This window comes from Lissotriton helveticus, chromosome 2_1 (assembly GCF_964261635.1).
Source record: "Lissotriton helveticus chromosome 2_1, aLisHel1.1, whole genome shotgun sequence".
Taxonomy (NCBI): Eukaryota; Metazoa; Chordata; class Amphibia; order Caudata; family Salamandridae; genus Lissotriton; species Lissotriton helveticus.
Genome location: NC_136059.1, coordinates 1543618474 through 1543762652, shown reverse-complemented (window position 1 = coordinate 1543762652; position 144179 = coordinate 1543618474). Strand labels below are relative to the sequence as shown.

General features: G+C 46.5%; 1 protein-coding gene and 1 long non-coding RNA gene across 4 annotated transcripts; one reads left to right on the top strand and one right to left on the bottom strand.

Moving 5' to 3' along the window:
* The first annotated feature begins 30144 nt into the window (after window positions 1-30144).
* On the top strand, window positions 30145-85741 carry SARAF (store-operated calcium entry associated regulatory factor). 3 transcript variants are annotated; one of them, XM_078676506.1, is made up of 6 exons: window positions 30146-30450; window positions 49687-49865; window positions 67768-68311; window positions 71695-71842; window positions 81766-81893; window positions 83394-85741. In XM_078676506.1, the coding sequence occupies exons 1-6, from the start codon at window positions 30363-30365 to the stop codon at window positions 83417-83419; spliced, it is 1113 nt and encodes a 370-aa protein (XP_078532632.1). In that variant the 5' UTR covers window positions 30146-30362; the 3' UTR covers window positions 83420-85741. The 3 variants fall into 3 exon arrangements, with proteins under 3 accessions (XP_078532635.1, XP_078532632.1, XP_078532634.1); XM_078676508.1 differs by having other exon boundaries at window positions 30152-30450; window positions 67768-68239; XM_078676509.1 differs by lacking the exons at window positions 81766-81893; window positions 83394-85741 and having other exon boundaries at window positions 30145-30450; window positions 67768-68239; window positions 71695-71846.
* Window positions 55816-115393, bottom strand: LOC144818771 (uncharacterized). The gene is made up of 3 exons (XR_013607161.1): window positions 115267-115393; window positions 114747-114882; window positions 55816-55923 (listed from the first exon to the last, which is right to left on the bottom strand). It is a non-coding gene; the product is annotated as an uncharacterized LOC144818771 (long non-coding RNA).
* Window positions 115394-144179: the final 28786 nt, after the last annotated feature.

Here is a 144179-nt window from a genome sequence, read left to right as displayed (position 1 = left end):
GTTGTACATCAAGATCAGAAAAAGACTACTCTCTGCACCCTCAGGTACCATGCCCGAATCCCGTCCACCCGCAGCCCCCTGTGCAAAAGTTACAATGACAGTCTCTTTCAATTGAGCATCCAATAAATTGTGCAATAGCAATGTCTTTGGTCTTAGCAAACAGTCAAATATCCCCCCTACCCAGTTCCCACCCACTCCAGCAACCCCAACCTGCCGAAGCCATACCCCTTCAGAGCACAACTCCCCCAAACATACAACTAACAACTCAGTGCTCATTTTAAGAACTTGTATTGGGTTTTACCCTCATGGAGGACCGCCAGGAGCACAACCCTCACCCGGTGAATGGGTGCGGGCGATTCTAGAAAACATGTACATATTCGCAAGATATGTGTCCACTGATCCGCAATCCCCACCCTCCCATTGCCACTCCTAATATGGGGGAAAGCAGCGGCGCCATCAGAAATGAAATGTATCTCCGCCCCATACCGATCAAATGTACATGGCAGTGAATAGACCCAGGTCATCCAGTTGTCAGTCTGTCTTGCATATAGCCACCACCCGGCCCCAAGTAGTTAGGTAATCAGAGGCAGGCAGTGCCGATCACAACTCGGTTAGTCTATACCTTACAGCATGAAATGCATCGCAGTGGTCAGCAGCTTATTGTCTCCATACCTACTGCACTGCACATCGTAGGGCCTGCGAGGGTATGTAATTGAAATGGGTCTGACCCAACGCTCGCTGCATCAATAACAGTCACAGTTTAGCGCAGCTGCGGGACTAGTCATCCAGTGGGGAGATTGCCGCAGCAAGCGCTTGCCACGGGTAGCAGCTGTGCTCCAGGACATGTTTGTGAAGTAGCCCTTGCTACAGCCCCTGTCATCTCCACGTGTCCCCACCTTCACAATACCCAGTTTCGCAGTAGTGCGCGTTTACCTCACCTCTATGTGTCTTGTATCGATCAGTCCTGCTCAGTGCTGCTGTGGACGGTCAAGTAGCAGCTCGTCGTAGCCATCCGCTCAATAGTACTCCTCGCTGTCCAGCGATGAAGATCACCAGCGTCATCAATCCGAGTCTCTGCCCTGATTGTTCTGGGACTCCGACCTCGCTTCCCGCTGTATTTTCTTGACTAGTTCAAGTGCCGCTTTAGGCGTCGCCAACACTGTCGTCTGTTCCTTCCACACCACTCGAAGTCGGGCGGGATACAACATAGAATATGCTATGTTCAATTCTCGCAGCTTAGCCTTCACCGTGGCGTATTCTTTCCGTGCCTGCTGCACAGCTACCGTGTGGTCAGGATAAAACTCCAGATTGTTACCTTGGTGAGTGATTTTCCCCTTCTCTCTTGCGAGCCTGAGGATCGCGTCCCTGTCACGGTAGTTGAGAATTCGCGCCACAATCGGCCTGGGTGTAGCGCCTGGTGGCGGCTTGGGGCCTAACGATCTGTGGGCCCTTTCCACAATGAAGATCTGCGACAAGGCCTCCACACCAAATATATCCTTGCATAGACCCTCGATGTAATGCTCCATTCGCCCTGTGTTGGTCGATTCTGGCAGGCCCGCGATTCGCACGTTATTGCGCCTCGAACGCGCTTCCAAATCCTCCTCCTTCGCTTTTATTACCTCCAGAATCCGTTCCATTCCGGTGCATTTAGAGGTGGACGCACGCGCTTCGTCTTCAACGGCTGAGATTCTTGTTTCCGCTTCGTCCAAGCGCTCGCCATGCTTTTCTTGCCGAGCAGCCATGCCATCCATCCTGCACGTCAGATTGTCCAGCTTTCCGTTAATATCTTGCAGATTTGACTGGATCGCCATCAGAATCTTCTCTATGTTACCAGTTTGCGGTGATTCTGAAGACCCGCCGGCCTCCGCCATCTCCTCCGCAGGCTTCGTCGCTTTCCTGTTGTCAAAGGAGAGTTTCGGTTGCTGCTTATCTGGCTTCCCCATCGTGGCGGGCGGTGTATGCACTTTCCGCAATGTGGGTCCGGTCGCCCTCGTTATTCTGTGCGTCGTCGCCGTGTTTCCTCGGCAGTGGTAGCCAGCCGCTTCCTGCGTCGAATCTCCGATTTAGATATGGCCAACGTCTGTGGGTTCCCTCCAGAGTGTTTGCGTTATGGGCAGGATGGTGACCATGTACGCCAACAGTGGCCAGCGGCAATACGGAGATATAGGATCGTTCCCACAGGGGGGTCCCCTCGTAACCAGCCGGTGTAATGAAGCGCTACTTCTCCGTGGGGTTTCCCGCTTCTGTGTTACAGCCCATGAGGACACTCCTCAGTTCGCTTGTTTGTTCGGCGCTACTACGTCAGTAACCGGCCATCTCCAGTCACATATGCCCCACAGTGGTGTTTACAACGCCTATCTTCGCCGATCCGGCGGTCAGCCAGCCCCAGCAGCCGAGCACCAGTCACTGGCAGGATGCTTCTTGATATGGGTGGAGTTCATTCCTAGATGGAGCTGGAGAGGATTCAATAGGCCAGCAGCATTTGACAGGGCTTGCAGGAAAGTTAACAGGAATATAAAAGTTTTTTACAGAGATGAGGGCTTTGGGTGAATTGGGCATGTGGACATCAAATATGACAATTTAGATTTCTTTTCAGGGAGATAGGGTGCATCTCTCCAAGTTTTGTATGAATTTATAGTTGTTGGAATTGAGAGAGGTGCTCACGAGGACGTTTGAATATTAGGGGGTGATGCGGGTCACGAAAGACAGTGGGGTGCTGGAGGGGAGCATAAAAAGCCAGCACGCAGGCCTTTTTCTTGGTGATTTTGACCTTGAAGGTTTTGCATACATTTACTTAAGTTTTATTGCTTTTGATTTTTCCTTGCCAACTTATCTGACTGTTAATTAATACTGTCTGCGTGGAGCCCCTGACTCACGTTTTGGAGCACTGTCCCCAGGAACTACCCAGCTAATCACTGTAATATCGGAAGACGTGCTGGGCATTAGGACCAGCACGGAAGATACAAGTGGGAGGAGAACGGGGAGGCGGAAAAGGAGGAGCTCGGGGAACAGGAGTTGGTTAGAATTAGAGAAGGAAGGCGACAAGTAGGGGATAATAAAGATTCCTTACCACATGCACTTGTCGGTGTCGTCTGTATGTCAACGGCGACGCTACATCTGGCGACGAGGTGGTCGTGCCTCCTTCCTGCGGTCTGCTGAGCGCTACGCTGCCTCGGAGCTGCTGTGCCGGGTTGAGTACCAGGAGCTTACCCCGGTTGCGTGGTGCCCCTCCTGCCTGTGTTGTCTGGTCCGCTGCCCTGGAGCTGTGGGCTGGGCCGCGACGTGGGAGGCAACCCCAGTCGCGTGTGCCCCTGCTGTGCTGCCATCGTCTTTGGCGCGATCCGGGAGCCTACCCCGGTTGCGTGCCTGTGCCCGACTTTCTGGCGCGATCCGGGAGCCTACCCCGGTCATGTGATTGTGCCTGCCGCGAGCTGCCCCGTCTGCCTGCAGGACTCGTGGCGTGTGGAGAGCCTGTTCTAGACCCGGAGTCTGCACTTGCATGCGTGGAGGTACCAATGCTTTGCTGTGGAGTTTGTGATTGGGAGCTGTAATCTTGCGAGGTGCGAGATTTCCCGGCAGCCATCTTAAAGTCAGGCATTTTCAACCAATCACTGCGAGGACTGCCCGGCGGCCATTTTAGGGTCAGGCGAAGTGCTGAATCTTAATGCAAAATCCTGCAGAGTGCGGTTTTCTCAGTGTTTTCTTCAATATCCGACTGATTTAAGTGCAAGGAGGGGTCATAAGCTGTTTCTATGGCTGCACGCTGAGTGATTTCAGCGTTGAATCGTAGGAGCAACTTCTCAACTGTGGCAGCGTTGGACTTCCTGCTGCTGAGTCTTCACCATATCTTGCCTGCTGTGATTACTGGTATTATTGCGTCTGCGCCAAGTGGTAGGCACTGCAAGACTCCCTGTGCGCAAATTCTGTGCTTTCAATTGGTCCGTTACTATCAAGCACCTCAGTTCGTCATATCTGGGTCCCCAGCATCAAGACAGCCTCAGACATCTGCCGGGGCGGCGTCTCTTGCGTCCACGTCGCAACTTGGAGGTCACAGATTTGGTAAGTTAGGAGTCCCTTTTCTACGCCCGCCAGAACCCCTAGCTCTTATCTCGGGGGGAGGCATGGGCCTTCGTTGGCAGGAATGGCTGGAAGACTTTGAGGACTTCATGAAAGGATTCCATGTGAATGGGGAAGAACAGCAACTGATTGCATTGCGCAATCTCATCGGGAAAGATGTTGGCCAGATTATAAAGGAACTTCCGGCTGATGCAACTTCGTCATATGCAAACGTGCGTGACGCACTTAACAGGAAATTTCTTCACAAATGGAATATAGATTACGAAAGATACACGTTCAACTTAGCATCTCAAGAAAAGGATGAGTCTATTAGTACATTCATCACGAGAATTAGACGCTTGGCTCGCTTCTGAGACTTCGACTCGTTTACAACAGAAGATGCCCTTCGACTGCGAATTATAGAAGGATGCCAGTCTGAGTCCCTACGCAGAGGTCTATTAAAGAAAAATTACTCTCTGGATGAAATTGAAGAAATGACGCGAGTGCATGATCAGGCAGAAGAGCTCGCCAAACGAATGGAAGCTGGAAGAAGCGAAAAACGCGAGCAGGCATTCCGGCTTCAATCTCGCAACACCAACAGGTCTTCTGCAAAGCAACGATCGTCCAGATCTAAAGTCCAGTCTAATTACACAGGCCGTCGTCGTCGCAGTACCAGTAGGACTGACAAGCGACAGGAACGCCAACCTAAATGCGATTGCTGTGGTTATGATTTTCCTCATACAGAGACTTTCCCTGCATTAAGCCAAAAATGCAGGAAGTGCGGAATGGACAAGCACTTTGAAAGCGGCTGTGGAACACCTCGCAAAGACACCCAGAGAGACAAGTACCAATCAAGTCGCTCCCAGTCTCGTGAGTCAAGATCGCTGTCACCAAAATCGCAAGACAGCGATGAATATGTCTGCATGGTCGCCGATCCTGACAGGCTGAAGAAATATCCACGCCTACCTATTCAAATGGACACACACTGGGCCAAGTTTGTGCTGGACAGTGGAGCATCTCTCAACTACATTTCCGTTGCAGAATACAACAAAATGAACCCGCAATCAGTCTTGCTCAAAGCTAATGTACGGGTCTACACTTGGATGTCAAAAGAACCCCTTCCTTGTCTAGGGCAATTCCCGACCAATCTCACCTACAAGGACAGGACTATTCCGGCGCGTATCCACATCATTGATGGTCCTGAGGCAGACTGTCTTCTCAGTTTACCCACGGCCGAACGACTTCGACTAGTGGAAATATTATAAAAAGTTGATGATGAACCTGACATAGTTCACAAGTTTCCAAAATTATTCACAGGATTTGGAAAAATGGCTCACTGTCAAGTTCGATTGCATATAAATGAACGAGTAAACCCCAGAGCACAACATCATTGGAAAATCCCATTTCATCTTCAACAGTCTGTAGAGGAGGAACTGCAGGATCTTCTCATGGCTGACATCATCGAGAGAACATCAGGACCCACTCCTTGGGTCTCTCCAGTAGTTATAGTACCAAAAAAGGCTCGCCTGACAAAGTGCGTCTGTGTGGACATGAGAGCACCCAACACAGCCATTCAAAGGGAGAGACACCCAGGACCACACATCAGTGATATGATTGCATCACTGAATGGTGCACAAATATTCTCCAAATTAGATCTTAACAAAGGCTATCACCAGCTGGAACATGAGAAGTCGAGATATATTACCACCTTCTCAACCCATCAAGGCTTATTTAGATACAAAAGACTCAGTTTTGGGGTTTCATCTGCAGCCGCGATGTTTCAAGAGGCCATCAGGAAGGTGATTCATCACATTCCCAACACCTTGAACTACAGTGATGACATTCTCGTCTATGGAGCAACAGTATAAGAACACGACACAGCGCTGGACCGAATGTGTCATGCTCTACTGGATACCAACCTCACACTAAACAAGGACAAATGTGAATTTCACAAATCCACTCTAAAATTCTTCGGACACATCTTCTCAGGCACTGGCATCTTTTCAGGATCGCAGCATTGAATGACACTCCCAGACCACGAGATGCTGGAGATGTACGGTCGTTTTTAGGTATTGCCAGCTACTGTGCACGATACATTAAAGATTACGCCACAATCAGTTATCCCTTAAGAAAATTGACCAAACAGGGTCATCCATTTCACTGGACCACAAGATGTGATCAAGCATTCCAGGAGATTAAAGCGTCTGTTGACTCTGCCAACAACCTGGCATACTTCAATCCTCGACGGAAAACCGAAATTACTGTGGTTGCGAGTCCTGTGGGCCTGGGAGCTACATTAGCTCAATATGACAAGGACAATAATCAACTTTACATTATAGGGTATACCAGTCGGAGTCTCACGGATAACGAGACAGCCTATTCGCAGCCTGAAAAGGAAAGTTTAGCAGTAGTTTGGGCCTGCGAACATTTTCACATTTTCATCTATGGAAAACACTTCACGCTGATTACAGGTCATCAAGCCTTAACAACCATTTTTGGAAATCCCAGAGCCAAGATGCCACCCCGTATAGAGCGCTGGGGCATTTGACTTCAAGAGTACACCTACACCATCATCCACAAGCCTGGAAAGGCTGCAAATCCAGCTGACTACATGTCCAGACATCAGAAGACGACGTCCAAGTCTCATCCTTCGGTGGCGGAGGAATACATTCACTTTGTAGTGGCCCAAGCCAAACCACCAGCAGTCCCGTTGGAGGCTATACTTGAAGCTATACTGGAAGCCACCAAGGAAGATGCCACTCTACAAAATGTAAAACATTGCGTCCTGACAAACAGTTGGAGGCATCTGGAGGAATTCGGCCAGAATGAACAAATTGACAGTCATGAATTGTCCTCATTTAGACATGTCAAGGATGAACTGTCCATCACGTCGGATGGTCTGTTACTAAGAGACAAACAAATCATCATTCCGAAACTGCTGCGGCAAGGAGTCATTAACTTAGCACATGAAGGGCACAGAGGCATTGTAGCCACGAAGAGAGCGCTGCGGGAGCGAGTCTGGTTCCCTACTCTGGATCAGATGGTTGAACTTACTCTAAAAGACTGCCCACAATGTCAGTTAGTGAGTCGAGATGATCCCCCCGCACCTCTCCAAATGTCGGAATTGCCGGATGGCGTCTGGCAACATGTGGCAGTAGACTTCTTTGGCCCTTTGCAATCTGGCAAATACATTATAGTCATCATGGACGAATATTCACGGTTCCCAATTGCGCATCTCATTGCGTCAACCAAGGCTGAACATCCAACAAGCAGAACTGTCAAAATGTGATGTGCAAGTGGCTCTAAATGAGGTGTTACGAGCTTACCGCACCACACCACACTCCACCACAGACAGATGCCCTGCAACTCTAATGCTGGGTCGCACAGTGCGCATCCGAATACCGGCTTGGGAAGACGGAGCTGGTAGAGTTCATCAGGCCTCGCATCATGAGAACCTAGCAACAAGAGACAGAATAAAGAAGGAGAAGATGAAGGAATATGCCGACAAACAGAGAAGAGCCACACAGCCATCTATCCAGGAGGGAGACTGGGTACTAGTGCAACAAGATCAACAGAGAAAAGCAAACTGTTGATATCATGCATGCCCCCTGCTGGTGACAAAACAAAAGGGAACCATGATCACAGCCACGTCAGATGACAAGGGAATCACAAGGAATGTAACACACTTTCAGAAATGCACACCCAATCTCAGGGAAGCGTTAACTGCACCCAGCAGTGCATCTAAAGGAGCACCACCAGATCTGGCAAGTGATCCGCGACCGGCATTGTCTCCTGAGGAAGAGGAGCAGCCGACTCCAGAAGCAGCTCTCCGGTTGCAGCGAACTCACAGAAGACCGGCTCGCTTGATTGAAGAACTGTAACTATGACATTTTATACTGATGTATCAAACAACAAAAGAGTAATCAAAGATTCAAAAAAATATATTACAACTAGCCAAATAAACGAACGTATGTGAGGTTAGTCGGAGTCACTGTGAAAGAAGAACCCTCAGGCACCAACGAAGTCAGTGACCAGTTTTCATCATTGGGTTCTAGTTAAAGGCAAGTGTATTAGTGCCCTGAGTATATGTGAGTGAATTAAAACTGGGTAATTCTGATCCCCAACCAGACTCTAATAAGGGGTCAGAGTTACCTACATATAAAAACAAAGTGAAAGTGGACACGGAACGATTGAGTGAATTTGAACCACTGTATACTTAACAAATGTATATAGTCAAAAGGTCAACATGTTTCTGCGTTCATGAGCTAATTACGCTCAGCATTCATCAGGACCGTATATCTGCCAGCTCTTGGTCCGCGCACCCTAAAGCGCAAACCCCGAGGTAGGAGAGAAAAACGTAGTGTACTACAACAACTCACGGAACTGCCGTGGTACCGAACTTTTTTCAATTATAAAGTCTCCAATCTGCAATCAAAGAAGAAATTAATACAGCATAGCCAGAATCGTATCACGCAGTATTGCCATTATGGCCATCCTAAATTAAAATAATTGTCTCAACTTCTCAGAAGAAAATTGAAAACAAAGAAAAATTAGGATGGTAAGAAGTTACACAACTGACTCCGCCCGGGGAACCATAATCACCTCTTGTGGAAAGAGATGCCTTTCCGCCGAGCCAAAACATTTCTTTCTATTTCTTTCAGTTACAGGGGAATTTCCCCAATTTAAATGCACGTGTTCAGTATTCAAAACTACAGCGTTTAGAGTTATAATGTTTGAAAAGAGTTCACCAAACATGCCCTTAACTGTCTGTTTGAATTAAACAAACATGCCATTAGTCTCCTCTTAGAAAACCATGCGGTAAGGTTCAAAATAAATTGACAAGCGCCCGTAAAATACTAAGTAAATACACACAACAGAACAATGGAAGATTTATAAAAACTAAAGGGAAAATAAAAGGGAAACTCACTAGGAGAATCAGGTGAGATTTCCTCGTAGGCTCGTGGCAGGGGATAATCTTTACGTCAAGAAATTCTGCAATAATTGGAGGAGCTCGTTGTTAGAGCCATTAGGTTGGAAATGCTTACTGCTAGAGTCCAAGAAAGGGAGGCGCGTAACATTAACTTAAACAAGAATTTGCAATGCAATAGGTCTCGCATTTGCGAGAGTTTGAGCTATTGGCATTGTAAATGACAATGCCTTTTATTTATGTGTTGGTTTTCAAAACAGATAAATAAAAGGCATTGTAATTTACAATGCCAATAACTTAAACTGTAACAAATGCGAGACCTATTGCATTGCAAATACTTTTTCTCTTTGTGGCAGTGGTAATTGTTTTGCGCGTTGTGATAATGGGATATGCTGCTTTGGATGAGAAGGTAGTATGTTTCCTGAAGTTTGTAAAGGGAGCTGCATAACAGGATAATAGCAGGACTCAGTAAGACAATTTGACAGTCCCATTTCTCATACAAGAACACACTAGCCAGCAAAATAACAACATAGACACAACAATGCAAAGCATCAATACCAGTATAACAAATAAGAACACAAACTAATAGCACACTGCTACTGAAAACTGTTTGTTGTTGTGTTGTGCTGGTGTATTATTGTGTTCTGCTGCTGATTTGTGTTTTTGTGTTGTATTTTGTTGTTTTGCTAATTTGTTATAGTAGTGTTTTGTTGTGTTAGTGTGATGTGGTGATCTGTTGTTTTGTTGTTGCTGTAATTCAACTGAGGCCAGTCTGCTTAGACACCCTTGTCACACTATTCCACTGCCACAAACCTACTCTCATGATAAAGTGGTAAAATATCTGCATACCAAAAGCTCCTCTATGTAAAAGCTCTGATGCAAAAGTGTTCCTTGAACCCACAAGTTATCATTAAAAGAAGCTTAAAAACTCACTGTAAAACCTTGGGTTTTAGACTGTTGCTTTAAAAATCAGCATATACAGCCAGATCTTAAAAGCGTTCGCGGTGTCTGCCTATGGTATAAGCCAAAGTGCGATGTATATGTTGTCGTCATAGTGGATGCTTCTTGTCCATCCTTGGTTTACAGGCACAGAGATAATTTACCCGTAATTCTCTCTGCGCCAATGCCCGCACGGCGCTGGTGTTGTGATTTCAGTAATTAACAACACACTCTTGTGCACTGTATCGGGCAGTTCTGTTTCTATAGCACCAGATAACCTGCACGGGGCTCCGTAGCACTATTCTTTGGATGGCTAGCACGCATGTCGATTCACAGAAATAATCTCAGCCCACACCTAATGTTAGACACCGTCACTTGGTTCTGTGAGGGCCAGAAAAGGGTTCTATTCCAAACTGAAGCACTGCAGGTGCTCAGCACCTAATACAACATTTAAGCATCGTATTCTGGAGGGAGAGCTCTCATGAGGAAGCAAACAGCGCCCTGAAAGTATCACAGCAGCAGAACCTTTGAATACAGAATCGGAAACCGAAACCAGAAAGGCAGATGCTCTATTGAACCAGAGGATGTTTTCCCTCATGTGCAGTTACTGGAAGATTAGCCATTATATTGTATGGTATTCAAATGAATCTGTGTATATCGAGTTGTGCGGTTACAGAAAGCCACACATTGTTAATAGCATCCAGAACAAGCACATGAAAACCAATATCCCGTTCTCACGCGAGCTTTCAAGATTTTGCACCTTTCCAGTCACAAAAAAAAGCAGACACGGGATTTTACAATACGTTTCATTTTGACAGCATGCAATGTGCAGGCACGGTCCATGGGTGCAAATGGCAGATCGTCTGCCAGACGAGGCTCATTGTGAAAAGGAGGACCTCTTGCTCTTTACTGGAAACACAGGGAAACACGAGATGCACCAAAGCAGATAGCATTTTATCAATAGCTCATTGGCGCGATGCTTATCTATCAAGGCAATTAATCTGTGGGGGGCGTTCGCCTCCCTGACCTTACCTCCTGTCTCCCAGCAGAAAAGCTCAAACATCCGATTGCTCCTACGTGGCTGCCAACTCAAGCCAAGTGCAATATGCGAAACAAGACCTGCGCGCGCACTGACAAAACCGAAACCTATCGTGGGGCGGGACTTCCGTTTTGTGAAGCCCGCGTCCACGGAGTGCCTGGCCAGAGGAAGAGCGCACGGAGTCTGCAGATGTACGGAGTGCCGGTAAGTGGGCCTTAGTTGTAGGGGGGGGTCTTGGTGCGCTTGTGTGTGTGTGCGCGCGTGGGTGTATGTGTGCGAAGGCGGGGGCGGGGTGGGGGCGACGGCGGTATGTGTGTATTCGCGTGTGTGGGTGTAACTGTGTGTGTGTGCGCGTGTGTAGCTGTGCGTGTGTATGTATATGTGTGGCTGTGTGTCTGTTAGCTGCGCGTGTGTATATGTGTGTTTCGATGCATTGTGCCTGCGTGGGTGTATGTGTGTGTGCGCGCATGCGTAAGAGTGGCTGTGTTTGATTGTGAGAGGCTGGGAGGCAGGGGATGTCCACGGCGCCGTGCGCGCCCTCGAGGACAAATCTGAAACAGCAGAGGCTCGTGCCTGAACGCTGTCTCAGATTCCCCCGAAAGTGAACACTTCTTTCGCTGACGCTCGACCTAAAAAGCGCCATGACTCGGATTTAGGCAAAGGACAATACTCACTTGCGTCCCAGCGACCGCCTGCAGGGTAACCTACAGCTTGCACATCCACGGCCTGAATGTTACTGCAATTCAGAACCGGAAGTGATTACTAAGGCTGCCCGGGCTTGGCACGTGATCGCAACAGGACTCGTAATTATTTACAGGGAAACACACCCTTAGCAAGTAAACAGTGCGCTACTCCGTATCTCATCTTAGATGATAATACATTTTTAGACGTGACCAAAAAGTGTGTCACTGTTCTTAAGTCAGTTTATAAAGCATAGTCAGCTGTGCCTATGTATGCTTATTGACGAGGTAAAGCGAAATTACAAGGCATACACGAGAGAGTGAAATCTCTCTTTTTTTATGCAAAAAAAAATTCTTGAAAAAGTTCTGGTAGCTGTTGTGAGAAGTTGACCTGGTATATGATGCTCACTAGTTCTAGTGATCACCTTGTACCATGCCAAGCAACCCTTATGATGATTGGTTGTAAGTCAACCTTATAGACCAGCTATCCTAGTAGCGTGGACAAAGCAGTCTTAGGCTAAACTCTGTAAAGGCATGTGAAGCAAGCTGTTTTACCATACACAATCCCCTTGAATACCAAATGAAAGGACACCACACAGATATATATTGAATATATATATATATTTATTTACTACAAATATCCCCTATACTCTTTATGAGCACAGAAGCAAATGCGTTATAACAAAACACAGTTTAAATACACAAAAGTTGCACTATATGGATGATCCCTATGGGCCACTTAAACCATATACTAAGATACTGGTATAAGAACCACCAATGGGAAAGGAAGGAGGCCTAGGGCCTGGGGAATCGCTGGAGCTGTTCAGGACTAACAGTGATGACGTCGGGAAAGGCCCGTGGGACTCGGGTGCAGCGCTTAAAGCGCACGCATGCTCCAATGTTAAGTCAATGGTGTGTAAAAGTTACAAAGTTAGTGTTTAAGGAACCTTCCGATGGACCTAGAAGGACAAAACTTTAGACCTAGGCACTAGAGGTGTATACCAGTGTGGGAACACCGGCGTTGCTGAGTTACCTCACCCACAGGAAGCGGGTGCACAGGTGCGAAGTAGTGTCGGGTTTCGTCACGCAGGTCGATGGTGCCTGGAGATGAAGATGCTGCAGGCGGGTCGTCGAGGAGAGTTCCGGTGGATCCAAGGGTGGATCTGAAGAGGTGAAGACCTGAAAGCAGAGGGGACAATGTTCAAAGTCACTAGCCAGTGACTACCGTGGAACCAGGATGGAACCAGGCGATGTTGGGTGCAGACAGGTGAAAAGGTGAAGATTGTCTCTGCAGCCACGTGGACACGAAGAGGTCAAGGACGTCCAGGCGTTGGTCACGAGCTGTCCCACGAAGGCTCTAGATGATGGCGGTGTCGGCTTTTCACTCGGACCAGCAAGGTCAGAGCGGGTGCTCCTTTTCAGGGGAGTAAGGGCCAGTCTGGAGCAACCAGACCAGTGGTGTTGTTTGTAGTTTTCGTCGCCAAGATGGCCGCTAGCCACGTGGTAAGTGGCCGGGATGGCGCGTCGAGTGGCAAAGTGCAAAAGGGCCCCACGCAGATCGTGGAGATGCTGAGGGGCTGATCTTCGGTGCAAATGCTGCTCGGTGGTGGGGCTTCTCAAATCCCAAAGCACAGCATCGAGGGTGCCTCGGGTGCTGCGCAGTCAGCTTCTCGGGGGTATTTCAAGATGGCTGGTCCCACGTCTCTCGGTGCCTCCACAGGTCTCTTCTTTTCAGGGACTGTGGATCGGGCTCTGAGATGTCTGGGAGTCTGGGTCTTGTCAGGCTCTGGGCTCGGGCTCCGGCGGGAGGCGGCGGCAAAGCAGACGTCGAGTTGCTGGTTGGTGCCTGTATTCACAGGGCGGTCACTCCTTGGCCACAAGGGAGATTCTCTTCAGTCTTCTGTGCAGCAGAATGTCGAAGTCCAGTTTTCTTCTTAGTTTCAAGTCGAGTTCAGGATGATCTGAAGTCTTGGGACACAGCTCCTACTCTTATTCCAAATCTAGGGGCCGGATTTCTTGCTAGGTCCCTCCTCTGGGTGGGACCCGGAAGGGGGGTGGTTACACCCCCTTACCTTTGTCCAGTTTCGCGCCAGGACTGGGGCTGGAGAGCCCCAGGACCGGTTTGAACTGGCCTATGCACAGGGACACCTTGTGTGCCCCAGGCATTTCTCATTCTATTCAGCCCTGGCCTACCCAATTCACAAAATCCTGTCTGGTGTGGTGCTAGCACCTCCCAAGGCAGGAAACCCTTTGTCCAAGCCTCCCTGGCTGGAAGGACTCCCAGAAGCAGGAGGTCAGACTTGTGTCTGTGGTGGCAGCATCCATTTTGTGATGCTAAGGCTCACGTTTAACTTTAACCGGGGTTCAGGTTAGGTACATGTTGTGTCCCTCTAAAAGGGTGGAATGCTACCCCCGTCGCCAGAACTGGCGAGGGGGTAGTATTCCAATTCGTATGACACCTTACTCGACATGTTTTGATAAAGCCAAACCAAAGATAGCATTTAACCGCGAGGTTCATAATGCACTTAAGAGTATATGGTATGGCAGTATCATGGAACAGCTAAAGGACTTGGTTCCGAAAGCTGCAGACAGGCTCAGCTCATGCCAGAGCACCATCTCACATATTTCCAAGCACTCTGCCTCCAGGATTGATGAGGCCTTCCATAGAAGTGGCTGATAGGAACATATGTGTCCATTTTAGGTTAGATATAGGCATACTATACCTAAGTAAGGGGTGATTACACCGACTTACCCCAGCTGAGTGATCAGCCACTTGTGTCAAATATGGAGGCCAGGCCAGGGGTGGCACAATACGTGCTGCAGCCCCTGGTAGGCCTTGGAAGCACCTATGCCCTGGGTACCTGGGGTACACTGTTACAGGGGCCAATAAGGTGAACCAGTTCCAATTTCGTAATGCACCTAATGTGCATTGGCATTAATTTAGAGAGAGAACAGCAGGCTGTGGGTCTGATTAGCAGGCCCACAGCCACATTAAGTCATAAACCAGTGAAGCAAAAAGCAAAACTTTGGGGTGACCATAGGATAGCAGACCCTACTCTCCAACACAACCCCCCCCCAAACGCAGGGACATTAGACTAACCTTGACCAGTTGTGTCTTCATGTTCTAAGTGGAAGTACCTGGAGAGACCATCTGCATTACCATGGTCAGTCCCTGGGCGGTGCACCACTGTAAAGTCCATCCCCTGTAGGGAAATGGACCACCTGAGCAGTTTGGGGTTTTCACCCTTCATCTGATTAAGCCATAAGAGGGGCTTATGGTCGGTCTGAATCTTGAAGTGAGTGCCAAACAAGTATGGTCTCAACTTCTTCAGGGCCCACACCACAGCAAAGGCCTCCCTCTCAATGGCTGACCAACGTTTCTCTCTGGGGGTCAGCCTTCTGCTAATAAAAGCAATGGGCTGGTCTTGACCATCTACATTAAGTTGTGAAAGCACAGCTCCCACTCCCAACTCAGAAGCATCTGTTTGGACAATGAACTCTCTTGAGTAGTCAGGACTCTTCAGGATAGGTGCAGAGCACATGGCCTTCTTCAGGTCATCAAATGCCTTTTGACAGTTTACTGTCCACTGAACCTTTTTGGGCATCTTCTTGGATGTCAGATCATTAAGAGGAGTCACAATGGACCCATAGTTCTTAACAAACTTCCTGTAGTACCCAGTCAGGCCCAAGAAAGCTCTGACCTGAGTCTGGGTAGTTGGAGGGGACCAGTCCTTTATGGTCTGGATCTTACTCTCCAGGGGTTGAACATGGCCTCCACCTACAAGGTGGCCCAAGTATACAACTTTACTCTGCCCTATCTGGCACTTGGTGGCCTTGATAGTGAGGCCTGCCTTTTGCAGAGCCTCTAGCACTTCCTTCAGGTGGACCAGGTGATCCTCCCAAGTGGAGCTGAAGACAGCAATATCATCCAGATATGCTGCGCAAAAGTCATCCAACCCAGTAAGGACTTGATTCACCAACCTTTGGAAGGTGGCAGGTGCATTTTTCAAACCAAAGGGCATCACCACAAATTGGTAATGCCCACCTGGGGTAGAAAATGTTGTCTTGGCTTTAGACTCCTCAGCTAACCTGATTTGCCAGTAGCCAGCTGTCAAGTCAAATGTGCTCAAATACTTGGCAGAAGCCAATTTGTCTATGAGCTCATCTGCCCTTGGAATAGGGTGTGCATCTGTCCTGGTGACAGCATTGAGTCCTCTGTAATCCACACAGAACCTCATCTCTCTCTTTCCATCTTTGGTGTGAGGTTTGGGGACCAGAACCACTGGGCTAGCCCAGGGGCTCTCTGAAGGCTCAATAACACCTAATTCCAGCATCTTTTGCACCTCAGTCTTGATACAATCCCTGACATGGTCAGGTTGCCTGTAAATCTTGGTTTTCACAGGAAGACTGTCACCAGTGTCCACCACATGGGTACACCAGTTAGTCTGACTGGGTGTCAGGGAGAACATATGTCTATATGACTGCAAAACTTGTCTACAGTCATTTTGCTGATGTTCAGTGAGGCTGCCATCTAAGGCCACACCATCAACTGAGCCATCCTCAGGGTTCTGAGTCAGCAGGTCTGGGAGAGGGTCACTCTCTTCCTCCTGCCCCTCATCTGTAGCCATGAGCAAGCCCATGTCTGCCCTGTCAACATATGCTTTCAGCCTGTTAGCATGGAGCCCCCGGTGGGGGCTCCTGGGAGTTCCTAGGTCCACCAAGTAGGTAACCTCTCCCTTCTTTTCAATGATAGTATGGGGTCCAGACCATTTGTCTTGGAGTGCTGCTGGGGCCACTGGCTCCAACACCCATACTTTCTGTCCAGGCTGGTACTCAGTCAAGACAGCCTTTTGGTCATGCCAAGCTTTCTGTAATTCTTGGCTAGCCTCAAGGTTTTTTTATGCCTTCTCCATGTACTCAGCCATCCTGGAGCGGAGACCAAGTACATAGTCCACTATGTCTTGCTTGGGCTTTTTGAGAGGTAACTCCCATCCTTCCCTCACCAAACACAGGGGTCCTCTTACAGGGTGCCCAAACAACAATTCAAAGGGGCTGAAGCCAACCCCCTTTTGTGGGACCTCTCTGTAAGCAAACAGAAGGCAGGGTAGAAGGATGTCCCATCTTCGCCTGAGCTTTTCTGGTAATCCTTTGATCATACCCTTTAGGGCTTGTTAAATCTTTCAACAAGCCCATTGTATTGTGGATGATAGGGAGTGGTGAACTTGTAGTTGACACCACATTCCTTCCACATAGCTGTTAAGTATCCTGACATGAAGTTGGCATCTCTATCAGATACTACCTCCTTAGGAAACCCCACTCTGGAGAAAACTCCAAGTAAGGCCCTGGCCACAACAGGAGCTGTTGTGGTCCTAAGTGGAATTGCCTCTGGGTACCTGGTGGCATGGTCCACCACCACCAGTATGAATCTGTGCCCAGATTCTGTCGGGGGATCCATTGGACCTACAATATCAATCCCCACTCTTTCAAAGGGCACCCCCACCACAGGTAGTGGTATCAGGGGGGCCTTTGTGGTACCACCTGCTTTGCCACTGGCTTGGCAGGTTACACAGGAGCGACAAAACTCCTTGGTATCTTCAGACATGTGAGGCCAGTGAAAGTGAGAGACAAGCCTGTCCCAAGTCTTATTCTGGCCTAGGTGTCCTGCTAAGGGAATATCATGGGCCAAGGTAAGAAGGAAGGCCCTAAATTGCAGAGGTATGACCAACCTCCTGGTTGTACCAGGCTTGGGGTCTCTACCCTCTGAATAAAGGAGCCCATCATCCCAATATACTTTATGGGTACCTTGAGCATTCCCAGCAGCCTCAGCAGCAGCCTGCTGTCTGAGGGGTTCAAGAGAAGGACAGGTTAACTGAGCCTGCCCCAAGTCTGCCCTAGAAGGTCCCCCTGTCCCCAGAAACTCAACCTGATCAGGTTCAAGCTCTTCAGGGACAGTTCCTTCAGGGGTCTCAAGATCATCTTCCTGTGAAGGCTGATCCTCACTTGTAGGCAGTTGGGAAGGCACAGCCTTTACCCTCCTGTTCTTCTTCTTGGAAGGTACTTGGTCCATTGTTCCAGGATCCAAGACCTGAGGTTCAGAGAGGCACTTTTTGGCCTGTGACCTGGTCACAGCAAGGACATGTGATGATATCCCTAACATCTCTGCATGGGTCCTGTACTCAACTTCTGACCATGGAGAGCTCTCCAGGTCATTGCCCAACAAACATTCAACTGGGAGATCTGCACTAACCACAACTCTTTTTAGGCCAGTTACCCCTCCCCAGGAAAAGTTAACAATTGCCACACTATGTGTAGTAGTGACATTGCTGGCATTGGTCACCAGGTAATTATTAACCCTGGGCGAAGCACTACGCTCCGCTCGCGGAGTTTGCGAAGTTTTTGCAACTTCGCACTACGCGAGCGGCACGTAGCACAGTGCGAACATGCGTAGTGCAGCGTAGCGTAGTGCAGCGCTCATTTTTTGCTTGTTCGCGGTCCTGAACATCATGTTCGCGACCGCGAGCAAGCAAAATGACATCCCGGCGAGATTCTCAACGCGAGGAGGTCAGGTTTCTCATTGTGAGTGGTTGCGCATGCTCGCGACCGCTCTCAATGAGAAACTACCTGTTCGCGTTGAGAAAGCTGCCGCTCGAGTAATAATCTCCTCGAGCAGCAGAAAACTACAGCTCGCACTGTGCAAGATGCCGTTTTCAATGCTTGCACAGTGCCGGATGCTTGTCCGCACTGTGCAATCATTGAAAACGCATCTTGCACAGTGCGAACATGCTACTACGCAGCTCGCGTAGTGCTACGTGAAGTTCGCGTAGTGCGAAGTGCACTTCGCGTAGCTTCGCGTAGCGCTACTTCGCGAACTACGCCCACCCTTAGTAATTATCACCTGGGATGTATTGTCCAGGGTCCACAAAGCTGGGTGTCACCATGGTGACACTGGCACATGTGTCCCTGTATGCTTGAGCCACTTTTTCATTAATCAAAGGCGTCTGCCTGTACTTGCCCAGATTACTGGGACTGACAGTAGTGGACAAATCAATTACCACATCACAAATCAGAACTGCCTGTGTAGGGGTTCTGACTAGGCCAGAATCTCCCTCAGTTCCCAAGGTGATACCTACTACCCCCTTAGTTTGTGGACCAACACTGCTAACTGTACTAGTGGGTGCAGGTGCCTTAGGGGCTGCAGTGTTGGGGGCTCCACCCTTTTTACACTCACTGGTCCGGTGAGAGGTGTTTTTACAAGTACTACACCAGGGTTTTCTTTGACCTTCTTTCTTCTTCTTCTTGGAAGTTTGGGACCCACCCTCAGTATTAGTTTGGGGCCCTGTTGAAGACTTCTGGTCTTTAGCTTTCTGCTCCCCACCCTTCTGGTCTGTTTTCTTTTGGTCACCACCCTGGTTCTGGTTCTTTTGCTTAACTCTAGTTCTAACCCATTTGTCTGCCCTCTTTCCCAATTCTTGGGGAGAGATCAGATCTGAGTCAACCAAATGTTGATGCAACTGCTGGTTCTGACAATTATTTAAAATGTGTTCTCTCATAAGCAAATTGTACAATCCTTCATAGTCTGTAACCTTACTTCCCAGCAACCAGCCCTCCAGAGCCTTAGTGGCACATTCAACAAATTCAGACCAGTCCTGAGTCTGTGTCTTCTGGGTGTCTCTGAACATTAACCTGTACTGTTCAGTGGTTAAGCCTAACCCATCAATCAGAGCACTCTTCAGGACCAGGTAGTTTCTAGAATCCCCATCACTAACTGTGAGGAGTCTGTCTCGTCTTCTACCTTCAAAGGAGAGCCACAAGATTGCTGCCCACTGCTCCTGAGGGATCTGCTGTACTCTGCAGGCTCTCTCAAGTGCAGTCGTCCATTTGTGGATATCATCCCCAGCTTTGTAGGGGGGCACAATCTTACTCAGGTTTCTATTGTCATAGGACCTGTCTTTATCCTTAGGGATAGTGCTGCCACCAGTGGATCCTAATCCACTCTCTCTAGGCTGTCTTGCTCTAGCAAGTTTCTCTTTGGCCAGGGCAACTTCTAATTCTTGCTTCTGGATCCTAAGCTCTCTCATTTTGGCCTCATGCTCCCTTCTCTGAGGGCTAGTCAACCCCCTTCTGGAGTGACCATGAGAACCTCTAGAAGCTTGGGAGGTATTGGACTCACCTGAGTGATTCCTCCTTCTCCTTTGCTCCTGGTTAAGTCCACTTGGGGGTCTGAATGGTTTGGACCCACTTTCAGTCCCAAATAGGCTTAAGTTAGCCTGGTTAAGCCTGCTGACTAACACCTGGCTATTTCTACCATCATCAGAATCACTTCCTTCCCCCTCCTCTTCTTCTTCTTCTTCTTCTTCTTCCTCATCCTCAGGCTGAGTATCTCCAGTGTCCTGGTTTTCCTCATCTATCTGGATGATAGGGACAGGGGTGTCAGTATTATCATCTTCAGTGGGAGAGCCTCCATATCCATTCCCTGAGGGGCCTGGTTTGGAGGTCTTTAGAGCTTCCGACTTTTCTAACAGCTCTCTGAGGTGACCTGCTGTAGGGGTAGGACCCATCTTGATTCCTCTTAAGGAACACAGCTGCCTCAGTTCTTTAAAGTTGAATATAGCAAATTTGGATGGTGCCTTTGGAGGGTCACTCTCAACAGGGATAGGTCCAGTGGACCCCTCTGCTCCAGACATTGCTCTAGTGTGGGTGGATGTGTTGCAATCTACCTACACTGGTGTTTACCTACTAAACCTATCTAGTAGTTGTAGTCAGGGTGTGCTACTCCCTATCCTCTACAACAACTAAGTTCAGTAGAACTTAAGTATACTAGTCTTGTTTTTAATGTACCTATCAGGTACCTGTATGATCTTTCAAATGATACTCTCAAAGATTGTAATGGTAAAACAACAGCAAGCTCAAATCCCAATCCGCTGCTCACCAATGTGAGAATTTGACCTGGTATATGATGCTCACTAGTTCTAGTGATCACCTTGTACCATGCCAAGCAACCCTTATGATGATTGGTTGTAAGTCTTTCGGGATGGAGGTAGTTTCCTATGCTGACGACACCCAAATCCTCGTCTCTCTCTCCCATTCAGACGTGCAGACCGCCTCCAAGTTTAGATCTTGTATGGAGGCGGTTGGTCACTGGATGATTCAGAACTCTCTTAAACTGAATGGGGAGAAGACTGAGGTGATGGTGTTTGGAGGGAACAACAACATCTGGTCAGATAGTTGGTGGCCCAATTCGCTTGGAGCCTGCCCCTCCCCCACAACATCTGCCAAGAATCTGGGGGTGATGATAGACCCAGTTCTGGATATGAATGGACAGGTGAGTAGAACCATCTCCACCTGCTGGGGCCTAATCCACACCCTTCGAAGGATTAGGAAATATCTATCGTTAAACTCCAGAAAACAGGTAGCTGTGGCATTAATAGGCTCGCGGCTGGACTACTGTAATGCGCTGTATGCGGGGCTGAAAAAGAGCCTCCTGCAGCGCTTACAGGTGGTCCAAAATGCCACAGCAAGATTTGTCTTGGACGCTCCCAGACGTTCTTCGGCTACGTTAGCCAGGAAAACACTGCACTGGCTTCCGGTAGAATACCGAGTATGGTTCAAGGTCCTGTGCATGACATATAGAGTCATCACAAAAAACAGTGACTCTGGAGTAAGCTCCATCATTTCCAATTACATCCCTGGAAGGAACTTGCGTTCCTCCGGGAAATTGCTTCTGTCAGCCCCTCGTATAAGAAGAGCTAAATGGGGTGGCAGGGCCTTCTCCACCCTTGCCCCTAAATGGTGGAACAAACTCCCTTTGGATCTCAGGTCCCTACCCACACTACAGGCATTTCGTGGTGCACTTAAAACTCGTCTCTTCCTGCAAGCCTATGTGTAATGGATGAATGGTTCTATTTTCTGATTTTATTGTTAGGCGCCTTGATACCTCCGGGTTATTGTTTTTTGCGCGGTATAAATTATTTTCAATCAATCAATCAATCAAGTCAACCTTATAGACCAGCTATCCTAGTAGCGTGGACAAAGCAGTCTTAGGCTAAACTCTGGAAAGGCATGTGAAGCAAGCTGTTTTACCATACACAATCTCCTTGAATACCAAATGAAAGGACACCACACAGATATATATTGAAAATATATATATATGTATTTACTACAAATATCCCCTATACTCTTTATGAGCACAGAAGCAAATGCGTTAAAACAAAACACAGTTTAAATACACAAAAGTTGCACAATATGGATGAGCCCTAGGGGCCACTTAAACCATATACTAAAATAGTGGTATAAGAACCACCAATGGGAAAGGAAGGAGGCCTATTATTTATTATTTGTGTATTTTATAGAGCACGCAGCTGCCCCGACGGGGCGTCCCGGCGCTGAGAACTTTGAAGGTGGAGGGCACAGGAGAATGTTAGAGGGAAAACAGGTGGGTCTTCAGGGACTTGCGGAATGACATTTCTGATTGGGAAGAGCGTAGGGCCAACGGGAGCTTGTTCCAGTGCTGGGTGGCACATACCTCAAAGGCCTAGGGCCTGGGGAATCGCTGGAGCTGTTCAGGACTAACAGTGATGAAGTCGGGAAAGGCCCGCGGGACTCTGGTGCAGCGCTTAAAGCGCACGCATGCTCAAATGTTAAGTCAATGGTGTGTAAAAGTTACAAAGTTAGTGTTTAAGGAACCTTCCGATGGACCTAGAAGGACAAAACTTTAGACCTAGGCACTAGAGGTGTATACCTGTGTGGGAACACCGGCGTTGCTGAGTTACCTCACCCACAGGAAACGGGTGCACAGGTGCGAAGTAGTGTCGGGTTTCGTCACGCAGGTCGATGGTGCCTGGAGATGAAGATGCTGCAGGTGGGTTGTCGAGGAGAGTTCCGGTGGATGCAAGGGTGGATCTGAAGAGGTGAAGACCTGAAAGCAGAGGGGACAATGTTCAAAGTCACTAGCCAGTGACTACCGTGGAACCAGGATGGAACCAGGCGATGTCGGGTGCAGACAGGTGAAAAGGTGAAGATTGTCTCTACAGCCACGTGGACACGAAGAGGTCAAGGACGTCCAGGCGTTAGTCACAAGCTGTCCTACAAAGGCTCTAGCTGTTGGCGGTGTCGGCTTCTTGATCAGAGCAAACAGGCCTTGGCTAATGCAAGCCACGCAGGAATCGATGCAAGCTTCTCACTCGGACCAGCAAGGTCAGAGCGGGTGCTCCTTTTCAGGGGAGTAAGTGCCAGTCTGGAGCAACCAGACCAGCGGTGTTGTTTGTAGTTTTTGTCGCCAAGATGGCCGCTAGCCATGTGGCAAGTGGCCGGGATGGCGCGTCGAGTGGCAAAGTGCAAAAGGGCCCCACGCAGATCGTGGAGATGCTGGGGGCTGATCTTCGGTGCAAATGCTGCTCGGTGGTGGGGCTTCTCAAACCCCAAAGCACAGCATCGAGGGTGCCTCGGGTGCTGCGCAGTCAGCTTCTCGGGGGTCTTTCAAGATGGCCGGTCCCACGTCTCTCGGTGCCTCCACGGGTCTCTTCTTTTCAGGGACTGTGGATCGGGCTCTGAGATGTCTGGGAGTCTGGGTCTTGTCAGGCTCTGGGCTCGGGCTCCGGCGGGAGGCGGCGGCAAAGCAGACGTCAAGTTGCTGGTTAGGTGCCTGTAGTCACAGGGTGGCAGTGGCGGTTCTTCCATGGAGGCGTTTGGGCGGCGCCCCCCTTCTTTCTCGCCGTGCGAGAAGGCAGAACAATGGTAGTTATCATATTATATAACTACCATTGTTTCTGCCTTCTTGCACATCGAGAAAGCAGAACTTCCTGATTTAGAGTTACTCGAGGGCAGGAGGGAGTGGCTTGGGGGAGTGGCTTGCCCATTGTTGCTAATACTGACTGTTTGGGCAGCCTGAGGCCGCCCAAACAGACAGTATTACCAACAGTGGGAAAGCCACTCCCCCAAGCCACTCCCCCTGCCCTCGAGTAACTCTCCCTGTTCTCTCTGTATGCTGCAGCAGCAGCATACAGAGAGAAAATTACGTAGCCTGGGGCAGCCGGCCGCACCAATGAAAAACGCGGCAGTGGAGAGGGAGGCAGCCTGCTGCGCCGCCTTCCTGATGACGTGCTGGTGCTGCCTGCAGGACTTGAAAGCGAGGCCGGCGGGAATCGGGACGAAGTCTCTGGAGTCTGCTGGGCGGTAAGTTAAGTTTACTTAACTTATTTACATCACACTGTGTTTTTGTGTTGCTAACACCTTTTGTACTGGCAAACGGGCATTTATTTTCCTTCTGTAGACGTCTGTGGGTCGACCCTCTCCGTGAACATGTGTGTGGTGGTGGTATTTAAACGTGTAAGTGGGAGACACGGTCCTCGGTATTGCAATGTGTCAGCACTGGATTGGATAGTGCTTGATTTTACAACCATATTGCGCATTCTAATGTATTTTCGTTTGCTCCAGTGGTGGTTCAATTTTATACAATACTTTAAACTGTCACCAGAGTTTTTACTGCTGGTAAAATGCAAACCTCCTCGCCACTGATCTCTTTACTCTTGATATATCATATCTGGGGGTGTTTGTAAAGCAGTCATGCACATAAGCTTCTAGGCGCTGTAGGACTAACACAGCCCAGTAACAGCAGCTGGGGTTAGTAAAGTCTCTTGAAGAGACATCCAGGTTTTCAAGTGTTTTCTGAAACATGGAAGACGGACTTCAGATCCAAGGGACACAGATAGTGTGTCCCGGATGTTTGCAGTAGCTGTCGCGAGCCGTTGTTACCACAGGATGGGCTTTCAGATCTGGGGGCAGTGAGAAGGAATGTTTCTGCAATGCAACTTTCTAGTCGGATCGTTCCAGGGAATTGTGGGGTTGTGCCATGACACAGTCAATGCGGGTAGCACAGAACTGCTCACGTGAGAGGGCCACAGTAGTTTAATGGTACACACATACTCGCTTGTGAATCTGGACTGCCTCGGCATGCTTCAGGGGCTATTTGATGAATATATAATAAACAAAGGGGGGAGGGAGAGGGGAAGTGGATTCTGTCTCCCCTAGAGGTATGTATAAACAAAAAGGAATCCACAAGGTTGGGTTTGGTGATCCCTACAATTGTGGGGAGCAACCAGTGTTGTTTAAATACCCCTCACACACCAAAAGGCCCCTTGGTGTCATGCTTCATCATCGGGGTCTTCGCAAACCTCTACGGAATGCGGCGTGCTACGACTCACGACTACGCAGGAGCACTTAAAGGTGAACTATGTGTTGGTGTGTGTGAGGGTGAATTACTGTGAGTGGTGAGGTGAAAGAAAAATTTAAAAATACCTGGCTCGTGGGTTTCCAAAAACTCTTAATTCAGTCCCCGGCTGGTATCATTAAAAAGTGCTAAGGAGGTAGCCTTTTCTATTAAGGGTAAGGCAACCTCACAAGTGCGTCGTCGACATGTTTCGGAGTGAAGAACTCCTTCTTCAGGACACGGATATGCACTATGTATCCTCACCTTACTCACATGGGTGTGAATGTAAAAGTGTGCTCTACAAAAATAAATCTAGGTGAGATGTACCTATCTGATTAATTCAAGTTTGTTGCGCCCAATTGGCGAAATTACTGAACTTAAGATCATATGTCTAATAACCTCCTGAGCCAGATGCGTAGTATTGGGGGTCTCCTGTCCTGCCCACTGTGGCAACGGTTACAGCAGTGCCTGCTTGGCTTCCTCCCCTCAACGCGGCTCCGACGAAGATGAATACCAGTAGATCATACTTCTGCAATTTCTTGCACCTTTGCTTGCACAAGATGGGACGACGGCACACGAGGTGTCATTTTTATTGGTAAAACACAGGTGTATGTTTTTTGAATGTCGCGTCCTGACTGTCTGGTTGCTAATTTTGCATACTGAGTAATTTTAACTGGAGGCTTCTTACTGATTCATAGCAGCCCTGACAGAAAGCACTGATAAAGCAACATAACGCTGCGCTGGGCAACGCTACTGAAAGGCGATAGCTGTGCTCTGCCAATGCTTGTTTAACAATGCCTGGTTTCTAAAGGGACAATATTTCGCAGCTAAAAGTAATCAAAAGTGCGAGCTGCTGGAGGGTTCATGGTCTGAACATGGTCATTTAGATTGAAAATAGTGACTGTTAGTCAGAACATTACAGTGTTTTGTTATGTCAGCATGTTATGTCAGCATCATGTCTAGGTACAAACAAAGCATACAAAATATGATTGGTAGTAGTGTGGCTAGGTTTAGGTGAGTGGGTGACTCTATAAAAGTGATAACTTGGGAGGCTTTGGAGAAGTAGTGGTCTGAGTGGCAATATATAAGTTGAGTGAAAGTGGCAGTGGGGAGGTCTTGGTGTCAGGAGAAAGCATAGCGATGGCGTGGCGTGGGTAATAGTGAAAGTGGCCCTCGGTAAGAGGCGGTGTTAGTGGTTTAGTGCCAATGAGTCTCTAAGTGTGTCAATTATAATTGGCAGTAGATGACTATTGTAGAGGGTGATTGTTTGCTAATGATGATGCAGGCCATCAGGGAAATTGTTGTAAACATGTTTATGATGTCTGAAGGTGTTTACTTTGAACCTGTTGATGGGGTTGGGCAGAGTTGAGATTCTGGGTAGGTGCATACCATTTCAAGACTATAGGTTCCCCCTGCTTTATAAGCCTAAAGCCTGGCTTTATCATGAAAAGCATTTGCTTTAAAATCTACCATTTGCCAATCTTTTTCCAATTTTCTCTTGGGAGGAAGGCCCAACCTGTACCCCTCTTTTGCTCGCTTCGCTTGCGGCTTAAAAGTCATGCCCAACTTTTACGCCCCACTGCTTTCAAATGTCACCAGCCGCCACTGAAGGGTGGTCACTCCTTGGGCACGAGGGAGATTCTCTTCAGTCGTCTGTGCAGCAGAATGTTGAAGTCCAGTTTTCTTCTTAGTTTCAAGTCGAGTTCAGGATGATCTGAAGTCTTGGGACACAGCTCCTACTCTTATTCCAAATCTAGGGGCCGGATTACCTGCTAGGTCCCTCCTCTGGGTGGGACCAGGAAGGGGGGTGGTTACACCCCCTTTCCTTTGTCCAGTTTCGCGCCAGGACTGGGGCTGGAGAGACCCAGGACCGGTTTGAACTGGCCTATGCACAGGGACACCTTGTGTGCCCCAGGCATGTCTCATTCTATTCAGCCCTGGCCTACCCAATACACAAAATCCTATCTGGGGTGGTGCTAGCACCTCCCAAGGCAGGAAACCCTTTGTCCAAGCCTCCCTCACTGGAAGGACTCCCAGCAGCAGGAGGTCAGACTTGTGTCTTTGGTGGCGGCATCCATTTTGTGATGCTAAGGCTCACGTTTAACTTTAACCGGGGTTCAGGTTAGGTACATGTCGTGTCCCTCTAAAAGGGTGGAATGCTACCCCCGTCACCAGAACTGGCGAGGGGGTAGTATTCCAATTCGTATGACACCTTACTCGACATGTTTTGATAAAGCCAAACCAAAGATAGCATTTAACCGCGAGGTTCATAATGCACTTAAGAGTATATGGTATGGCAGTATCATGGAACAGGTAAAGGACTTGGTTCCGAAAGCTGCAGACAGGCTCAGCTCATGCCAGAGCACCATCTCACATATTTCCAAGCACTCTGCCTCCAGGATTGATGAGGCCTTCCATAGGAGTGGCTGATAGGAACATATGTGTCCATTTTAGGTTAGATATAGGCATACTATACCTAAGTAAGGGGTGATTACACCGACTTACCCCAGCTGAGTGATCAGCCAGTTGTGTCAAATATGGAGGCCAGGCCAGGGGTGGCACAATACGTGCTGCAGCCCCTGGTAGGCCTTGGAAGCACCTATGCCCTGGGTACCTGGGGTACACTGTTACAGGGGCCAATAAGGTGAACCAGTTCCAATTTCGTAATGCACCTAATGTGCATTGGCATTAATTTAGAGAGAGAACAGCAGGCTGTGGGTCTGATTAGCAGGCCCACAGCCACATTAAGTCATAAACCAGTGAAGCAAAAAGCAAAAATTTGGGGTGACCATAGGATAGCAGACCCTACTCTCCTACAGCTGTCAACTACAAGTCGGTAACAGCGCTCCCGATCCTCTAGAAAATACCCGGGGATAGTACTGAGTGAAAAGATGCAAGACAGCCTATAAACTGAGGGATAATTCATAATTATGTACCAAAGCCACAGTTAATGTTACGCGCCTTCCTTTCTTGGACTCTAGCAGTAAGCATTTCCAACCTAATGGCTCTAACAACGAGCTCCTCCAATTATTGCAGAATTTCTTGGCGTGAAGATTATCCCCTGCCACAAGCCTACGAGGAAATCTCACCTGATTCTCCTAGTGAGTTTCCCTTTTATTTTCCCTTTAGTTTTTATAAATCTTCCATTTTTCTGTTGTGTGTATTTACTTAGTATTTTACGGGCACTTGTCAATTTATTTTGAACCTTACCGCATGGTTTTCTAAGAGGAGACTAATGGCATGTTTGTTTAATTCAAACAGACAGTTAAGGGCATGTTTGGTGAACACTTTTCAAACATTATAACTCTAAACGCTGTAGTTTTGAATACTGAACACGTGCCTTTAAATTGGGGAAATTCCCCTGTAACTGAAAGAAATAGAAAGAAATGTTTTGGCTCGGCGGAAAGGCATCTCTTTCCACAAGAGGTGATTATGGTTTCCTGGGCGGAGTCAGTTGTGTAACATCTTACCATCCTAATTTTTCTTTGCTTTCAATTTTCTTCTGAGAAGTTGAGACAATTATTTTAATTTAGGATGGCCATAATGGCAATACTGCATGATATGATTCTGGCTATGCTGCATTAATTTCTTCTTTCATTACAGATTGGAGACGTTATAATTGAAAGAAGTTTGGTACCACGGCAGTTCCGTGAGTTGTTGTAGTACACTAAGTTTTTCTCTCCTACCTCGGGGTTTGCACTTTAGGGTGCGCGGACCAGGAGCTGGGAGATGTACGGTCCTGATGAATACTGAGCGTAATTAGCTCATGAAAGCAGAACATGTTGACCTTTTGACTATATACATTTGTTAAGGATACGGTGGTTCAAATTCACTTAACCGTTCCGTATCCACTTTCACTTTGTTTTTATATGTAGGTAACTCTGACCCCTTATTAAAGTCTGGTTGGGGATCAGAATTACCCAGTTTTAATTCACTCACATATACTCAGGGCACTAATACACTTGCCTTTAACTAGAACCCAATGATGAAAACTTTGTTGGTGCCTGAGGGTTCTTCTTTCACAGCGACTCCGACTAACCTCACATAAGTTCGTTTATTTGGCTAGTTGTAATATATTTTTTTGAATCTTTGATTACTCTTTTGTTGTTTGATATATCTACTATAGGGGTATAAGAGTAATATTTTGACCCTGTTTTCTCTGGTTGTTTAATTTATTTTATACTGATGGTCAATGTATGTGCACAAACTTCTCTGAGGTGTTTTGTCAAGTTGTTAAGAAAGGGGGAGATGTAATATCGGGAGACGTGCTGGGCATTTGGACCAGCACGGAAGATACAAGTGGGAGTAGAACGGGGAGGCGGAAAAGGAGAAGCTCGGGGGAACAGGAGTTGGTTAGAGTTAGAGAAGGAAGGCGACAAGTAGGGGATAATAAAGATTCCTTACCACATGCACTTGTCGATATCGTCTGTATGTCAACGGCGACGCTACAATCACGGGTTGGTTTTCCTCAAATACAAATTGCTTCGGACCCTTAGTCCCTTCTTCACTTGCTTCTGACTTACCGCCAGCGCCCACGCTATCCAATTAGCTCACAACTGTCCTGAAAATGAACCTCAATAATTGGGTTTGAAACGCCGTCGACCACCCCACAACATGAACTCCTTTTAACTTGTGTAAATCATTCATGGAGTTCAACTATATTGTTGTCAATGCGATGCCTTTTTAAAATTTACTATCACTATTTCACAACCACGCTTTCTTTTACTTATTATGTGAGCACCTTAACAAAAAATATTCTGTGGAAATAAATATGTCATCTTTTGACCTACATGATTCTTTACAGACTCTGTTTCTTGCTCCCTACTGAATTAATTTCATTTGTAAAAAAAAAACAGTGCCCCCCCCTCTGGGTCACCCCTGGACCATTGTTCTTAAAATATCCCTTATCACCCCAGGTTCACATATCGGGGTACCCTAATGTCATCCAAAACCTCCTCTACAATGTTGGCATGTGTGGAGAGGGTAGGAAAATAGTTCATGTTTTGTATAATAGGTTTCAGTGTTGTAAGGCAGAATGCCCAGGAAAACCATTTGTGAAGCACACTTGTTTCAATAAAGCGGACTTTTTTTTTACACAAAATCAAGTGGTCAGTGGTCTGTGCTGCGCCCCTCTCTCCCAAGTATTGAGGTATCCACTTTGTATGACCATTCCAAGATGGCCTCCTCGTTTACAGGACCGGAAGGGAGCTTTATTGCTGTTGCAACAGATTTCGTAGGAAGCATCGGCGGTAAACACGCCCATTTTCTGTGTCCCTTGGGGATCGTGGCCACTGGGAAAGCAGCACGTCAGCTGCATGATGACACACAGGTGAAACATAAAAATAACTGCAGCGTGGTGACTAGGCCGAACTCCGCCCCCTTATACCAAAACAAGGAAATGCCCTGACAGTGCCAGCTCAGTCTTCCTAGTAACCTGCTTTGACAGAAGGCGAGGGCAGCTGTTAGAGCTGGTGTGCGGCTGACGGTTTAACGACCCCCGCGAGTGTCTTCCCGAGGATGGCGTCTCCGGCCGCCCTTGTGCTCTTCTGTGTGTCCGCGCTGCTGCTGCTGCCACCGCCCCCAGTGCTGGCGTGGTCTGACCATGGTAAGAGCAGCGTCCTGTCTCCGCAATTAAGGACTGTTTGTTTATTCAAATGCCAACCCCATATGGACCAAAACCTTTGATTTAGAAATAACTGTTCCTTTCGCTATATCTTTGAGAGCAAGTGGCTAATTCACGTACGAAATGCTGTTATATTAGAATATTGGACAAGGTGCTTTGACTATGTTTACAATGTAAAGCAAATCTGTAACATCCTGCGAAGAAAGCGTGACAGAGTGAATGAGCCCAATGTAAGAGGTTACCCCTTTAAGCTGTGATTGATGTAACGAGTCAGTTAAGCATTTGAAACACATTTTACAGATATTTTTTAGACTAAACAGATCGTTTTATAGGACTAGAGAAAGACACGTCTTATACCTATTTTAAGTCTCTTCTACAGTAGCCTAACTTTTTTTATTGTTAAGTGAGATGGAACGAATAAAGATAAAGTTGTAAAATAAAATAAGATTCTTATTAAAAGTAAAAACCACATAGAAAGTGTCACTGTTCTCCACCCAAGTAACGTGTGATTGGAAGACTAATTCCATTGTTTTCTTGAGTTCCATTCAGCATTCTAGTGAAAGTTGGGCATGGGACTGGTGCTGTGTCAGAAGCTGCATAGATATCCAAAATTAAATTGATGGACATGCTTGAATTGGTATGACCTGTTGGTTATCAATACTAGCACATTTCACGCCCTTACTTTTAGCTCCCCTGGACTGTTAGCGAAATGGACCAACCACATGCAAATCAGCCGTGACCCTGCTATATTAGGGACACTATCTTCTGCTGGTCCACCTTCCCTTGGGAATGTAAGCAAAGCAACACTGGTTTCAGCTTGCTTGTCTATTCAAGCAAAGATCCTACTTCTCGGCATATCCACACGATTTAAGGCACCTCAGGAAAAAGTTGTATTCTGCATGTAGTATTTTTAAAATAATATATAATCAGTGTGACGGTTGACCCAGAAGCTAATTTTGCTTGTTAAAATCAGGAGAATGGTCATTCAGATTTTGTTTCTTCTTTAAAGTCACATCATTGTGTTTGCCCTCTCTATACGTATACTACCATGTCACAACAGTCTATTTACTTAACAAATGCAGAAAGTTGGCACTTAATCAAAATTCGTTTTTGCCTTACGTAACAATAACTGTGCTTTTGTAGTTCAACGGATTTACACCATAATCTGTAGCTCGTTTGGGGTGTGTTTCTACTTACAGTGCCTTGGAGCAGTTTGCGTGCTGATTACCTTATCATTATGTAGAACTGTAAATGTTTCGACTTTGTCACCTGAGGGATTGTTTTTTGTAAGCAGGAAAAGTATTGGGAATTTTTTTTAAAATACGTTATTAAAACCTAAGTCACTACCAAGAGGAATATCCTAGGAAATTGCTAGAGGTCTGATTTAATATTGGTTGGTAACAGGACATTCTTTAGTGCAAGTACTTTATCGCTTGGAGATTCTACTCCTTTCTTCCACTAAGGCAATTGGATGGTGGAGTAAATTCTACTGGTCGTTTTTCTTCTGGGATTAGGAAATCATCTACAGAAAAGAGGTCTGGGTGCTACCTTTCAATTTGACCTGCCCGCTGGCCTCCTCCCCAATCAGATATTGTCATATGCATTTTTATTTCTGGAAAACATTTTATTTTTTTCTGTTATACATTAGAGTCCTCAGTACAACAATAGAACTGCAAGACTTAAACAATTTGAATAAACGTCCATGGTTATGGATAGACTGGTGTGAATAAGAGGCACACACATAATTCCATCCCTCTGCATTTCACCTCCTCTTTTGTTTGGCGATAGAGAGCTAAGGGCCTCCGCAGCCATATACCAGTCCGAACTGCATGTCTATTCAGAGGTTATTGGTAATTCCAGGCATCCCCATTTTTTGGGGAGAGCCCCTCTTAGCCACAACGAAGTCTGTTGCCACACTAATCGCCAGTAGTGCGATTGATGCCTTGGTAGATATTGTAGATCCATGTTTTCTTCCAGAACCCTGCATCTCTTCTACCAATAGTGTGTTGTCATCGGGCAATTCTTCAGGGTATCCAGAAATGTACTTCTTTTAACTGCATAAAAAGGTGTGTCATCCCAAATATACGAAATGCTACCTTCGTACACATCCTATTTGGCGGATCTTTAGCTGTTTTTTGGTATTAAGTTATGCACGTTCCCCCTGTATATTGTCCAAAAATGTGGTGTACTTTAGGAATATTGCGTTTTCCTATAAAAGCTCTTGCTAGCCTTCGGCCTAGAGGTTGGCCTCCTATGATATCTCATTCCTCCCTATGCTTAGAGATAATGCTGTTTAAGTTAGAGGTGCCTCTGATTTGTTAATTTCATATTTGGCCTGTAGGGGGAGTGTTCGTATGCACTAATTGGCATCTCATACATCTCCCTATGTGGATATTCCAGTACTAGCCCAGTGTCTAACACTTGAGGGCTACTACAGCCTTCATTTTGGTTCCCACACCTAAAGGTATCTCGGGGTTAACCTGCAGTTCCTCATGGAGTCTGTTCCAGGTTTTTACCACCATGGCAGATTCGGGTGGAGCAGTGCACATTACAGGCCCCTGTATAGTATGTGTACATTGTCCCTTCAACCCACTGCATGCTTATCCATTCTTAATGAGTTATTGCAATGGGGCATAGACCATCACACTTTAGAATTACAAAAACGTGCTTCATTTTTGCATTCGTAACTGCTGAATTTGTACTGTAAATTTATAGGTATTTACGTTATGTTGTGTGTTACAAATAAATTACATCCTGTAGCTTTTCCTTTCACACTACCTGTCTCCCAGCAACATTTTCACACCATTCACTTTACTTTTCTTTCTCTGACTGCAAAGTAAGAAGACTTTGTAAACACCATTCCCTATGTTTAAAAATATAAGTAGTAATTTATCAGAAGACATAGCCTGGCGTTTGACCTCAGTATGTGAAGTGTGACAAGACAAATGCAGAATTTAAAGTCCTCTTTATTTATTGCTTGGACTTTAGCGATCCACCAAAAATCTTCTCGAGACCCACCAGTGGATCACAACCCATAGTTTGGGAAACGCTGCTTTAGGTGGTTCAAGGTTATCTATATAGAACAAGTGATAGATGCCCTTGCAACCAGGTATTTAAAATGTTTGTATTCCATCCTTGTGCACTGCTGTCTTTTTCTCCTAGAGGAACAGTAGGGAGTTCTTCCAGTTTATGCCTCACCCGAGTATTTTTAAAATGTACCAAATTAATGATTAATCCTAGCAAAGGAGTTCTCTGTCCGTTGTGTGTAATAGGATGTTGTTCGCATAGAGCGAGATTCTGTAATCCCAGTCTGTGTTCTACGTCCACCCTCTAATTTGACCATCCCTCTTTATCCCTTCCATCAGTGACTCAATTGCCAGGGCCAACAGCATCTGCACAGAGGGCGTCTATGCCTTTTCCCTCTTCCATCATTCTTAGGAGCTGTGTTTAGGGTATTCTCTGATGCCAGAGTTTTTCTGTTGTTCAATATCCGTTACAATGCAACAGTTGTCCCGTACGACTCGTTTATCACAATACCTCTTATACGATTAGGAGGTATTATCCAAACTTGGTTCATTCGTGTCTCATTAGAGAAATCTAATAACAAATGATTGAACCAAGTATGGATAATACCTCGTAGTCATGTTAGATATATTTTGATGAATGAGTCCCATGGGACAACTGTTGCATTTTAGTAAATATACAATTATCCTTGTCGACATATTGGGTTGCCCTTGTATCGTTCACACCATGGTGCACTATCCCTGCAGGGGGACTACAAACCCCATACACCCAATCCAGCAACCATAGGAATGATTACAGCCTGTTACCAAAATGCTTAATATCATCCAGTTGGTTTATCTTCATGAAATTATTGGCCAAGTGCAAGGCTTCCTTTCAGGAATAGTGTTGAATTAATAATATATGACCTGACTACCTAACGCAGTGACCTGAAAGTCAGAAATCTAGGCACATAGGCATATGCCAATGTATCGAATATATGCCCAGCTTTTATGGAATTGAAAAATAATTCCAAGAGTACTCTTGAAAATATGTGACTATTGTAGATTATCAAGGAGCCTCACATGTTTAACCATTTCCACACACAGAAATGTACAGGTGTATATTTCAGTATACAAAAATAAAACCCTACCTGGAAATGCTGATTGTTGGATAGGTGTGGCGCAGCACCCAGAGTGGCTGACTCCAGAACTCGGGATTCACAGTTTGATCCCCTGCACCGGTGGCAGCTCAGCACCATGTGACTCCGGGCAATAGCTCACTTAATCTCCCTGGCGGCCCCCAGCGTCTTGAAACCTATAAAGGGGTGATATGTTTGCGCTTTACAAATAGGTATTATACTGTATTGTTGTGGAGTTCTTTTTTTGGTGTTTTTTTTTTTGTTCTACAAATCCATTTACTGCCTCCCTCCTCTGTCCTCTGCGTGGCATTCTGGATTGGTGTAATCTCCTGACTGAGGTATGGGGTGTGACTTTGTGACAGCATATTTCTTTAATTAGAACATGTTTTTATTATATTTAATTGTTGTTTGCATTCACCTTGGGTTGTTATCAGATTGTTGTTGTATTTAGTGTGAAAAACACTAAGAAATGCATTGGTTGAAGTAACTTAAACCTCAAAGAGCATCTGCTCTATGCAACCTTTTTAGGTCTCGCCTAGGTAGGACTTGCGCTGTTCCTTTGAGACATGTATTTAGGATATGGGCATGAAGCTCCGCCCACTTTCCACCCTTCTTTTTAATTGGCTCATGTCATTGTCCTTTGTTAATGGTGGCTTTTCATTGGTCAATAGGTTTAGTAATCTCTTCTTAGTACCGCCTTTTCTTTTAACCTCCAATGAGGACACCCCCTGTTACATGTGTTGTTACTCGGTACGTTTTAATTGCAACCTCTGAGCACTATTTTTCTTACGTGGCTTTCTCCTGCCTGCTGTTGGACACACTCGCCCGCAAAGCTTTTTTTATATACCTTGCGCGGCACACCTTGGCTGGCATAAAGGCGGCTACGCCTTCCTGTTGTTATTTGCAGTGCCGAATTTAGCCGCATGCCTTTTTATTGCTGTTTATTTACTTTTGTTAAAATGCCAGCAACCGCGCTTTACCTTTATACATCTCCTGCTGAAGCGTGGGTGCTGTAACTGCTTAAAAAGTAAAGAAATAGAAAAAAAAAGTTTTTTACAATTTCATTACTTTTGAAGCAATCGCGGCACTCGCGCTTTAGCTTAATATGTTTAAAGGTAAAGCACGGGTGCTGTCATTATAACAAAAGTAAATAAATAGAATATAAGGCATGCAGCTGCCATTTGTTTACTTTTGTTACAATCACAGCACCTTCGCTTTACCTTTGAACAACTTAAGCTACAGCGCGGGTGCAGCGATTGCTTTAAAAGTAAATAAATGTTGTTGTCTATCTCTTTACTTTTGAAGCAATCGTTGCACCCACGCTTTAGCGTAAGATGTTTAAAGCTAAAGGCGCGGGTGCTGCAATTCATTTTTTTTTTTGTCTCGCTTGTTGTACGAGGTTGCACCAGCCTAGTGCCTAATTTTGCAGAGGAGTATCTTTATACAGCTTTGATTGCTGAATTATCTTAATTCCTAGTCCAAAGGTTTTTAAAGCTACCCACTGGAACTCCCAATGTACTCCATCAAATGCTTTAAAAATATCTAAAGTATATACTGCTGATGGCACTGAGGTTGCAGTGTCTGTCATCATGATTAGGGGGTAAGTAACGTCTCCTAGTTGTTTAGCTGGTAAAAATCCTTTTTAATATTCATTAAACAAAAAGTGTACTACCTTTTTTTGATTCTTTTTGCTAACATGCCTCCATAGACCTTATAATCACAGTTTAAAAGTGAAGTGGTCTACACCCATCACATTTGGCTGGGCCCTGGAACCTTTCCTGGTTTTGGTATGAGTGTTGATATGGCATGTGACCATGTCCCTAGCACTCGTCTTGTAAAAATATGCTTAAATAGTTTTGCCAGTATTGGGAATACCAGACACAAGAGAACTGTTATACCTCTCCAAGGATGTGCCTTCTGTGCCTACAACCTTACTAATTTTTAGTTTTCCAATAGCCAGCAATGCCACTTCGAAATCCACACAAAATTCAAATGTATCCTTTTGCTGTATGCCAGCCAAGGGAGATTGGGTGTATTATGCCATTTGATAACCTGGGGCCTGTCTCCTAATACATGTTCTGCATACATCTCTTTAAAGTAATTTAAAAAAAACTTTCTGTATCCTCTAACTTTTCTCCACTGTCTTATTTATGGTTGGGTCGTATACATTTTTAATAAAATTACTTTTTGCATCAATTTTTAACTTTCCATGCTATCAACCAAAAGCTTTTTTTCCAAATTAGAACTGTTGTGCCTTAATTGTCTTCCACTTCTTTTTGTTTATTTCTTGTAATTTGCATTTTATTGTTATTCTGTACGCTCTCGAGTTATTTTAAGTTCTTGACCATAATGGTCAGATCTTAGCTGACAAGTTACCAACTTGGTTTGTGACTCCAAAAGTGGATTCCCTCTAATTCATCTCACTCTGTTTTTAGGTTTCGCCCTGCGAATCGATCGCGAAGCGATCGTTGCAGCAAAACCTATTGTGATCGTTTCTGCTTTCAAGGAGTCAAGGGAGACAGGAGACAAGTGATGTGCACACGCGCAACCTTCCGAACTGGGATCAGGTCGCGCGCGCTTCCTGTCTCCCATGGCTCCTTGGAAGCAGGCACAGACACGCACTCACACACACACATAGAGACCCGCCGCCGCGCATACACGCACGCACACACACATAGAGAAACCCCCCCCCGCCGCGCATACACACACACACACACACACACACAGAGAACCCCCTCGACCCCCCCCCCCCCCAGCAGCCCGCATGCACACACACATACATACAGAACACCCCGGCCGTCCGGCGCTCACACACACACACATCCCCTACCTCAGCTCGGCGTGTCTTCCGGCGTGTCTTCTCATCATGCGCAGGGACAGCCAACGTGCACGAGCACGGCGACGGCGTCTCCTGCGCTACACCCGTGGTTTCGGTTAAAAAATGCCTACATAACGGTAAGGGTGCGAGCAAGTATGATTTTTTCTGTATTTGTTTTTATTGCTTTAATCGTGGAAATATTGCGAGCGTTCAGCAGGTAGCTGCACGCATCTCCCGCTAGGGGCACCATTGCGAGGAAAGTGAGCCTGTCTGGCGGTGTGACGTCATACATCCAGGCTGGACACAAACTACGCCTCTCGCGGATGAACGTAGAGGGCTCTCCGAAAGCTTTGCCGTTGCAGGGTTGTTTGCCAGCCACGCAAGGCCACCATGTCCAGCACCGGGCTGGGAGCGGAGCTGGAGGAATACCTAAAGGAGCTCAACATCGAGACCGTCTGCCTGGAACACCCCGAGGTATGTGCTCTGACCCAGGCGCTGTTGACGTGTCGGGAATCTGTCACAGGTTCCGCGAAACGTATGCACAGACGTTCGTATTAAACACGTGTCCCCGAGTAATGTGCCTGGGTCTTCACGGCACTTAGAGCCTGTCGCCTTCCTCGGAGTAAGGAGCACTGCCTGGCACGCGTCTCCGTCTATGTTTGCTTTCTCTTTTGGAAGGCGCTGAATGGTTTGCTTCCTATGCTATTGTGCACGTGCTGTCCTGCAGGTTTGGATTCTGGTTGAGTTGCTGTTGTGCTGCATTCGTGTCATGCTTCCAGTGCTATCGGCTAGGTCTGCTAAGGATAGCCCCCTGTTTCCACTAATGGAATCCCTTCTGTTTTTGTATCCGCTGACAAACAAACCACTCATGCTCTAATGGTGCCACTGCCATCTGGGAAAGTAAAGATTACTTCGGCTGGGAACAGGCCTGGTTGATTGAGTGACAGAAAGAGCTCTAGAAAAGAGGAATGATGAGCTTATGATAATTGTACGTGTTTTATAACTTCCCTTTTTATGGAGCTTCGTATTTATTTTATTTTATCTGCACGCTTTTATGTCAACCCTTTCTTAAAACGACTAAATATATTATACAGCTTTCAGTTTCTGTTTAAATATGCCATTCTACTGGTTTGTGAAACAAGCAAACTTTCAAATGAAAAACCAATTATTTAACAACTACTTAAACATCTTTACACTCTGAATAACCTCTAAAAAATCTATTCGAAACGTTTCATTTTTGTTTCCCTGTATTAATATAACTGTCCTTCAGCATGCTACAATATCCTACTATATCCTACTTCCAAATTAATTACCCTAGTGCAGTCAGTTTCCTCGTCATCAAGCCAACACATTCTTTCTCTCAGACTCCCAACATGTCAAAACTTGTCTCCCTAATTCTCCCAAGCACATCTCCAACATAAAGTGTTTGTTGTTCGCCCATATGTGTTTTTGAAGCTAGACTACCCGAGGATGTATTTCGTTGCCACATCTGAGGTGCTCTTCAGACCTGTAATATAAATGGCGTCATAAATATCTGTCCCTTTATTGTATTTACCAAACCTAACGCTGAGCCACCTCTGACAAGGAGATCCGTACATATATTAATTCCTATCATATTTATCATGCCCCACACATTTGTATGCAGGCTGCCACAACAAGTGTAGCAGATACCAATGTACCTTTCTACAAAACGTTAGATTGCCTTCACCTAGTCTGTGTTGTATTGCTCTAGTTGGGACCGTTGCACGTGTTTTTATGTCGATTTCCAGAGTTTTACACCACATTATCCATCTAACTGTCTGATAATCCTGGAAAGGACAACCGGGACCCTCAATAGGCTGCCACATTTTATTACATTCCTGAATCCATTCATTGATATCATAATTCGATGTTTATCCTTCCAGAAAGGGGCTCCTCGTCAAACCCACATATTCAATATAACACCGTGTTATTCGCAAAAACGTAATGTCCGAAATATATATAAAAAAAAAAAATCCAGTTGATCTTTTGAACTGTAAATAAGACAGTCTTTGTTCTTCCAAGTTTACTTCTCTTTTTGCTCGTCAGTAGTATCATGTCTTTAGTACTGTGGGTCTTCTACCGCCTCTCCAAATCACTTAAGTGCTTCAGTCGGTATCAGTGGAAGGTTTATGGTGACTAGAAACAATCTTTTGACTTGCACCTCTGTCTGACCTTTTCTCCATTTCATAAGTGTCTACCGGACAATACTCGAGGCATTTAATTATCACTGGTATCTCAAAGCCTTTACTACTTTGCACTGCTCAAAATTCCTGAAGGTTCATCGACTCTCTTCGGGTAGGGACGTCAAACCAAAAAGGCTTAAGGAGTTAAGAACTGTCGAATGACAGTCAAAAAAGGCAAATGTCCTTCCAGGGCTATAGTATGGATGCACTATAGTTTGATAAAGCATTAACATGAGGACAGAAAAGTAAACCAGATGGCTTCTGTGCCTTCTGGCACTGAAGTACAACACCAAATGTTCTCATAGTGTTACTGTCTGCGGTGGTGCAAAGTACATCTAATTTGTCCACAATAGGCTATGGGTCTGATTTATGAGTAGCTTGTTCATATATCAAACTCTTTTTTTCGGTAAAATACCATAAAAGAGCCAAACATTCAGGGTAAACATCTTAAATTCCATTTTTAGACTGAACAAGTCATAATTGTTTAAAAGAGTTCCAATTAAAAGGTAACGCTGGGTGTCGGGCTGTGACAGCGGGCAGTAGGATGCCTAAGAACAACAATTATCATAGAATTCATAGCTTTCAGGCCGTCAACAAATCGAAAATAACTGGGAAAAATGGCTATGTCCCTTGTCTAAAGTGCAAATGCATTCATTCAAATGTGTGTGGTCGTCAGACTATAAAATTACATTCATGGACATTACACAGCAAGATTAAAATAGTTATTTAAAAACGTTAGTGTTCATAATAAAAACGGATAAAAAAATGGGTTTGTTATTGTTCAAAGATATAAAAAGACTATTTACATTTTGGAATTAGTGACCATTTATGACAGTTATTCTTGGTCGGGTGGGTCGTCACGTCGATAACTCTCAGGAGCGGGTCGAGAGGGTTGCAAGTGCCCTCCTTCTAATCGCCCAGGAGTGGCCCAAACATTTTGCAGTTGCGCACACGAATAAGGGTCTTCCCTCTGATTTCAGTATGTGCAGGGCCACCATAGAGTCTCGGGTTCCAAGTTGTCTGCAAACTGGGGTTAGCCATTTGCCCCTAGGCTTTGTGTATGCTGTGCAAGCAAAGAGAACTTCACCTATTGATTCGTGCAGGCAGGGGCAGCAGGGGCAACCCTTTGGTTGGGCTTTATTGGTCGACCAAGAGATTGTAAATGCATTAATTGCCAGAATACCATGCCTTAATTGAATGTAGAGTTTCCTGTCAGCCGGCACCTCAATTATATATACACGTAGCTTTCTAAGGAGTGGCTGACTTTGAAGTCTCTAAATTCTTTAGATAGTCTGTCCTGATTGCTAATCGAGTATGTATTTTGTTCAACCCATTTCCAGTATAGTAGTTTGAGCTGTCTTCCGTTATGGGTTGGTGGACAAACAATATTATGTCCTGGTAGGCCAATGCTGGACATAAGGCTTTTAACATATTTAATCCAGCCTATTTTGTTCGTGGTGTCCAAGACACAGACCTCATTGGAAGCTGCAGCATAGGGTGTCAATTCGGGGGTTGTGACCATCCACTGCCGAAATAGCAGGAGGCGAAGCTTCGCTAGGTCACTAATAGGCTTAATATCCATATCAAGCTTTAATGGGCAGAGAGGAGTGCTTTGCAGGAGGGAGACGAGATTTTTGAGGAACTTGTTCTCCGAGACTATGAGGTCCCTTACTCTTGCCATACCCTACAACTCAGCCCCATAAAGGGCACTTCTTACAGCCTTGTAGTTATAGTGTCATCGCTGGTGCTATTGGCTTAGTGTGAGAGAGACGATGTTCCTTCCTCAGAGCCTCGGTTACCTGGGAAAATTTGAGGTAGGCCTTATTGAGATGGTGTTTCCAGTAGCTTGTTATATTCAAACGTGCCTGAACCTCAGTTTATGCACGGGCCGAAATTAAGAGTTACAGGGTATTTAGCACATCTGATAATTATTGGATGTGGTAAATACCTCAAGCTTAGTTCAATTTCGGCAAGACAACCTGCTGGAATTTAATAGGGAAAATTTGGTAATTGTGTAAGGTATTTACCGTACCATGCAGATTTTGGTGCGCTAAAACACCAAAATCTGCATGTTATTCCCCCAATAACTCTTATAGGTGCTATTTAGTGCACCTGATAAATAACGTACACCATGGTATTATTTATCAGGGGCATTAAATAGCACCTGTACTTGAAGGCCGGTTCTTAGTAGGCAGCTAGCTGTCTAAAAAGCAGTAGCATACTACCTAAAGTAGTAGCATACTCGCTTAAACAGTAGCATACAGTCTGAAGCAGTAGAAAAGGATTGCTCACAGAAACATAACATTTATTTAATTATGCAGCACAATATCCTTGGTGCAACATCAACTGTTGCATGCCTAAACACTTATAATGTGCCAAAGGCGAGACCTATTGGCTATGCCAATGCTTGTTTACTTTGTAGATGCTCGTATTGACTGTTTTTTTTTTTTTTTTAAATAATTTTTATTGTAGACATACCTGTACAGGCCAATAAACGAATAGCAGTAGCAACTTAAATGTCAGCAGATATACAGTACATTTCGTCAATCATTACACAGCCTTCCGGCCCACAACCCGGGGGCTGGGCGGCGGTAAAGTATCTGCACTTCCATGCCTGACGTTCCGTAGAGAGGAGTGGTTAGTGTCCGGATTAAGTGTATGCCTACTTTTATTATCCTACCAAACTACACGCTGAACCCCAACTCCCCCCCTAAACACCCCCCCCCCTCTCACCCCGACCCGCACACCATCCCCCGCCTAAGGCTTCGTTAATACTAACCCTGGGATGCTAGCCTCATGTTCCCCGTATCCCTGCCGTTCCTGGGGCCTCAACTCTCTCCCTCCGTGCCCTCTCCTCTGGGAGGTTCCTCCTGTGCGTCAGCCTCGCTGTCCCTGAGCGCCTGCACCATTACTTCCCATGCTGTCGCGGTGTCAGCTGCTGTCTGGCTAGGGGTCCTGCGCGCTACCTGGTATCTATGCGTGCTGTCCGCCGAGGCCCATTTCAGAAACTCCTGCCGCCACCTCCGTGGAGTAGGCCCCAGCCGCGCCTTCCAATTCCTGGTAATCTCTCTCTTCGCTATCATCAGCCCCATGTCGATGAACCTACTCGTGAGCTTATTTTTGGGAGTGTGGGGGAACCAGTGCAACAGGCATTCGGCCGGACCATACTCTAGCGATCGTTCCGTCACCTCATTCAGTACTTCCCCCACTTCTTGCCAAAAGTCCTGCAGGAGCGGGCACGCCCATAGCATGTGTACTAACTCAGCTCCCTCTTCCGGGCACCGGGGGCAGGCTGCTGTGTCGTCTCCAAAATACCGCCTTATTCTACCTGGCGTCATATACGCCCTGTGCAACACATAGTAGTGTATCAGCTGGAACCTGGCGTTCCTTGTGCTGTTTCGAGCCCTGCGGACAAGTTGTGCCCAGGTCGTGTCCGGAATGTCCTTGTGCAGATCCGCCTCCCATTTAGCTTTCAGGGACGCGAGAGAAGGGATATTCTCCCTAACCATTCGGTTATACAGGCATGTAACTGCCTTCACCGTGCCCGCCGCCATCATGGCGTATTGGCAAGCCGCTGCCGTCTCGGGCTCCCCAAGGCCCGTGCCCCAGTGGGCATGCATCGCCCGGGTTACCGCTGCGTGCAGCAGGAATCCCCCTCTCGAAATATCGAAGCGGTCTGATAGCTCCCGGAACGGGAGCAGTGTTCCACTCTCAAAGAGGTCCCCAACCACCTGAATTCCCGCCTCTTCCCACTCCTGCAGACTCGACCAATCGCCGCCATGTGGCAGTGCCGTCAGCATGGCCAGTGGAATCTCAGGCGCGTAGGGATGTCTGGAGCCCGCCCTCTTCTGGGTCCGATTCCAGCATTGCCGGTATGTGCGCTGTTCCAGCGATAGGTCCCGACTGTCCAACCGCTGCTGGAGGGTTATGAACGCCAGGACGTGCCTGGGCGTTCCCCGCAAGTTTGCATCCTCTGGGCCTCGGAATACCCTCGCAACCTCCTGCGTGAATATCTGCAATTGGGCCGCTAGGTAATAGAGCTCGAAGTCCGGCACCGCCAGCCCCCCCTCATCCTTCGGGCGAGAGAGCGTGGCCAGCGCTACTCTGCATCGTCCCGCTCCCCAGATGAACGATGTGATCTGAGATTTGAGGAGCTTGAAAAAGGAACCAGGTATCCAAATTGGGAGCGTCCGGAAATAGTACAGTAATCTCGGCAGGGCCACCATCTTTAACAGGGAAATCCGGCCCGCTACTGATAGCGGCAATGTGGACCAGAAGGACATACAGCCCTTCAGTCCGCGCACGCACCGCCCCAGGTTGCCCTCGAGTAAGTCTTCCGGCTTGTGGTAGATATGGACCCCCAGGTATTTCATGCAGGTAGGGTTCCAGGTCGCCTCCGACTGGTGCTGCGGCTGGGCAGTGCCCTCCAGCAGCGGGAACAAGCTTGTCTTGGGCCAATTGACCCGCAAGCCCGACATCTCCCCGAATCTCTCAAGTAGAGCTTCCGCCTTCCTCAGGTCCTCACCTCCGTCGCGGAGGAATAGCAATAAGTCGTCAGCATACAGCGAAATGAAATGATGTCCGTCACGGGTCTGCACTCCGTGGATGTGCCGCCCCGTTCTGGCCGCGGCCGCCAGCGGTTCAATGGCCAGTGCAAAAAGGAGCGGTGACAGGGAGCAGCCCTGTCGAGTGCCCCGCTCCACCGGGTATCGTAGGGATACCGCCGGGCCTACTCTCACTCTCGCAATCGCTTCCGCGTAAAGGACCTTAGTCCAGTGGATATAGCCAGCCCCCAGGCCGAAGCGCTCCATGACAGCGTAGAGGTAGTCCCACTCGAGGCTGTCAAAGGCCTTTTCAATATCAACTGACAGGACCAACTCCGTCCCTGTCCTCTCGGTGAGCCCGTCCATGATGCGGATGAGCCGTCTGATATTAGCCGTGGTGTTGCGGGTCGGTATAAAACCGTTTTGGTCATCATGCACCAGCCCCGTCATGTGCGGTAGGAGTCTCGCCGCCAAAATGGAGCTCAGGATTTTATAATCTGCGGTTAGCATAGATAGGGGCCTATATGACGTGGGGTCAGTGCTCTCCCTGCCGGGTTTCAGCAGTGGGACCACCAGCGCCTCCCTCATCGATTGCGGTAGTCGACCCGTTGCCTTTGCCTCCCTGTAAATAGTCTGGAGACGGGGGGCCAATACGTCTAGGTTTTTGGCGTAAAACTCGATGGGGAGTCCGTCTATCCCCGGCGATTTGTTCCTCGCCATCCGCCTCACCGCCAGTCGTATCTCACCCGCGGCAATGTCCGTCCCCAAGTCCTTAGCCTGCTCCGCCTCTAACTGACCTAGGGGCAAGTCAGCCAGGAAGGGACCCACCAGTTCCGCCCTGCCTCCCGGGTCACTCTTGTACAGGCCCTCATAGTATTGCTGGAACACGTTGACTATGCCCAGTTGCGTCTGTTGTACCACTCCCGACGCATCCCGCAGCTGGAGTATGGGAGCGCATCTTCTGGTGGGGTTCGACAGCCACGCCAGGAGGGTGCCCACCTTATCGCCTTCTACATGGGAGCGTAGCACGTACCGCTTGTGATCAAAAGCTCGAAGCCTTTCCACCTCAACGGCTACCGCCTCCTTGGCCGAGCATAGGGAGTCCTGGAGTTCCGGCCTCCCAGGCCTCTTCCGCTCCGTCTCCCTCAGGTCCTCGTCTGCCTTCGCCAGATCCCCCAGCAGTACCTTCCGTACGCCCACATAGTCTCGGATGCAGATGCCCCTTACCACTACCTTAAAGGCATCCCACTCCATCGCCCTTGAGGTGGCCGTCCCTGCGTTCTCCGCAAAATACGAGGTCACGCCCCCCGCAAGGGCCTCCCCGAAGAGGGGGTCCTCCAGTGTCTCAGGCCTCAGTTTCCAGAGCGGAACCCTGGGCTTCCCCATAACCCACGCCAGCCGGACCAAGAGCGGGTTATGGTCTGAGATTGTCCTCGATAAGTATTCCGAGCTGGTGACGCACGGCTGCACCTCCCGGGAGCAAAGTATGGCGTCTAGTCGGACGTGCAGGTCATGGAGCCCAGAGAAAAACGAGTAATCCCGATCAGTCGGGTGTTGCCTTCTCCAGACGTCTACGAGTCCCCAGTTCTCCTGCCAGTCCCTCCTTCCCTTAGAGAGTCTGTGTACCGGGGAGTCACGAAGGGGGGGGTGAGACCTGTCCAGCAGGGGGTCGGCAATGGAGTTAAAGTCCCCCCCCAGCAGGACCGGGCCCGCAAGGGGGTGGGCCAGCGTCCCCGACAGTGCAGCTAGGAAAGCCAATTGGTCTGTGTTCGGGGCATAGATGCTAGCTAACACTATATCTCTACCTTCTAGTTTCCCCTCCACTACCACATATCTCCCTTCCTGGTCAATCCAATGCCGTGAAAGTTGGAAAGGCGTGCCCGCCCTAATCCATATGAGCACCCCTCTCGCATAAGCTGAATAGTTGGTGTGGTAGACCTGGCCCCGCCATCTCCTTTGTAAGGCCTCCCCCTCCCGTTGTGTGAGGTGCGTCTCCTGCAGCAGCGCAATGTGTACCCCCCTCCGTACCAAGAAGGCATGCACTTTGTGCCTGCGTTGCATAGTGTGAAGGCCCCGGACATTCCAGGTCATACAAGTCAAAACATTTGCATTAGCCATTATCCCAGTGATCCGGCCGAAACCCTCCACCCAGGTCCAGCCCTTTGGCGGTGATGGTGCCCCCTGTGTGAAAAACAAACCTCCCCAACAGCCCTGTCAATGGCGTACCCAGGGTCAACAGTGTCAAAAATACAAACCAACAATCCCCAACTGTGGAGCCCCCCCCCTCCCCCAGAACAGGCCCCAATAGCGAAATACCAGTCCCCATCCAAACTCCCGTACCTGATGACCCAGGTCTCAACTACACAGCCGCAGCTGTGGGTGCCTTAAGGGCCTACGGAGTGTGGCCTTGTCCAAAGGGAGGCCGCGCCGCCCAACCCCGTCCCTCCCCCCAGTTCCTCATGGATCAACTGCCCCGTGTCCCGCCGTGCACCCCGGCCCCCACTGTGTGCGAGGGCAGCTACCCCTTCTCCCGTACATCCCCAACATTACCCGATCAGCATCGACAGTAGTTCATATATTGTGGACCTCATCAGCCGTTTGCGGTGTCACCAGCGGTCCCTCTATGCGATGTAGTCCCGACGAGTCCGATTCCGAACCAGAGGCCGAAACATGAGTGTCCGAGTCTGGGGCCCCTCTGGACTCGGAGCCTTCTGCTCGGCCGAGCTTCCCCACCTCCAACAGCGCCGCCTTCCTCTCCGCCTCCGTTTGTGAGGCCGTCGGGCCCTGCTGCCCCTGGCCCCTTTTCCAGAGTCTTCTCGATTTTCGCTGCCGCTTGGGCGAGCGCTCCCGCTCTTTCTCCCGCTCCTCTCTCACTCTGGCTCCATCAGTCCCAGCCTTGTACGTCTCCCACCAGTCCCAAGCGTCCGCCGATGTCGTGAAGAAAATCGCCCTGTCGTCCACTACCACCCGTAGTCTGGTTGGGAAGAGCAAGGAGTAGGGGATGCCTTCGGTCCGCAATTCCCTCTTGATCGCGAGGAAGGAGGCACGCTGTTTCTGCGTTCCAAAGGTGAAATCCGGAAAGAGCGTGACTCTACTGTTTGCAATCTGGAAGGGGCCATCCTCCCGGGCCCCACGCAGGAGCAGATCTCTGTCCTTGTGGTGTAGCAGCTTGGCTATGATCGGTCTGGGTGGGAGTCCAGGTTTGGGTGGTCCTGAGGGGACTCTATGGGCCCGCTCCAGAGTGAAGAATGGCGATAGTCCTTCTGGCGCCACCACCGTCTTCAGCCATTCCTCCATGTAGGCAATCATGTCTCCTGCCCCCTCCGTCTCCGGCACACCTACGACCCGAATGTTGCTGCGTCGGTTTCTATTTTCGGCATCCTCCGCCCGTCTCTCTAGGGTGCTTATGCGGTCCAGGGCCTCCGTCAGCTTACTCTCCATCGCCTTGTGAGCTGGCGCCATGTCCGCGATCGCCACCTCAGCCTCCTTAACTCTGTCTTTCAGTTTATCATGGTCAGCCCGGAGTAGGCCCAGCCCCGACGCCACCTGCGCTATGTCGTTATGGAGTGCATCCCTGGTGGCCGTTATGGCGTCCAGTATTCGGTCCTGCAGCCGCTGCAGGTCCGTCTGTTCCGCAGGGCCCCCTTCCCCTGCCTTTGACGCTGCCGCCTCCTCCGCCTTTGCCCTCGGCTTTCCCATCGTGGCCGGCCCGCTGCTCCCGTTCACCCCGACTGCCCACTGGCTCCGGCGTCGTGTATCGCCCCTGTGCTCCTCGGGGCTACGTTGGGCGGCCACTGCGCCCCGGGAAGGGCGACTCAGTCCGTACGTTTGTCGCTGCGTCCAGCCCCCAGGTGCTGTGGGGTAGCGTGCACTTCGTCACCGAGGCGGCGTGACAGGCCGTAGGTCAGGGGCCCTTATACCGCCCGTTGCAGCCTCCGTGGGATCTCCCAGCGCCTCCACAAGACGCGTGTGTTACTGCCGTGGGGGAGGGGGGGGGCCCAGAATGCGCTGCAGCGCTCGCCGTCTCCCCCAGTTCCCCTGCTCCCCAGGAGGTCCTCACTTGCTTACCGGGCCGGCCGATGCCTAAATCTGGGTCGGTCCGCCGGACCTCTGCAGTACGGGGCCACCAGGAGGCCACGCCCACTTCGCTCTCCACCGGTGGCGCCGCCCGCCGTGGCCGGTCGCCGAGGAACAATCCTTTCCGTGCGGGGCACGGCACCTCCAGCTATCGCGCCCTCACCCTGCACGCCGGCAGTGCGAAGCTCAGCGACCCTCCGCTCTCCAGGGTTTCGCTGCGGCCGCCATCTTGCTCGGCGCCAGTCCCTCAGCCGCTCTAGAGGCCGCCGCGATCGGCGGTCGTTCCCAGGTCCGCGGAGTCGCCGGCTGCCCAAATCACGCCCAGGCGGTCACCGCCGGGCCACCATCCGGCACCGGGGCACACGTGGGCTCTACGGGCTCTGTATCAGGATGCTTGCGGGGGAAGAGGCGCGGAGCTCCGGGCTCACGCCGCCATTCCCTTCGGCGCTCAAGCCACGCCCCCTCATGCTCGTATTGACTGTTGCATCAAGATTCTCTTATAAATGCTCTAAATGAATTCCACATCACATGTTATTAATAAAATACTCAACGGCTTGGTTTAACACATACTTTGTTAATGTATTGTCCAATAAGAATTTTCTGTCTAAAGTTCAGCTTCTTTTCGGTCCGGTCAAGTCACTGTGTAATGTCAGTAAAATTTCTGGATTGTCGGGAAGACGAATTGGTAGATGCATTATATCTTTGACTAAATTCTGCAGTCCACCGTGAATTTAAAAGTAATCTAATCATGAGATATGCCTGTTTGTTGTGTAAAAAAAATGAAATGCATAAACTTTTATTTCATTGTTTCTTTTTCTCAAAATATCTATAAAATGTAGCTCCGTTATTATATTCCGAAGAAGGATTTTAGATTGGTTGATGTTTCTTTAGGGTGCTGTTGAAGAACGGTCTAACTTTTCATGTACTATGTTAAAATAGCCAGCAATAATATAGGGACCCGGCTAGTCCAACAGAGACATCTGAAGCACCTGAAACACCCCAGGCACCTCCACACTTGGGCCATAAAAGCTTTTAATAATATTTAATTTAAATGCTATTCATTATTGTGTACTTTTGGATTTTAAGTTCTATTTTAATTAGATTATTTAGTCTTTGTTAACTTTGTTTTTTATGTTTGCATCATGGAATCTTGTTTTAACAATTAACAATCCTACCACCCAAGTTTGATCACTGGATGCCGATTTAATGTGTATATACCAGAAGTGACTGATCAGAATAGGAGGGAAAGACTAGTAACTCTGATGTGTTTTATGGCACGCAATGCACTTTACTTTTGGTAGATTTTCAGCCAATAATTAAAAACTTATTTTACTGCTGAAAGTCTTTTTTTATTTTACCTCCATCTCTAGGTAATTGTTACCTAATGTATGTGTTCTGGATTTCCATCTATCTGATCTTCTCCTTTGTTTCCAGATAAAGTTTTGCTGAGAGAGATTCAGTCGATAACTCTCTACGGAGACCGCTATACAAATTCCCGACGTTCTTCTCCCATTCCTCAACTGGCATGCACTGGTGGCACAGCAGGCTGCTCTTCGTACATTCCACAGGTTGTGCAGTGCCAGAACAAGGGCTGGGATGGCATTGATGTGCAGGTAAGGGCATTTTAGTCACAACAGGTGAAATATGTTTTTTCATGCAGGCGTTTGTCCTGAATTTAACTCGGTTCTGCAGACATGCTAAGGAAGACATTTTAGTGGGGGAGTAACCTCTTAGCTTGCAGCTCACTATTCTGCTGCAGTTTTCTTTCTATCATTAGGGAGGGTATGTGATTTCTGTGGAATAAGCGGACCTGACTTTTAATCCGAGGTTACCCACTCCAGTAAATGGTCATACTAGGTAAATCGATATCCTCATTTTCCTCTATTTTCTTTATTTTTAAAATTAGATTCGCTCAGAAACGGGCTTAAACATGCATCTGTTTTCCATTACCTCCCTCGTCGCTTTACCTGTCACTATGCTTGTCTTTTGTTTCCAATGCAATAGCTATTCTCAAAGACCTGGCCTCAGCCAGCATTTCTATTACTGAATTGTCCCTCGTATTGAGCCTAGCCCAACTTTGACGCTTCTTCATGATTTAATTATCCTCCTTCTGCCCAAAGACCTTTGTAATATTACCCAAAGAGATCCTCGCCTGCCAGTCTGTTTAAATAATCGGCACCCACTCTTGCAACCTCTTATTCTTCTCCGTTACCACTCAACTCTCTAAAATAAAAAATAATTTTTTTAAAAAACTTCTTGATCTAGCCAGCGCAGGGCCATTGTTCTTCCTCACCCTTTTGGCTAACCTAATTTATCACACTATCCTTGAGAAAAGTAGGGAGTACCGTCAGTTCCATTGCTGTAACTTTTTTGTTTGGATTTTTAAAGCACTCCTATTACAATATGGTTTGTAGTAGTGCTATGTACACACCTTTAAAATTTTGATTTTGTAGATCTTCCTTTCTCCTGATAAAATGTGACATACTATTCACATTCATGGAGAGTATACTCGTGCATCTTTTAGGGAGGGAGAATGTGGACATGTCAAGGCTGGGATTAGGTCAAATGGAAAGTTTGAGTTTGTATGGCTCGGCGTGATCTCGCAGCTGTCGAGGACCAGTGTGGCTTAAATGTTAAATACAACAAAGGGGGTCAGGAATGGTCTCTAGGGCCAAAAAAGTTTCTAAAATCAGCAGGTCTATTTATAAGTGATGTCAAGGTGAACAAAATAATTTGTAAGTTGTTGGTGGGTGCAAAGAAAACAAGTGCAATGAGGTATGCTAGAGTGGAGCTCTCCAGTTGGGGTAAGAGAGAGGGAAGAGGAAAAGGAAGCTTCAGAAGGCTGCAAAGCAAGAAACTTGACTGGCACAGGTGTTCTAAGCAGACTGGGAGCTTTGGACTGCAGACCTGCCTCCCACTACATCAGCCGAATGATCTTGGAGCAGTTAATAGTAAGACTTGCACAGACAGCGGTCAGTCAGACTCGGGTAAAAATTTGCGAGCATTGATGAATGGCCAAGGTGTGTAATGATATTTCCAATCACATTGAATATAGCAAAAACAAGCAGTGACTACGTACCCCACTCGTTGTACCCTGGCCATATGTACACAGTGTTTCCTGTTATGTATTATGCATTGAAGATGTACATTAACATGCAATTATGGGACACATGCTTGCACTGAACTGCAACATCAATTTGTTACAGTGCCTGGTAAATCAATAAAAAGCCTACTCTAAGAAAAAGCCCAAGCATTTCATAAAGTGGTAGATATAAGAATGGGAGCTTTTGGCTACAGACAATACTGTTAGAATATGAGGCCTTTTCTTGGGTGTTTTGAGGGAGTGTATGTTACTGGGCAGTACTTGTGTGGGTACTGTCATTTGAGATAGACGTATCCGACCTCAATATTACTGCACTTCAAATGGTTCACCAAATTATGCCTTTTGACGATGGGCTCTCTAGGAAGCTAAGGTGAATAGTCCAGGATTCTTTTTTTGAAGGTGGTGGGGTTTAGAAACTTGATTTCCGTGTGACACAGTAAATAGCATATATGTGTAAACTATTTTAAGTGCTTTAACTTTGAAAAACAAAAGTACTTATTTGCAGATAGCCAAATAGAATATTTAAGACTAGGATTACAAAAAACAAAAGGTTTAATCACCTTCTAGTGTAGAGGTTAAAACTCCAAACGTCTTTATAGCTACTGCACTATAAGCGCTGAATTTTGTACAACACTGACCTGCGTATCCCTTGAGGTTGCACTTGGGTTGACTGTGTACACTTCAGAACATCTTGGATCTTTTTTATCTTGCAATAACTTTTTGCATAAGGTATGAAAATTTGTACAAGAAGACAGACGCACAGATTAAAGTGCTGGTGTGACCCTGGGTAACAGGCTCAACAACTGAGTGAGCTAAAGCCTCAGCTCCTTAAGTAAATTCCTAAGCCCAAAATCACACCAACCAAACTTCAAGGACTATACTAAACTGTAGTCACTTGGGCAGTTCAGAGATAGCAGTTGGTGGTGATAGGAGATGTGATAACTTGTGTCTGGATAGGACACAGTCCAAGCCACTTAAGTACAGGTACCAGGTCAGAACCCAACTATCTCCTATCGTTTCAGTGAGGCAGGTGTAGTAGAGGGTTAGCACCCAAAATGGGATCCCTGGGGCACCTAAAATCTTGGGAACTATAACTTAGAATCTACTTTTTGCGGTCAAACGTTTGTAGTGGTGGGTCACCCACTGATCTACGGAAACCCACTAAGGTTACTGGCTTTCCTAGGTTACTCTGGGACCTGGACTCGGGATCTCACCTTAACACCCAAAAAACAACATCTCTGGAACAGTATGAGCTTTTAGGATTGTGGAACCTGTTCCTGCACCAGGACAACCTCCTTCAGACCTGAGAACCAAAGCTCTTACAAGTGGTGTGAAGGCAGTCTACCTGCTGATCCTTTTAGGGGAGATAAGCCGGAATTACAGGCTCTCTAGAAGTATTGGATGAGTTTAGATGTTACAGACTCACCAGCTCTTTGAAGACCATCAACGTTTCAGGTGCATTACCCAAGTTCAGAAGTTTTTACTCTACCTTCTTCTAGCTAGCTGGACTTTGGGAATCTTGGGACTCTTGAGTGCCCGTGGTCTGTTGAGACAGCCTCTGTGCAGATTCTCCAATCAGCTAGGATGATTACAGGACTTCCAGTGACTGGGAGCTACACTTCAGCTCCACGTGTAGAAAAATGAGTTTTCTATTTCTCCTCAAGTCACAGCAGCAAAGTTTCATGTGAGATTATGAAACTTTGACCCAGTTTAGAGGCACAATTGTGTAGACCTCATCTGACAATCTACCATATGCTCGCTCCATGTGAGAGGGGCTAGAAAGGTACTGAGGGTCTTTTTTGCAGCAAATGTGGGAAGCCAGGGACAACATAAAGGGCTACATTATTAAAGTGCAGGAACACGGTCCAAACCTGGAGAGGTACTTGTCTCTGTGCCCCGTAGTCACCGGTTCTAACCAGTTCCTAGTGGTCAAGATGGTTTGTGATTTGCTGGTCAAATAGAGCTCCATACCAGGGAACAGGAAGAAAAGGAATGGTGGGTTTTACTTAAGTATGGTGAAACCCATCTTAACTACATGAATTGGTTTGTATCTTCCCCTCCCCAACAGATGCAACAGATTTTCAGGCGAGAAGGGCCCGAGTATGTGCAGGCGGCAATTACCAACATGGAGAAAACAAGCTTTCCAAAGAAAAATTTAATTTGGTGCACGATGCATGGTCCATCAAGAAACTACTATTCATCTAGTATCTGTAAACCACACAAACACCACGCTGCCTCATTACATGTTGCATATGAGATGAACTCGAGCAACCTCAGTTTCAGACATTGAATAGATCTTTAATTAGGTAGGGCCTGCTGGGTTACAAATAAAAGGCCTATGGCACTAGAGTAGAAATGTGACTCTACCTCTACGGGTTGAATACACAGGCAGTCACTCAGAATAGGGCCACATTTATTACAGCACTTGATACTCTGGGTAAGACTTTCGGTTAATTGTACTGCATTTCAGCGCAAAGCCTTGCATCCTCCATTTCTTCACCAAAACCATCAAAGCAATTACTGTTCTCAAAAGAGCTATTCCAGAATAAACAAACTATGTGATCAATAGGGTCAAAGATGCCGGAACTAACAATTGACATGATCTTTAAATCTCAGAAACAGATCCCAGAAGATACACAATAGATTTTAGAATGTCAGAAACATAACCTAGAGCTAAATCTATGCATGTGGAACTGGCTTCCTGTTATAAATCTCTAAACAATTTGGATTAGAAGATCAATGATGTTGAAACTAGTTAAGTTTGGGGTATCCAGATCTAGCATCTAAGGTGCAAAGTCTCTCACTTAGATTACTGTTCTCAGCAAGAATATTTGCCTTTAAGGAATACCCTACAAATCTGAAAAGGACAATATGATTGCCTTTCTCCAGGAATTGATTTCTGGACTGCTGGTCATGCATTCACAGAACTAGTGGAATATCTAAGAGCACACTGTTCAACTTATTCTGGTGAGCTTCAACCCATAATTGTCTACTTACTGAGGCACAAGGATACCTGTCAGATTTGTAGTGCATTCTTCTTCTTTCAACCTGTTTATATCTCCGCCGAATATTCTCCTATGACGTAGTTATCTAGAGGATTACATTCTTGGCTTTGTGTCTCTAATAGAAGCAATGGAAGATTAGGTATGGTCTTGCTGGACCCAGCTGTTTTTTCATTACAAATAAGGAAACTGCAGAATGTATTGAACCTGATGTATTGGAGGACATTCTAGATTCCTTTTGGATGGAGGTAGCAATAAGTGGACTAAGACAAACATGAAAGGTTAGCCCCTGCAACACTCCAAGCCCTAGTTTCCCATTATTGGCCTCTACACTTAGGATGATTCATCAGCACTCAGACAAAAATGTCTGCACCAGATTGTTGAAACCTACGAGAGAAATGCTGCTAACCTATGAAGAATCATTCCCCTGAAGATCTCCCACCTTTCCCAGCTACCACACTTGTATCATCAAATCCGTTCAGCGGTAATCTTTCACCACCTCTTCATTTCCTGTCTGTTTATGATATCTATGTAGCTAACTTTCATTATGAGGACTATCTGTATCTATGCAATGATGCTGGGATTTTCTCCCCCGATGAGTGGTGGTGAGGCCTTATGGGTTATATGCAATCAACTATTATTTCTGGGCGAAATGTCCAACCCCTCCCCCGAGATAAAGTCACTTGTTTTTTTCTACTGTGCCATCTGACCTCGTTTGTTGTTACATTAATTTACTATGGACAAGGAAGCATTCTTTCTGTCATTTAAGAGTTGCTGAGTTTGCATCATCCTGACCCTTCTGGTACTAGTTGGGTCCCTGTGTTGCCTGCTCTCCAGTCCTAAAAGGAGCATGAGGCAGTCTGTCTTCAACTCTCCGCATGAACCTTGATTCTGCTGGCTGGCGGAGTTTGCCTTGATTCTGGAATTGTTTCATTCAACATTGTAGTCCATACAGTCCCAGAAATAGTGACTTCGGAAGGCACAGTTATAGACCATGAGGCCTGTTCCCAGAGAACTGGTGAAACCAGCAACCTCCGTAGATGCCTCCAGTTTTGTGGGTGTGCTACCATTGGAACATTTTATGTGTCACAGGCAGATTGTTATTTATAAGCAGATTAACCTCCAGTTTGGAGCATCTCACTGTCCGGATTATCCAAAATCAACATTTGCTAGACAGTTCTTTAATGACACTGTATTCTGTCCTGAACTTTTCACCAATTAATCATTCGTTTCAGATGTGTTAGTCTAATTAGTTAAATGGAAGCAAAACAATACAGTGACACCTGGAATATAAAACTTCCTAGCTTTCCTAATGGAAATTTTCAATTCTGTTAAGGGCAAGGAGGCGAAGACTATGCTTAACTTTCTTCACTTTATTAGCAGACATATTGAACTCATGAAAAACTTCAAATCCCATAAACCATAGGCAAAAAACAGGACGCAAAGTTCATCCAATCAGCACCCGAGAGTCCTTCATAATCCCTTGTTGACTCTCTTTTTTCCTCTTTCTTCATGACACAGCAGCCGAAGTCCATTTAGGTTAATCTTGTTTTGTTCACTTAGTTCCTGTGGGGTAAAGGAAATCAATGAGACAAGCTCTCTTACAATGAAGCTCACGTACCAGTGGAACATCAGCAACCAGTGGTTATAGCATTCAAAGCGTTAAACTTAATGTCTAAATCTAATAGGAGTTGTCAGCATGGCTACTTACTCCTAACTCTGAGATTGTCCTCTCTCCTTAAATCAATATCTTTGTACAGGGTGGGAATTTGCTAGTCATTGACCTGTGGGTGGGACAATCCTTGCCTCTGTGTCCTTAATAGAATTGAAACTTTCAGTTACGAAAGCTAGGAAATGTTATATTCTATGTAAGGACTGAAGGCGAGGTCAAAGCTTGTCGACCACTAGGGCTGCAACACTGGGAAGTGGCTTAAAATAGAATTGTTTAAACATTGAGTCTGATGACCAGTTAACTGCATTGAGGATGTACGCTAAGCATGCTCCTAAGGTAAACACTTTAGATGCCATAGCTCCTTGGTGGAGTGTGCTCCAAACATTTTTGTGTCAATTCCGTCTTCTTGAAAAGTCCAATGGAGTCATCTCGCAATCACAGGAGACGAAACACCATTGTGGGGTTTTTCGGACAGCAATGGGGAGTTAACATCTCCAGAAGGTCGATGTTCCTCCGTCCTCGCTTGTGTAAGCCTATATACATCAAAAGCACATAATTTGGGGGTGTCTGCAAAGGCTGAGTACGAAACCACCCTTGAGTTAATTTTCCTACATCTAGAAATCTGGAAGGTAACCCCATCCGAGGTCAAGATTCTACCCGTGATGTCCAGAGCCCTGTCATCTCACACACGTTTGAAGAGACAAAGCAGAGCAGGGTTACCCATTTGGCTGGGAGTTCCTTGTGGGAAAATACTTGTGTGGCCAAGAAAGAAAGGGGTTTAATACTGTGTTGACGTCCCAAAGTACATAGTAGCGCGGTTCAAATGGAAGTGATAACCTGATGCCTCTTAGTAATTTCCGGACCAGAGGGTGTTCACCTATTGAATGTGCATCAATCGGGGCATTCCCTGCAGAGAGAGCTGAGCTAAAGCTGTGGACCGACCTATACGCCTGTCCTTCTGAGGTTAGGGAGGCCAAAAAGTTCAGGCTATGGACAATTTCTGTCCCATGGGATCCAGGTGTTTCTGACTTCAAGCCATCCATTCGGACCAGGCCGACCAATAGCGTTTGATGGTACTGTTCACCCATGCTTTTGAGAGGTCAGCAGCTTGGTTCGAAAGTCCTGGGACCTTCCATTGACCCCCCCCCCCCCACACACCCTGTCCAGTAATCTTCCATGCCATACGTCACAGAGAACCTTCCAGAACCAGATGGTGAGGATTACCCAAAGGATCCCTCATGAGATTCAGGTACAGGGGGAGATGTATTGGAAAATCCCAAGAAAGTTCCATCAGAACTGGATACCAAACTTGAGATCGCCAAGATGAGGTCACAACCACCATGATCGCTTGCTGGCTCCGTTCTGCGCTGCTAGTCTCATAATCATGGAGAATGGGGGAAATGCATATCCCACCTCTGTTGTCCTATCCTGCAAAAAGGCGTCTGTTGCCACAGCCTTGGGATCTGGCTGCCAGCTGAAGAACCTGTCTAACTGGAAATCCAGCCTGGATGCAAACAGATCTGTTGTGAACCGGCCCAATTTGAGTTGGAGGGCTTGGAACACTGAGGGATTGATCTTCCACAGGCTGAGGTCCTAGAGATGGCAAGACTGCCAGCTGGCCATCAAGTTTGCAGACCGAGGGAGGTGTTCTGCCATGACCATGATACGTTATTTGAGACAATATTCCTAGAAACTCTGGGCTAAGACCAAAAGGGGCTTGGATGTGTGAAAAGAGAGTAACAGTAGATACAGTTCATGGGAGTAAGTTTCAATATCTTTGATTTAGAAGCTTAGTGATTTAACAATAACACAAGATTACTGCTTTTTGTTTTCTCCTTTTAGTTCTATTATTCCCCCATCTATCCTAGGGTTCCGAAGTCTTCTGGACGTGTTAATAATGCGTAGGCACAGGACGTGGAAGTTAGTGGCTCGGTGACGGAGTCGTGGCATCCTGGAGTATCTCGCCTCCTAGCCCCGTGTCTGTAGGGCGGTCTCCAGCGTGTTTCCTTAGCGCTGCGGCCTTACTGCAGGATGCTCGCTCCAGGTTCTCCTCTGTCTTGTGTCCTGGTTTCCAGCTCTCAATGCTCCTCTGGTGGTGTCCCGGTCTCCCGCTCCTGGTGCTCCTCTGGTGGTGTCCCAGTCTCCTGCTCCCGGTGCTCCTCTGGTAGTGTCCTGGTCTCCCGCTCCCAGTGCTCCTCGGGTGCGTCCCGGTCTCCCACTCCTCCTTTCACTCTGGGTAACGCATTGTCCTCCCTTCTGCTGAGATTCTTTTCTTCAAGCTTGGCGCTCCAACACTCTTCTCGTCGCCCCTGTTTGTACCTCCTGGCTCTGACGTCAGGGTCCCATGAAACCCAGTATTTGGAATGCTTTGTATAGCTTTCCCTGGGTCCACTTTGTTAGCCATACTTGGGAGGAAATTGTCAACTGTATTACAATTTGCTACTTCTGAGGTGGTTGATGTAGCGGTCTGTGGCTACATTGTTCATCTTGAGGCGAATGCAGCACTGAACCTTCTCCTTGGTCCAGCATTTCACTGTGAAGGAGCCCTCCAAATGCTCCAGGCAGTTGATAAAACAATCTTGTTCTTGATGGGACCATTTTCCGCCTGTGGAGAAATCCCCACACCTTGCTTTCCAGCCTGTGCTGCTGGCATCTGACTCGATGACCAAATTTGGTTGGGCTCTGAAAAAGGCACTGCCATTCCAGGCCTCTTTATGAGCCAACCACCATTGAATCTATGCACTCACCGGAAAGGGGAGCTTTCTGACAGTGCAGGATGCCTTTCCTGAGATGGGAGGTTTTGAGGCACTGGTGGACCTGATAATGTATGGTCCCCGAAACATGGCCGGAATGGACGAAAAGAGTAGATTCACACATTTTATTTTGTAAAACAGTTTTTATTGCAGAGGAGAATGTGAATTATACAACATATACGCAGGAGTGTCATCGGGATCGCAAGCAATTTCTCTGTCTAGACATTATGTACACAGCCATTATTATAACCCACATCCCGGAGGCTGGGTGGCGTACTATCATGCAGTCGGTTGTCTCAGTTCTTCATGTACTGATGCTCCCAACAATCCACCGCCCTCCGCTTTTCACTTTTCTATACCTTCTGTTCCCCATCATCCCGTAGGGGTGTATGAACCCTTCTCAATATCTGAATTAGTTTATTTATTTATTTTAATATTTTTTTTTCCCCCCTCTCCCCGTCCCCTTGGTGTCTGTGCCTATATGCAAGGTCGTTAACTTAGTTGAGTTGGTAGTACTAGGATTGTGAGGTCGATTATTAGGTGTGTGTGTCTGGTGTTAGTGGTGGGTCTAAAACCGCCTCTCCCGGGGTCCCCGTGTTTACTATGTCCTCCTCTTCGCCACTCTCCCCTGTACTGTCCCTAAGCGCCTGGACTAGGATCTCCCATGCTAGCGCCGCGTCCCGAGCTTTCTCATCTGCTTTACGCCTGGCCTGCTGGTACCTAAGTGTGCTCTCCGCCGCAGCCCATTTCAGAAATTCGTTCAACCATTTTTGATGTGTCGGTGCTGTCTTAGCCTTCCAACCCTTGGTGAGCTCCCTCTTTGCAATAAGTAGACCCAAGTCTATAAATTTACTCGACAGTTTGGTTTTGCGTGTGTGTGGAAACCAGTGTAGAAGGACGACCGCGCTGTCATAGTGCAGGACTCTATCTGTAACCTCATTCAGGGTGTCCCCCACCCCTGTCCAGTATTCTTGTAAATGTGGACAGTCCCTGAGCATGTGTAGTAAGTCAGCACCTGCCAGTGCACATCTGGGGCATGCTGCATCCTCTGTGCCAAAGTATTGTGTTATTTTATTCGGAGTGAGGTAGGCCCTATGAAGAATGTAAAGATGTATTAATTGGAAGCGGGCGTTCCTGGTGCTTTTCCTAGCTCTCTGGACCAAGTGGGACCATGTTGTGTCAGGGATTTCTTTTTGCAGATCAGTCTCCCATTGCGTTTTGAGGCGTGTTAGAGGTGGCATGTTTTCCGTGCTCATTCTGGAGTAGAGACACGTAACCGCTTTGAATGTTCCTGCTGTCATCATCGTATATTGGCACGCCGGTGATGTTTTAGGTTCAAGCAGTCCCTCCCCCCAATGTGCCTGAATAGTCCTTACCACTGCTGCGTGCAGTAAATAGTCTCCTCGCGGGAGATCGTAGTGCTCCTGTAGAGTCTGGTATGGCGTCAGCACCCCGTCGGTATATAGGTCTCCCACCATCTGTAGTCCCGCCTCCTCCCACAATTGGAGGTTCGACCAGTCCCCTCCATGCGGAAGCGCCGTTATCATTCCTAATGGGATCTCTGGCGCATATGGGTGACCAGGACCTGCACGCTTTTGCATGCGGTTCCAGCACGACCGCAGCGTCCTTTCTTCTTGGGTCAACCCTCTGAGTATTAATTTCTGCTGTAGGGCTATATACGCCAACACATGGCGGGGGGTACCCACGTCTCTCTCTTGGTCAGGCCCCCGGTATACTCTTGCTACTTCCTGCATGAAGAATTGCAGTTGTGCAGCCAGGTAATAGAGCTCGAAGTCTGGGACCGCTAGTCCGCCCTGATCCTTCGGGCGCATTAGAGTCGCCAATGCTATTCGCCGCCTGCCTGCTCCCCATAGGAAGGACTCTAAGCTAGACTTCAGGCGTTTGAACATTTCTCCCGGTATCCAGACAGGGAGGGTCCTAAAGAAGTACAATAATCGTGGCAGGGCAATAATTTTAAGGAGGGACACTCGTCCCGTTAGGGATAGGGGGAGGGTAGCCCAGAAGGACATGTTGCCCTTCAACGCCCGAATACATCGACCGATATTCCCGCCCAAAAGGTTGGCGGGTTCGTGGTAGATGTAAACCCCAAGATAGTGCAGACAATCTGGTTCCCATCGCATGTTGATGTTGGCCGTTGGACACATCTCCGCCTTCCGGAGCGGAAACAGGCAAGTTTTCACCCAGTTCACCTTTAAGCCTGAGATTTCCCCGAATCTCATTAGTAGATCCTCCGCACCCTTAACCGCCTCTCCGGCATTATCTAAGAATAACAGAAGATCGTCTGCGTACAGTGATATGTGGTGGTGGGTCCCTCTAGCCTCAAGTCCGTGGTAAGCATCACCCCTTCTAGCCAGCGTCGCAAGTGGCTCCATCGCCAGAGCAAATAATAGAGGAGAAAGCGCACACCCCTGTCTTGTTCCCCCTGTTCACCTCGTAGCGATCTGATATTAAAGCTCCCACTCTCACCCTAGCGCCTGCCGAGGCATAAAGCACTTTGGTCCATTGAAAGAGTAGATTCACACATGTGTGATTGCTGTAGTGATGTGGACGGGGAGGCCAGCATGTGCCATAGTTCTTGGCTTACCTTCTGCAAGGGGAGACAGAGAGTGGCGCGGACCTAGTCCACTACGGAACCCAGGAAGGTTAAGGATGGGTTGGGGATAGCACCGACTTCTTATCGTTGTTCATGAACCCAAGGAATTGGAACAGGCTGATTGTGAATTAGAGATGGTCTGTCAGGCTCCGAGAGTATGATTCATGAGGAGAAGATCGGTTGAGGTACATTATCAGGCATATGCCCTTGGATTGGACAAGTTTCACAACGGGCTTGAGTATCTTGGTGAAGCACCAGGTACCCAAGGAGAGCCCAAAAGGAAGCGTTGTGAACTCGAACGTCTGTGAGCCGTATAAAGTGCCTGTGAGGTGGGAAGATCGTAATCGTAAAGTAAGCATCTTTGAAGTCTAGAATCACTGGCCAGTTGTTGGGGCAAAGAAGATCCCGCAAAAGATGAATTCCTTTCATCTTGAAGTGATGGAAAACCAGCCACTCATTGAACTCTGAGGTTTATAACAGGACCTTGACCCCCGTCTTGTTTCTCCACAAAGAAGAAGTTGCTGATGAAGCTCGGAGGGTGCCGGGTTGCAGAAATTATAGCTCCCTTTCAAAGGAGTTCAGACACTTCTTTGTATACCACAATGGCCTCTACATAGGAGAACCGCATGGGTTGAGGGGGTGAGAGGTTGGACCGGAGAGGCGTAAAACTCTATGTGGAAACCCTGTAGGTCAGAAAAACCCACGTGTTGGATATCACTGTCCTCCAGATGTGGGCAAAACCTGTAACCTGTCCCCTAGTCTTGCATGGGAGGTAAAGAGAACACTCACCCTGTGAGGAGACTTGGGATTGATTACCTCAGTATCCACCTCTGGGATCTCAGTGGCAGGGATATGCTTGAGTAGTTTAGAAGCCCCCAAACCGGGTCTGGTCCTACCACTGTCCTTGTTGTGAGGTTTCACCTCTGGAAGGAGGAAGGAGCTTGGTGATGAAAGCGGCAAGTCGAGCGCCCCTCTGCCATTGTCCCCAAAGAGAACCCCTTACGCCATCTGCCCGGCCTCTGAGGTGGGCCGATCCCTAGCTTGGAATCAATCTTGATCAGAGGGGACCAACGCCTCTCTGTAGAGCGGGCACAATTAGCGTTGCCTGGAAAGATGATGACCCTTTGGGCACAGCAAAAAGGGTGTCCGGGGAGATGAAGGACCGCAAGGCTTTGATGTCCTTGGCCATGTCTAGTAATTTCGCCAAGGGGTCAGCTAAGTTAAGCAATTTATTTTGGCACGGCTGCCATGAGCGGCTGATCCCCTTTTTGTGGTCCTGGATATATTTGGCTAGGAAGGTAGCCATCCGGGGGTCAATTTCAGATGTGAAGGCCAGCATTCCCTCCAAGGATGGGCAGGGGCACTCCGCCTTAAGGCGTTTGCATACCTCTTTTTCTCAGGGCTTGTGTAGCCTCTCAGCCACATATGTGACCACCTTCTCTGCCTGCGCTGAGTCTGATGATCTCGGGTACAGTAGATCTGGGTTCAGCATTTCTGACACTTGGGCCTGGGTGTCTTTGTAGTCAGTGGAAGACTTGAGGTCTGAGTATGAGTGCCAAGGTCTGTTTGGCTCTATATCCCCCATCGGAACCCGTGGAGGAGTCATTGCCATCTAGGGGGACCAAGAAGATGCGGGAATTAGCTGTGTTGAAGGCGATTTTGGCAAGGGCTCCAGCCAGTGGCAAAGTCCAATCCTGAAGGAGTGGTATTGTCAAGACATGCACGTTTCAGTCTATCAAAAATGTGTGTGTGTGTATATATATATGTATATGTATATGTATATGTATATGTATGTGTATATATATATATATATATATATATATATATATATATATATCTCTATATATATATCTCTATATCGATATCTGGATCCCTGGTGCACTTCCCCTTGGACTTGAGAGTGACTACCTGCCCTGGAGGTAAAGGGGCTGAAGGCTCTTGTAAATCATCCCTCTGGTTGAGGGTTTAAAGCATCTCTCTGCCGTTGCTTAGAGCTTTTGCTCTAAGGGCGCCACCACTTCGGAGACTGCGTTACAAATAGAGGCATCAATAACATCACACAGATTGTCATCAATAGGTAGGTAGGAGAAGCTATGCTCTTCCATAGTAGGGTAATTATAGTATGGGGTGGGTTCCAGGTAGGCAGTGCCTAAAGGCTAATAAGGGTTAAAGCCCGGGGACCCATGATGCCCTGTTTAGGTCGAGCCTGGACAGCGCATGTGCTGCTCTGCGAGGCATGCTGTATTTGAGTATGGACTTACAGCTCCGCCCACTCTCCACCCATATGTTTCATTGGCGTGTGTCATTGTCCTTTGTAAATGCTGGCTTCTGATTCGTTGATATGCTGGTTAGTCCCTCCTTAGTATTGCCATATCTTCATTTGTAACCTCCCATGAGGACTGGCCCTTTTACTTCTGTTACACGGTATGTCTTATTTTGTCTGTAAGCACTATTTTCTTTAATGAGTTTCTGCTAGTGCAGGCACGACATGCTTTTCTGCAACATTCAGCGCACCATGCGCACTGTCACTTTCCAAGCAGCCTGGGACAATGGCAGTAGCTTCTTCGAAATAAAATAGGTCTCGCATTTACAAGAGTTTGAGCTATTGGCATTGTAAATGACAATGCCTTTTATTTATGTGTGAATTATCTAAACAGATAAATAAAAGGTATTGTCATTTACAATGCCCATAGTTTTAACTCTCGCAGATGCGAGACCTATTGCGCTGAAAATGTTTGTTTATATTTGCTAGGGGCAATTTCCACCTCTGTGGAAGCAAAATGCCTGGTTTTGTGTCCACCCGGGCTATGATCGTGCTGTGCTCAAGGAAGGTCTCTAAATCTAATAAGGAGGATAGGGCCTCCAACAAAGACCCCTCGTTGAGGTGTCCTTGCCCATTTAGGCATATCAGGAGGAGGCGAAAGCCTCATTACAGACCCCTTCACTGGAGCATTTTGGTGCCCTTCTGGCACTTATGTAATACTGACCCCTTAGAAGGCGCGTGATATTCCAAGCAGTGGGGCCAAACACTCGCACGGCCTGTCAATTTGCTCCGATGTAGTTTTGAAATACGATCAGAGCTTGCGTACCGGCCATGTCAAGACGGGCAGGTGCCCTCTAGCAGTCGGAAGACCTCACAGCCCGACCACTCTCAACGGAAACTACTTCAGAATGCTTGGGCGGCCGCGTCAGCAGCGCAAAAGCATTCTCGCGGTCGCTCAGTACCTGCAATTAGGAGGCATTGAAACACCTGAAAATATGAGCAGTATAGCCACAGTATGTCAAATACGTCCATAAATACTGCAGTATGACACAAAGGCCGAAATACTTAACTAAAGACTGCTGGAGCAGTGTAGAAAGAGAAAGAAATAAAGAGTCAACGAGGGACTATGGTGGGACTCTTGTGTGCTGATTGGATGGACTTTAGTTCCTGTTTTTTCCCTCCGGTTCATGGGATTTAAAGTTTTTCATGAGTTGAATATGGCTGCTGTTAAAATAAAGTGAAGAAAGTTGAGCATAATCCTCGCCTCTGGTCCTGATATAGAATCAATTCAGCTATCACACAAAAGTCCAGGACTGGAAACCGTATCAATAATGCCTTAAGGTAGGGTGACCAGAATTTTAAAGCCAAAAACTGGGACATTTCAGGAAAATAGAAGGACTACAATTTTACTTCAAGCTATGAGAGCACTCCTCAGTAGAGAATTACAGAACAGGCAGTAAGAACATACATAAAATGCAATTTTTAAGCCCAGTAGCTTGCCTGTTAATTAAATTGCTTTCTTGAAACAACTGCTCAGTTTCCCTGCTTTGTAAAACATAAAAAACACCTCCCACCATTTTCAGTCAACCCTCTCCAAAAACGGGGACATGAGCTAAATTTCTTGAAATTTGCTGGGACCGCTGGTTAAAAACAGGGACCGTCCTGGCAAAACGGGGACGCCTGGTCACCCTACCTTGAGGGAGATGATCATCTTAGGTAGACCATTTCTGCCTGCTGCTGCAGAAAAGCAGACCAAATAGCTCAGCATGTTTTGTTGCTGCAACAGACGTTTGATCAGAATCTAAACATGGGACCGGACCTGTAAACCAGAGGACATTGCTTGCTTCTTTTACATTGTTCTTAAAAATGTGAGTACACAATGACTACAGCACCGCACAGAGCGCATGGGCGACCCTTGGAAATATGGTCGCAAAAAGAGACATTGCTCAGCTTTGGGGATCTCATAGACCACCCACCATTTCCAAGTGGAAGGAGAACATGGACTGGTGCATGCTCCGGGAGAAGACTGTGTACCTTTCCCGGGGCCGGCCCAGGAAATGGGGTTGGATCTGGTCCCAATGGAACGCTTATCGTGGTAATATATGTACTCCGCCACAGGATGTAAACCCTGATGTTTCTACGTCCCCCTAATTGGCATCCAGCTTTCCTTTATCGTCAATATTTTTGCTTGTTTCCTTGTCCGCCCCTTTTACCCCCCGTTAATTGATTGCAATACATGTATCTAACTCTGGAGCTCTGCCCACATGGACTCATGATCATTTAACACTGTACTTTTGCCTTGTGAATTTTGTTTTTTTCTTTTGTATGTTTGTTTGATTTAATAAAAAATAAATAAAAAAATGTGAGTACACAGGAAGCTATTGAACCTATTCGTGGGGACAAAGGACTAGCCTTTTCAAATGTCTGTTTTTTTGTTCATGCTCATTCATTATAACTAAACTATATATTGAGAATAAAATGTAAGAATGTAAAAAACGTGAGAGAGGAACACAGTTCCAGCAAAAACTTACAGTAGATAATACATTCAGTGTGACAGCAATTATAAAGTTCCTTGAGTACCTAAGATACCTAAAAACCTATTCTACAAAAGCAGAAGTTACAACAGATGTTCAGTTCATAATTCCAACCATAAAGTGCCTCAGATATGTAAGACACGTTAAAAGGCTAATTCTACAGATGTATCTTACTTGCTAAGTGGATGACCTTAGGTATGCGTAAGTGAATGTGTCCACCTGATGCATTGTATAATTTGTGAAATTTTCAACACGTGGACCTAACCTGTGGGTGCAGTAAAGTGCTGTGCATACCAGGTGAAGAACATGTAAATAACCAGCACGAGACAAAAGGAGATGATGATGCTTCTTGATACCTAACTCAAAAATCTTATAGAAAATGGCCCATATACTACGTAGTAGCTCAAGAATTATATACTCTGGTATAGCACAATGTAGAGGGGCTACAGGGGCGAGGTTGTGACATGTAATCAATGGAGTGACAAAACAAGCGTGCGGTGTGGGATACTGTCAGTTCTTTTGAAATTAAAATGGCCTTCAAAAGCAGATGATTTTAGCTCCTTCATTGAGCCCAGAATGGAGGGAGAATTTTCCGTCAGGAGGACACCATTGATGCCTCAAAAGACCACGGCGTTGAATGTGGCCCAGAACTCAAGTCAGCATATACATCTTATCCTCCCATAGATTTACAGCCAATGCCAGGCAACTTAGAACTTCACACTCACATGATCTTTGAAGCAAACGTTGTGTGAGGAATGTTGAAAAAGCTGGTGTGCAAAGCCCCTTTCTAAATAGTTAATTGTATTATTAGTAAAGCAGATGCAGTAGTAACAGGGTCTAGAGATTTGCGGGGTTCCTGCACCTCATTTTGTCACTGAACGGGGTGGCCTACGGACTATTGTTCTTGCTTGCATTAGGGCCCATTTATTAGTATTTATTTATTTGCCAGTGCAAACGAGACCAGAACCATGACTGAGCACTTTATATAAGAATCGTTACCATACATAATCACTAAAGATGTTACAGTGTACTAAGGTTACAACTCAGGTTACAGGATACTAAATATTTTCTGGTGAGAAAGACCGTTCTTGTAGGGGTTCCTCAGACATCAAACAGACCAAAAAAGGTAGCGGGAGGGTATCCAGGTATATAGTCAGCCCTTTTGCTAGGTGGAAACTACCCATCGGCTTAGAGCCACCATCTCTCCTGTCCATGCTCACAGCCAAGTTGTCAGAAACCAAGTAATCCCACTGGAGGTCGAATGGCACTGTTTCTGTTGATTCTATAGTTCTAGGCTGACTGTGTGACATCAATAATGTCGTTGCTTTCAAATATGTGCCTTCCTTACTGATCGTAAGACGTCTATATAGTGCTTTTAATGGTACCTTGCGCTTCCTTTCTATTGGACATCACACTTTTGATGTCGCTTGGGCTCTCAACGTGGGCTTTAAATACTCCTATGAATGAGATTATGTCAAATGTATTTCCAGTTAGTGAAAAGTATTGCATTTGTTAAAGTATTATTTGTTTAAAATAGTGACTTTTAATATACATTTCTATTTCTGTATTTTTAGTGGGAATGTAAAGCAGACATGGACAATTCATATCGCTTTGGAAAGCTTGAAGTGAGCTGTGAAGGCTTTGACTATCCAAATGACCCGTATGTGTTACGTGGCTCTTGTGGTCTGGAGTATAGATTGGACCTGACTGAAGAAGGCCAGAGGAAAAGCAAGAGCAGCTATGGTGGTGGCAGCAGCTTTGGATCTGGTTTCTCCAGTTATAAGAATTCCCCAGTTTCTTCAGAGGGAGGCGGAGCTATTGTCATATTAGTATTTCTTGCCATAGCCTTTGGTATCTATAAGCTGTTTCTGAGTGGCGGGCAGCAGCCACAACAGCCATTCGCTGATGGCACTGGGCATCAGAACGCGTATGGTCCGAGTTATCAGGGCCCACCACCACCAGGATTTTCACCTGATTACACTGGTGCACCTCCAACTGGATTTGCAACTGGTTCACCACCACCGGGATTCAAATCCGATTTCACAGGTACTTCCCCACCAGAAAACACATCTGATTTCACAGGTATACCATCGCCAGGATCCACGTCTGATTTCAAAGGTACAGTCCTACCAATACTGCTAGGACTCTTGCACTCAGGAAACAACTGGAGGCTTTGTTGCCTGCAGAACATCTTGCTTCAGCAAGATGGCATTCCAAAATAGAGTATGACTGCTGAGGATGTGATAAAGGTATTATTGGTGCTTCTAGGGGTTGCCAGGAACCAATTAAAATCACAACCCCACAAATGGAAATAGAATTACACTCACCACCACTCTTGTACTTGTTACCCAAGCAGCGTGTACCATCAACCACTAGACACTCTGTGAAATATAAATGGCAGAGCTTTGCAGCTCGCCTGTTTAAAATAAAACACGTATAGCTTTATAAACACTGTAGAGATGGTCAATGACCTTCTGTTATTATTCATTAAAAAAGCCCTTAAGATTCGGTGGAACTTAAAAATGTAAGCATTCTTCTTCCCTTTCTGGAGAGACCACAATTTTAAGTAGAAATAATGAGCCTTGTTTCATCTTCACCTTGGGTCCAGAGGCTACTGCTGCGTACCTGTGGAATTAAAGCGAAATACAGGAATACTCAATAACTATATTCACCAAAAAGAAGGCCCCCCCTTTAATTGCATATCCTTATTAACATTGCTTTGTGGTGGCTCCCATTTAGTGATAGCCATTTTGTATACACTGTGACGTTTAATTAAAAACTTTTGCACCCATTTAATATTTGAGATGGCCTTTGGGACTGCCGTCTGTTTTTAGGTGTAGCCTGGGCAGCGCATGAGCTGCTTTCAATCAATCAATCAATCACGGCATTTGTAGAGCGCGCTACTCACCCGGGAGGGTCTCAAGGAGCTGGGGGAGAGGGGGATGTTACTGCTCGAACAGCCAGGTCTTGAGCAGCTTCCTGAAGGAGAGATGGTCTTGGGTTCGCCGGAGGTGGGTGGGGAGGGTGTTCCAAGTCTTGACTGCCAGGTAGGAAAAGGATCTTCCTCCGGCGGTGGCTCTGCGGATGCGTGGTACGGTGGCGAGGGCGTGGCTGGTCGATCGTAGCTGCCGGGTGGGCGTGTAGAAGGTCATGCGGTCGTTGAGGTATTTGGGGCCCAGGTCGTGGAGAGCCTTGTGTGCGTGGGTGAGGAGTCTGCGAGTCATGCTAAATTCAGGTAGGGACTTGAAGCTCTGCCCACTCTAAGCCTATATTTTTCATTGGCTTACGTCACTGTCCACTGCAAACTGTGGCTGTTCATTGGTCAATAAGATTAGTAGTCCCTCTTTAGTACCGCCTTGTCTCATTTTGTAACCTCCCATGGCGACACCCCCTGTTACATGTTGGTACTCGCCAGCTTTAATTATAGCCTCCAAGCACTATTTTCTCAAATAGCTTTGTCCTACCTGCTGTTGCAAGCAGGACACGCTCTCTCCATAACGCTTTATCAAAAAAAATTATTAGTACAGGCATCGAGCATTTTGCAATACAATAGGTCACGCATTTGCGAGAGTTTAAGATATTGTCATTGTAAATGACAATGCCTTTTATTTATCAATTTTAAAAACAACACATAAATAAAAGGCATTGTCATTTACAATGCCAATAGCTCAAACTCTCCTAAATGCGAGACCTATTGCATTGCAAATGCTTGTTTCTCTTACCGGAAGTGTAGACCCCAGAAGATTGCTATGAAGTCCGTGGTTCAGAGTGCCAGTAATTGTTGAAATACCAAACTCTGCTTACGTTTTCTTCTAGGGGATATAGTTTAACATCTCAGATCGTAGTGCACAGTCTCCACCTTCATTTTTTCACCAAGCAGTGACTCCGCAAATGAAACTTGTGTTTAGCTTTCTTAATTGAAAATATGTATTTCCAGCACTACCTTAAGATTAGGTGATAAGTCATTTGAAACGCTCAAATGGAAGCACTGACCAATTGGGAAACTTCTTTACAAATGTGGAATACTTATTTTCGTACTTGTTTTCCTAGTCGAGGTGCTATTAGGACCAGATTTAAAGAAGCACTCTGACAAAATACCACAAGCAGTTGTGCTTTATATACACTTTTTTTTTTTTTAGCAAAGCATCAGTTTACATGATTATATTCATAAAGTTACTCCTTAGTACAACAGGAAGCTTCACACCTAGTGATGAGAGTCCCTAGTTATTTGGCCACCCGATGCAATGACTCAAGTAGGGAGCTGAGCAGATGGATAAGCCTGGATTGCCGTAGTGCATGCTGTAACGTAGAACTATGTCACTCCCATCATGTGAAGGATGCCTTTAGTTGTGAACCTGGACATGTGTGTTGCCCATTTTTGCAGCCAATCACAAATATTAACCCTACACTTCTCCATCATCTCATCTCTTTAAACCCATACATGTTGACTTAACTTTCTGACTTAACTTTCTGGCCTCTCTCATAAATAAAATATGTGCATCCACAATAATCGTGAAGACAAAGGTCAGATAACTGCATTGCAGTGTATTTATGCTTTTAGGCTAAGGGAGACATTCGGTTTCACATACAGGTTTCACTGTTTATTGCACGATCACATGCAGTGTGATTGATTGTACCACATAAAAATACGTTTATTTGATTTTCGTTCGTTAGTTTTCATTATGTGACACAAGGGCAGTGTGCATTCCTGTGACTCCACATAAAAAAATCGAACCATTTAAATATGAATTAGGCAAAAAACTTGTCACCGTTTTGTGCGGTTATTGTGTTGATTATTACCCACATAATCTTGTGGTTATCTTGTGGTTATTTGTGACCTGTAAGTGTATCACATAATTTCCTGTAAAAAATCTCTTACTAATTTGGCTGACCGCAGCATAATATTCACAGCAAATTTTGCAATTATTTTGAGGCACATTGACTATTTGCCTTTCTGCACTACATTATATAAAAGTGGGCCTCTGTTAGAAGAACACAGTTGTAGCCTATGCCGGGTCAGATTCAAGGAACGATAGATTTCTTACGGTATATGATTTGGAAAATATGGTTAAATCCGCTGTTTTTACTCCAAAACAAAGTGAAGGTTAGTATATAGGAAGTGTACAAATAGTTTTCTGATTTGGAACTTTAGTTCTTGCCAATGAAATGCCATAAATGTCGATTCTCCTTCCCTCATATGCAATCGCCATTTTTGGAAAACTATTATGATTGTGTTCAGGACATGACCATAATTATTTAATAACTGATTGCAGCTATTGTTTGCATTTATTTTTGCTGTTCATTTTCACATATATCTATCAGGATACATTTTCCCCCAGTAGTCGGCTTCCTGGCTAATAAATTCAGTCATATGAGTGGTAAAATTCGTAGTTTGCTCCAATTGAATCAAAACAATGCTATAAATGCGTCCAACCCAGGACGAATAGAGGGAAATCAGGTGCTTTCATTTAATTGTCTTCTAATTTTGTTTTTCACTCTAGGGGCATCAGCCGGCTTCGGAGGTTTGGGTAGTGGTGCTGGATTTGGAAATGCTTTCGGGAACCGTCCACATAATGCTAACTCTGGCCCTGGGTTTTGGAGTGGACTTGGAACTGGAGGCGTGCTAGGATACTTGTTTGGAAATCGACGGTAAGAAGCATCCGTGATCAGTTTTACTTTTTAAAACATTCTACAGAAACACTGAATTAATGATCTCCCCTACTTTCTCTTGACAATTTCCCCCGTACCATTTCCCAATCCCACCATATTTAGAACCTTTTTCACAGATCCATATTTGATATGATCAAAAGATAGCTACATCTCCAAATTTGAAGCAGTGTGCACACATCAAAAACTTGACACTAAAGGAAACATTAAAAGATTGCTCACTGAGTTAAATGCTCACCGCTGACATCTCCTGCGATCCTCAGGTCACAAGATAGGTCCCTACAAAGCAAATTGGCCTCCACAATGTCAGCAAATTGAGCACAAATAATTTAGGTATTAGTAACACCGGGTATTTACAGTTGTGGGCTGTGAAGTTCAATATATTATTAGATAGGTGGGATTTAATGGGATATCTAAATGTAAAATGACAAGAGATGCGTTTGATTAGTAAAACCAAAATACAATGATTGATCTAGGCTACATCAGCTCTTAAATTCCCACACAGGGAAATTGAAAAACAACGCATGCATCAAGCGTTTTGTCCCATTGCATGTAATTCGACCTGGAGAGGAAAGTCCGTAGCATTCAACAACTATTATCAATCACTCACCTGCTTTTGGGGACAATTAATTTGCACCCACAAATCTTGATGTTTACCTGCATACAAACACCTGGAGGTTTGGAGACCCCAGAATTCGCACTAAGACCTCTTGAGGCATGGAAAATGTACACCTATGAACAAGGCTTCTTTTTTTGGATCCACATGTATGCATCTATGGAGCCAGCAAAAACAGAATTCTGCTTAAATTTGTTTAGCCGTTTATTTTTGATTTCTTGCAAAAAACTATCATTTGTCCCTTACACAGCTTATCACAGATGACTTTACGGTGGACGTCCTTAATTTATTTAATGTGGTACATTGAATATTGTGTACCCCGCACACATGTCCCTGAGCACTTTACAAAAATCTATAGGAAAGCATACAGATGTGTTCATACAAAGCTTTTCAGTAGAAAAGTACTCTTAAATACAGAAAGAAACTGTTTGCAGCCTATTAGCTAGGAAAAAATGGTCAAATTCTGTTTCTTTTTCATTAAAAAAAAAAGACCCAGTTAAACCGATAATTCAGTCCATTAGCAAAAAGTGACTACACATATTTATCATAAACCCTTTTTAAAACATCAAAAGATAGGCAATGTTAGCAGATAGGCTGCCATAGACCTTACAGTAAAAACTGTAATTGTACCTTAAATGACTTCACCTTTCCTCCTTTGTCTCATCAAACGCCACAGGTGATGGTTAGACCCATGCTTATTTCTAGCTCCTGGTAACAGGATCCTGAAGCAGCGAGCTTGGCTTTTTCGCCTTTTTCCTATTGGAAATCTTTACAAACCTTATCGAAGTAACTTCACTTGATTTTCCTGAGTACTAGCAGTCCAAGTCAGCTTTTTTCCTGTTGTAATGCCTTCACTTTTTGTGAAGTCTCCTGTCTGTGGCGAAAATAAGCCCCAGCCAGACCCCTATGACTTGTGCATAGGGTGCCTCTTGTTATATCATTGTCCTTGAAGACCGCAGACACTACCAAAATACGTCCAAGAGAACTCAAAAGGACAGCCAGAAAATCGGACTGCAAGGACTGCAGGAGAGGCTCCAGGAGACTGCTTTAGGAAGATTCCAAAAGATGAGGAGACTCTGCTCCTTTTATCGTAGCCTACTCTTCACTCTCCAATGACACCATGGGAGGTAGATATGAAATTAAATTGAGTTTTAGAGCACTAAACCCAAAGGTATCAAAAGCTCCAAGCCATGTACTGAGACAAAGACCCACTGCTGGGGACATGCACAAAAAGAAGAGCTATGCATAAACTGGGCTAGAGAAAGATAAGAAAACAGGTAAATACTGCTGAAAAGCTATACTATAAGAACTAGGAAGAAAAGAGAAAGTTTTAGGATGTTTTCTTAAATAAGAAAAAGACTCAATTTGTGCAATGCAAGTAGAAAGAGTATTCCGTAGTCTTGCAGCAGCGAGGGAAAAAGAGTGACCACCCCATCTGGCCTTTCAAAACCCAGGGACAATTACCTTTGTACTAGATGCTCATCTCAAAGCCCTGCTTGTGGTGTACCATTGAAAAGACGATTTGATAAACAAAGATCCCTTTTGGTGTAAGGCCAGAAATACTGAACTGATCGCTTTGGAAATCAATTGTTACCTGACTGGCAGCCAGTGAAGGTTTCGAAGGCCATACCTGACTGAGAGCTATTTCTGGGGTATCCAAAATAAGACATACTATCGTGTTTTGCAGAAGCTGGAGTATCTTTGGAGAAGAGTTGTTGATATTTAAGTGCAATGCATTGCAGTAATCAAATTGCAAAGTAATCAGTACAATAGCCACTGATTTACACAGTTCTTCAGTAATAAAGGAATTTTTTTCCTTAAGGTTCTGATGATATAGAAACGGGTACTTGACAGGGTTGGATTGGGATTAAAAATATAGGCTCGGGCGTGTTACTGGCTTTCCGTAAAACACTGCTTCGATGAAGTTCTGTAAAAAGAAGGCGGGGGGGATCTCTGACAGAAGCATGTTTTCTTAGATAAACAAAACACAACTGATAACAAGTGAGGCCACTTCTGCTCAGGCCCCTTGCCACCTCCGACCCCCACCCCTCCATGCCTCGGTCTTAGCCGCATTTAATTTAACAAAGTTGTCTCTCATCCAGCTGCTAGCACCTGCCATGCCTTGTTTAAATTCATCGGCAATATGTGGCAAACTCTTAATAACTGACACAATAATTTGTGTGTCATCCGCATAGGATGATACCTGGAAGCCAAAGGACCTCACCAAGGCTGCAAGGGGGGGAACATAAAGATTAAAAAGAGTAGGGCTGAGCAGTGAGCCTGCCCCACACGGTGAACTAAATGCCTTGGCCCAGAACTCACCACAGCTAACAATTTGAAGCCTATCTGTAAGGAAGGAATGAAGAAGATAAAGCGCTGTGAAGTCCACACCTAGATGTTGTAGCCATGGAACTATGCGCGTGGGCATGACTGTATCGAAGGTCGCTGCTAAATCCAGCATGACCAAGGTGGCAACCCCGCTGTGGTCCACCTGGCTTCTACAATAGGCGTATACTCAGTGCTATGCTCACTCCTAAATCTGTTCTGATAGGAGTCCATCAGGTCAGGGTCTGTGATGAATTTAAGTAACTCCTGATTAATGTACTTCTCTAAAATTTTCTCTGGGGTAGGTAACCAAGAGATAGTGTGAGACTCTTTCAAATCATCAAGTTCTGCATTCGGTTTCTTTGGCAAAGGGATAACAATGTCTTCTTGCCCGGAACTAGGAAATTTTTCAGTTTCCAGAATGTGCTTAAAAATCTTCATCAGCTATTATGTCACTAAGTACGGAGCCAGCTGCAAGATTTTGGGAGGACATGGGCCTCACCGAGAACCTGATTTAATGCTCATCAAGAGTTATTTACCTTGAGGGACTGAGATGGGTATAAAAGCAGGCAGCTAAGGGGCTGTAGGAGTCAAGTGCTGGGCCCTATCCGGATCCTCATTAACCTAAGGAGCATTGAATTCAGACTATATATTTAAATTGTGTCCCTAAAAAAATTAGCAAATTCAACACAGAAGGTTTGTGAGGCATTTGCCTGTTGCTTACATGGAGGATTCGAAAGACTCTTGACCTGTTTAAATAATGAATCTGTAGAGTTTTTAGCTGACTTTATTTTCGTAGTATAAACAATGGATTTGGCTTTCAAAATAGAGCACTTGTATATTGCTAATAAAGCTTTCTGCTTGTTTTTCTGTGCATGGTTAGATTAGTGTGCCACCTGTGCTCCTGTCTGTGACATTGCCACCTGAGATCTTTGAGTTTTTTGGAGAACCAAAAGTTGTAACTTTCATGGAGGCTACAATGTCCAAAGCTGCCTCCAATCATATCGCTCTGTCTCTCTGGTCCCTCTGGTCCCTCTGGTCCCTCTGGTCCCTCTGGTCCCTCTGGTCCCTCTGGTCCCTCTGGTCCCTCTCGTCCCTCTCGTGCCCAGATGTTATGGAATGATATAAATGCGAAGTAGGGCATCTTTGGAAATTGGGAGGTTGGTGTGCTGGCAAGGGGAGTGGATAATATATATATTTTCCTATGTCTTTAATGGGCTTTGCTTATTAATGTGAGTTATTTGTTACTGCTAGTTGACAGGTTCATTAGGGAGTTTGTTGCTTTTATCTTGTGTGTAAATCTTTGGTTGCACTCTTGTGGCAATGCATTTTTATCTCCTTATATGCTTTTCTGCTTTATAGGCTTCGTCTGAACTTGATCCTCCAAGGGAATTCAACAGTATTTCTGTGATATATCTATCATTGGGGTAATAAAGCCAGCAAAACACTTATCGGGTTCTGCAGTAACATTATTCCGCAAGACCGCATAGCATTTCTGGTGAATGACAGTGGTGCAAAGCAAAAGGGTGATGTGAAGTTGGCCGGGGAGTTTGGAAGATATTTCGGATTCTTATATTCTGGCTTCTCGGGGGTTCTTCCTTTCTGGGGGAATGACTCCTGTGGAGAGGAAGAACTTAGAGGGGTAAATTATGGAGGGGTAATTGTCGGAGTCCCCACACAAATTCAGTCCCGCAAGATTCCTTGTCCATATGGATTCCCTACAGAATTAGTTAAGTTATGCTTTTCAAAACTTGCGGGTCCAATATTGGAAGTGATTTTGGAGGCATTGGAGGTAGAGAGACTACTAGCAGGCTAATGTATAGCTGAGATCAGTGAGCTTCTGAAGCCTGGCCAACCTCCTGAACAGTGCTCCTTTTATCACGCTAGTTTGGTTTTAAACATTGAGATAAAAATCATTGTAAAGGCCCCACCAAACTGAGTTCTTAAGAGTCATTAATTCATTATAATGAAATAAGTCACTTGTTGCACATTAGGAGAGTCCAAAATGCGCTAACCCTGGTAGATCTGCTGTGGGGCCAAGGGGTTATCTTATTTGCAGATTTTAAAAAAGTTTTTGATTCTGTGGGACGGGATTAGCAGCATAGTGGTGTATTGCCAAATCAGTAGATCGGTAAGATACGATCACACCTAGAGGGATGAAATGCGGGAGCTTATACATCACCTACCAGAGCAGTACAGACAAAGGGCACAAGAAACTGTATTAAAGGGGCTGACTGTCTCCAAAACCTCTATTAGATGTGCCCTTGGTGCCAAGGGCACTGCCTCCGCACCTGATCAACATGCCATTCGATGGAATGCATCTATACGGTCCTCGGGTTGAGCAGATACCAATACAGCAAAAGCCATCGGAGCTTTACAATCTCCATGCACTAGGGAGAATTTTCGTTGCACACAGTTTAGTGGAAATTCCGAAAACACCTCCCAGAAGTTCACACCTCTTATCAGAGGCAGAACAGCACACATAGCCTACCAGGGTATACTATAGGGGTTGAAACCGAGGAAACAACACTAGAGGAAGAGGTAGAGGTGGAGCGGCTAAATCGGCTACCCCAACCCAGCACTGGCTCCCTTATCCTCCCCCATCTCTGACCACACATCACCTGTCGGGGAAGACTATAAGAGTTCCTGCCACAGTGTAGCAACATCACTTCAGACTAGGCATTGTAGAAAACTGGTACTGCTTGGAGCTCACTACTACACCACCAAATATCCCACCACAACCACACTCCCTTTGACCTCAACATCAGCAGCAAGGGTGTCTACTCACTATATTTTCTAATTCCCAAAAAGAATGGCCACTCAGGCCCATCCTAGACCCTCCCACTCCTAAACAAGTATATCAAATTATAACATTTCCATATGGTTACACTACAAGATATAATACCACTTCTAAAGCAAGGCGACTTCATGATTGCCCTCAGTAAATATCACTATCTTGCTCACACACAGTTCACTTTGGAGCTACTTTCACAATCTGGGCTTTACCATATATTTAGCAAAATTCCATCTGCAGCCTCTGCAGATTCAATCCCTTCTAGGGGCTGTAATAAACTCCATTACTGGGAAAGTCCCACTCAAGACCCTGTGGCCTCTTTTTCAGCAAGCTTGTCAGATATGGTTTGCACCGTCATGCATTTGTTAGTTAGGATGGCCTCCTGTGTTGCCATAGTACAACACACCTAACTACACATGCGTCCCCTACCAAAGTACTTAGCAGAGTAGTGGTCGCAAGCTGAGGGTCAATGGGAAGATCTAGGTTTGGTAAAGGCCAGCACATATCGCTCTGCAGTGGTGGAGCAGCAAAAATTGGCAACACAGCACTTTTCTGGACCCTGTTCTGCAAGTGACCATTATCACGGATGGATCCCTCACAGATTGGGGAGCACATCTGCAGAATGTCAGTGTTCAAGGTCTGTGGACTTCCCTACAACAAACCTATTATATAAACTACCTAGAGTTGTTAGTGATTCAGTTGGCACTCCAGACGTTCTTCTGCCACATTAACAAGGCAGCCTTCCTGATCAAAACAGGCAACATGACTGCCATTTATGCCCTTCAGAAACGGGGGCACACACTTGCCTCCAACTGACCACATTACCACAAAGCATTTGGCAGTGGGCGATACACCACAAGGTTTGCATTCTAGCAGAGTATCTATCGGGACTTTTTCCGTAGGATACAGCGACAAGTCCACGAGTGGGACCTCCGTGACCCCCAAATACTACTCTTGGACTTCCCAACATTGGGGGTTTCCCAACATAGACCCGATCTCAACTATAGAAAACGCAAAATGCCCAAGCTTCGCCTCCAGGTTCCCAAACCCACAGTCCAGGGAAAATGCACTATGGATGAGCTGGCCAGAGATATTTGACTGTGCTTTTTCACCTCTCCCACTACTTGCATACGTGGTGAGGAAACTATGGTAGACCTCCCTCACATTAATTAACATGGCTCCCACGTGTTCCTGGCAACCTTTATTCACTACCCTCCTTGAGCTCTCAGTAGTTTCCCACAAGAAGCTCCCCAACTGGCCGGACCTTCGGACACAGCACCAGGGAACCTTAAGACAGCCCAAACCCAAATAACTCAATCAAATTTGGCTCTTGATATTTTAGCGTTTGGTACCTAAATTTACCCTCTGAGTGCATGGACTTTCTCAGGAAACTTTTTTTGAGTAGTCTTTAGCTGGTAAGATAGGAGTTTAGTGAGGACTTTTATATATCAATAGCGAAATAAAACAAGGTATTAACCTTTGGTTACGTTACTTTATCTTTCTCTTTACTTCACCCCCCTAAAGTTTTTCTTTTGCTGTCCCAAACCATTCGTTTTGGGAGTGGAAACCTGGATAATACTGATCTTCTTCTATAGGAGATTATACAAATTAGCTGTGAGGGGGCATACTTTAAGATTTGACTTTCAAAAGGCCATTGTATGTGTCTAGCTGCTGAACCTATGCAAAGATTAAAGCAGAACAAAACAGCGGATACTAGCAGTGCACGTATATTTCATGCAAACGTTTCTGTTTCTATATGTTGGTATTTTCCGGTTTACGCCACCTGGCCCCCGGGCTGTAAGCTACACGGCTCTGTCTTACCCTGTATGATCAGTTTGCTCATTTCTCAATTATTAGTGCCTTGAAGTAGACTTACCTGATTGTACTTCCGATCTGCTTTCCGCAATAAAAACATTTTTCAAAAAAAAAAAAGATTAAAGCAGAAGAAGCACAACACTCCCCACACCTCACCGATTTATTCAGTTTATGGGGCCAGCAGTATGATATATGAGCCAAGATTTGTGTTTACTGTGTACTCTGATCACAAAGGATTCATTGTGTAAATGACAATAGGATCTTGGTGATCAGTAACTTAGAAATCTTCCAGACGCTATGGCCGTTATCTAAATGTCCACTCGGCTAGAGTAGTGGGCTCAACTTGTTAGAAAATGCCACTCTGCTGTGCTTGCAGGGGATCTGAGAAATGCAAATAAAGCATTTTGATGCCGGGATGAAATCTGTATTGGATAAGGCCATGCTTCCACTGATCCTCTCCTGGGTAATGTTTATGACAGCCCGTGCAGGAGAGGGACCTCAGAGTCTTGAGGAATCCAAAGCAGACTGTTTATACATAATGCGGCCCTAGAACCCTACAAGAATGGACACCATTTATGCATGGTTTATGTAGTTGTGAGCGATTGCCTATATGTCAGGTGTTGGATGTGTTTGGTCATGTTTTGGGGATTTCCAAGTTATATTTTCACTTTCGCCTTAGTACCGCAGCTACAAACATCTAAGTCTCCCTCTGACCGTCTGAATAATCTTGAGGACATGCAAGTAGTTAGAGTGAATCACTGACCTTCTTAAAGTTGTGTACTATGGAGTGCCATACTCCTATTCTGTTAAGTGGACATTGTCACATGATGCCAGTGGCGTGACAAAATGATGCCCCCACCCTGAGTCTCTCACATCTTATAGATATTCATTGACTCTGGGCTGAATGATGCCCCCCCCCCCCCCCACAGGAGCCTTTGTGAAGCCCCTGCATGATGCATTAGCTTATGTAGGAATAATTCTGAACTATTTTGGAATAGTTTATTTGCAGTGTTTCAAAGAATTGTGCACACAATTGTGAACGAAAATCTTCACAGTTCTGCACACGTTTCTTTAAAATTCCACAAACTGCACACTTTCCCCATCTTCATCTTGCTATTCAATGTATTCTTTTAATGATTTGGGAAATCACTGAGATCAGAATGTTTCTGCGTTGTAAATATTTTACCCTATCTCACTTCATTGTAGATTCAGCATTTCTAGGTATGGCAGAATTACAGCGGTACTGCTGCATTAATATACAACTTGGAGGGGAAAAGAGTGGTGTGTGGAATGCTTAAATACATCGCAGCCCTCTGGTAAATACTCTTGGCTGCATTCAAGTCCATGGTTTATTGGCTAATTGTGCCACTCAGACACGGAGCAAACATGCAAATCGGCCTCAGTCCTGCCTGGTCTGTTTAGTTGAGCCTCCCCATGTACGAGGATTATACCTGCATGTGGAACCCTAGTTTGCTGGACCATTGGACTCCAGCTGCAACTCACTGATGTGGCCCAACGAGGCCTACATCGGCCTTGGTACTACACGTGTTCCCATCTAGAGGAAACCTGTCCGATTAACCTGAAATGACAATTACTAGGTGAGGAAAACAATGATTTACCTATGCTTGTCCCGTTCCCTGTCTGTTATGCGACAAAGAATCTAAAATTAACGCTGGGCTGGATTGTGGTGCAAAGTAATTATTCGTAACTGTAATGAATGCAAGCATTTCAACCATAACCTTTTTGTTTTAAATGAGTTCATTTTAGTAAAATAGGTATGCCCAGGTATGGGAACTGACCTCACTGTGCAGTAAGACTAAAGCTGCACTTCAGTATTGAGGTCAAACCAGGCCAAAACAATCCTGTGGTTGATGGTTTTCCCTTTCATGGAGACTTGCCCTGGCAGTCCAGGCTGTACCACCCCTTTTGGTTTTCATATGATTTACAAATGTGCAGGTTAAACGACGGGTATGCTGCCAAAAGCAGTTACTAGTGGCTCAGGTGAATTCAGTCATTCTTCCCATCAGTCTTTGTGCTACATAAATATGCAAGCTGATTTGCCTTTGGGATATTACAGTCTTGACTTGTATTTTTCATTCAAATACTTAATCTTTTCCCACTTTTTATGTCTAGTACAGAAAGGACCCTTGCTTAATGATATGTGGTTTAACTCAATGTAACATTCAGTTTACCACAAATCTTTATTAATCTGGAGTCTCAACGGCCACAGAATTGATGTTCCTTCTTTTGTGAAAAAATTCAATTTTGCCTGGGGAGCAAAGTGTTACCAAAAATGGGCAACTTTTTTCACAATTAAAATGACTCCTTTCAATGTTTTTGTCATATTTTACTTAGATCCCAGCCCCACCAGTCATCCTTTTTCAACACAGGAACTGGCGGGTATTCCTCCTTCCCGTCCTTTGGAAGTTCAAGTAGTCACAGCCCTTCGCCACCAGCAAGTTCTGGGACAAGAACAGCTTCAGGTAATCCACAGTGTTTTTAGTCTCATTCATTTTTGCCAGTTAAACCAGAAGCATAGAGTCTTTGTGTGGTTCAACCATAGGATGTAAATGAAATGTTATCTGAAATGATATGTCTAGTTGAATATATATTTCAGTTGGCTCTCTTCTTAGCACTCTAATTGTCCAGACCTCCCTTCAAATAGTTTATTAAAAACTGGTCTCAATGTTTTCAGTGCGACCCCATTACAGTTGTCCCTTGGGGACCAATAAGATTTTCCCTGGGAGTATCCAATGTTAGGGGCTCATAACCCAAAAGTAAATGCTTGTGTTAAAGTTTTTCTTATTTGTTTTTTAGGCCAAGGTACCCGCCGACCCTGGGGCCCCTCAAGATCTAGGGTGTCGTAATTTCAATTTGCATCTCGACATAAGGGGATAGAGGCCAAATGTCACTTTAAACCGTGATCTCTCTATAACAATAATGCCTAAATAGTATGTTAAAAAGGTTCTAAAATCAGTACGACTGGCTTCTTTTAAGTCAAGATCCCTCACCAGGTATAAGAAGGTTCTAAATCTCAGGGACTGGTAAAGGAAGATATAAGGCAGATTGAGGACTGTGTGGGCTAGTCAGTGATGCATTAAAACATTTACAGCACAACTACTCAGGCAATTGCTGTTTGAGTTCCACTGATCTTAAAAGACCCACTGGGTGCAAAGATCTCGCTCATATTTGTGATATTAGCTTCCATGTATATCTTCTGTCGTCAGGGCAGCTTGGGGAATAGCAAGTACATATCACAATGCATCTTTCAGTTATTAAGGAATGCAGTGAGGTGGGGACCTGATGCATCATTGGCATTGCCCCCGAGTGCTCAGTTTTTGTCGCAGGAACTTGTAAATTGAAAAACCAAATTGTGCCCCCGAAGCGCAGTTTGTTTGCCTGCAGGCTGGATTTGTGAATTGCGCAATTCCAAATTACTTTGATGAATATACCCCTTAGTATTCTCTTCTTTGAGCTTCTATCCTGACAAGTGAAACTTGTATTATGGACACTTCAGCAAGAGGCTGTGGTGACATTTGCTTTCTCCATTGAGAAGAAAAAGCGTTATTCCCCTTTTGCTTTCTGTATCCATAAATACTAAAGATTGCAATCCAAATCATGTTCCATTAAATACACAGAAGTGTAATGTAAAAAATGGCTTATTTTGGTACTTTTGTCATGTGGGCCCGTTTTCAATCGATCATAAGTAACATTACTCGGATTGCAATAAAACAGTACCCTTCAGCGACTGGCTTTGTTCAGCCTGAGTTAGACTGCCTTTCATATTATAGGTGGTGTGTAGCTCACAAGAACATTGTTCAAAATTTAAGGAGCTCATATAATTTCAGATTGCCTTGTTGCTTTCCTATGCAGAGGTTTCATTGTGTGTTTGGACCACAATCCCGTGCCAAAAATGGTCTTACTTGGATGTTTCCCTAATTATAATTTAAATTTACACCGCGTTCTTCTCTATTTTTCTGCAGGATTTGGTGGAACTAAACGAAGATAGAACGTTAAACCTGGAAAACCTTCAAGAAAACAGCTTTCTAAGGAATCTTACTTTGTTCTGGAAACATAATATTTGAATATCAGATTTACAGAACTGAATACTCCTTGAAATTCAGTTCAAGGTTTTAGTCCTATAATAAAAACCAGATTGGTAGCCTGAGCTCTAGTTTTAAATTATTTGCACAGAGGAATTTAAAACTATCAGAGATTCTTAAAAAAAAATGTTTACTTGATATGTTTTCTTTGTCCACAGAAAGCGTTTGCAACTTTTGGCAAAGATAAACTGCCCTGATGCCTTAAAATATTGTTAGTGTCTAGTGAAAGTGTGCACAGGAGCCAATGTAGCAGCCTTGCAGCTTTCCACCAGAGAAATGTGTTCAATAATATGAGAGCCTGCTATTTTAATAAATAAAGATGGAGTAGTAAACATTTAGGGCTATAACATAGCAAAAATAAATGTAGTGACCACTCATGTGGAGATGGCATCCTGGGAGAGCATTCCCATTGTCAGTGCCACTTAATTTATACACTTTTCAATATACACATTTATTTCGGTTGGTAATTGTTCGAGATTTTTGGAAAATGTCTGGATCTATAACCACATCTTGGGTCATCGTGCAATTAAGTCTCACACTGGCGTTCCTGAAAGAGTGGTGCATTTTATATGAAGTTTAGTTGTAGTCCCAGTCCGGTGCAGATAGTGATTACATAGACCTCTAGAATCAGGCACCGAATTGTACTCCAATGCGGTTACATAGTCTTTATTTTTGTATTTTATTTGCGGTATTTTAGGTGTTTCATTTGAACGGAGGGTTTAATATCTGAGCATTGTACTTTTTCACACACTTGTATTAAACATTTTAATTACAATGTGCGTATATCATGAGATTGATTTAACATCACATTTTTTTTTTTAACTGGACACTTTGTGCTTTGTCACTAGTACTTTATAATTAAATATATATTGTATTCAGAGATATTAATTTTGTGCAGATTTTTCCTTAAATTAATTTAGCAATTCTTAACCATTTTTAGCATTTTTGTTTTTCCAATGCAGTTTCGTGTTTGGAATTTATGCTGTATGATGTCTATTGCTGTGTGGAGTTGTCTTCTCTATTGTAGGTGTATAAGGACTATATTATTAATCTGGAAAAGAATGGGTTTTCGGGTACTTATACCTTTTATTTCGTAGTTATTTTGGAGTGCTGTAGGGGCAAACCGTGTTAGCGCAAAGGACTATTTTTTCTGGCAGATGACTAGAATTGGTAAGTTTCATGTCCATACTTGTAGATCCAATCACTAGCCCCCCTTTCGCAGGCTGCTACTGCTGCAGACATTTAGGCTGCTACTGCTCAATGGATAATGTTTAGATTAAGACATAAATAGTCTAGTCTATGCCAAGGCTAGTACTTTGTAGGAGTGAGGTTGTGTTGTACTGTGGCAAACTGGGAGGTTAATACTTGCACCTTCATCGCCACCAGATTTACTACAGAACACATCACTGTTTGAATGCAGTGATACAGCAGCACCCAAAGGGGTGAGGCTACAGCAGGAAAATGCTAAACAAATAAAAATGGTATACAGGATCCATAACAAAGGGACCAGTCACTTTTGATCCTCAGACAGTAGGGCAGATCTACTGGCTAGTATGTGAAATTCTCTTCTCTCAATGTGAGGGGTGTTTTAAAGAAATGGGCACTGCCTATGCACCGTCACCAAAAATGAGCAACTTGATTTGTAAATTGGGAAAAATTGAAGTGTGTTTGGTTGACATCAACTTTATGCAACCTCTGAATAAGTTCACAGAGGTTATTAAACTGCTAGTAAACTCAAAATGAATAGAACAATGTTATGTTGTTTGGTTTGTAAAGCATGTGATTAGCCAGAGGTGTCATGGCGCTAAAAATGTAAGAGGAGGCAGTATCAAAAACCGAGGCTATTGATGCAAATGTGTTTTTAGCATATTGCGATATTAAATGATATGTGGATCAGCATTCCTTCAGCACATACTTAGCCTTAAAACTGGGAAATGGAGCATCTACTTGGGTACACAGAAACAAAGTCAGCTTTGAAAAGAAAGCTTGTTTACATTATTTGATGCGTCTTTTAAATTGCACAGATAGGAAGCAATTGTTCTGTTTATTCTTGTGTACACTTTTGAAAACTGGCTATTATTTTATAAAACCTTTTATAGTACAGGTTTAATTAGATCTCATTCACTTCTTAATTTGCAATTTGTGCTTGGAGGGTGTAAAGGTATGTGATATTTGTGGGATAGAAACAAATACTGTATATTAAAAATAAATGTAACCATAACTTGAAAGCTGCTTACACTGGTATTGGAAATGTATTGTTAACTGCCAATGTTCAAAATACTAAGTAATGTCATAAAAATTGCTTTCTGGCGTGAATCTGTTGTAGATTCGGGGCGGAGTCCAAGATGGCGGAGTGAGGACTCTGCTTGCGGCGCGCTAGGAGCTCTCTCCCTCCTCTTGGCGATATCGGCTATGCTTGCAGATCTATCAAAAACTTCCCAACCCCGATAGCTGGTCTTAACAAACTTAAACCTAACGAAGCCGGGCGGCGAAGTGAAGTGAAGTGCAGTGCAGTGCGATTGCACGGAGCATACTGAGCACAAATATCGGATGAGACGAGGTCAGATGGAGTAAAGCGGACGCAGCGCCTTAGTCTGACTCACCAGTGTTGTGCCGGCTGTCTGCTCGAGGTGAAGGCATCGGAATACATCGGATACGGTCCAGAGCCCATGTCTGCCTCCTGACGCCCCCTGACATACTCCGTAGAGCCCGTGACGGTGCAACCGAGAGAGCTCTCTCAACGGCGCCAACGGCATCAGCTGGCAGGACAGGGCGTTGCTGACCGGCAGCCTCAGTGCTGCGTGTCGACTACCGTTGTGTGTCTGATCGATAGGGAAGAAAAAAAAAAGAGAAAAAAAACGCTGGAAGATCTGCTGCAACTGTTGGAACTTGCTTCTGTCACAGCCAAAGGCTTACGGAGGCTGACGGATGCTGTTGCACACCACGAAGATTTGGCGAGCTGTGAAGGTCTGGCTCGAGAGAAGGCTCACTCACTCTGGGCTCATTGTTTTTGGACTGGCCAAACCAAGGCTTTCAACTACATTTGCAACCATAAATACAAAAGGTATGTCACCCAAGCACCCTCCGCGAACTACTCGAAACACTAAAAACTCAACAATCGCCGCCGCGGCTGCTGCTGTAACGATCACTGTGCCTGCACCTGTACCTGTATCTTTAACCACGGCAGTAATGGTAACCTCGATCCCGGGCCCTGTCCCTGCCTCAGCCTCAGCCTCAGCCTCAGCCTCAGCCCCTGCTCTGCAACCTGCAGGGATCACTGTAACCAACACGCTGGGGGGCGCTGAGAAAATGGCAATGAGCATCAAGGTGAATGAAACGGAAGCAGAAAGGGCAATGCAAGCCTCATCAGCAGCCCAGGGAGCGAAAGACAACCTTGATAAAATCACTATTACCAAGAGGAACGATAAGAAGATGGCAGGTAAGACGGTCCTGCGTCCTCCCTTACTTAACTGTGGGACAGTTCCTAAAAAAAATAATGTAAAAAAAAAATACAGACACTAATGAAAGTGCTAAAGTCGGGACAAATATAGGGGAGGGCGGAGGCTCATCCAACAAAAATGACAATAACGATAATACCTCTATCCTGACTGAAGGTAACAAGACACAAGAGATAATAGAGCTAGAAAGCCCCGAGACAACTAGTGGGCTAGAAGTGGCAAAGGAGGTGTTAAACGAGGAAAAGTCTAACTGTCTCGTCACTGAATCTAGGAGCAATTACGGAACAGAACATTCTCCGGAACTTAATGAGGAGTATTTCTCTTCTGAGGACTGTGACTATGATACAGAGGAGGAATCAGACAAACCTGCGAATAAGACCCTGACCAAGCTGCCACCACGGAAACGCAGAGGCAAGGCTAAGACAATTCATTAAAAAAAAGGTAGAACTCTGACCAACATGGTAGCAGGAGTAATCCCCCTGAGTACAAGAAAAACTGTTACTGACAAAAGCCCTTTAAGAAAGTGGATGGAGGCTAAGGGACTAGTTAAAAACATGACTTTAAGGCTCTCAGGGGGCAGCCCTACAGACAACGATAATGGGATACAACAGCTCCAGGAAAATGGGCCTTATTCAATGACGCAAACTCCCAATCTTAACAAACAGGCTAGCGAACAGATCAAAGGGGGTAATGACCTCCCTGGAGCTACATCCCTATCGGATCCAGCAGCCTCAGCAGACCTGGGCTCGGACTATGACCTAAACCAATCTTACGTTGAAAGCAGGCAGGGGAAACTAAGGGAAGAGCCCAAGCTGGGCAAGACCGAACACCCCCAGTTAGACGCCATTCTAAATCTTCTTGTAAATCAAAGGGCAGAGTCAGAGGCACATTACCAGCAGTTAAAAAGCGATAACATAAGACTGCAAACTTCAATAACCGATATAGCCTCCATACTAAAGGGAGTCACACAGGAGATAACGGAGCTCCAACAGCGTACAGTTCTGGTCGAAGAAAGATCGCAAAGGGTCGACGCTAGTGTGGAGCGACATGACACAGTACTTACCCAGTTACAGGGGAAAGTGGACGACCTGGAAAATCGCTTAAGACGATCTAATCTCAAACTATATGGAATCCCGGAAGGGGCAGAGGGGTCTGACCCCAGGGCCTTCTTGGTGAAACTGATGCCCCGTGCATTCCCTGAACTTTCTGATTGGGACTGGGACTCCCAAATTCAAAGAGCACATCGGCTCCCACTAGGCCAAAAACATCTTAATAGTAAATTCTCACGTCCGTTATTGATTTATTTTGGCAACTTTCTGCTACGACAAGCGGTGTGGCAAAAAGCTAAACCCAACACTCCGATAATTATCGATAATCTCACTATCTTTGCACGCTCGGACTTAAGCAAAGCTACGATGGATAAGAGATGGGAAATGCGCAAATTAATTGACCCAATTAATAAACTTGGTGGCTCAGCATACCTGCAGGAACCAGCTCGACTCAAAGTGATCATGAACGGACATACAAACTTTTTTTATGAAGCGCAGGCATTCATAACCAGTGTCAATAAGAGTAATTAGACATAGAGTCGAAATGAAAGGAGGTGGTCTATACCTATCTTTGTGCTCTGGGGGAAAATAAGGGGGGGATAAGGGGGGAAAAAAAAGGAAAAAAAAGAGAAAAAAGGGTTGTGGGGACTGAACTAACACTGTTAGTAGATATAAAGTCATTAAAGGTGGAGGGGGGGGTTGTCCTAGGTTCTTAGCCGCAAGAGCTGCCTCATCAACGGCAGCAGTAGGTAAGGAGGGGGAGGGTAGGTCTTCGCAGTTCGGGGGGGTGTGTGTAGGGTGGAAGGGTGGTTGGAGGGCGGGGCGAAAAGGGGGGAAGAAAAAAATATTTTCAATCTGGTAGAAAGACTCGAGGAGAGATTTATGTTTGTAAAGCACTTTTTCTTACATGTTGAAGAACATCAAACTATGCTGTTAATAGGCACCACTGACTATATTTACTACTTTAAAGATGCAAAGGATTAGATGTATAGCATGGAACGTCTCTGGGCTAAACAATAAGCGTAAGAGACATTTAGTCACTGAAGAATTAAACTTGTATAATCCCCATCTAGTTTTTCTGTCAGAAACTCATATCATAGATAGTGATAAGAAGCTACTGAACCAACTGGGCTTTGAGATGATAACCTACTCAGCAGCTGCTTCTCATGTCAGGGGGGTGGCTATATTAAAAGACAAAAGATTCAATGTAGAAATAACTAGGACGCAATCTGACAAATGGGGGAGGTGGGCAATTACTCAACTATGTCATAACAATGTGAAGCTCGTGGCATGTGTTGTATATGGACCAAATAGAGAAGATCCAAGAATATATGAACAACTAAGTATAGCCTTATTAGGATGGGAAGGAGAAGTCATAATTATGGGTGATTTTAATTGCATTATGAATTGTCAGACAGATACAACACGCCCTGGTAATCATGTCCGAATGCCTAGAACTAGAACGTCTATTTTTAATTTATGTAAGCTGCATAATGTTAGAGATGTTTGGAGCTCATTATATCCGAATATTCCCGGTTATACATACTATTCCGCTCCTCACAAACTATGTTCACGCTTAGATATGGCTTTAATATCAGATTCGTTGATGAGCTCTATCTCAACAATGGTTATATACCCACGCATCACATCTGATCATAACCCTATTATGGTTGAACTAATTACTTCTCAAAAACGCAATCCCCCTAGAGCCTTTACGTTTCCAAGGAATTTAATGTCGAATATGATTTTCATTACACAACTGAAACAACACATTATAGAATTTTTGATCTTTAATAGAAATACTGCTTCTTGCCTAACAGTTTGGGACACATGCAAAGCTAGTATTAGAGGGTTTGTACAGACGTATATCCTAAAACAAAATCAAGAAAAACGCAAGCGCAATTTAACCCTGACTTCGGATATCGCTGCAGAAGAGGTTAAACTAGTTGAGGCGCTAAGAGGAAATCAGACAACTTTGGCTATTAATACAAACCTTAGTCGGCTAAAATGCAAGACCAAAGAAAACTTGTTAAGAAAAAGGAGTGCACAGATCCACAAATATAAATTCACACAATATGAAGGAGGTGACAAAATTGGCAAAATTTTAGCATTTAAAGTAGCAGAAGATAGAGCAGAATCTACGGTCTCACAAATCATAGGAGTTGACAATAAGAGATATAACCAGACAGACAATATAATACAACAATTTGCCAAATACTATGAAACTTTATATACGCCGGAAAACACTCCTAATGGCAATACAATTGATAACTACCTAAAAGAGAATCCTACGAACAAAATAACCATCTCTGAAGCAGAAACCTTGGCTTTAGAAATAACTAGAGAAGAATTGAACGAAGCTATAAAAACGTTACCACTAGGTAAAGCGGCTGGGGAAGACACCATCCCTTTGGAACTGTATAAATCATGTATGGAAGAATTAACACCCCTTCTTCTAGAAGTAGTAAACCATATAAGTAGAACAGGGTCCGCTCCGCACTCTTGGAATAAGGCGAAAATTGTATTCTTTCACAAAAAGGGTAAACCCAAAGAGGAGATGGGCTCATATAGACCTATCTCCTTAATCAATGCCGACGCTAAGATATTTGCAAAATGCTTAGCCAGAAGACTCGCACCGTTATTGCCTAAAATAGTAAGTACACAACAACACGGGTTTGTGGTGGGGAGGGACACATCTGCCCATGTAAACACAGCAATAACAGCTTTCGACATAGCTGAGGTAGAGCCTACTCCCTTAGCAATGATAATGCTTGATGCTGAAAAAGCATTCGATCGGGTGGGATGGGACTATCTATGGCACATAATGGGACATATGGGGTTCAGCGGAAACTTTCTAAATGGGATCCGCGCCCTTTATGACAATCCAACCGCATACATTAGTTATTGCGGTCTTATGTCAAACTATTTTGCAATCAGGAGAGGCACACGTCAAGGGTGCCCCTTATCCCCTTTATTATTCGCCTTATCATTAGAACCGTTTTTAAAGGCATTGGATAATCAACCAGAAATAACTCCCTTTAAAACCAGCGGGCAGAGCCTAAAAATAACCGCATAGGCGGATGACATTGCCATTTATGCGACTGAGGCTACCGACTCCCTGAAAGTAATTATTTTAGAGGCATCCAAATTTGGCAATGTATCTGGTTATAAATGAAACACTCACAAAACCCAAATAATAGCTAATTTTGTCCCTCTCCAACCAATGCCTGAAATTTGTAAGACTGCGATTTATTTAGGAGTACAAATCACCTCAAAAATTAAAGAGCTAAACAAGATCAACTACAATAAACTTATGAAAACCACCATTGTGAATTTAAAAAATGGCACCGACTTCCATTAAATTTAATTGGCAGAATAAATTTAATAAAAATGAAAATCATACCCAAATATTTATATTTATTCAGATCAATCCCGTTGGCACAAAATAAGCTTTTTTTCAAACAACTAGATAGCGCTTTTTGTAACTTTATTTGGGGATATAAGAAAGCCAGGAGATCACTAAAGATGTTAAAAAATCAAATCGGATCAGGCGGTCTCAATTTCCCTGATCTGAAACTTTACTTTTGGGCCTCATTTATAAGGCGTATCAGATCTGTATTAGACTCAGAGAATCTGCTTTTCTACCACCATTTACTCTTAAAAGGAGATTCCAAACAATTTTTACTTCGTATCACCGACCCCAACTTCTATAAAAGGGTTAAATTTAAGACCGCACGGGATTTAGCAAAGATCTGGAAAGAGATACTCATCTACTGTAAAAGCAACATATATCATACCCAATTAACTTTATGGGATAATCCTGGACTACCTAACCTATTTAGTGATGGGGAATCCCGAAGGTGGCAATCGAAAGGTATCAAGGTACTAGGCGACTTATATACTTCTCAAGGTATAATGGATTTCCGTACTTTAAAACAAATATATGGACTGTCCGACGTACACGAGTTTAAATATAGGCAAATATACGATTTTTTTAGTGCGGAAGAACTGCATTAAAGCCTTATCGAGCGGGGGCATCTGGGATATCTTAAATTCAAAAAAGGAGAAATCAATAATTAGTTTGACATACAAGATCTTTACAGACTTAAGAACGGACGATAATGAAATAATAGCTAATAAATGGAATGTAAAACTGGGAATCAACGTAACAGGAAAACAAATAAGCAACTCGTACACTAACATTCATTATCATGTAAGATCTTCTAGTTTACGTTTACAGCAATATAGAACCATATATATGCTATACTATACACCAGAAAGGATTTCTAAATGGGCCCCCAATAACAATTTGGGAGAGAAAACCAAGTGCCCAAAATGCGATGAGTATGCAGCAGATCTTATACATATGCTGTTCACATGCCCAAAACTTGGGAAGTTCTGGGAAGAAGTGGGGAAAATATTAGTTATAAAAAAGGTTTCCAGCACTCCAATAACAGCCCCTATGGTTATATTAGGCCTACATACTACTAACCAACCACACTCTGTATTGCTATCTATTTTACTTTCCTGTGCTAAATTGACTCTAGCTAGAGCCTGGGTCAGCCCAAACCCACCCAACGCTTTGGAATGGTGGTATCTGGTTAACGAAATCAAAACTATGGAATGTGCGTTAGCAGAACTCAGAGGGGTCAAATCATTGCAGAAATATGAGAAAATCTGGGGGAAATTAGAATTGAATTGTACTGGCATTTAGTTTCGATTTATGTTGGGTACTGTCATTTTATGAGATGAGAACAGACTATGTATGTATATTATGAATCTGCTTAATTTGAAATAATATCGAATGTTCTTGTAACTTTATACCAGGTGAAAATAAATAAAATAAAAAAAAATAAAAAAGAATCTGTTGTAGATTCATTTGCTAGTTATATTCCTTCTAGTTTTTGGCTTGAAAAGTGCCACCATTTCTCCAACCGTAAGTGTGTCCAGAGTGACTCAATGATGTCAACCGGAAACCCACAAATTTGTTTCTAAGGCCTCCTCAAGTTGAGAACCTCAACATGGATCTGAGAATGAGATACAAAGAGGAGATATTAACATATTTTTGTTGCTTTATCGTAGTTGTCGGACAAAAAAAACATTTAAGTAGGACACTCGTGTCCCAGCAGGATCTTCAATGGTAACTTTTCCTTTTAATAATAAGGGACAGGAGACGTGTCACTGTCTGTAGGAGAAGTAAGCAGTCTTTTGGTTGGCGATCTCATGCCAAGGAGATGGGACAAAGCATACTACCCATAATATGTGTGATTCGCTAATCCTTTAGTATTCCCACCCACCTGTTACCCCCATTTTCATTTGTATCCAACGCCCCCATTGCCTGAGCAGCTCATGTGTTTTGTCTATGGGCCCCAGATTTTTTCATATTTCCATGGGCACCCTCTATCTTTGTACACATATTTTTCAGCTTGTTCACACCGGTCCAAATGAAACCTTCATTTACCCAAAGTCCGGTTCTCAGAACTGCCCCTCAGTCTAGCCACATCACGGAGAGCATTCAGTAGCTCTAAATCAAACTGTGCTTTCTTATGACTTGTTGGTGGGCTTTGTTCCATGTTCCAAATGAGTTAAGCATTTGAAACCTCTGAGATCTTGAGTACATTGTTGAGACCGTTAACTAATCCTCCCCCAAACCCTTATATTTTGGGACCTGCGCCGTATGGTGTAAAAGTCACCTGCCTGTCCACAGCCCCGGACGCAGACATCCTTTTCAATTTTCCCTACCCTTTTTAGCTTTTGTCCGGGTGTAATATACTCGATGCTGCACCCTTACCTGTATGTGTCTAGAACAGACATGAATCGCTACCTCTCTAGGATTTTTCAGGACACCTTCCCATTTGAAATCTTCCAATTCCCCTAGGTCTTCCACCCAGCAGTCTGAACAGAAAGCATTCATCAATTTCTTTAAAGCCCATTCCTAATAACTTCCAATTTAAACTACACGTTATTCCTGATCCTTCTGGGTAGCAGAGCACCAACTATCAATACCCTACAATGACCCTGCTACTGAAGTTTGCAAATCCTAAAGAACTCTACTTTCTTAAGTTGTAGTGCGTCAATGTTCCATTGCCTTTACAAAGGAAACCACATAAGATGATAATTGCGCAAAAGATACATTTTTTGTAACACTGTTCCTGATTGTAGTGTGCGTACACCTTCAATTAAGTGCCTAATCAAAATATTGACAAGACAAACAATAGATACATCCAGTAATTCCCCAAATATATAAATTACACAGCACTGAAATGCTGTGCATGAGTTCCACAGGGGAAACAACCGTTTACAACGCATGCATTACAATGCATGCTTTTACCCCGCATACCATTACAATGAAAATTGCTTGCTGTAGGGGGTATAAGGTGTTGGATATAACTCCAACACCTTCCCTACTGTTGCAGACTGGAGTTGGAATAGTAAATTATACTATTCCAAACTCCAGCGAACCCCGACAGCAAGTCTGGGTAAAAAATTGTGTTGCAACAGCATGCGGGGTAAAAGCATGCATTGTAACGTCATACCACCGTTTCACAGATCAAATGTTGTTTTTCAGAAACATGGGGAGATGGACTGCAAAGCATGTCTATAAAATAAATAATTGACTTAAAATACACAGTGAGATAAATTAAATTCAGTATTGAAATAGGATTAGGAAAGAAATATCGATAAGAGAATTGAACTAGGGCCAACTGCACTTTAGCTACATGAACTGAAACAGCATGAGGAAGGAGGGGGGGGGGGGGGGTCATGACCTAGGTTTGTCTCATGGATCCAGTCCTAGCCCCCCGTACTCGCCTACCAAAGACATCTAGGTTGATACTTCTCAACTGATAATGTCTAGATTAAGATATAGTCTAGTCTATGCATATGCTAGTACTTTGTAGGCAGTATGTTTGTGTTGTACTATGGCAAACTGGTATGTTGTCTCATGGATTGCTGTCTTGTTGGACCAAGAGGTGCACCCAAAGCACTACCCTCATAATGGTGAAAGGCTACTGCCTTTTCCAGGAGCTCAGTAGCACAAGCACGGTGGTGGCAGCATACCGTATAGTGAGCAGATGAAGTGAGCAGGGCCTTTTTTACCTGTATTACCGTAGTGAGGCCTACATGCTCACTCCTTTAAAGTTCTGTTGCTGTCTGCATAGCTCATCCTTGGCCTACATCATGTTAGTATGTAGCGCTAAGCAGCGTGTATATGTTGAATGCTTGTGCTGAGTGCACATGTGCCTGAGAATCATACAATACATGGAAGATTCTGATTCAGTTTTGGGAGACCATGGGCTAACTGAAGGAGCATGAAGAGGTAGAGGAATCCTTCAGATAGACTTGTGGATTGCTGTATTCCTGTGAGCTGTGTGGGGCAGACACAGGAGGAAAGAGAGCCAGGGCCATCAGTACAATTTAAACAGTGCTTTTTAATTCAGAGAAAGGTCACTGGAAAAGGATCTAGGCACATCTCAGGAAGGAGATGGGGCTGATAAGAGAATCATAAACAGTAGGGCTGTGACACTGGGGTAACCTTTTGATGCTCATATGACTATGGCTAACATCCAGGTGTGAACCTCTAGTCGCTCCCAAGGCATGCATTGTTGGGCTATCATATTTGGAGTCGCTCCTGCTGTGACAGTCTGCTTTCTGGAGGCACCGTAGAATAGTGGGCACTTCAAAAGAAGGCTGATCCCAACACGAACTTCAAAAACCCAGACCCTAAATCACATTTGGTGTCTGTAAATGGACTATAAGCTTGAAGCTCCCAAAATTGTCAACTGCCAAGCATTCAATTGGGCTCTGCAGAAGAAGGTGTGCAAACTTCTGCCTGTGAACAGGGCTGGAGGCTAAGGCCTGTCAGTCTCCTAGATGGTTGAGGGGCATCCAAAAACACCTGCCCCGTTGCCTGCCTGCTTGTGAAGACCTGTGTGCCTTGTGAGGAGGATGAGCGCGCTGGAGGGAGCGACATCTAGTGTGGGATCCTGGCGAGTGAATCCCTTTAGTGAGGTGTGAGGAGACTGCTGCTGCACCAATCCAGTTGTCGCGCATGTGCAGGGTCAACTCTGCGACCCCCGTATGCCAGAGAGGGCCACAGCACTTGTGCGTAGTAAAGTCGCCAGCCCCGTATGCCAGGTAGGGCCGTCGTGAAGATTACTGCCGGACCAAGCGATTTGTAGACCATGTGCAGAGGAAATTTTGATGAACTCTTGTGTGAGGAGAGGCCACCTTGAAAATTACTGTCAGGCCAATTGGGCCATAGTCTATGTATGGAGAAGTGTGGCTCACTGGTTAGAGCGGCAGACCCTGATGCAGAGGTCTAGCCCGGGACTATGGTTCAATTCCCCGCCTCAACGGGTCTTGGGCTCAAAAATTCCACGGACCTGATAATTCTCGCCTCGGTGCCTATTCCAATCATGGAGTGCCACTCTGCAACTCTGGGCAATAGCTTGCTTAATCTCCACAACGGCCCCCACAACGCTAAGGATGCCTGGCCTCCACCTTGGGGGTGCCCAGGAGTGGACACCTCACAGGGAAAGCCAGGATGGGTTCCACAGCGGTATTCGTACAAGCGCCTTGAGACCCTTGCGGGTGAGTAGTGCGCTATACAAGTATCAATTTTACGGAATAAGGTTGGTGAGGCAACCAGAAAGGACTAGGACCATTGCCTGGTTCAGGCCGCTGTGGTGAAGCTCAGAACCAGAGTAACCCACCTGTGGGAAGATTCAGAGGAACTTACTATCACATCCGGAGAAAGCACCGTGGGCGCCCAGCTGCTGCCCCTGCGGAGTCGCAAGTGCTACTCACCAACCAACACCAGCCGCTCCCCGCTGAGACTCCGGTCACATCATCCTTACAAGAGCAGGTATTACTGATTGTTGTACTGGAGGGCCCTGGGGACCTTGTTCTGCTACTTAGTGCTTTGGGCCCTGGAACACTTTTATAAGTTGGAGTGGGCACCTGAGACTTGGACTTCTAGTGGGGCTTAACTGGATTGTCGCCTGTAGTGAATAGGGAATAACCACTACCACTAGTGAGAGGAAATTGTGACTCTGGGACCTACCTATTGAACACTAGAGCCCCGACCTCCAGGGGCTGTGTATTTTTTGTGTGTGCTGTATTTCACTTTATATTTGCAAAGACTGCACCAGTCCAGCACAGTCAACAGTGCCGCTAGGGTTTAAGGTCCAGGTAAAAATGGAACACCTGCGGGTCACCTACATGCCTCCCTCCCACATGCCCATGCCTTCTATGCATTACAAACATAGGAAAGGAGCATTAGGAGATGGAGTGGCACAATGCCTCCTGACGCCCGCTCTCATACCACACCCTTACTATTTGCTTGTCACTTTTAAAATGGTAGACCTGGCAATCTACAAAACAATGATACAGTGTGAGGAGGGGGCAGGGCTTTGGAGGGCAGGGCCTAGTGCCTAGATTTACCTGAGTAGCAATGGATCCTCTACAAATCCTCCCCCATGCCCTCTCCACACCCGAAGAAGGATTTGCAATTCAGTAAGTCTCACATTTGCGAGAGATTGGGCTATTGGCATTGTAAATGACAATGCATTTTATTTATGTGTTTTGAAAACCTGTAAGCAGTGCGTAAACACGCACTTTGTACTTATCGTCCTTGCTCACGAGAAGCAAGGCTGGCAGTAAAAGAGGCACAGTTACTACCAGCCTTGTTTCTCGTGAGCAACGACTAGAAGAAGAAAGTGCGTGTTTATACACCGCTTGCAAGTTTTCAAAACACATAAATAAAAGGCATTGCCATTCACAATCCTAAAATCTCAAACTCTTGAAAATGCGGGACCTATTGCATTGCAAATGCTTGTTGAGCTCTGAGACGGAGACCGCAGTAGCCATAGGAAGGCAGGGACGTGACACCAGGCAGAGCGTTTTAAAAATAGGAGGGAGGAGGAGGCAATTGCAGCCAAAAGAGACCGCGGGCTTTAAATGCAGAGCTAATGTGGCAAGATAAGAGGAGATTTACAGCCATGTTTACAATGGAGCTGTGTAAACCATGAGCACTGGTCTCCAGTTCTCCAGCTTTAAGAAAGAAATGGTGCTCACAAGCTCTGAGTAACAACACGTGTAATGGGGGCAGTCCTTGAAAATGGGCAGAGCTTTTAAAGCCCATAGCCTGATTACAGCATGTCTTGCAGAGACAGTGCAAGCCCTGCCTAGGCTAAATCTAAAAATTCAACTAGTGACTGAGAATTGGGTTTTTTTCCTATCCGAAAATATAATTGGGATTGGTTAACGGAAATAGATTTGAAAGAGTACAATAGCTACTTTTATGGGTTGAATGGTTGAACTATATCGAGTTTTTATATTGTTTTACTTTTCGGACATATTGTTCTGTATGATATATTCTTACATCAAGTTAATTCGGTTGACGACTACTTTCTGCAGGGAGGAATATGGGCTTGTTTAACTTCGAGCAATGAAGCAGTGTAGTGACTGATATGGAAGAGGAGGCGGGACCCGAGAGCGCGCTGCAGGCGCATAAAACCCACGAGCCCCACTGGCAGAGCGGGGGACTTACCAGTAGTGTAAAAGTGCTTTCCTGATTGCTGTTTGCCAAAGGTCCACGAGAGCGTCGCAGTGTTGCCGCTGGAGGCGGAGCCCCTGTGGGTGTACCGCGCCGGTCATCAAATGGACCGAGAGGGTGAGTGAACTACCCTTCCCAGCTGCCCTGTGTCCAGGAAGAGGAGGCGGGACCCGAGAGCGCGCTGCAGGCGCATAAAACCAACGAGCCTCACCCGCGCCGCGGGTGCGCCGGGCGAAGCCCGGGCAAAGGGCGGGCCGTCTGAGGCCGTCCGAGGACGACGGAGGACGGGACGGGCCACCCTATTGATTTCTACGCAATCAGATACTCTGAGAGTAAGCCCTTTATATTTTCGATCAACCCCCATTAGGCCATTAATTGTCAACATACAGTTATGTCCACAAGGGGCAGTCGCAGCAAAACTGCTGCAGGAGTAGGGAAGGTTACTGGCCCAATCGATAACTTTATCCTCAGGGCCAACGAAGCCGTCGACCATGGAATATCTTTATTGGAACGTAGAGTTTCCCTGGAACTGGCTGAAGCCAGACGTTCTTCATTGGGCCTTCTCGCCTCAGCTAACACACCGATTAGGAACAACCCTGCCGTTGGTGTCCCTGTCGTTAGTGTTAGTGCAGAGATCCACACCCTGCCCAAAACTGTGGATTTATCAGTGACACGATTACTCTCAGACTCACTACGGAGTTTGGAGAAATCCCCCAACTTAGATGTCACTGATAACTTTAACACACAATTAGATCTCGTCACAAACTCTATTCCAGCAATGAGCATCCCTGAGAGCCTGCACACAACACCTACTGTGGAGCTCCAATTACTATCCATCCCGATAACAGACACCACACATGCTCTTGCCACTGACTCGATCCTGATTATAGATCCTGATTTGATGGCTACTAATTTATCCCCTCCCCGAGAATTGGTCACTGCACATATACTTGCGGACTCAACCCCTACTTCTAAAGTATTGCGAGGTTTAAGGGAGGGAGCTATACAGAAACAGAAACAGCCCCAAGGTTTAAATACATCTACATCCAAGGAAAACCCTCTACCCCAGAGAAAGCAGGGGAAAAACCTATTTAATAACTCTAAAAAAGTTAACAAAAAATCTAATACAGGGTTGGGTCATAAAGGAGACTTGCCCATCATGGAGTCATCATGTAAAGATTGTCCCTCAACAAACCAACTTATAATGAAGGTTGGGGAAAGTATAAGCGTCCATCTTGCTACCATAGAAAAGAGACTAGGGAATATAGAAAAACAACTAAATGAACTAAGTGCCCTAGTCAAAACCCCATCCCCAAAAGGAATACCAACTTCAGTGGCGACTAAACCGCATATTCAACAACCTTTGGGACAACCCGCGAAAAAACCAATTACAGACTCTAGTAAAACACCCAAGTTAACCTCACCCTTAAAGGGAGTCACGAAAAAACCGAACCCACCCACTATAAATACAAACACGCAGGGGAAACAATCTAACCCGACACAACCAAAGGGGGGTATTATTAACAACCATAAGGACAGTAATAAAGGAAATCAAGGAAGATTTCCTGCTAATTTGCCCCCTGGATCAAGTCCATATGTAGTGGTGATGACGGGAGTTCCCGAGTTATCAGATAGTACTGAAGAACCTACCTGGTCTCTATTAAATAAAGTCAGTTACTGGCTAAACAATAATAGACCCCTACCCCCATACTGTAAGAGCAACATTCTAACAGTTAGAAGAGTACCGTGGGTGGGCCATGAGACAAAGAAAACACATGGCGACTGTGTGATTATCAACTTTGATGACCCACGCACGGTAGAACATATCTGCTCATGGAGAAGTGAGGGGTATAGTGGAGGTATAGAGACAAGGCATCTTTCATTTTTCTATCCATCTAGGAATTCTGATAGGTTCAACCAGTACGACCATGCCTCTGATGGAGACTGGTGTCAGGTGGGGCAAAAAGATGTGGGAAACAACTGGGGTGAGCGGGGGCGAGATAACCATAGATATCCCCCAAGAAACACAATAAGTAGAGATGCCTTCTGGGGAATACCAGTCTTCAATAGATTCAGCACCCTAGAGATGGTTGACTGACTTTCACCAACACCCCGGCAACTGAACATTGAACTAGAGGGAACAAAACAGGGTTGCCCAACTGAGCTTTCTAAACACATAGAGGCGCATGAAAAGGAGAGCCTAAGTATACAACTGGCCCAAAACTGTTTGGGGCTGTCAGTAACAAGTGAAGATCAAGTAGTTGGTAATATTATAAGGCCTGTAACATCTAACCCCCCAGATCTCTACCCCCATACAAATTCTAACAGCATACTAAAGATCATCAGCTGGAACGTAGCTGGACTCCAACAGCGGGTATCGGACCAGGAATGGTTAAAATTTATATCCAACAGAGACATAATAATGTTACAAGAGACATGGGCTACTTCTGAAACAGTTATAGAGGGTTTTGAATGCCACAGCATTAGTGCACAGAAGCCAGTTTTTGGACGCCCCATGGGAGGCCTGCTGATTGGATTCAGGATAACTCTAGGGGGGGCTACCAAATTAATACCAACTAAGAGCCCAAACATTCAAATAATCGAGTTTACTTGTAGGTCATCGTTATATTTTATTAACTTCTATAATAACGATTTTCACTCGACCCCTAACAGGAATTATATAGAGCTATTTGAGAATATTACAAGAATAACCGAATCAGCTAATAACTGTGCGAACAATAGGATTATCCTAGCTGGAGACTTTAATGCCAAATTGGCGAAAACCAAAGCAGGCGCAATCCAATCAGATAGGGCAATCAAACGTGGGAACGAACTACAAAATTTTATAAACACTCACACCCTACTGAATATAATGGACACCTGCAAAAATAGTGAAACTGTATATATTCCAACTTTCAGAGGCAGAGATTTCTCCAGCACGGTAGATTATATTTTTACGTCTGCAGAACTATTAGATAAAGTTACCCAGGCAGGAGTTGTAGAAACAGCTTTCGGAGACCATAACGCATTGGAAATTAGTTTAAGATTGGGCCCGACTCAAGCACCGCCTCGCACCTTGGGAGCTAGGGATATTGTGCCATCAACTGATAACCTAAGGCTAAAGTGGAAAGGGGTGGACTGCGGATGCATTATGAACACAATCACAAGTAGCCACCAATCAATAGTCGACTCATGCTCACTTACTGATGGGAACCACCAAAGGATAGTCAAAGACTTTGCAAATCTTTGTAATGTTATTAAGACTCTTTTGACAGTCCCTAACAGAAAAAACAGTGACGAGCCTAGGTGGTTCGATAGTTGCTGTTCAGCGGCAAATAAGGCTCTTCGTAGGGCTTTAAATTCCAAACCGAGGAGTCAAGTAGATGTACGGTCCGCTAGGTTGGCTTATAAAATAGCCATAGGGACAAGGAAGGCCACTATGGTAGAGGACCACTGGAATGAACTAACAGTCTCTGCTGCTGTTGGAAACAGCGCAACCTTTTGGCCTGCTGTAAGGAAGATGCGGGACATGGGGAAACAGCTGTCAGTAACTAGCTGTACTATTTCTAGCCAGCATTGGGAGCAACATTTCTCCAAAATATACGCTAATCCTACCGACCCTACAGAAGATTACAGCCACGGCAAACTGAGCCCATTAGATATAACCCTGGGGGAGGTCGTTCTAGCCATCAATCAAAGCCTTGGGAACAAAGCACCGGGGCCGGATGGCTTCCCAATTGATTTAATCAAACACAAACCAGAATTTTGGGGGCCCATTCTGGTTAATGTTTTCAATTGTTTGCCGATGGGCGCCATCCCTGACACCTGGTCCACCAGCATAATAGTGCCCATCTACAAGAAAGGTGAAAGATCTGACCCTGCAAACTATAGGCCCATCTCACTTTTGGACAACACCTTGAAAATCCTGGGCCGGGTGCTGTATAATAGAGTGAATGATTGGGCCGAAAAAACAGGGGTGCTGGACAGATGTCAAATGGGCTTCAGAAGTAAGGTTGGGACAACAGAACAATGCCTGAATCTTAATCTTATAATAGGCAAATACACCATAGCTAGGGTTTCACCTATTTACCTAGCTTTTATGGACTTGTCGTCCGCCTTCGACCTAGTGAATAGGTCAAAATTGTGGGCGACACTCCTCTCCTATGGCCTTGACGAATCTTTGGTATATTTTCTAGCCTATCTACATGCGGACACTAAAGCCCAGGTACGAATTGGCATGGAGGGTGAGATTTCAGGGGCAATCAAGGTAGAAAGAGGTGTCCGACAGGGGTGCGTTTTAGCACCCCTGTTGTTCATCATTTATATAAACGGATTGACTGATTCCCTGAAAAAGATGACAACTGATGTCCCGAAAATCCAAGGGAAATTGCTACCCGCACTTCTGTATGCCGACGATGCGGTGATCATGGGCTTAACATCAAATGCCCTATGTGCCCTGGTCAAGAACTTTGCATATTTTATGGGGAACTTGGACCTGAAAGTGAATTTAAAAAAATCGTATATTATGACCTGCGGGCCAGGTGCCAAACAACTCAACTCCATCTCGATTGGTCAAGAGAAGCTGCACTCTACCAAATCATTCCCCTACTTAGGCATGGTCTTTGCTGCGAACGGCCTGTGGAGTGGGCATCTCGCCCACGCCACAGGCAAGTTCTCAAAGGCCATAAACTCAATTCTTTCCCTGCCACGGCCAAAGAGGTCAGAAACAATCAAGGCAATTGTGAAAATATACAGACTGCAATGTGTCCCGGTAGCAACCTATGGTGCTGAGATTTGGGGGACAGTGAAACCATCCAGCCTGCAGACCGAAGAAAATCGGCTATGTAGAAAACTTCTTGGAGCCCCAATCTCTTCATCCGGGTATATTTGCCACGCTGAACTCAATTTGCCTTATATAACTGATTTTATTGCCACGCGACCTACATTATTTTGGCTGGCGATTTGGACCAATGATCGTGCTATTTTAACACAGGAAATTGTGTCTGATTGTCTAGCATGTGACAAAGGCATGAGTATCCCGTGGCTCCGGGCGATAAAGGAAAGCCTAGACAAAATTGGCAAAATCCATCTTTTTAACGACCCCTCCAAGATCAAGAGTACAGATAAAAAGGATATACAAATTGAACTTTATGCCCTTTTCAGGGAAAAGAGGTTGGAGATAGAACTGCAAAAACAAACTGTCAAATCATATGTGAATAACATAAACAACGACCTATCTCCACAACAAATTCCTTTATATCTAAGACTCCCTATGACCAACTGGGAAAGATCGTTATTATATCGCTTAAGAGCTGGAACTATAAAATACTCACTTTGCTTTCCAATGGGCCACAGCACGATGAATTCTGGAACTGAGTTATGCCCCTGCCCTTGCGATGGTCATAGCAGACAAAATGACTTACATTTCTTTTATCATTGTAAATTTTTTATAAGATACATCAAGTGGTTTTTAGTCCCATATTTCAAAAAACAAAGACCAGTTTCCCTGATTCAATCTTATTCTATGCTTTTAAAATTAGAAAATGATGAACTGATTTTTCGTGTAAGTTCTTTTTTGAAAGTCATCTTCTCTGCACGAAAATCAATGGAACCTCCATGAAATGCTTATGTGCTTTAAAGTCCCCTCTGCCTTGCACTTTAGCAAACCGAATTGCACCTTAGTAGCTGAACTATACTGATCATTTACATTAATGCTTGGAAAACATCTGTGGTTTTTAACTATTTGTGGAAATTGTTTAATTATTTTAAACATGTATTTTTATGTAAATGTGTGGCTTTTATGGATTTTTTGCAATCCGAATAAAGTATTTTTGAATTGAAATTGACTGATATGTTACTCGTAAGTGCATTGATGTGTTCAACATTTTCTTACAAGCAATTCGGTGGTGGCTTTGGTAACAGGCAAATCATTTGCATTTTGGAGAGGTGGCAGTACCAGCAAACAAGATGGTTAACCAGAGCTGGATTGTTTTAAGGGGATGCAATAAGCATACAAATTCAAGAAAAGGGGGAGGGACTCATTGATGTGGGTTCATTCACCTATTGTAAATGTAAATGTGGTACGGAGTGGAGTGCAGTGCCGCGTTTTGCGAGGAGCAGGGAGCAGAGGGGGGGGGGCGGACTGCAGAGGTGTTTTGGCCGCCGAGCACTGTGGAAACTGCCACCGGCGACGTTGCAGCTGGAGGCGCCACCGGCAGCGGAGGACCACGGCCAGGCCTGGCCCCTACTAGGTCCCCCAAACCAGGCACTGGATGGAGTCCTGAGGTTCGTGCTTCCCGCGCTCATTGGCTGCCTGCCTGTGTTGTGCTGACGCAGCTTACTGCCGCTCACCACCGTCTCCACTGCAGCCCAGCTTTTGATGGTCAGCGGGGCTGCTTGGAGGTGAACCTTGTTTTCGGGGGGCCCGCCTGCCTGCCTTGGACAGCAGAGCGCTGTAGCCACTGTGGGGGCTGCGGCTTCGGCTGCGGCTTCGGCAGTCTTGTGTGGAGTTTCCTCCCCCGGACCTAGAGGTGAGGCGCGGTGGGGCGAGGGCGACCCCCTTTCATTAATCAATCGGCCGGCCTGTCTGCAGCTTGTAACCCCCCCTTCGGTAGTGCCGGAGGTTGGGCTGAGAATACCTGAACTCATTATGGTCGGGGTAAACCAGACATCCAGCCCTCACAGACCGCCCCCCTTATTGGAACACCCGATGTTGAGACTATAGTTTGTGATTTAAGTGTGGATAACCTGGCCTCGCTGTCCTGTCAAGAAGAGATACCTAGTACAAGAGCTCAACAGACCAAGGGTAGACGAAGCACCAAGAAGTGTATAGACATGTTATTAACTCACCCTTACATACGGAAGAAGTAATACTGAATAAACTGAGTGTTAAACTGGAGGAAATGTTTAGTTCACGACTGGAGCCTGTCTTGGTAGGCATTGCAAAAGATATTGTGGACACATTAAACACCTGTGTTGCGGGACTACTTAAGAGATGTGACGCTGATGATACCTTTGTGCAAGAATATCGTGGGCTGCATGTTCCAGTAAAATGCCCTCAGAAATTACATAATACCGGTATAGGGCATAAGGAGAATGATGTGACCAAAGTGAGGTTAAGTAACATACAAACTAGGGTAAATTCATCTTTAGTCAACAAAGCCTCAAGTGTTACCCCTATGCTCCCATCCCTCATGGAATTGCTACTAGAAAAGGTTAATAGGCAAAAGCCGGTAGACAGCCACTTGACTACCAACATGATAGCCTCAGCACCATGTGAGACTAAGTTGCATCTTCCCCCTGAAGCAGCCCCTTTAGTGGCAGTTCCGCCGCTAGGGCTGAATGGTAGAGAAAGCACACAGGAGCTCCTGAGAAAATCGAGATATTGGTGCAGGCAGTACTCCAGTGGTGACACAGATATTTCCTCCAGTATTAGTATGGTAAGAAGGGTAGGGTGGGTTGGTCCACGCCAAAAGAGTTTAGAAGGGGACTGCATTGTTATACATTTTAACAAATACAATGTTGTAGTTAGTTTATTTTGGGATGGATCTGACTTGTCAAATACCAGTATTAGGCCGCTCCCCTTAGGTTTTTTCACCCCCTCAATTAAAACAGGCATGGTACCCTGCTTCTCGGATAGGTAAACCCCTTGTCATAATGATACCCACCCTTTACAGATCGCTCCAGTGGCCCGGAATACACTCCTAAGGCCTGATAGTCCGATGGACTCGGGCTTACCACTAACCAATCGTTTTTTCCCCTTATCCCAATTGGAGGAGAACGATTGACTAGGATTCACTCCAGGGCCAGTTGTAACAGCTCAGACTCTTGCTCCTATCTGTAGAATTTTAAGTTGGAATGTTGCCAGGATAAGGTCAAAACTGGAAATGAAAACTGGGTGGGATTTTTAAAATCTTTTGACATTCTAGCTCTCCAAGAGACATGGGACTCATCAGACAGTTTCTCTTTAGATGGATACATCCATTTTTGCATTCCTGCAAAGTCTGGCATGGTGGGCAGAGCTAAGGGGGGCTTAATTATTTTTTTTACACTTGAGCTGAAAGGTTCCCTCATACAACTTGACTGAGGCTGCCAAAATTGTGGAACTGTCAGCCCCTCAAACTTCTAAATTACTATTTATTAACTTTTATAATTCTTGTGAGAGTGATTATATTAATCAAAACTTAGTTTTATTAGACATTTTTTTGTCAGCATACAGTTTAAAATCAAATACTTTTGAGGTCGTACTCATGGGTGATTTTAATATTCACCCATGTGCTCAATATTGTGTCAGTGTAGAATATGAAGGACATCTATATTCGGTGCCTGCACACTTTGAACATACTAAGCAAGGGGAGGCACTGGAAAGTTTTTTGGCCACCTCAAACCTTTATGAGTCAGGTTGTGGGGAGGTTGGCCCAAGGGCTCCCACGTTCAAAGGTAAAGACTCTGGTACAGTTATAGAATATATTTTTGTGACATCTTTTGTTTTATCTAGGGTTTTAAAGTATAAGGTTGAGGTTTCTGTTTTTAGTGATCACAATCCTGTGATAATGGAGGTGTTCCCAGGGGACCTTCTGGACTTTAAGGTAGCAATGCATAGGGGTGGGACTGATGTGACCCCGAAAGATCAGGGCAGAAGACTTAAGTGGACCAAAGTGGTTCCGGAAACTTTTTTGCAGGAAGTTCTGACCAGGGTTGAACCTGAGGTGGCCACATGTTTGAATAAAAAGGCAACAGGTTTACAGATAGTCGGTGCTTTTGATACCATCTGTACACAAATAAATAATAGCCTGATGGACAGAAATAAACAGGAGAGACATAAAGGTAAAAGATGGTTCAACAGTAGCTGCTCTAAGGCACACTCTGCCCTACTTAGGGCCCTGAAAGCTAGTTCCAGAGACAGGGAACTGAGAGCAAGACTGAGGATATTATACAAACAAGCTATCCGAGCAAGAAAACAGGAAATAAAAAAGGAAGCTTGTAGTAAACTCCTGTCAGTTGAGGTCCTGAGAGACAGTGGGAAATTTTGGTCCACTATAAATCAGCCTCTGTTCCCGAATGACTAGAATTCTCCTCTTGATTGCAATATTATAGATGATCGTTGGATACCCCATTTTGCCAATATCTATGGGTCCATAAGACATGAGAATCCTACAGAGGCTACCGTGTTCCAAAATGTAACTGCCCCAGTGGTCTTCCAGGTCATAGAAGTGGAAAGGGCCATAGAAGAGATGTCAAAGAATAAGGCTCCAGGCCCTGATGGGGTCCCTGCTGATTTGTTTAAGTGCGCCCCTAAATCCTGGGCAAAAATCTTGACCAACGTGTTTAATGCCTCAGGCCCAAACAGTTTGCCTGTATCCTGGACTAAATCCATTATCATTCCGGTTTTTAAAAAGGGGGACAGGCAAGACCCCTCTTGCTATAGGCCTATCTCCCTGATAGACTCCGCAGTTAAAATCTTGGGATGTGTTATCCTGCACAAACTGACGGAGTGGCTGGAAGATAGAGGGGTCTTGTCAAATGTCCAATATGGTTTTAGAGCAAAAAGGAGTACCCTCGACCAATGTCTTAATTTACAACTTTTAATTAGTAAATACACCAAAGCCAAGGAGGGGTCGTTGTATATGGGATTTAGGACCTCTCCTCCGCATTTATCCTGGTGAACAGGTCAAAGCTGTGGCAAATTTTATTAGACATGGGTATTGACCCGTCCCTAGTTAATTTTTTAGCTGACCTTCACTGTGGTCTTTTAGCTTCTGTTAGGGCTACCTCGGAAGGGCGTTGCACAAGTCACTTTAGGTCAGAGAGGAGGGTCAGACAGGGGTGCATTATGGCCCCTCTTCTCTTCACGTTATATATTAATGCATTAGAGCCAGCTCTAAGGGAGGCATCCCGGGATGTACCGTGTATAGGATACATGGTTATTCCAGTTCTCCTCTATGCGGACGACGCCGTTCTTATCGCTCGCTCGGGGATAGGTCTACAAAGGCTGCTAAATACATTTGGCAGTTTTGTGGAGACCTTGGACCTGAAAATAAACACAAAAAAATCCCAAGTCATGACTGTAGGGGAATGTAGCAGAAGGAAAAAAGTGAAAACTTTCTTTTGTGGAGGTGAAGAAGTCAGAAGGGTCCCAATTTTTACTTACTAAGGGGTCCTCTTTGACGAAACAGGGAATTGGGGTCCCCAACAAAAAAACAGAAGTAATGTGTTTGCTAGATCCACCTCAGCACTCCTGGGATTCACAAAAAAACGGGGGGCTAGACCAGTGGAGGCAATACTGAAGGTGTATAAAGCTAAATGTCTAGCGGTTGCCACTTATGGCTCCTCGATATGGGGCTATTCCCCCCCAAGACAGAATTCAGGTGACTGAAAATACATTTCTAAGGTTGGTTTTAACAGTGCCACAGTCTATTACCACTTATACCATTCACACAGAGTTGGGGGTGGGGTAGGTTACAGATTTAATAAAAATCGCCCCCCTGTCCTGCTGGCTGAAGACCTGGCTTAACCAGGAAATTTCCCTGAATCATATGATCCTTAAAGATTGCCTCTTGTTGGATAAAGCCAGTAGGATCCCATGGTTGGTGTACATTAAATCAAGCTTCCTTAAAATAGGGCGACCTGAGCTTTTTTCCTCTCCAGAGATTATTACAAGAGAAGATGTTTTACAGACAAAAAATGCTTTGTTGAATCTGTTGTCGCTAGAGAGGGAGGAGGTGGAAATGAGGAAACCTACTGTTAGAGCGAATTATGTTTTAGCTAGCTCCTCTGGACTTGAGCCCTATCTTACTATTGTGAATCGCCCTTTTCATCGCATCTGCTAACCAGATTTCGTTTTAACTTGATTCATTTGACATTAGGCTGTTTTCCCACGGGGGGGGGGGGGCACTCCAGAAAATTCTAGCCCTTGTAAATGTGATAATTTCTCGGCACAGGACACCTTGCACTTTATTATGTTTTGCGAATACTACGCGGACATTAGGAAGAAGTTTTTGCTCCCAATTTTGAGGGAGGCAGGGTTTTTACAGGTCAGGCCTGCTCCTCCTGTATTTACAATTGCTAAATAGTCCCCGTATTATATTCCATGTTGCAAGTTTTTTAGTAACTGGTGTGCAGATTAAGAACAAGAGCATTTGTGCCCCGTCTATCTTAGGCTGACTTTGATTGGAATGAATTCATTTTAGATTTACGGCACTAATGTAATTGAGATTTTTGTATTTTACTAGTGATTAATTTTTATCAAATTTTGTCTGAATATTTAATATGTATAATTATTGTTGTATATGTTATTTGAATATAAATGTACCTCTGTCTTTTTATGGTATTAATTTATCGAATAAAAGTAATTTGACTGACTAACTGAAAGCAAGGATCAGTTTGACCCCATCGCCAAAGTCGCATCAATTTTTGTCATCTACGCCCCACACTACTGAAATAGCACTCAGACAAGAGTTGGGAAACATAAAGGAACGACGTAAGTCGGACGAAGGTGATTGGAATAATTTATTAATTAACCATACACAACAAACTCCGGTGAAACTTAGGCTGAATTCCCTAGACTCCCCTTCATCATAGAACATTTTACCAGAGAACATAGAGTTGAAAGGGACCCAGGGCAGCGAGGCCCTTTTATCAACACCCGATTTAGGAATCCCAACCAACGTTCATCAACAGCTGAACTCTGAAAACGCATGGGCCAGTTTACTCAAGACAGTGCAACTCTTAGTGGAAGCACTCCAGTATCAGTCAGATAAAATGGATGCCCAGTTAACCTTATTAAATACATTGGCAGTGTTTGTGGCGGCAATCGCCTTGAATCTGCTCTTTCAGAGCTCACTTGGGAAACAACAGGACTGGGAGATAAATTGTGGCTGAGGCCCAATAGTTGATAAACTCACCTCACTCCCCTTGATTCTGGAGGACTTCTGTGCCCAAATTAAAGAGTCAGCACGGAAAAACGTCGAGCCTAGTGAAAAGGCCACCTACTCCACTGAGATCAAGCATAGATCAATTACAAACAACATGAGAGACCCAGGTCTGACAAATCCTACCTCAAACACTATTTGCACAGGTTGGGGAAAAAAAGACGAGAGTTCTAAGAAACAGGAACCATTAACTGTACTCTCCCAGGGCTTGGATCAAGAACTGGCAGAATCAGGAGTAACTTCTAATGCCAAACAAAGGCGAGCGCAAAGGAGAAAGGGCAGAAATCAAAACAACCAACACAAATAAGGAGGATTTTGCCTGTTTCTTCAGGCAGTTACCAACTGCAAAACCTGGCCTATCTAATCAGACCAGAGGGAACGGACAAAATTCAATCAGATGTACCGTGCACCAGGCAGATGTTGGTCTCAAACTCCAAGCAAGAGTCGGCTCCCAGGGGTTCCCTGCAACAAAACCTATCAGGGGAAGAAGGAGGAACACAAAATAAAGGATTACAACCTACCCATGGAAGAAGCAGAAAATCAGTTACTGCGATGCTGAACAAAACCAGAAGGAACAATCATACAGCATTATTCCCCCAGACAAACATCTGTAGGACCCATGGTCAAAGAAATTAAATCCTCCACAATTATACCGGTTAGCCAGCCTGACCAGCAAATAGAGAGGGTTTTAAACTATCCGCCCATCCCTGTATCCAAAATTGGAGGAGTTGAACATATTGAACTTAAAAATGGAAACTTAAGACCCGCCTGCGCCGAAACTTTGGGTCAGCTTTGTTCTGGGCCAGTTACAAATTTAACTCTAGATGCCCAGAGTAGGTCAGAACCAAATATAAAGCCACCTAAAGCAAGCACAAGCACCTGTGAGTCTATTAATCAACCACATGTAGATAACCTAGGAAATGATCCATACAGGAATATGAAAACACTAGAATTTGCACCAGCCTGAGGGGCGCACGACATACTAAATCGTGGGAATATTCTCTGCTTATTCTCACATATTCCCTCAATAATGGAGGTAAACTCAACGGACCTGGTTTCAGTAGAGTTCATCAGCCATGGAGACCTTAGGGAGAGTGAGATTACCTGGACAATATGGAGGTCAGAATGTATTGCACAAAACTTTTTATTGGAAGCCTCGACATTTGAAAATTGGGGCATAAAAATAAAAATTATTACATCACCTAGTTATCCAGCACCATTATTACAGAGCCAAAGAGATAGTCGGCTGACAGAACGATATTCCCCTAAATCAATTTTGAGAGGGGCAAGGGGACCCTCGCCGGTCAGCTTGAGCCAGCCACAGGACAAAGGCAGACATCATCAGTTTCATCTTCTTCAAGGCCTCTGTCAAGAAGACTCAGGATGGCGCATGAGGATAATTTCCAATCAAGGAACATCCAGATGACAGAACGGCAGGTACAACATCTTGGAAGGTGATACAAACTTATTACGGATATGCTCCTGGAACATCAACGGGCTAAATAGCAAATCGTCGCACCATGCCTTCATGAATTATCTAATGTCATTCCACATCATCGCTTTCCAGGAGACATGGATGACGGACCCACCACATATACAAGGATATTTACGGTTTTATGCTTCGGCTCTCAAGAAAGAAACATTTGGCCATCTGCAGGGAGGCCTGGTGATCTACGCAAGTAACACCTGCGCAAATTCTGTCCATCTAGTGGCCTTAACTACACCGATATCCATTGCTATCAAAATCTTCTCTATAAAGGGGGGACCAGGGAATAGACACAACGAGATAGTAATAATAAACACATATATACATCCAAAGAGGAAAACTAAAGAAGCAAAGCAATTAGTCAACAGTCTTGTATGAGTGATGTTAATACACCAGACATGATATTGACAGGAGACTTCAATTTACATCTACTTGGACCATCTAAAGCGGAAGAAGTCTTTTTACTTAACCAGTTATGGAACATCCCGTAACAGAGAACCAACTCAACAGCAGTTCCATCAAAAGTTGGTCAACTTCTTATAGAGGATCTTGAACATCTTATGTTGCGAGCAGCAAATGGCAGAACCACAGGTGATATACCTCCTGCATTCACCCATCAATCTCAGAAAAAAAGTTCAACGCTGGACTACACTTTTGTATCCCTAACTCTCTTTAAAGAAATCTTCTCATTCAATATGGGTGACAAACTAGATAGCGATCATTGTCCCCAGGAACTTATATTGCGCACAAACATCTTAAGATCAATGAAATGGAAAGTCTTACCAGGCACTACTGCTACTATTAACTTTAGAAAAATAAAATTTACGCTAGGAACACAAGATAATTTTCAGGAAGCTGCTAAACTCTTATTTGAATCACGGGAAGGGGACAACGAAATAGAGAAATGGACAAATTATACGCATGCCTTGGTAACAGCTTTCTCTGCCCCAATTAAATCTAAACCATAGCAGGGCCCCACCAATTTCACCATGCCACAAAAGAGCAAGATTAAATCCATTAAAAAGAATATCAATTACTCTTTACGGCAGGTGCGACGGTATCCAACTGACATCATAAAACTAGCTGAACTACGACAGCAGAAACTACACCTAAAGCAAGTAATTTGGGAAACTAGGCATGACAACGAGAATATCTTATGGGCGAAATTACATGCGGATGCTAAGTTGAAAAACGGTGCAAGATTCTGGGAAACGATAAAAAGATTTACTCATCCAATGCATGAGGGTCTGTCTTCAAATATATCTGAGGATGACTGGGCCACTTTCCTTGGAAATCATTTTCATCAAGGGAACAACTTACTGCAAGCTGAAACTATCATGGACTACGCCCGGCAGTCGAGGATTCGGAGTCGTCAATCGAATGAGGGAAATGTAACTCCGGAGGAACTCACTGAAGGAGAATCACTGGGACTTACTCCTTTAATTGATTACACAAAATCATTCAATAAATACATTAAGAAGGGAAGGCAAGAAGGGGCACCGGGGCCAAATGGAATCCCACCTGTGCATTACAAACAAGATGCAGAATACTGGGCGAAGGCACTTAGTCCTCTGTTCCGGGAGATAAGAACAACAGGCCGTCTTCCTCCTTCATGGCGGACCTCGATAATTTCGCCAATCTTTAAATCAGGTGACCAGACTCAACCTAAGAACTACCGGTTAGTTGCCCTTCTGGACAACGAGGCAAAATACTTTGCCGGGACGCTGCTAGACGAACTTCAACTCTGGGCGGAAGACAATTCAATCATCCCCCTAAACCAAACCGGCTTTTCTAAATCTGTTGGGACCACAACAAACATAACAACAATGGCTCTGCTAATTGAGAAGGCCGAGAGCACAAGAAGTCCACTACATTTGTGCTTCATCGATTATCGGGCAGTTTTTGACCACGTAAACCGACATAAACTTTGGTTGAAACTGGCAGGCTGGGGCATTCATCTATTCCACACAGGAGCCTAGAGGGAAAAAGGAGACCAGGGTTGCCCTCCACTCATAAGTCATCAATATAAAAAAAAAGTCTCTTAGACACTAAATGTCGGTATTAATAGTTTAGCAGTGGAAAGAACATGTATCAAATTCCACTACTACACCCAACAAACTTACTAATTTGATCTTTGGGTGTGTTACCGCTTCTTGTCCAATTATCATGGCTTTAAAAAAAAATTGGGAGAGATTCCTTGTAAGCATCAAAATGACAGTCAGTCAGAGCCAAAAAAAATGTCTGGATCAACCATTCCCACAGTACATCAAGACACAAACAAAGAGTTTTGTGAAAAAATGTGTAACAAACAAAATGACCCCTCACGGGCGCACCACCCTCGGGGCAACTTGCAGGTACTCACCAGGTTGGCCCCTTTCTCATCACTGGCAGTCATTTCGTTCAAAAATAAATGAAACCGTGTCCAAAAACAACAAACTGAAAAGTGTATATAGTGCAGAAGAGTGAACAGCATTCACTCCTTGTGATAAAATCAGCAAACACACCTATCTCACAATTTTATTCTGGTTTACGAGGTGTGGTTTGTTGAATTAAAAAGGCTGGTAGCTAACTGCGCATACCATTACCTATAGCCAACATGTTTCTCTGCCTTTAAAATTTTCGGCAGATTCATCAGGGCTCAACACCTTGTCACCGCACCAGTGTTGGACACCTTGTTCTCTGTGACTGTCAAATTGAAAGAATACACAAATTAAAAAATTAAAGACACCAAAGGCACCCCTTCCGAATATACCTTTATCTGCCCGACTGTTTATGATCATTACCCTCTTCCAGCTCACTTCTCTCATACCAGCCGTAGAGGTAAAAATCTGAGCTCCTCATGTGAGCTTTTCTTTAGATAAAATGGCCCATGCGATTGTCTCATCAATCTAAAAAAAGGCAAAAACACATATCAAGAGTCATACTTTCGACCCCAAGGTGTATTTCCCTAACACTAACTGACAACCGCACTCTCTGCTCGTCCACAAATGAATGCACAGACTATCTACACTTCTCACAAATTACAAAATTAGTGTGACCGGCACGCAGTCATAAATTTAAACAAACTATTGTTGTTCCGATAAACACATTTCTTTGTCTATGTACAAAAGCACAGTGCTCCAACACAATTTCCAGGAAGCTGCCAAAGTGCTGGGCTCGGTTCAAGATGTGATGTAGCCCCCCACATTAAGTCTCGTGTGGCTAACATCAGTGCTGGAACAACGCGCCCGGGTGTCCTTACTAAGGTCTGGAAACCACCCCACTCTCCTCACCGTACAGAGCCTTTCGGAGCTCTCTGTCTCCGTCAAAGTCCACAAACAAACGGCCTGCCTATAAAAGTCAGGAAGCGAGCAATGCTTGTTTCTGGCGATCACGTGACCGGCGTCCTCCACGTCCGGCGCCATTACTGCTTTGGATCAAGCACTGAAACGCTTCGCTCTACCCGATCACATGGCCGGCGTCCTCAACGAAGGCGCCATAGCTGTTTGGGATCAAAACATGCAAAAAGCCCGGCTATGCAAAATGCAATAAAGTTAATGCCCAACAAAAAGAAAGACCTGCGTGTTTTTCACCCAACCTCATTATAAAAGCTTCTAATTCTAGAACATATCAATATGCGAACAAGTAGATAGTTCTTTTCTTCGCCTTACAAGAATCACATCAAGGGGTAACCTCAAAACGGTGTTCCAATCAAAGCATCCCAAGGCTGAACCATTTTATTGAAAGCATATTTGTCACTAGCTTGAATTTTTAATTGTAACAAGCACAGTAATTAACATTATATCGGCCGATATCTCACAAAATCCCAGGCCATGATACACACCAAAGAGCACTCCACGGTACAGGATTATATATGTTATTTTACCCTATTCCACTCAATTATTTCATTAAGGCCCTGTTGGTCACTTTTTTCTCTGTAAATCCAACAAGCTTCTTTTGACAGTAATACGTTCTCAATATTGTAAGGAGTACCCTTCACTTTTTCGAGTACTGTCCATGTGAAATTATGTTTTTCTTTGAAACGATGCTGGACCAGTTTGGTCGTGAGCTTACCAGCCCTTATGGTACTCGGATGTTCTTGTACTCTGACCTTTATTTTGCATGATGTTAACCCAATGTACTGCAAACCACATTCACACAGAAGGCAGTACACCACATTAGTGGTATTGCAATTGCTGAAGTGGTTAAGGAACCACTCCATTCCTGAGGCAAGATGGACGTTAGTACATTTTTTTGTAAGGGGGCACAGAGAACATGACCCACATGGGTAATGCCCATTAGGAATGGTGGTGGTATTCCTATTACCCCCAACAAGTTTGCGCGTATGGACAAGCTTGTCCTTGAGATTACTCGATCTCTTGAAAGCGAACCTCAGGGGAGGCATATTGAAATCCTTAGTAGATGGGAGAGACCAGTGTTTGCGTATCGATTGCCTGATTTTGGTGGCAACGGGATCAAATGTCATGACCACCGGAACGCAGTCTTCTTTTTCCTTTACATTCTTTTCCAACAGAACACTGCGTGGGGTACTGAGGGCTCTTTTCTTTGCATATCTCCCCCGTGCTGCAGACCACCGACCCGGGCATCAAAATGGCGGCCCGCGCAGAGGATTTGGTGCCTGACTATGACGGTGCCTACTGAGATCGGAGGTGTCCCTGGGGGTGTTTGCGCCCTTTCTGACGCTTCCGGAGGAGAGGTTGCGCCTCCACTGGAAGGTGAGGAGACAACACGCATCGGCGGGGGTGAGCGATTGTATCCCGGCTGGCTAACAGCGGATGCCTGATCCTAAAATGGCGGCACCCGGGACATAATAGGCGCCAATTGGGGCTCGGCCTGGACTCTTCAGTCGCTGTCTGTCCTAAGAGCCAGTCCCCTGGGATTGCGGGGGCCCTGAAACCGGCCCGTCGATCGAAGATAGGCTACTGATGACTGCTGGGCTGGGGTGACCTGCATCTTTGCTGCCTGTGCTGTCGTGGCTGCCCGGGCCCGCACTGTGGATTTCCCCAGAGGGGAGTGGAGGGACGTGTCCTTGGCCTTCGCCTTGCTGCGTCGCCGTTGCTTCCAGTTGGAACCCTGAGTGACTCCAGGGGTGCTGCTTCTTGCCCCTGTGTCTGCTTGCGGCGGAGGGGGATCAAAGAAGCGACCAAAAGCGGCAGCGGAGACGGCTGCAATAACAGTGGGTGAGTTCCCACGGACTGCCTGGCTTGAGCTGCGGCAGGAGAGGGCGAGGTGGGACTCCCCTGCGAACCCCCCTATGGGTGGACCGGGGCGGTGAAGGAGAGGAGGGCGCGTCAGACTGAGGGGCCCACTGGTAGATGGCCCTGGAGGACGACTTCAAGGAACGACTGCGGCCTATGAGACAGTGGGACTGTCACCATACTGGTGATGCATCTCGGTGTCGCTGTAATGGTGGCGGATTTGGGGTGAGAACGGACGGGGGCGAACTGGGCCACCCTCTAGCAGGCTGTGCGCATGAGGCACTGCTTAGAGACTTCCTGCTTGCCGCCAAGCAGCCTGACGTCGTGAACCTCCTCTAAAGGGTGCTACCGGGGTGTGGCCAAGATGGCGGCCTGAGAAGACGAAGACTCGCTCGGGTCCCCGCCCCTGGACCCCGTGTAGCACTTCTCTGTGCCCGCAAATCCCTGTGAAGGCAGGCACTTCCTCCTGCTGAGCTGCGCTGCACCGTTGGCCGAGGAACGGTTGCAGGGCCAACCCCGGGAGCCACATCTCCTCTGAGGCGCGAGACCAGACCCGAAGCCGCGGCGAAATGGCGGCTGCACATTGAGGAGGTGGGCGCTGCTATCTGGCGGCGGGAGTTCTGCCGCGGTCGGCGGCGAGACACAGAGCGGCTGGAGCGGAGGCTGCGACCGGCGCATGACGGTGGGTCCTGACCTGGACGTACAATTACCGGCGGCAGAGGCGGTGGCAGCCCAGTAGTGGGGGCCCTGTGCAGCGGGCCCAACAGTGCAGCCCCACATTGGCGCTTGGGCGCTGGCCCCCACTGCTCGCTTGCCTGCAGGGCGCCTGGGGTAGGGCGCTCGGATCGACGAGTGCAGCACGGAGAGCCCCGAAAATCGAGGCCCAGGCTTTGAGGCCTATGAGGGCCGGGACTGATGCAGATTGCCGGCACTCCTGAGGGTCTTTATCGGCCAGTGCCGGGGGCACGGATCACCTTCCTGCACGCATCGCCCGGGAGAAGAATCGGCAACCGCAAGGTGAGGAGGGGCACGGAGGGAGCGGAGGTGCCCAGCGACAGACCACAGCCCGCCCGGTGGGGGGAGCTCCAGGAGCGAATAGGGAGGCACCCCCCTGGCAGAGAGTTCCCCTCGGGGGACACAGATTTTTCGAGTGAGGCCTGAGTCCTCTGAGCTGCCTGGCTACCTTGGGGGGAGCGCTTTGGCTACAGCGACCCGGCTGCGGGGGATAGGCCCGCCTGAACACCCGGTGTTAGCAGGACCGGTGGGACATGGCCAACACGAGTCGCAGAGGAGCCCGCACCATCACAGACATGTTGGCCAAAGGTACACCGAAGGGGGAGAAGCGTCACTCACCTCCGGCGGCGCAGACCAGCACCCCGAGGCAGGAGGGGCCCCTATCACCAAGGCTTTTTTGGAGTCACTCTTTAACTCCCTGCGGGAAGACTTTCAGGCCCTGAAGCAGGACCTAGCCGGGGAACAGCGCGAACTCCGCCGGGATGTAGATAGCTTGGGTGAGAGAGTGGCAACGGTGGAGGAGTCGGACCAGACTCGGAGCGAAGAAATAGAACATCTGCAGCAGGAGGTCCTCCGGGAGCAACAAGTGGACCTCCAAGCTCATGCGGAGGATCTAGAGAACCGCTCCCGGAGGAATAACATACGGGTCTGGGGGGTGCCATCTAAAGCGGAGGGGAACAGCGTCACTTGTTACCTGCGGGAGTTGTTCAGGGAGATCCTAGGCGAACCTGCCGAACTTGAAGTCCGCATAGACAGGGCACACAGAGTCGGCCTTGCGCGCCGAGCGCCTGCCCCTCCGCCGGACATTTTGGCCTTTCTCCCTGATTTCCCCTTGAAAGAACGGATCCTGAAAGAAGCCCGCCAGAAACGGCCTCTCCAATTCTCCTGTGGCCTTATTTCAAGACCTTTCGGCCATCACTCTGCAAAAGAGAAAAGCCTTCCGGGTGGCCACGACGTTCTTACGGGACAATGGGGTTTCCTATTCCTGGGGCCACCCCTTTAGAATAATCTTCAAATGGAAGGGGTCCCTGCACCAGCTCCTCTCGCTCCGGGACACTTGCGCCCTGCTGGGCATCGACCTTGAGGAGAACGAGCACCAGGGAACCGCGTTGCCACGCAATTCACAGGAGGGATCTGCGCAGCACTCCAGAGGCGGATGGCAACGGGTAGGACGACCACGTTCTCCCAAGTTGGAGCTTAAACCAGACCCGGCGACCATGGCTCAGGCACAATCAGCGGCCATACAAGAGGTGGCCAAGGACACGACGGCCCTGCACTGACGCAGCACCGACAAGGGATTTGCTTTCTTAGCGCTGCGCCCACATGGGTGGGGGGGATGGGCGGGGGGGGGCCATCGGGGTTCCCATGGACACACACTCCTCCACACTACGTTTCTATGGGCCTGGACTGGTACTGATAGGCCTGGGACTATGGTTTTCATTTGGGGTTTTCTAGTTGGAGTTAGGGAGGGGGGAGAGGGGGAGGTGGAGTTTGGGGGGGATAGGCGGAAGGGGGGTGTTGGGGAGTTGGTTGGGGGGTGGAGGGGAGGGACGTGGGGGGGAACCAGTGTGCCACGGGGGACCAATGGGTTGCGAGGGTCGGTGCCTCTCTGGGCACAGACAAGGTTTACCATCTGCCTCACATAGCTATGCAGGCCCTCTGTATGAGAGATGACTGATGCTGTTTTGAAGATTCTGACGCTAAATGTGAAGGGCTTGAACAATCCCGTTAAGTGTAGGGCAGTGCTTTCTTCCCTATAGAACTCAGGGACTGAGATTTATCTTCTTCAGGAAACTCACCTACTCACGAAAGACTGACACAGAATGCGGTGTCGCACATTTCCGCATCAATTTTTCTCCTCCATGCCGGAGAAGAAAGCAGGGGTTGCGATTTCAGTGTCTAAACACTTTCCAGGGCAGTTTAAGGGTAAGGTGGGCGAAATTAAGGGCAGGTTGCTGGCTTATAGCATTCAGATAGGGGACCAGCAGCTGACAGTGGGGTCCTTTTATGCACCGAACACGGGACTAGAGCCATTCCTACGAAACGCTGTTTCTGAATCACTGCGCTCTTCTGATCCCCTTCTGCTCCTGGGCGGGGACCTTAATTTGGTGATGGACACTAACATACACAGATCTGGACACAGATACGGCAGCGCGGGCGCTGTCTCGGAGGCAGGCAGGGACTGGCTACAGCAAAGGGGGCTGGTGGACCTTTGGAGGGCTAAACATCCCGGGACATCACAATTCACCTTTTATTCCCACGTGCATCACACTTCAGCAGGCACACATCACACATCAGCAGGCGCCGACATTGTCCCAGCGGCTATCTCAGACCATGCGGTGGTAGAACTCACACTCACAGTTCCTAGGATTCGGAGACCCCCCGGTAGGTGGAGATTGCGGGAGCCCCTCCTGCAACACGCAGATGTGGCCCAACAGATTCACAAATGCATCACTGACTATTTAACTACTAATGACACCCCCGAGACACCAGTAGCTGCACTCTGGGGGGGCCCTGAAAGCAGTGGTGCGCGGGGAACTTATTGTGATCGCGGCGGCGGAGTCCAGGGATCGCAAAGTGACACGCGAGGCCTTGACGGCCCAGGTGGTGGAGCTGGAGAGGGTACACGGCTGCACTGGGGCACCTAGCGTCTGGAAGCAACTTAAGGCAGCAAGGGCTCAGCTGGCAGGCTTGGACACGGACAGGGCGGAATACGCCGCCCTTTGCCTCCGCCATACATATTATGTAGGCGGCAATAAGACAGGGCACTGAAGGCGAAGGTCCAGCAATCAAAAATTCAGACCCTGAGGGATGGGAGCGGCGTTGAGCTCCGGGAAGAGGCACAGATTGCGGAGGCCTTCCGCGAGTATTACGCCTCATTATACCACGCCAAACCCACCCCAGTGGCGGATGCCGAGGCCTACCTGGCAGGAGCCGCCACCACTGCGCTATCCCCCGCGAACGCGGACTCCCTCAACGCCCCCAATTCGCCTCGATGAGGTGACGGCAGCCATTTCCACACCTCTAAAGTCACCCGGCCCGGACGGCTACTCGGCTGGGTTTTACAAGACGTATTGTTCGCTGCTCGCCCCTGTTCTCACTAAACTTTTCACTTCCTTTCAAAGTCCGGGCTCCATCCCCTATGACATGCTAGAAGCGGAGATAGTGGTGTTACCGAAACCGGGCAAGAAGCCTACGCACTGTTCGGCATTTCGGCCCATCTCTCTGCTCAATGTCGACTTAAAGCTTTTCACTGGCATTCTGGCTGCGAGACTTGGGCCGTGCTTACCCGGGATCATTGAGCCAGATCAATCGGGCTTTGTCCCGGAACGGCAGTGCAGCGATAATACTAAAAGGATTCTTCATCTGATTGACAAAACCCACTTTCAGCAATCGGACTCGGCTCTCTTAGCGATCAATGCTGAAAAAGCATTTGACCGTGTCGACTGGCATTTCTTGCAGAAGGTCTTGGCGCATTTTGGGGTGGGCGAGCGCTTCCAGGCCTGGATCGCGAGCTGCTATCACCACCCCCTGGCGCGGGTTCGCCTGGGTGGCTTGCGCTCTGGACACTTTGAGATCCAACGTGGCACCCGGCAGGGGTGCCCCCTTTCGCCGCTCCTGTTCGCACTGTATGTTGAACCATTGGCGCAAAGGGTGCGTGACAATCCGAACATACAGGGCGTTACATTCGGTGGGGAACCTCACACTATTGGATTGTACGCCGACGATATCCTAGCTGCTCTCGACCGCCCGGAGAGCTCTGTGCCTGCGTTTCTTGCTGAAGTAGAAGCATTCGGAGAAGTGTCCGGCTTTCGAATGAATAGGGAAAAGTCACTGTCCTCCCCTTCGGCAGGAAAGCTCACTCGAAGTCTGGTGCACCCACATATGGCAGGGGACTGCAGTCCTGCACACAACTCCTGTACCTGGGTATCACCCTCACCCCATCCACGGAGCACACGGTCCACCTTAACTACACCACCCTCACGTCCCAGATCCACAAGGATTTGGCGCGTTGGTCCAAGCAACCGCTCTCCTTGCTAGGTCGCATCGCGGCCGTAAATATGACGGTCCTCCCCAAGATTTTGTATGTCTTCCAGACTGTCCCAGTGCTCCCGCCGGCCGGGACTATTCCAACTCTGCAAAAAGCCCTTCAGCACTTCATCTGGGAAGGGAAGCGGCCGCGTCTTCACAAACAACTGGCATACCGGGGGATGGACGAGGGAGGCCAAGGGATCCCCAACCTTGCTCAATACTTCCAAGCTACGCAATTGCGCTACCTGGTGGAATGGTACCGGCCCGAATCGGAGAAGAGGTGGCTCTTCCAAGATAGGGCCATGGCTCCGACGTCCCTATGGAAGATCCCGTTCCTCCGACGCACCGACCGGCCACGCTACATCCAGAATTCTCCTATCACCCGCACTGTCCTGCGAGTGTGGGGCAGGATTCCCGTCTCTCGGGGCCTCACAACCTTTCCCTCTCCGCTCACCCCTCTCTGGGATAACCCGGATATTCCGCCAGGCACCGACCCCCACGCTTTCCCACAGTGGCGCGACTCCACCTGTAGGTCGGCGGGACACCTCTTCGATTTGCGGGGCTTTCTCCCTCTCTTAGAACTCTCCCGGGGGTACGGCATCACCTTGCCACAGCTGTTCCAATACTTTCAGCTCAGACACTGGCTTACACAACCGGACACTGCCCCTTTCGTGGGCCGACACATGACTGACTTTGAGAAATAGGTGGTTCTGAAAGACACGGATAAAGGGCTTATCACAGACATATACAAGATGCTCACACCACCCCAGAGACGCGTCACGCAGCAGGGCAAAAACGTTGGGAGGCTGAGTTGGGGAGAATACTATCAGCTCGGGCGTGGCGCTCGATCTACCATAGGGCCGATCACATGGCGCACGATGCAGCAGGCAGAGAGACAGCGGTAAAACTGGCCACGTACTGGTACCTTACGCCGGTGAGACTTAATAGGGGTAACCCGACACGTAGTGCGCTATGCTGGAGGGGCTGCGGGGAGCGGGGCACCGTGACTCACTTGCTATGGGACTGCAGGGAGGTTAAGGACTACTGGACGGCGGTGCTCAATGACATAGACAGCACTTTTGATACAGAAATCCCACGCTTCCCGGCCTACACCATTCTCGGCCTCCCAAATGCCCTCACCTTCCCTTTGACATCGATAAGAGGGCGCCAGATGGGCATTGCCTTACAGGCTGCCTCCCAACATATACTATCACTTTGGGGGACCAACAATAGGCCTACCCACACAGGGTGGTTGCATAAGATATGGTTTACACTGGGGATGGAACGAATACAGGCTACACTCACACAATCGTCGACGACCTTTCAGAAAGTTTGGCTGCCATTGCTCTCCCTTCTCGCTAAAGAATTCAACGAAATGACATGCCCCAGATATCTCCGCTTGCTACGCTTGACTGCAATTACATCTGACCCTCCTGAGCATGCAGTCGGAACATGATCACACCACGGGACGCACTAGAGTCCACAAATCGAGAATCCGGCACACTGGTTGAGGAGGGGGGTGGGGGGGTGGGGGGTTGACGTGGTGGTGGATTGTTTGGTTCTTTTTCTTCTGGACATTCTGGCTTGGCAGACTCTCTGCGAAATGCTTCCTCCTTCACATCACGCAATGGTCTACGCACTACGACAGCTACCTGGCTACCAGATTTGCTACGAATGTTTGGATTGTACTTTTCTTCCTAGGTAGCCCTCCATATTGCTTTGTAATGCCTGTGATTTAGACTGAAACTAATAAAACAAATTTAAACATAAAGGGTGCTACCGCAGGGTCGACGGAGGGTGGATAGACGTTGATCACCGTCTTGCAGAGTCCTGTTGCTTGCACCGGCGGTGGGGGTCGACACTGGCCCGGAGAGCTACTACAGGGGCGACGCTCTTACTCTGGGAACATTGCATTGGTGGGTGGAAGGAGACGAGGCGCAAACCTGTGCAGGGCAGAGTGACCTGGTGGCAGCGGCCTGGCGACGGAAGGGTTGGTCCTGCACGGGCTTGAGGCGGAGTCGGGGACTGGGAATTCCGGAACAGGCATCAAGGGACGGTGGCCCCTTGCTGGAGCGGGGTGAAATATCAGGGCCTCCTCGGCGCTACTCGTGTCAACAGCACGTGGTGATCACGATGGGCAGGTATCAAAGAAAAAGGGATTTGAGGTGCTACTCCTAGACAAAGTGGAGCAGCACATAGAGGATGAGGATGGCCACGTTGGGAGACGGAGGACGGGAAGGAATGGAGACCCTACGCTGGGGGAAATAATGCAGGCCATTGTGGCTTCAAGGGAGGCACTCGAGAAGAGAATGGACGCCATTGGATCGAGCTCACCCTCCTGAAGGATGACCATCGGAAACTTAAGGAGAGAGTGGCGACTCACAAAACCACTATAAAGGACATCCCGGATACAGTAGCTGCCCTGCGCCACTCGTTGAATGAGGTAACACACAGAGTTAAAGTGCTGGAGGTACGAGCAGAGGACAGTGAGGGGCGTTCACTGCGCAACAATCTCCTCATAGTGGGGATCCAGGAGCGCAAGGAAGGAGCGGATAAGGTCCAGTTCCCGGAAAACTGGCTGAGAACAGAGGTAGCACCTGAGGGCCTATCTCCATTCTGTGCGCTGGAGAGGGCGCATAGGGTTCCGGCTCCCCGCCTAAACCTGGAGCTCCACTGCGACCAATGGTGGCGAGTCTGTTACATTATCGCGACCGGGACTTTATCCTGACTGAGGGTGGCTCGAGAACAACAGAATTTGCACATAGGAGACAGTAGGGTGCTGATATTCCCGGATTACACCAGGGAGGTCCAACGTCAACGGTCCTCCTTCCTGGCTGTTAAGAAAAAGCTACGTCAGCTCCATCTTCCTAATGCCATGCTGTTTCCAGCACGTCTGCGGGTGACCGTAGATGAAAAGACTCACTTCTTTCTCACGCCACAGGCAGCATAGGACTGGCTGGAGGCACACGATGGCGCGGCTGCGCCCGCCTCCCGGGCGGCCTCGCCCCGAGAACGACAGGTGAGGTCCCCACCGAGGGGGAGGCCTACTTCTCCAGTGGATCAGCGTCAGGAGCGAGACAGAGCGGTGCAGGCGGTGGTGGCCATAAGTCAAGGAGTGGTTAGCCTGGCGAGCAACGACACCGACATCGAGAAGAGCGGAACAGAGAGCCCAAGATCTGGTAGCGCCCAAGGACTATCGGACACAGAGAAGCCGGACGTAACCCCGCAGACAGCTGATGGAATCTTTGGGTGATGGGGCTGCGGAGGGTATGTGGGGCACATGCTACAAGGTCAGTTGCGCTTACCGGGCTCAGGGGCCCATCTGATGGGGGACAGCATGGCAGAAGATGACTTCCAGGACTGCCAGGGACCAAATGGGCCATGCCAGCTTCCAAGAAGGTGGGGGGGGGGCCCGGAGAGGGTTCCGGGGGCATTGTGCGTGAGCCACACGTTACCTCCTAGTTCTGGTTCTGTATACGACCAGTTTGGTTTGGATGGGAACCTGTTCTTGTGTGCCTGTCCTGGGGTGTGGGAGTTGGGTAAAGTTTGAAGGTTGGGCGGTATGGGGGAGGGTCAGACATGTCGCTCGGGGGTTTTTAGGAGAGCGAGTGCATGCATTGGATCCATGGGTACCTCCGTAGGTCTTAAAGTTATGTCTTGGAATATACGGGGGATGCACACTATGTGTCGGCGACACAAAATACACGCCTACCTAGTGCGTCGGGGAGTGCAAATTGCACTGCTTCAAGAAACCCATCTGACAAAGGCAGAGGGGATGGCATTACAGCGCCGCTGGAGGGGGCCTATGCCAGGGGGGCACTGGTTTGGATACGGGCGGGGGTACCATTTCAATGTGTGAGGCAGGTGATTGATCCAGAGGGCAGGTTCTCAGTGGTCACGGGCGCCTGGATGGGCGGGACATTACACTAGGAAGCATATATGCCCTCAATATCGACCAGTCCTCCTTTTTTGCACAACTTTCACAGAAATTGGCGGGGAACTAACGGGTCCTGTTCTTTTGGGGGGGGATTTTAATTGTGTGACTGACATAGATCTGGACCGATCCCACCCACCACTCCCGGATGCCCTGCCCGTAGGCTTGCAGATATCAGGATCGACTGGCAGCAGCGCTGGGGGCTTACAGACACTTTGAGGGCCCACCACTCTAGGGACCGAGACTACTCTTATTTTTGAGCGGTCCATGAGCTGTACGTCAGGCTGGACGCTCTGTTGTGTTCCCCTGATGTCCACATGATGATCACAATCAGTGAGTATCTGGCTAGGACAACCTCAGATCATAACCCCCTCTTGGTGACCCTGAACTGGGTTCGCCTTAGGACGACGATCCCTAATTGGCGTCTCCGAGCGGAGGTCTTGGAGGACCAGGTCTTTCGAACCACCATAGGTACCGCCATAGAGGACTATTTCCAGCACAACATGGGCACTTCCTCCAGTCTGCATAACGAGTGGGACGCATTCAAGGTAGTGCTACGCGGGCGGTGCATTGGGGAAGCTGTGGGAGTTCGTAGAACCTTTTTGAGTGAGGTGCAGCAGGCAGAACGACTGCTCAGGGAGAAAGAAAGGGAGAGACCAGGATGGGAAGACGCACAAGAAGGGCTACTGAAGGTGAAGGAAGAGCTGGCAACGCAAGTGGAGAGGCTGAGGTGCTTTGATTACAGGGCATACGCCGTGCGGGCGCATGCGGAGCTGGAAAAGTCTGGGGCGCTCCTAGTTTGGTTGGCAAATCCAGCGCGCAGAGGTACACCAATTCTTGAGCTACGGGAAGAGGGGGGTGCAGTTCATTACAGACAGCAGGCCATTAACACGCAGATTTCCTGGAATACTATTCCACCCTATATTGTAGCAAGTTGGACCCTAGAGAGCTAGAGGAAGGGGATTTCCTCGACATAGTTACCCCAGATTGACGCGGAAGAGGCGGAGAACCTGGGCCGTCCAGTAGAACTGGGTGAGGTCCGGGGAGCTATCAAGCGTATGGCCAGGAACAAAACGCCGGGCACTGACGGGTTACCGTCAGAGTTCTATGTCACTTATATCGACGTGCTGGCTCCGCAGCTGACGACCCTTTATAACCGGTCAAACCAGACTGGCTATTTACCTAACTCGACAAGGGAGGCAATGATTGTACCACTCCTCAAACCGGGTAAGCCAGATGGGACTGTACAGCGTATTGCCCTCTGGCGATGTTAAATATTGACTATAAGATCCTGAGTGGTATTTTGGCCAATTGCCTGATGGGACACATGACAACACTGGTGCACGGGGACCAGGCTGGGTTCATTCCTACCCGGAACACAGCCATGAATATACGGAGATTGTGTCAATTGGTGCAAGAGGCGGCGGCGGGGGGCGATGAGGCATGTGTACTATCGATAGACATTGAAAAGGCCTTCGATAGCTTAGAGTGGCTGTATCTGTTTCGGGTTTTGAGGGCCTTTGGTTTAGGAGAGGGATTTGTGGCCTGGACGAAGATTCTCTACGCCCGCTCGACGGCCAGGGTACGGACGGGAGGGGCGATTTCTGCAGCTAGTGACGTAGGCAGAGGGACGAGACAGGGCTGCCCACTGTCTCCCCTTCTGTTTGCCCTGGCAATGGAGCCGCTGGCGGCTCGCGCACGGACAGGGAGACATTACACTATATTGCCCTTTATGCTGATGATTTGTTAATGTTCCTTGCCAACGCTGCTGATGAGTTGCGGGTAGTCAGGGAATTGCTGGAGAGGATGGGGCGAGTGGCAGGACTCAAAGTTAATTGGGCCAAGACCTGTGTGTATCCGGTGCGTGGGGGGAGGGGCGACCCTCCTGAGGGGCTTGATGTCAGGTGGGAAGGCAATTGCTTGCCTTATTTGGGGGTCCGAATTCATCATGAGGCTGCTGACTTATTCGAGAGTAATGTAGGGCGGGCCCTGCGAACTACCAAGAGTAATCTTGAATTCTGGGGTCCCTACCTCCATCGGTCGCAGGGCGAGTGGCATTGCTAAAAATGGTCACCCTGCCTCGTTTGCTTTATTACTTTGTTGCGCTGCCGCTCTGGGTGCCTGGGAAGTGCTTTGCCCAATTAAATTCAATGGTTTCTAGCTTTCTATGGGGCTCAGGAAGGCGTAGAGTGGCGCTGACTACTATGATGCGTCCCAGACAAGAAGGGGGCTTCGCAGTACCTGATTTCGAGGCTTACTACCATGCGGCCCAGTTCCAGTGGTTCACACAGCGGATGGTGGAGAAACTGGGAGTTGGAATAGATCAGAGAGGTAGGGACCTGGGGCTTCGCCACCTGACTCGGATTCTGTTACAGCTTCCCGGGCGTGAAAGAGAAGTGCCCAGAGATTTATGGGTAGTACGGCAATGCTGGAACAGGGCCCTACGGCACAATAAAGTGAGTCCTGCGTATGCACCTGAGATTCCGGTGTGGTTCTGCGAGGAACTGCCCCACGGAGGGGATTGGCAGCAGCTGCAGGAATGGGAGGAGCTGGGGATCTCCTACATTGGGGATCTCTATGAGGATGGTGCCCTCTTACCATTTCAGGACTGCATGGACAGGCACGAGCTGACTGCTCAGGACTTCCTTCTACATGCGGCAGTGACGGCTGCTGTGCACAAACATTGGAAAAAGGGGATGGAGGAATCACAGGTTTTCCTACCTTGCCAATACGTGGTCACCTCCGCTAGTAAAATCAAGGCGGTTACGTGTTTGTACCGGAGACTGATGCAGGGCTCAAGGGCTCCTCTGGAGGGACTGCGCACTAAATGGGAGGCTGATCTGGGAACGTCTATAGAGGCAAAACCCTGGGAAATGCTAATGGAACGAGCGTGGAAATGATCTCGGAATGCGAGATTCCAACTCATACAATTCTATGTGTTTCATCGGGCGTATCTCACTCCTTGCAAAATCAATACATTTTTTGGCTCCCGCACTGCCTGCCCACGGTGCAGACTGAAAGATGCAGCGTTCATGCACATGTTCTAGGATTGTCCATTGCTCCAGGGGTATTGGGGGGAGGTTATGGCCAAGCTGATAGAGATGATGGAAAGGGAACTGCAGTCTACCCCAGGGGTGTGCCTTTTACACTGGTTCCCCCACACTACCCGAAACAAAACCACTAGTAAATTCTTGGATCTGGGGTTAGTCCTAGCCAAACGAGAAATTACCAGCCATTGGAAGGTGGTCACAGGCCCCAGTGTGGCGAGCTGGCTGCGAGAATTTGTAAAATGGGCGGACTGTGAGGGGACCCTCCGACTCTAGCTGGCTCCGAGAACTGACAATGACAAACTGTGGGACACGGCGAGAGCTTGGGTGGCGATGGTAGATCTTCTCAAGAAACCGGTCGAGGACGATGACTGACCTTGTCGAAAATTGGTATCACCCTTTTGCTACATGAGAACACAACCATAGACCGCAGGTTGAGAGGGTAAATGAGGAGATGACTAATGTTGGTGCATCCTCCTAAGTGAGACAGGGATCAATACCATAGGGAATCCAACGGAACTTGTGGTATAATTATTGTGCAGCGAGTGTGCTGTTAGGGAGAGCGACATGTCTGAGGGGAGGAGGGAGGCGGGGCTAATGGGAAGGGACAGGAGTGGGGGGAATGAGTTGGGGGGTGTTACGTTCTTGGTTATCTGGTATGGTGAATAGGTGTCGACAGTGCTTGTATAATATTGGAGTGCCATGATTCAGCCCCTTAGGGCTATAACATCTGTTGGGTGGGATACTACATTTGATGGACTACTCCCCTCGTGAAGAAGGAGAGGCTGGTCTGGACGATCCAATGGGATGCGGGGATGTGTCATGAAGGGGTCATAACTCTATGCTGAGTTGCACATTAATTATGTATTTTATGAGATCCTATGAGTGCTGCACTTATACGAAATGTGAAATTTGAATAAAGTATTTTAAAAATATATATATATCAGGCTGGATCCAGAAACTTGTGCTGAGTAATAACCTTTGCGCACGATGTCGGGTGGCTCGATTCGGCTCGGCGGCATCAGCGTCGGTTATGACGATGTGGTGCCTATATAGGCGCCACCCAGGCGCACGGACGTCAGTTCTTTTCTTTCCGCGCCAGTTAAGTGCCGATCCAGGAAGAGCTACCCCTCTGTCGCTTTTTGGCATGCTTTTTCTCGACTTTAGTCGATATTTTGGGATTTCTGACTTCATGTGCAAGGGATGCCTTCGAGGAAGACAGGTTTCAAGCCGTGCGGGATTTTTTCCTGCATGATGTCGGTCACCGATCCCCACCGCATATGTCTGTGGTGTCTCGAGCGCGACCATAATACGAAGTCGTGTTCGGACTGTCTGTCCATGGTCTGAAGACCTTGAGGGAGCGGGCGATGAAGTTACTCGCGGCCCTGCAGTTAACACCGTCAAGCGAGACTCTGAGGAGGTCACGTCCCGATCGAAGAAGAGGAGGTCAGGGGACCACTCATGGGTCATTAAGTCCTCTTCCTCCCATTCGAGGTCCTCTGGACACTCGGGGAAGAGGCATAAGAAGAAGAAGTCCAAGCGGACTTCGTCTTCACCTCAACTGGCGTCCGTCGTCGAGAGAGGTAAGGAGCACCAACACTGTAGTCACGGTTCTGCGGAGCTGGAGCTAGAGTCGACTTTGTCTCCCCCCCTTTCCAGGGGCTGGAGCGACTTCCACTCAAATAAAAGAGTTTTACGAGGCCCGTGCTGTGCTCGCCTAAGCTGTCAAGGAGGGGAGAGAGGCAGCAAAATGGACCATACGATGTCGCTAGATACAACCGATTTGCTGGGCAGATCGATTTCAACAATGGTGGCCTTGAGGCGCCACGCCTGGCTTCGTACAACTGGCTTCTCGGGCGATGTTCAAGACAATTTTAGGGACATGCCCTTTGATGGAACCCACCTTTTGGGGAAAAGGCAGACTCTGCCTTGGTCAGGTTCAAGGACTCTCAAGCTACGGACAGATCATTGGGCCTCTCCTCCACCTCCCGGGGCCAGTCTTCCTATTGTACCTTTTGTGGCAACGGAGGAGCTTTCCAGCCGTCTCAGCCATATCCCAGCCACCGTCCCGCACAAACTACACAAGCCGTGCGAGGACGTGGTGCATTCCAATTTCGGAAGGGAGGCCAGAAGTCGTCGACCTCACTGCCTCCAGCAGCCGCAGCGTCCAAGCAATCCTAGGCTGATCCTGCAAGACCACACTACTCCAGTTGGGGGGAGAATTTGTCATCATCTCCCCCACTGGAGATCAATAACATCGGACAAGTGGGTCTTGCAGATAGTCCAGGAGGGCTTTTCTTTCTTTTCCTTCTCCTTTTCTGCCAAGTCAAGAACGGCTGACGCAGGATCATTTAAAGTTGCTCCAAGTGGAAGTTATGGCTCTCTTGGCCAAGGGAGCTATAGAAAGGGTCCCAGTTTCAGAAGTAGGCAGTGGCTGTTATTCCCGCTACTTTCTGATTCCGAAGAAGAACAAGGGACTACAGCCCATTTTAGATCTTCGGACCATCAATCTCTTCCTCAAAAAGGAGAAATTCAAAAGGCTCACTCTGGCTCAGGTCTTGTCTGCTCTAGACCAAGAAGACTGGATGGTAGCGTTAGACCTGCAGGATTTGTATTTCCATATTCCCATCCTGCTGGGCCACAGACGTTACCTGCGGGTCAAGGTAGGCCGCAAGCACTTTCAGTTTACCATGCTTCCCTTCGACCTTACCAGTGCCCCTCGGGTGTTTGCCAAGGTGATTGCGATGGTCGCTGCTCTTCTGTACAGGTTAGGGTCTTCCTTTACCTCGACGACTGGCTGTTGAAGGCCACCTGTAGACTACGTTGAACCTTCTGCATTCGCTGGGGTTCTCTATAAATGTGCCGAAGTTACACCTGACTCCTTCTCAGACGCCCCCTTTCATCTGAGCTGTTCTGGACACAGTGCAGTTTCTGGCTTATCCTCCTGAGCAGCGAGTCCAGGATATTCAGGTTATGATTCCGATAATTCAGCCTCTCTCCTGGATTTCGGTGAGACTGACTATGAGGCTTTTGCACCTCATGGACTCCTGCAACTTACTGGTAAGACTTGCCAGATGGCGTATGCGGGCTCTGCAGTGGGACTTGAAGTTCCAATGGGCACATCATCGGGGAAATCTCACCGATGTGGTTCAGATCTCGTAAGGAACTGCAATTGATCTGCAGTGAGGGTTAACGAACCACAATTGGGTCAAACCCTGGTGGTTCAACACCTGACAGGTTCTCTGAATACCAGAGCGGACAAACTCAGCCACCGATATCTAGCAGATCATGAGTGGAGTCTTCAGTCGAAGGTGGCGCAAGATCTCTTTCAGCAGTGGGGCAAACCTTGGTTAGATTTGTTCGCCTCCGAAGAGAAAGCGTGGTGTCAGCGGTAGTGCACACAAGAGTTTCCAAGGCAGCTATCGCTCAGCAACCTTTTTTGTCGCGAGTGGAGCTCAGGCAGCCTGTTGTGCGCCTTTCTGCCCATACCACTCCTGCCCAGGGTTCTGAAGAAGATCAGGAGTGACCGGGCCAAAGTCATTTTTGTGGCACCGGACTGAGCGAGGAGAGTCTGGTATTCAGAGCTTCTGAGAATGAGTATCGATCCTCTGATCAAGCTGACCCATCGTGAGGATCTTCTGTCGCAGTAGCAGGGGAGGGTTCTCCACCCGAACCAGTCAACTCTGCGCCTTCATGTGCGGAGATTGAGTGGTGACAGTTGATAGCTTTTGACCTCCCTCCTGAAGTCTATAACATTATTCTGGCGGCCAGGCGGCCCTCCACTAAAGCGGTATACACCTGCTGTTGGCAGAAATTTGTATCATACTGTACAGAAAGGTCCATTGGCCCTCTTTCTGCTTCTCTTTCTACTGTTCTTTTATTCATTCTCTGCCTTGAATACTCTCAAGGGTTACCTTTCTGTTCTGTCTGCTTTTTTGTGGCTGCCAGACCAGCCCTCTCTCTTTAAGTCTCCTATTGTAAATAGATTTCTAAAAGGGCTGGCTCACTTGTTTCCGCCCATGCCCTTTGTTATACCACAGTGGGACCTTAATTTGGTCCTTACCAATCTAATATGTGCTCACTTTGAACCCTTGCACAATTTTCCCCTGCATCTGTTGGCCATCAAAACAGTCTTCTTAGTGGCGATTACATCTGCCTTGAGGGTGAGTGAGTTGCAGGCTTTATCTTGCTCGCCCTTTTATCTTGTGTCCTTTCCGGACTAGGTGGTGCTTCTCACCAGGGCATCCTTCTTGCCAAAGGATGTGACCCCATTCCATCTGGGTCAGTCCATCACTTTGCCCACCTTCTTTGATCCCCCACATTCCTCTAAGGAAGAGGAGCGTCTGTACCCAGCTGGACCCTAAAGGAACATTGTCATTCTACCTTGACCGCACAATAGAGTTCCGGGTGGATGACCAACTCTTTGTAGGGTCCGAGGGAGGGAAGAAAGGAAGGGAAGTGCAGAAAAGGACCATCACTCGCTCTGTCATTCTCTGCATCAAGATCTGTTATACCTTGGCAAAGAAGTAGACCCCTGAGGGATTAAGGGCCCATTCCACCAGGGGAAAGGCTGCGACTAGGGCCTTGACTCGGGAGTGTCCTACTCCAAGACATCTAACAGGCAGCGACGTGGGTTTCTTTGCACACGTTGGCAAAACATTACTGCCTGGATGGTCAGGTACGCAGGGACGGGCACTGTGCCTGTTCAATCCTGCAAGAGTTTTTAGTTTAGGATGTGAGTCGCAACCCACCGCTGGGATGGTATGGCTCGGGTATCTAGTTCAAAGGTAAGGAATCTGCAGCTAGAAGTCTCTATCAGATGAACAAGTTACTTACCTTTGGTATAGCATTATCTGGTAGAGACTCTAGCTGCAGATTTCTAACTGCCCGACCCATGCCTCCCTGCTTTGTGGACTGATATTGTGGGGCTAGGGTTGATCCTCTTTTCAGGGTCCTAGTTTTGCACACGACCACGTCAGTTAATTTGTGGCTCTGCACTTCTGGTGTGGGAAAAACGAAAAGTACTGAAGTCTGCACGCCTGGGTGGCGCCAATATAGGCACCGTTATGTCATAACCGACGCTGACAACGAAGTCGCCGTCACACACAAGGGGTATTGCTCAGCAAAAATTTCTGGATGCAGGCTGACGCCTGGGAAATTCAAAGGTAAGGAATCTGCAGCTAAATAGTCTCTACCAGATAATGCGTTACCGAAGGTAAGTAACTTGTTCGTTGAACGAAACGGAGAAATTGTCGGGTAAGACAGTAGCAGAACAACACAACCACCTGCGAGAAAAGGTGCATGTAGCCGGAAGTGCAGAGCATCAGGCCAAGCGCCGTCAGTTAAGAATATTCTGCGGCAGCAGTAATAGGAGGAGCAGCGTGTGTCACCACTACGCAAGACATGCAAGAGTAGGCGGTGCCTATAAGTTATGTTTCGAACGGTGTTGGCCATGTTGAGTGTACAACAGTTAATCAATTTATATGGGTATTTATGAAACAATTCTTTTATGTTAGGTCATAGATAGACAGTTTCTTCGCGGGTGCCGCAATTGAAACTGAACCAAACTAACCTAAAGTAAAGAAATACAGAAAAAACAATGGCGGATGCACAATTTTTTTCCCATTTGTTTACTTTTGTTACAGTGTCCCCTGCGTGAGTGCCGCCAGTGTAGAATAAATAAGTAAACTGAAAACATCCGGCCACTTCATCGATCGCAATGTGCAACAAATAAAAGAAAGGCACGACCGCGATTGAGGCAGGTTAAATTAGCGAGTGGTGTGTGCGGCCGCTGCCGCCATTGTAAAATAAATAAAAAAGCAGGCTCAATTTTTATTCTCATTAGTTAAAACATTTTGCCGTTCATATTACTCCTGCCTAGCAGCAGCGCAAGTGAAATAGTTTGTTTTATTAAATTAATCAGGTGCCATGATAATGAGTGGTGCCCGTGCATGCATGAAACTGACTGGTATGATGCCTATCCTGTCCTTTGTCCCAGGTTAGTGATGTTGGCGACAGGCCCGCCCTCAAACTGGGCACTGGGAGTGCCGGGTTTGATGATTTCCCAAAAAATAATAATGATCAAATCGGCACCGTGTTAGATCATGCTTGGCACGTGTGCATATTAAATTAGGCAGCGCCGTGATCATGCAGGGTGCCCTTGCATGTTAAATCAAGGGGACGTCATGATCAAGCGCTGCACCCGTGCATATTAAACTAAATTAAACGGGTGCCATGATAATGCGCTGTGCTCGTGCATATTAAAGAGGGCGCCATGTTAATGAAAAAAAGCGCGGTCTTGTGCGTTGTGAAAGAAAAAATATGTTTTACTTACACATGTCCCCCTTGCATTGGTTACTGCTTGTTGTGAGAGTTTGGAAGAGGTGAAACAATATTCGGTAAAAAAAAAAAAGGCGGGTGCGAGAGAGCAGCATATCCTGTCTGCAAAAGCTGGTAAGAGAAAGTCCTTTAAGAAAATAGTGCTCAAAAGTCTGTAATTAAAACAAGCTGAGTAACAACACAAGTAAAAGGGGCAGTCCTCATGAGAGGTTACAAAATAAGAAAAGGCAGTACTAAGGAGGGACTACTAAGCCTATTGACGAGTAAAAAGCAACTATTTAGAAAGGACAGTAACAGGAGCCTATTGAAAAGAAGGGCGGGGCTTCAAGTCCATACTTGAATAGAGCATGTCTCTAAGAGATAGCGCAGGTGCTGCCTAGGTGAAACCTAAAAAAGAGTGGCTGAGGCTGTCGCTGATGTCATAGTGTCTTTTCACACTCCTTAATGGGCATAGGCTGCCAAAACAGAACTGGAAAGTTGCTTTGTGCAGTGCTTTTCAGTTGTCTTTCCTGCCATCATGTGATTTAGGCTCCTCACCAGATGACCTTATGAAAGGAGCTGAAATCGTGTGGCATACGTTGGCACTGTGTGAGTTCCAGTCCCAGGCTTTCCTTTAAGGAACAATTTTCAATGAATGTTACGAAAGAAATATATATCAAGTTCTAGAATTTAATTTTCGAATGGAGTATTCAGTGCCCTAAGTTAAACTAGGTTTGGGGACGGTTTTAGACTTAAGAAAGTTCTACTTGAACCAAATGCTTTTAAATTAACCCAAAGTGAACAAAACAGAATTGTTTGTACGCTGCACTTTGAAAATTTGACTTTTCATGTCCACCTCTGCCACCACAGATTGCGTATTGGAAGTCTAAACCTGTGGATTCAGCAGCATACAGGACAGTGAAGCACTGCGAACAGAAGATCAAAGTGCTCCCTAAGATTGTCTGTCAACGAATTTAAAAGCAGAATTTGGGCTGGAGTGGTGAAATGAAAGTGAGCCGGTTCATGATATGCTCAAAGAATCAGTGCTTAATTTGAGGTGGTTTTTGCTGGTGCTCAGCAACAGCACGTATTTATAAAAAAAACTAGCATGTATAGTCCATCCTCACAGAGTGAGATGACATGTAATAGTCAAAACGTTGACACTTGTATCAGTGCAATGGTTATTAGATAGCAATGGAACCTGCATTTGCCACTCCAAGCAGGGGCAGTGAGGGGTGTAAGCCCTGGTGGCCTTCTAATGAATAAGTTGAACCCTGGCTCATACTTTTTTTTAGTTGAATATGAGTAAGAAAGAATTATGCTTCTAATACTAAATCTACAGTTGTCAACCTAAAAAGAGATGTCCTAATTACCACCCTTTTCACCTTGATAGCTAAGGCTACCATTGTCTTTTGGACAGAGGGAGTTGTACAGATTAACATATCACATCAGAGTGGATAATCAGACAATTGATTCAATGGATATACACCTCACAATTCTATGGCACACATTTCTAGTAATGATACCTGTGCCTCAGTGGATCATCTAAAATGTGGAGGTAGTACCATCTTGCAGGGTGATCTTACTGGGGTTCAGATTCCTGCTCAGAAGGATAAATTGGCAATAACAATATCATAGTGAATAATATCAGGAGAAAATAGGCCTATGTTCACAACAAGGAGATAGTTAAATTATTCTGTACATTAGAAGCAACAACCAAGGCGGACCTGCTAATCGATCAACTTGGAGGTGCGATTGAAGCTGGAACTAATTTTTGCTTCTCTTCGACACCTTGAATGCCCATCTGTAATCTGTAAGGGAGGAGTCAAAGAAGGGGACTCCTATATGCCTCTGCTCCCCATTGATTGACAATCTTATCCACTTAGCAGCGATGTTGCAATCCCCGGTAGAAGATTTTAGAGAGGGAATGCCATTGAATAGCTAGTCCCCGATCTCTGACCCTGGAAATTATATAAGGTTGCAAGAGATCTCTACAAACACATTAAAGTGAGAAAAATGATATACCCATTGCAAATGGCAAGGAGCCCTTGCACTTCTTAAGAGCTCAGTACTGGAAGAGGATCACTTAATGAGTTTAAATGATAGAAAATATGCAGTGGAGGCCATTGAGTCCTGAATAGCAAACAAAAGTGAGGATTGTTCTGTAATCTTATCAAGGAAACACAAGAAGAGGCTGTGACAGTGGCTTATAAATAAGAGAAAACCATCTTACATAGCAGGCCTGCTCCTAGTATAAAGTATATCTCTACTCTTACTCCTTACCTATTTTTTTTCCAGATACACAGGTGAAACAATAATTTACACTTGAGCGCAGCTCAAACAGACACAAAGCTGTCCATTGAAGCATGTCCACTAGTAAGGCTATAAAGAAGGGTGAGGGTGTGACCAACTGTCACCAGTGGAGTGCACTAACAAACTTTTCTCTTCAGCCAAATTGGACAAATATTGAGAGCGTCTGTCCAGTAAGAGGACTAGATCAACAGTTACATCTGATTCTGATAAAGACTTCTAGCTGCAGATTCCTCAACTTTTGAATGTCCCCCAGCCCTCAGATAGGATCCAGAAACGTTTTCATAGTACCTGTACCTGCTGAAAGGTGGCGCTGTGTGGCTCAGAGCTGATGCCGGTCCACTTTGAAAGTGATTTGCATGGCCTACAGAGGTGCCATTCCTGTTCGCTGACATCAGTTACTTTCTTTCCATGCCCAGAGACACAGATTTGGAGTTTCTCTCATTTCCTGCTTTTTCGATTTCTCTTCCAAATTTCTCACAGTGTGCAAGGGATTTCACCCCCTAAGACGACAGGTTTTAAAACCTGTAAGGACTGTCACAAACAGATGTCTGTGACCGTTCAATCCCAGGTTAGCCTGTGCTGTCTGGAGTCGAGTCATGACTCCTAAACCTGCCGAGATTGCACGTCGATGGACCTGAAGGTAATCAGGGAATGCAAGGCAAATGTCATCAAACACAAGAAGACGCAGCGCTGAGACCGCCCCAAGTCCTGCTCCAAGTTTAAAGCTAGATTCCTACTTCCATTCTCGGAGTCAACTTAGCTACTCTAGAGGCCGGTCTTCCCGCTCCAAATCCTTAGGTAAGCATGAAAAGTATAAGTTGTGCTCCTTTGTGCCATTCACACTCCACTGACGAGGAACGTGGGTGGTGCCAAAATTCCCATTCCTGCTCTCAGAGTTGGCTGACTTTGGAGCCAATTCCGCAGCCGGTTCCAGCACAACCCAAGTTTCTGGGGCCTTCGTGCCAGATCAAAGATTATGCACCAACTCTGCGGATCTCCACCAACTCCCTCTAGCACGCCTACGGGCCACGTGGAGCCAAGAGGCCTTTCACCTGGATTACCGCCAGCGGGTTCGCCCTCGGTGCCAGCTGGATCCTCTGAGCCACTTCTGGCTCCAGTACTGATGCTGCATCGGCATCCACAACCACTCAAGGTCCAAGTACGTCGACACCGATGCCGACTTCGATGCCTGAAGATTAGCCCGATTGTCCTCTCTGGCACCGACTTGACGCTGGTCTGACTTAGGCCCATGTCACAACCAAATCCTAGTGAGGTTCCTGCACTCGCTTTACCACAAGGCAGGCAACATTCTTTATACTCCCTTTTTGGAACAGACACTGATAATGACTAGGGTGATGAGTTTGCTTAGCCTTATGCCAATGACAATTTAATATGAGGAATTGCAAGAAGCTGACGGGCTAGATACGACCACAGAATAATGTGCTTCCTACACCATGGGTATGCGTAGAGCGGCCAAATTCTTTGACCGCCACATGCCCACCATGGAGGTGAAAACACATGTCCTGACCAATGACCTGCAGCCTGGCCAGTCTGCTCTGAGCCACTCTTCCCTTTCAATGAGGGATAGACAGATACATTCCTGGGGGCTTGGCCTCAGCCTTGTACCAGCTATCCAGTTAGTTGACAAATCGTCGGGCGCCATGCTCCGTGCCCCTCATTTAAAAAAAATCACAACACCCCTCTTCATAGAGCCTTGCGGTGCAAGTTTCCACTAGCCGGACCAACCTAATAAATTTCCCTACCACTTCACCTAATAGGGAATGAAAGATGGTGGAGACCTTTGGAAAACGTTTATTCTCCTCAGCCAGTTTGGCACCTGCAGTCGAACAAACACCTCCTCTTCGCTGGGCCGCTATACTCATGCTCTTCGGTACTCAATGGCACATGCTCTCACTGGTATCCGGAAGAGTTTCACCCTGTTCTTTCACAGTCCATTCAAGATGGTATGTTGCGCCCAGTACACAGTTTGTTGTGGCTTGGACAACACAGACTCTGTTGGTGCGCACGATAGGCACCAATGTTGCCATTTATTGCCATGCATGGCTGCGATAAACTGGTTTCTCGGGTGATGTCCAGTCCTCCCTGATGGACATGCCATTTGATGGGACTCACTTGTTCAGGGACAAGGCTGACACTGCCCTTGAATGTTTCAAGGAAAAATGGGCTACCGCTTGCTCTCTGGGCCTTTCTACCCATCCTCACCAGCGGCAAGGCATCCTTTACCACTCGACTGTCCCACCCCGGCAGGGAACTAATCAGTTTTGTGGGAGAGTCTGTGGTGGCTACCACCCCCACAGCCAATGTAAGCGTGCTGCTCAGTCCACTGTCCCCACACCATCTACCTGCCAAATCTCTTTAGTGTACCATTCGCGGGTCACAGACACCCAGTGGGAGGCTGAATCCGCAAATTCTATCCAGGTTGACTAGCGATCACATAGGACAGGCTTCCCCCGCAAATTGTTCGCAAAGGTTATGCCTTGCCCTTCCTTTTGTTACCGCCGCACTTTCACCATCACCCAACGACTGACTGAGGACCATGTCTCCATTTTGCAGTAGGAAGTGCCAGCCCATTTGGCATAGTCGCTATCGGGAGAGTTCCAGCATCAGAAGTAGGACGTGATTATTATCCCCACTACTTTCTGGTGCCCGAAAGTCCTAACCTGCTGGCCTATTGGCGCTACCTGTGGTTCGTGGTTGGAGAAGAGCATTTTCAGATTGCTGTGTTTCCCTTTGGTCTCACCAGCATTCCCTCTGGTGTTCATAAAATTGATGGCGGTGATAGCAGCACATTTTTGGAGGTCAGGAGTGCCAAACTTCCCCTTCGTCGATGACTGGCTGTTGAAGGCAGGCTTGCTACTGGAGGTCATCACCCACCTCCAGACTACGTTGAACCTCCTGTCATCTTTGGGGTTCGCTATAAATGTCCTGAAGTCACACCTGACTCCTTCCCAGATGCTCCCCTTCATCTGAGACATTCTGTACATGATAGGGCTTCCTGCCATTCCCCCAGGAAAGAGAGTTCAGGACACTCAGGCACTCTTGATCTTTCAGTCTTGGTCCTAGATATTGGTGAGGTCGACTCTCAGGCTGCTGGGACTGATGACCTCCTACATCCTGATGGTTACCTGATGAGCCCACCTATTTTAAATCACTAGTTGTACTGCGCTTTTTGAAAGGGCTGCAACACTTTTTCCCCCTTCTCTGGTTGTAATGCCTCAATGGGACCTCAATCTCGTCCTTAATGTGTACTCCCTTCGAGCTGCTCCACAATTGTCATTTGTGGGTTCTTAGCATCAAAACTGTTCCTGGTTGCCATCACCTCAGCACAGCGTGTAAGTGAGCTGTAGGCACTGTGTATTCTTCCACCATACACCATCTTCCTTCCCGATAAACTGGTTCTGCGAACTAAGGCATCCTTTCTACTGAAAGTTGTGGTGCTGGTCCTCGGTGATCAAACCCTCACCTTGCCTGTGTTTTATGCTTTGTCTCATCCTTCTAAGGACAAAAAGAGACTCCATTGCTTGGAACACAAAAGGATGCTCAGCTTCTATGATGATCACATCAAAGACTGCCAGGTGGATTATCAACTCTTCATGGGGTTCACCGGATCAAAAAAAGGCAAGGGTTTAAAATCTTGTGTTGGATCATGCTCTGTATTAAAATCTGCTAAGCACTAGCAAATAGGCAGCCTCCAGACAGACTGCGAGCACCCTTCCACCAGAACCAAAGTTGCTATCAATGGGTTAGTACTTTGAGTCTCTGTTCCGGACAGATACGTGGGCATCGTTCCTGCGTTCATAAAACACTATTGTCTGGACAGTCTGGTATGCCGAGAAGGGCATTTTGTCTGCTCAGTCCTGCAGGACTCTCTGGTTTGAGCCATTCACAGTCCAAATCCTCTTGGGTTCTGCTTTGGTATCTATTCAAAAGGTGAAGAATCTGTGGCTAGAAGCCTTTATCAGAAGAACAAGTTACTTACCTTTGGTAACACACTTTCTGGTAAAGATTCTATCTAGCCAAAGAATCATCAACAACCCTCCCATTCTCACCTTTCTGTGATTGGCTCCATTAGTAAAATTCCAAGTCTGGAATCTGCCTAATAATCTATCAATTTGTTTCTTGTGTTTGGAGGAGCAGATGGTCTCAAAAGCAAATGATATCAGCGCGCTGAAGTAGAGCCTATATAGGTGCCACATGTCACTTCTGAAGAGGAAAGACGTCATTTTAAAGCCGCATGGTGCCGCCTTCCAGCATGCAAAGGTACTATGAAAAAGTTTCCAGATCCATTCTGACGCTTGGGACATGTTCAAAAGGTGAGGAATCTGCTACAAGATAGTCTCTACCAGAAAGTGTTACTGAAGGTAATGAACTTTTTAATTTAGGTATATTAAGCAGAGGCTGCCTTGTGGACAACCTACCAATTGCACTAGAGGGAATGCCTCATACTTTCTACTTTAAATCGCATGGCACATATATTCCCACCTATTGAAAGGCAGATTGCCTCTGATGATCTTTCTAATTCTATTAAATATAATAGTCCCATCACATCTCAATTTGGGTTGGTAGGCCAGCAGAAGATGTCTCTCCATGGTACATGGTCACTCGTCATAAAGATGACTTGGAGCACGAGCCTCAGTCTTTGAAATTCACTCCAGAATATGTCTTAAGAAGACCTCAATATACCTTGAAAAGAGAGAATATATTGAAATAATAAAATCACATCCAGCTATATGCCACTTGAATTCGGTACATATGGATCCAATCACATTTCAGGTATTTAAAGAGTGAAGCTATAAAATTAACATTGTAATCTGCGGAGGCAATCAACTGTGTATGGAAAGTATAAAAGGTGTTTGCTGCATGGGAGATTAAAATAAAGAATGTTTTACGTGATCACTATCCAAACCATATTTCCCCTTTCGACCTCTAAACTAGTTTCTGGAAGCCAACTAAATACAGGCATCCTCCAGGACAAGCAGAGTTTCACCAGAGTACAAGCATTCGATACTTAAGGGTCTACATGGAGTGGGACAATCAGGGGCCAAATGTAGGTGATATTTACAACAAGGGGTGGTGAGGGACAGAGTCTCTGAATTAAGCAGAATACTCTCACCCAGTCAAAAGATCATGGCTAGATCCAACACCGTTTTTTAGCTCATTGCACCATCCCAGTTTCAGAACCTGGCTGTATGCAAATTAGTCTGTTCCTGTCCCAGTGCATGATGGGAACAGGGCAAACCAAACTACAAAAGCCAATTCTTACACTGGGAAGGAAACAAGCTTCCGGGGACCGGTTTCTGGCATTACAGCCGTCTTCGGCCCGGCTTGCTTGAATCCTGATGGTGCAATGAGCAAGGGACTCATGTCTGTGTATACCCTTCCACGCTTAGGGTGGACAAAAATATTTACAACAAGGAGTGGTGAGGGACAGAGTCTCTGAATTAAGCAGAATACTCTCACCCAGTCAAAAGATCAGGGCTAGATCCAACACTGTTTTTGAGCTCATTGCACCATCCCAGTTTCAGAACCTGGCTGTATGCAAATTAGTCTGTTCCTGTCCCAGTGCATGATGGGAACAGGGCAAACCAAACTACAAAAGCCAATTCTTACACTGGGAAGGAAACAAGCTTCCGGGGACCGGTTTCTGGCATTACAGCCGTCTTCGGCCCGGCTTGCTTGAATCCTGATGGTGCAATGAGCAAGGGACTCATGTCTGAGTATACCCTTCCACGCTTAGGGTGGACAAAAATATTTACAACAAGGGGTGGTGAGGGACAGAGTCTCTGAATTAAGCAGAATACTCTCACCCAGTCAAAAGATCAGGGCTAGATCCAACACCGTTTTTTAGCTCATTGCACCATCCCAGTTTCAGAACCTGGCTGTATGCAAATTAGTCTGTTCCTGTCCCAGTGCATGATGGGAACAGGGCAAACCAAACTACAAAAGCCAATTCTTACACTGGGAAGGAAACAAGCTTCCGGGGACCGGTTTCTGGCATTACAGCCGTCTTCGGCCCGGCTTGCTTGAATCCTGATGGTGCAATGAGCAAGGGACTCATGTCTGAGTATACCCTTCCACGCTTAGGGTGGACAAAAATATTTACAACAAGGGGTGGTGAGGGACAGAGTCTCTGAATTAAGCAGAATACTCTCACCCAGTCAAAAGATCAGGGCTAGATCCAACACTGTTTTTTAGCTCATTGCACCATCCCAGTTTCAGAACCTGGCTGTATGCAAATTAGTCTGTTCCTGTCCCAGTGCATGATGGGAACAGGGCAAACCAAACTACAAAAGCCAATTCTTACACTG

What these genes read in the sequence shown, in the direction of transcription:
- SARAF (XM_078676506.1), top strand. Translation starts at nt 30,363, where the DNA reads ATGGCGTCTCCGGCCGCCCTTGTGCTCTTCTGTGTGTCCGCGCTGCTG. An exon ending in GGGATGGCATTGATGTGCAG is followed by an intron (nt 49,866 to 67,767) that starts GTAAGGGCATTT and finishes CTGTATTTTTAG; the next exon opens with TGGGAATGTAAAGCAGACAT. An exon ending in TGGGACAAGAACAGCTTCAG is followed by an intron (nt 81,894 to 83,393) that starts GTAATCCACAGT and finishes ATTTTTCTGCAG; the next exon opens with GATTTGGTGGAACTAAACGA.